A 107,393-nucleotide genomic window follows, 5' to 3' on the forward strand; every position below is an offset into this window, starting at 1 on the left:
GCGCTGTAACCACTATGTTACCGAGGCCTCAGTCACACAAAATGTCGTTCCCAGTCAGAATTACACAAGAAAAAAAGAAAGAGAGAGAAACACAGTGGATGATTTATCAAACTTCATGAATAAACAAACTTCAGGAGCTTAAATATGGTTTCATACAAGGAAAAAACTTCATCTAAGGAGTTTACAAAATTAACATTCAGCAGAAACGCTGCAGAAATGAAAGGCTTATCTTTGTTGTGGTGTTTGTAAATGCAATGAATATGTTAAAGTGTTTGGTGTTAAGCTCTGCACCTCTGAGTTAAGAGGATTCAGGCTTTCATAACTAGCTATGCCATATATCAAACACTCTCTCTACAAACATAATGGGGAAAAAACAACATCTTAAGCATTTCAAGCATTTGCAGAAGTATTAACAGAAAATAAAAAAGAGAAATGCCGCTAAAAAGGTCATAAAATAATTATATAGCATATATCAATGGCTCCATGTTCAGTATGTATTCTTTTTCTTAATAAGTTTGCAACCCAGAAAATGACTGATACCATTTATCTCATTTTCATCCAGTTACTAATCAATAATGTATTTCAAAATGACCAGTTCATATTTCAAAAGTAATGCACACTTACACTGTAAATTCCATGTTTTATAAAGCTTTTTAATTAATTTAATCCCCAATTACCAGCATTCCTTAGCCGTTTGTAGCGTTTTACATTCTACTACATTATTGGAACAGTACAGTGCATCGTGTAGCTATTTTCCCGATAGCAAACAATGTAAATAAATTAATTTTCACAGGGCTTAGCTTTTATAATTATGAATCCAAGCACCAAGGTCACTACTCTCCCCGATGGTTTAAAGGCTATTATGAGACAACCCCAGTGTCCCACGAGCATGGGATGGATGTACTGTGACCACAAAGAAAGATGAATTCAGCAAATAGCTTCTGTAAACCTGGAGCAGGTTCTAGTTTGATGAATTCTGGGGTTTCCTCTTCTCCAGTTTGATGAGGATACCCTTCTCTGGTCGCAGGATGAGTTCTCCTACTGGCCGCAGATCTTCCCGCTTCTGACAAGATTCAATGCTAAATTTACGCAGAATGGACGCCAAGATCACCTTTTCTTCCATAAGAGCAAAACGCTGACCTGAGGATGATTACAGCAGTGGAACACACACACACACACACACACACACACACACACACACACACACACAACGGTTATGCTGGAGAGAGTCTCTGAGGAAACTCTGGCAACTATGTTTGACAGATTCGGTAAACTACAAATGAAACCTGTCCTGTTCTTACCGATACAGTTGCGGAGGCCAGCGGAGAAGGGGATGTATGCATATGGAGGCCTTCCCACTGAATTCTCAGGCAGGAAGCGCTCAGGCCTGAACTCTTCGGGCTCAGGGAAGTATCGCGGGTCACGGTGGAGAGCGTAGGTAATGATGACGGCATTGGCACCTTTGGGCACCTTGAAACCATCTACAGGTACAAAAGAAATGGTCTTTAATAATCACTAAACGTGTTTCACATAAGATTATTATGAAGTTCACTGCCCCAGCTCAAGCCATAGAGAATCATGGCAGACAGATGAGAGATGTTCAAGTACAAAAAAAAACTGTGTATTTTTGTAATTTGGCCATCATTTCTAAGAATTCAGAAAACTTTGTAACCATCAAATTATTTTTTGACTTCTGGGTAAAAGGTGAAATCACTAACAAAGTTCAGGACAAACAAGTTTTTAACAACAAATAAAAAAATAAATAATTAATTGTACACTTTTATTATTACTAATTGTTTTATTACGGTTTTGTGTCGGCCGCATGGAAATGTCATCAACATGCCCACTGTGAAATCTCAGGACCAAGAGCGGCTCGATACACACACAGGCTCACTGGGACAGACTTTGTACTGGCAGGGTAACGGCTGTTTGACGTCCGGTCTGAATGATTGGAATAATTGAGTTCTCACATACAGCTCCTCCGGGTAAAGTCTAGATCATTTCAGGGTTGCAGTGCATGTGTGAAAATGGGCTCAGGAAACACACTCACACTCATTTGAGCAAAGTTGCTAAGCAGCTATGATTTGACTGGAGTCATGCCATATCTCAGGTGTCTTTGCTTTACTATTTATTTCCAGAATGCTAATTCCTATACTCTTATAGTAACTGGCTTTCCATTACCAGACTTCACATAATGATCTAATGTAAAGTGCAATTCACTCTTTTGCCACACAAACTGACAATTTACCATACGTTATAATCCATAGTGGCCTTGTTTTATACCTTTGAAGAAACTCTGTGAACACTGGGGGAGGGACTGCTGCAACAACATCATACAATAAATGTTATGTGACACAGAAACCTATTTCTCAAATGAGAAGAACAGAGGGAGCCTGGCCTCCCCTGGCTTCTTATTAAAATAAACAATACCAATGGCTTGAGGGATTTGTACTGGAATTGCAAATGGATGTTTCATTAAATGTCATCACTCGTCTTTAACTCACTGATATGGCAGTCTTCACCAATGCTGCGGGCAAAGAAAGGCACAGAGGGAAACAGTCGCAGTGCCTCCTTGATCACACACTCCAGGTATTTGAGCTTCTTCAGGTCCTCTATGCTAACGGGCCGGTCAGATGTACCTTTGCACATGAAACAGGAAACATTGTTAAACTCTTCATCAGTGTGAAGGACAGTGTTGTATCTTGTACAGTCTGTAAAGCCCACAGAGACAAAAGTGGAATTTGTGATATTGGGCTGTATAAATACGTTTGAATTTGAATTTAGCTTACGTCATGGAAAAAAATGCTCGGAGGCCATGGTGAATCGACACAGCAGTGAAAACAATTCAATTATTCTCTATGTATTTTGCCGAAGATTTCCACAGCTAGTATCCCTGTATAAGCAGCCTACGACTTGTAACAGATGAATCTGAGCAAAGGTGAGTGAACAGGCCTTTGGGCAGGAAAACAAATTATGTCATGAAAGTGAGAAGGTGTGGTTTTAGGGGAGAGTGCATGTTACTGTTACCGAACACCTCCTCAATCTCTTGTTGAACTTTGCTGTGCGGCTCAGGGTGGGCGCCCAGCAGATGTATGGCCCAGTTCATGGAGGCTGCTGTAGTATCATGTCCCTGCATAACGAAGGGAGTTACATAAAAACATTATGTACGACAGTAAAGCTTCAAATGAGACATAAAGTTATTAAGTTATTATGGTGACGTCCAGCAGACACAGAGCAGCATTAGCAGTGATTTTAACTAACAGGTGACAAATAGGTGTAGCAAACATTAACACAAGACATGAAAAAGACAGTCAGTTAGTGTTTTTGTTTGGGGGAGTATTGTATTGACAGTGTGTTGTGTAAGTATGTCATGTATTCATATATGCCTGACTGTAGATACTGTATGTGCGAGGAGGAGGATGTTAGTTGTATTTCTAACCACCAACCCGAAACATAAAGGTGTCCACTTCTTCCTGAATTTCCCGATAGCTCATTCTGTTGCCATCCTCATCTGTGCTCATCAAGAGCATGTCCAGAAATGCTCGTCGTCTCTTTGTGCCTTGGCCAGAGTCGCTGTCTGACTCAGTAGAGGACATTTTCTCCGCTCTTTCCTGTATCACCTGAGACGAAAGTAAGGTCAAAGTGTCGGATGAATGTGGGTTTTGCTTTATTTTAATGCAATAAATGCTGAAAACATCCACTGATTTTCAAACCCCTGGCTCACATCACTCACTTTGTGTGTGAAGGAGTGCAGGATCTTGAGTGTCTTGTCATGCTCCCGGCCGTCACCAAAGAAGTTGTACACTAAGTCAGGCCAAAACCAAGGAGTCCTCTGTCTGCGGCTGATAATGTCACTCATTCTAAGTACAAAACGTTAGGAAGAAGACACAAACATGAAATAATTGACCATATATATATATATATATATATATATATATATATATATATATATATAAGTATTTGTGTGATGGAAAAGAAAATAACTCACTTGTACACGCTCTTAACATACTCTGAGTCAGAATTGCTCTGGGCGTAAATTTTCTTTCCCATTGCAGTTTCTGAAAAAAACCACATTGTTTGTTTGTTGGAGATCTTTCTTATTGTCTTATTCACATTCAATGCACATTTACTCACCACAGATGATGTCCAGGGCACACAGGGTTATGTGATTGAAGCAGTCAAATGTACCCTTCCCCGCCTGCTTCTCCAGCTTCTCCACCAGGATCTCTGACTGCTCGTTCATCACTTCCAAAAACTCCATCAGGATAGAGAAGTGGAAGGTGGGGGTCAACATTTTCCGCCGCTGACGCCACTTAGGGCCAGTGCTGACCAAAAGAAGAAGATATCAGAGAGAGTTCAAGGTAGAGAAAGAAGACAAGACCCATGTACATGTTCTTATTTAAACCGTGAGGAACAGGATGAAAACAAATGACAGATGATTCAGGACTCAGGAAACACTGTTGTTTAACGTAGGTTCCCATTAGTTACACATATGCTTTCACTCACCCATACATTTATACCACCACATCTCGACACCCCATCTTATTTGTCCTACTAATTAAATAAAGTAATTTGGCTTGTAACTGTATCATGAAAATACATGAACATAAATTGGTAGATATCACAGTTCACTTTTTACACGTGTATATGCTTCTCTAGCACCACCTTCTGGCTGCTAGTGTATACACAATGTAGTAGTTTTCTCAACACACCACAAACTAAGAAACTTCTTAGACTCCACATTGTGCATCTGGGACATAGCTATGGTCTTATTAATTTAATTCATTAATTGTATTATGATGTTGTGTTCAAACCCACAGTTGACTGAGTTTGCCAGGACTATATTCTTCTTTTTATTTATTAATGCAATATTGTTCTGATCGCCACCGACTGACTTGTATTATGAGTCAGATGAGAGCAACCGGTTAATACCTGGTAAGAAGACCAGTTCCAAGCCAAGGGTGGAGGAAGTTGTATAGACAGGCTTTCTCCATATGAACAGCGTTGCTTAGAATGGTCTAGAAACGACAATTAATAGCAAAGAAATAAATGAATACAACGAGTAAGCAATAAACAGCAATGGTGTTATTGAAAAAGATAGCTGCAGACGTGAGCAGTAGCAGGTGTGTAGCAGTAACAGTGTGTAAAAGTGCAATGACTTCCTAAATAGTTGTCACAGGCTTAAAGTCAACTCGGGTTGTTTTGTTGAATTGATCTGTACAAACACTTTTAATTTTTTACTGAGTGTAATTGCTTTACATATCACTGAATACGAACGATCCTATTCAGACAGATACTGAGATTACATATTAACATGTGGACATTTACCAGTTGCACCTTCTGCATGCACACTTGGTGTTGTAATCGTGGAGTTGTCAGTCACTGTACCTCAACAGTTTCAGCATGAAACAGAATCACAAATGGAACTGGTCCAATCCAGAGTGTAAATAGCGGTGCATCACTGAACTCACGGGTAAAATCCTCAATTTGAGCAAAGAAATCTGAAACATAGAAAAGAAAATACACAGTAATTATACAGCATTGGTACTTATTCACTTCTTTATCACGTGCGGTCTCCTGTAGCAGCATGGTGATTGTTTTCTTACCTCCTGGATTGGTTTTGAATATTAGTGCATTTCCAATGAAGGGATACGTTCCTTCCAGCTGCGGGATAGGCCTCATCGCAAACCATTTGTGCAGGTAACCGTTGAGCAGCCGGTACGTGATGTAGGTCAGACCAGCAATGAAGATGCTGATTCCAACTAAATGTATCGAGTAACTACCGAGTAACACTGCCATCTTTTCTGCTGTGTGTAATCAAACTGTGTGTGTGTCAGTGTATGTTGAGATACCAGACTATCCACCTGTGCCTTTGCTGCAAACGCGTGACGTGTCTTTGCCCCTCCTTCTGTCTGAGGTCAGCCCAGTGACAGCTCACTGGGTTAAGGTGAGCACAATGCTTCTATTGTCATGTATTGCTGCTGTTACAAGGCCTTGAAAGGATATAGGAGACACATACCATGGGAGATAGGAGGTACATATATACGTGTAGAAGATGTAGAAGAAGAAAAAGTATTTTATTCTACAAATGTTATAATAAAGATGTTAATTATTTACCTTGTGGTATCTGACTGGCCGTGTCAAGGCCTTCGTGGTTTTTATTTTCTCCTTGCAATTGTCAATATCTTTAATGTAAAGTCCAACCTGAGTCGTTAATGAATGACTGCCTTATCTTTGGGTCAGTCCCCTTTTATGATTAAAACGATTAAGCGTTGTTATTTCGATTTTTTTATTTTATATGTTCATAAATATTGTATTTGCTGTTTATAAATTAAATATGCTGGTGTTTATCATTTAATACTTAAAATAAAAATAAAATTAAGTCTATATTTAAAAAGTTTGTCGTTCCTGTTGAATCAATATGTCTGTGACACAGTCTCAACAAAGACTTAACTGCAGGCCTGTAGCACGAGGATACTGAGCTCATGTACTATTTATTTATTATGAATTTGGATGTTTTAGCAACCTGCCGAAAGTTCACATTCTGGAATGAAAACCGTACACATAGTAAATATTGTATAAGCTGATTCCAGCATTTTTGCAGACAATAGGCTACATTTGAATTTGACTACTGTTAGAAGTATAACAATAATAATAAATAAACACTTCAGCATTCCTCCCCCATAACTCTAGTACTTGTATTGTGGAGAAGATTTAAAAAAAAGCTTTTAGACCTTCCTGTTAGGACATTGCTCAAAGTATAATTGAACAGTTAACTGAATGAATAAAATACAGAACTTGGCGGGAATCATGACCTCAGTATTTCTAAAATCTTGCCAAAGATACTTTCCAGGAGGTTTGGCTCTGTATCTTGCAGAATGAGCTCAAGGGAGGGAAGACATTTGTATTGTAGATTTGAGGAATATAATATTTTGTCCAGACAGGCTTAATTTGTTTCAATTACGTCAGGCATTTATACTGTGACTTTATTTTTTATTTTACATCTTCTTTCTTATATATGTAGCCTAACTTTGGGGGTATCATTTATTTTTGAGCACTTAAGAAGAAACTGTAAAATTACTGTAATGTTAGTTATCAAAGTAGGTATGAGTCGTGGAGGCAGAAATTAATTAATTAATTAATTGATCCTATTCTGATGTGTGTGCACATACTTAATGCCACGCCTACTGCCGCCTACTATAGATTAAATAGTGAAGATATTCTACTTTATAATGTGTACATGGTCAGATCAGTAATTGAATATTTGTTTAGTATTTGAAGTATAGAACAGTGTAGTTTGTTACTATAACCACTAGGTGGCGAAATGACATATTACTGCAAAGACGAAATGTATTCTCTGCTCTTACAGAAAAACGAAGCGTCTTTTTCAACATAGATCAATGCAATTATACCTTTGCTATATAAATATAATTATAGATAGACAGTAAAAAAAAAAAGCATTTCTTTCCGCTGAATTTTTCAATGAAAGGGCCAACCTTTTAGCAAACACTTATTAAAGATAAAATCATTAAAGCACTTGGAAAACTATTTTAATTCTGGATATCTTATACTGTACATTATGTATAGAGTAAATGACTAAATAAGGATGGTCAAAATGTAATTTTTCAGCTGGAGTACATGAAGATTTTTCTACCTTACAGTACTGGAAGAGGAAAATGCACAATCCATAGTTACCTGTGTGAGTAAATGTGCTGTTTGTGTGTGGGCATAAACACACTGTCACAACCTGACAAGGAGGGAGACCACACAATCAAATAACTTTTCTATATGGTTTAATTTAAGTAAATGAGCCACAAAACACAAGCACACTATAAATAGCAGGCAGCAGGCCAGAGGGAAGAGACAGAGAAGATCTTGCAGGTCTCTTTATAGCCTGATCCAGTCTGCTCAGGTGTGCTGAATCAGTGATGAGGAGATGACGAGGTCTCAGCTCCATCAATCAACCTCCTGAAACACAGGTTAAGCACACAACATGGGAAGGACAGGGCCACCTCTGAGGCCGTCACAACACACACACACACACACACACACACACCACTTTTCACTCCTCATTAATATTTGACTGAATTGTTGTTGATGTAAAGCTATACTACAATATGACAGTTAAGTCCACAAAAGTTCAAATCCACAATTGGTTGCAATTAGTAATAATTGAACATGCAATTATTATTAAAGAGAGAATTTCCCATTACTGCCATTGAAATACATTCACTCCTGCAATCGATTAGTCATGCCAAGTGCCATGAGGAGCTTCTGGTGAAAGGCTGGCACCCTGTCTTTATGGACAGGCCAGTCCAGGATGCAGCTTGGACGCAACATGCCCCTGCGGAGGTAGAGGGAGCGAGATAACTTGTAGTCGTGAACGTCCTGCAGCAAGACCAGAACCACAGAGTCCCTGCTGGCTTCAATGACCTGGTGAAGTGCATGATGGGCTTTAAATCTGGATATGGAAAGAGATAAGGGTAGGAGGGATATAGACACAACTGTGAGAACTCACTTTATTTATTACTTAAATATCTACAGCATGCAACCCAGACAAAATATACTAAACATCAGAAAATTCAAAATGACATATTTAGAATTTAATTTTGACCTCATGTAGAATCTATAATTGTGTATAAATCAAGCAGATTTACCGTGTACACCAGGGATCTCTGAGAAGACTTTCAGTGACGACAAACAAGATCTTTCTGGAGTTCCTCATATTCCTCACAATGGATTCAAGCAGTGGCATACCGGGGACTAGATCTCGATCCTCCAAACAAAACCTGCACTTGTCATTCTCTAAGGGTACCATCCTCCTCTCCACCCAGCTGCTGTCTGACTCTGAATGTATGACGTAAGCATCATACTCAAACTCCCTGCCCTCTTCAACGCTGGCATCGCTAAATCCTAATGTGCGATTGATCAATATGTTCCAATAAAACTGGATCCTCCAGCCTTGGTACTGCAGCAGAAATGCAGTTACAATCAGCATGATGACAGCAGTGCTGCTCAGTATGTAAAGAGTCTGAAATGGGGTCATATCTTTGCAAGAGAGAGGGTCAAAATGCATGATGGAGTGGTTAAAGTAAGCTAGTGGAGTGTTGCACAAGTACTGGTCCCTAAGACCCGGCACATCGGTCATGTTTGTGTTATTCAGCCATGTCACGAACCACAGAATGGACTCACATGTGCAGTCAAACGGGTTTTTGTCCATGACGAGCAGGCTGAGGTTGCTCATAGGCGTTTTGAACACTTGGGGCCTCACGGCTGTGATCAGATTCTTCTGTACATTTAAAACCCGCAGTGAGTGCAGATCATCAAAAATGGAGTCTTTAAGACTATTAAGGAGGTTGGAGGACAGGCTGAGTTCACGGAGGTCGCTCAACCCTCTCAGAGCCTCCGCAGGGATCTCATCCAGCCCGTTACTATCCAGCTGTAAGGATATCAACCTCTGTGTGTTTTTGAGGAACAACACTGGCCCACCTAGGTTGGCACTCTTCCACAAACGGGCTAAGTTATTGTGTTGGAACATCAGCACTTTCAGGTCCACAAGCCCCTCCAACATATTCTCTTTGATGTTAGCAATGTTGTTGTTGCTGAGATCCAGGACGGTGAGGTTGGGCAGAAGGATGAATGGAGAGGGATCCAGGTTCATAGCTTTAAGACTTTTCCCCAGAGTCAGGACCTTAAGATTGGGCACATTCACAAACGACGTGGAGATTAGCTCGACTGTCTGGTGGTTATTGGACATGTGAATCTCTTCAACTTGGCCCAAGCCTTCAAATACTTCGCCAGTGAGAATTTGCTCGATGAAGTTGTAATCTAAAAGAAGAGTGGTGAGGTTTCTCAAAACGGAGAAGCTTTGAGGATTGATCAGTTTTATAGCTGTTCCGGTTAGATTGAGCTTTCTGAGAGGCGATCCCGCAAGTGAGACGAAGGTCTGGTTGTTGATGTGTCTGAGGGAGGTATAAATACCCCAGCTCATATCGAGTTCTTTAAGACTTGTCAAGCCAGTAAACGTGTGCTCTGTGATTTCATGAACTGCAGTTTTCTGTAATATCAAACTCTCCAGAGCACTTAATGGTTGGAAGGAGAAATCATCGAGGTTAGCACTTTTCACAAGCGCTTTTGTCAATTGGAGTTTTTTCAAACTTTTGAGCCCCTGAAATGTGTCTTTGGTCAGGCGCCTGATGTTGTTGTCTGTTAAAACTAGAGTCTGAAGTCTGGACAGCCACCGAAATGAGCCATCTTGAATTCTAACCATGCCATTATAGGATAAATCCAGAAAGGTTAGATTCGTTGTCTGCAGCGCTTTAAAGGTTGTGTTTGTTAGTGTGACCAGCTTCATCTTCCGAAGAAACAGGGCATCAATGTCTGTCGCTGACAGCTCTGAGCAGAGTTTAGAAATAACCTGCGTGGCCATATTGCTTTCATCCATGATTAAAGTACGTAGGCCTGAAATGGGCGTAAAGCAACCAGGCTCCAACTGCAAAGAAAACAAAACAAAGAGATCTTGCAGTGAGACAAAAAAGGGAAGCAAAACAAACAACTGAAAGTAATGGGCACTAATACTCGTTCCAGTTTCAACAACATTCATTTCCCATTTCTAGGTCAGTTTCTCACCGTTTTTAGAGACACAGACGACATGTTGAGGACTTGTAAAAAGGATGAATGGTTAAGAAATGAAAAGTCGTCTTTCATCAGAGTGGTGAAGTAATTGCCTGCCAGATTGAGGCTCACGAGGTTGGGCAGCTGGAACTGAGAGCCGAGCTTGGCTGATTGAAGTTTGTTAGTGGACACATCAAGAACTTTCAGGCTCTGAAAATGATGAAAGGAGAATAAAAAGCTAAATCAAGTGTTATTTAACGCAATGCAATGAGAGGCGTATCAAACAACTGAGGGGGAAATGATGGGGTAAAAGCAATCTAAAAATGACTCTTCACTTCACTCTCTCATTTCTGTCACCAACACCATTATTACACCGATAGCTAAGGAGATTTCCTCTCCAGCTATTACTGATCCAATTTATCAGTGTGACTGTAGTACCTGTAGTGCAGAGAAGGGCTCTCCATGTAGCTGTAGCTTATTACTAGCCATAATCAACCATGTTAGATTAGTGCAATGGCTCACGTCCTCTTTCTTCAGCACATACACTTGATTGTGTTCCATGTTCAGTGTCTGCAGCAGAGGAAGAGTCTGGCACAAACCCTGGTCCAGCTTGGTGATACTGTTGTGACTGACATCGAGGTGACGGAGGCCTGGGTACGGGGTTAATGATACAGGGGGAATCCCATTCAATCTGTTGTGAGATATATCCAGACTGGTAATGTCCCTGGGAAGGTTTGGAGGGACTGCACTGAGGCTGAGGTGGCTGCAGTCAGCTCTGCCATCTAGCACCTTGCAGGAAGTTTTCTTGTCGGAGGCCACGCAATTGTGCAGTCCCAATAAATAACATATGACGATCACCGACGGAAGGTGAAGGGAACGTGGGGCATGCATCGTTTCAAAAACCTTTAAAGAAAAAGAGGGCTAGATTAAAATCTGCATAAACCTTAAACCTACATTAATTGTTTTGGATTCTTTTGGCAACTTGGGGGCAGCACATCAAGAATAACACTGATATATTATCATCTTATAAAGCTTAAATTACAAATGTGTTAGCAAACAGTTACATGTTCACACATCCGTCAGACACAGAGCAACATTAAGAAATATTTGGAGTTGTGTTTCTATAACAATATTCTCTCCTCCTTTAGTTCTGTTTTGGTCTCGACCAACTCCTTAGTAAAACATCTGCCTCTTAAGCTGCTTAATGCTCCACCATGTGCATCAGCTAGTCACTAGCTTTGTCTGTCTGCGTTTTGGTGCTGAGATATTAGCGTGCAATGAAATATTAAAGAGCTTCTTTGCTACAAACATCTGGCTGCCTACTGAGAAAGAATCCAAACAGGAAAGTTGCGGTGGCCGTAAAACCAAAGCCATAAACTTTGGAGGAGTGAGGGGATCTGAGTTGGGTCAGGCTGGATCAGTTTCTGTTCATCACTAAGATGAGCAACATCTGTCCCATCATTCAGTCATTTGATTTATTATCAATATATAAAGATTGATTAGTGTCACAGCTTTGTCACATCAAGTGTTACTCAATAGTGAGGAAATTCTTCTATTTCGTATATAGCCTACATGCCTGATATGAATTTAAAAAGCTGTCTACAGAACTCTCTCTTCCAAATGCATATATTATCACTAACACAGTAGCCTAAATGAGTATTACTAGATTTCCAAGCAGCATAGTGACGCTAATAATTTAGATATAAAACCTGCAGAGTTCTTACCAGATGTTGTCTTGGCATGTTAACTTTTGCGTCTAGACTTCATAGATTTGAAACCGAAGGCATTCACTTCCAGCCCCACAGTGTCTTTTTTCTCTCCGCACAGATTTGAGTCAGTGGCTGCAGAGCAAGAATATACGGAAATGAGACATTTGAAACTCCTGTTTCACTTCCACACCCCTGTCTAAATCCACTGGTACATTTAACTGTTTCATGCACTAACACATCAAATTATTGGGAACTTTGAACGAAATTGATGCTGACTTCTTAAAAACCAGACAGAATATCATGTCTGAGGAAATGTAAATATTGCTGCACACATCGGTAATGTTTTGAAAATGCGAAGTCGTGTTAGTCATGTACAGTCAGAGAATGACGGACACGTGTCTGCAAATCGCCAATAAAAATGCTAATTTTCGTAAATATGTAAGAATAAGACGTGAATAATCGTGTAAATACCCGCCAAACTATGAGGTCACGTTTGTGTTGACTTCTGTCGATCAAACAGTTCGTGTTGACGCTCACCGGAAATACATAGATACCGTTAACTTGGGAGTAGACGTGCAAGACATTTAATGTGAAGGAGCAAAGCCGGCAGCAATTTTACTGTAAATAAAGTTTGAAATAACACGAGTGTACCTACCTGACTCATCAATGTTAAGACTGTGCTGTTGTATAATATATGTAGGCTATAGTTGTGTATGCATTGTTCGGGAGATGTATCTTCTGGAAACAGATCATGACTGAACTCTGCACGTGCATTTACAGAGGGTGTCTGACTTCTGGCTGATCTTCTGTTTTTGACAGGAACGTACTTGTCTGCAATTCATGATGTATCAGCCTTCCAGAAAGACAAGTTGGTGCAGTCTTGCTCTGCAATGCAAGGTAGGCTACTCCCATTCAGTTAATTTCAGTTGATTCACAAAACAGTAACGTACAATACAAAACAATCATAAGACATACCAGAGATGTGTGAAATGTAACACCCTGAAAAGCTATCTGAAGCTTGATAATAAGGGCTGCCCAGACACACTCCAATCCACTCAACATAATATTATTGGACTAAATGTTAATAGCATGAATGAGTCTGCCTGTAAATTGTACAATAAATATTTAGCTCTGTATATGCAATGACACATATTATTTGTATAAGTTTGTTAGAATTGAACGCTCAACAGAAGGCAGCTGTTCGGGCAGGTGTGATTATGGTATCACTTTATTTGTTTTGTCCAAAGTTCAACTATGATGCGATCACGTAGGACGCTTTGAATGAGACAAATAAAGTGTGACCAATAAATCCAAAAACCTACAATGCAGCTAAGGAAAAAAATCCTAGCAGATGGCAGTGAGTGATTCTCTGTGGCATGTTTCTCTGCAACAGACACTATGCAGAAGTAAAACAATACCAGAGAATGTGCCCAGGTTGGTACAATCCACGTAGGGCGTAGTGAGAGTAAGCAACTGCACTTATTGAAAACCGGTTTGCTTACTTGGTTACTGCATGTATTCATTTTACAATCACAGATCGATTATAGTTCACCAATTGCCCTGGTTCCTGCAGAAACACTGCATTGAATCCATTACATGTTTTTAGGCCTACAAAAACATTTCTACAGCAAGAGTAGATTTGCTGAGCGTGAATATTCTTTTATATTTACATAGAAACAACCACACCCTCAAACACGAACATGGGAGTTGTCAAGTACCAACACAGTCTTTTATTAACCTTATGTGCCTTTGCTAAGGACACTTTAAAAGTTATGAGGCAGGAGTCGGGTGTTATAAAATCACTCACTCTCTGTTGGGAAGAAATCTAAGTCGAGAAAACAGAAATATTTCTTGTCATGTGATAATATTTAATTCTTCACAGTTTTATTACGTTACATAACTTTGAATGCCCTCATTCAGAACAGCAGAGAAGTGAAACTTAAGAGAGGACAAAAATACAACTGGGTTAGTTTGAAAAAACCACTAGGTGGCAGTAAAATACTGTTATTGAGCCGCTACAGTCACAGTGTAATTCCTGTCGTCCTTGTAGGTACAGCATACTTTAGTAGGAATTGCACAACAGAAGCTTCACCCGAGTCTGAGCACTAAAGAACACAATAGATGAGTCCACTGTGAGAGGCAAAATAAATATTCATTGGTTTGAGGTTCTAATAAGACAAGAAAATATGCCTTTATAGGATGGCAGATGGTAGAGACGTGACTGCAAAACTATTTAAAAAAAACATCACTCAGGGTCAATAATTGTACATTTTGTAAATCAGTCTGTTGCCGATTATTTTTTAGCTTATACTTAATTAATCTGAGTCATCTAGGACTTCTAATCTTTTAAGTAAAACACATTATTATTATTATTAGTAGTAGTAGTAGTAGTAGTAGTAGTAGTAGTAGTAGTAGTAGTAGTAGTAGTAGTAGTAGCAGCAGTAATAGCAGTAGCAGTAGTAGTAGTAGTAGTAGTAGTAGTAGTAGTAGTAGTAGTAGTAGTAGTAGTAGTAGCAGCAGCAGCAGTAGTGTTAGTAGTAGTAGTAGTAGTGTTAGTAGTAGTAGTAGTAGTAGTAGTAGTAGTAGTAGTAGTAGTAGTAGTAGTAGTAGTAGTAGTAGTAGTGTTAGTAGTAGTAGTAGTAGTAGTAGTAGTAGTAGTAGTAGTAGTAGTAGTAGTAGCAGCAGCAGCAGCAACAGTAGTAGTAGTAGTAGTAGTGTTAGTAGTAGTAGTAGTAGTAGTAGTAGTAGTAGTAGTAGTAGTAGTAGTAGTGTTAGTAGCAGCAGTAGTAGTAGCAGTAGTAGCAGCAGCAGTAGTAGTAGTAGTAGTAGTAGTAGTAGCAGCAGCAGCAGCAGCAGTAGTAGTAGTAGTAGTAGTAGCAGCAGCAGTAGTAGTAGTAGTAGTAGTAATAGCAGTAGCAGTAGTAGCAGTAGTAGTAGTAGTATTTGTTTGAAATTATGAGTTAGTTACTCAAGATAATGCATTTTAAATTAAATGCATTTACCCATACATATACAGTACAGTGCAAGTAAATGGAGTCAAAATAATGTATTAAACAGTATATATATCACAACTGTTCTAGGCTGCAAGTCAGTTAATTGCACAGAGAGTCCCAACACCAATAAATCTGAAGCACATGGCCAAACCCGTTTTCAAAGGTCAGCAGTAATGTAAAAGCATAAATGACCCTTGCTTGTTAAATGAGTCATACATTTGAACCACAGTGGATCAACTAACAAACTCTCCACTATTGAATGCAAAAGCAATTAGCGTCTTGTAATTGATGGGTGAGTGATGTGTCATTTCATCCTTTAAAGTCAGTTTCTTCAGAAATACCAATATATATTTTTAGATATATCCTGTTGACAGGCATATTTTCACTGGAATATCTTCCTTAAATCTTTAATCATATCATACCAACAGCCACTTTGAGCCACAGTGCGTCAATTAGTTTGACATCAGCTGTCACACAACAGAGCAGTTGTCCCATCCATCCCAAGTATGCCATTAATCCAAACCAACACTGACACGGTTCAAAGTGTCAAAGTGCTGCTGAAATTAATGGTTTATTTCACTGAAATCAACAATGAAGTTTGATTAGAAGTTTGTCTGTCTCTCGAGCCTTTTTTTAATTTCTTTGCTCAGGTTGTATCAGATTTTTAATTGTTTTCTGGATTGCACTTTCTTGTTACAGAATTCCCTGAACCAACAATATTGCTAACGTGCACTATTTACTATTTATATCTTAACTCCCCTTTTGATGTAGCACGTAAGGCTATTTCCCTGTTTTACGGCTCCCCTGCGCACTTTCTTTGCTAATAGATTATTGATTATGTGAAGATTTAAGGAGGGAGGACACTGACCTTGTGACCTTTCATTCCCCCTCAGGTAATATAATTGTAGATGAGAACAATTGTGTTGCATATCTTTGTAAGTGTTACCACAATTTGCAAATCAGGAAACCCATCATCCTCCATAGTCCTACAGACGGACACAGATACAACTTTCTATCCCGTCTCTTTTCCTCTTTATCCTTTCCTCAGATTAAAAGAGCAGGTCCTTCCTGGGATAGACCTCAAGCCACCTGATTGGTTTAGCCTGGAGCTAAACCGAGGCAGTTTACAGGGCTTTGTGCCAATAGCTGGATTTTTGAAGACCTGTAAACAGTGGAGAGAGCTACCATGGTCAGCACGGTGGTGGTGGTCAAGTTAGTAATGTGATAAGAGAGGTAAGATTGAGGGGTTTTCTGTAGCTATAAAATAAACAGAGAACACAAGGCGCATGGAGATAGAAAGGGAATTGTTTCATCTCCGTTTTGCTTCAATACTGGCTAAATCATAAAGTGCCTTGTAAACAGCTCAGGAGGGGAAGGAGGCAAACACAGGCATGAAAGCTGACAGGAATTAGATGCACATTAGATTCTCTCAGGAGAAACAACTTGCCACTGGAATGAGGGATTAAAAGCAAAGAGAAACCCCCCTACTGTACTGTGGACTGAGTGACAGACGTTGCTCTACATGTTTCACTTAGCCCGAGAGTGGCTAGTGCGTCTCATGCGTACGTGTGATTGAATCCACTCACGCAAGAGGGATAACTGGAGGGGGGCAACAGCTCCATCAATGGGAGCGTGTGTGCCACATTCTTCATCTCACCGGCTCGGGTAAATCTCCTCTCCCTCGTTTGCAGACTGAATCTTTGGAGTGTTGGAATGCCTCAAAACCAAAGGTGAGTTTGCCCTCTTGGTTCTTCACTGCTTTACATGGCGGATGTTAACCTATGTTATGTAATCCTGTACATTTCCTCACACAGTAACGTCATTGTCAACACATTGAAATCCTCATTGCACACTAATATACAAAGATTGTACACTGTGCGCTCTCACATTGTGTGCCTGTGAGTTATTCGGTGTATTTACCCCGTAAACCTTGTGAAGTGGCAAATGGAGTTAATTGCGGTCAGTACACTGTAATTGTCTGACGTAATGGGCATCTACTGTAGGCTATTTGTGCAGTTTAAGTGAGAGAAACCAAAACTAGAGCAAGGATTCCTTAAAAAAGCAAGGGAGCAGTGGTCTTAGCTTGACTTAGTTTGCACGGATATTTTAAGAAAACATGTGGCTGGTGAAGACGAGAAAGGGGAAATAGGGAGATGAAGAGATTTCAGATGTGGAAGAGGGAAAGGGTAATGTACGTACAAGGAGCGGCGCACGCAGTAGCAGTAATGTTATAGCATGTTCTCCCTGCCCTCTGCAGAAAAAAAAAAGACACTGCAGTATATCTCCCCCTCCCCAGTTTGCTGACCAATGATGTTTGGAGGTCAGACACTCAGCTCTGCTACTGGTGTCAGCCACTGACACACAGCCTGTTCAGGAACGCAGGGGTTATTACACTTCAGAGGAAGGGAGGGGCAAATATTTAAAAAGCAATATATGTGCATTTTAATTTCAATTACATATACCGGACAGAATACAGAACAGAACATGGATGATGGATTTATAAACTCTTAGTGTTCCTCATTAGATTGTGTTCTTTATTAAGCACTTGAACGTTACATAAATGACTCCACTATGTGTCACACTGCACATAAGAGGACAGTTTTGTGAGACTGAGGACAATGAGCATTTAATGTCATTTACTGTGAACAGATGTAACATCTTAAGTGATTTATGGGAGCTTCTATCGCTGATTGGGAACAATGAAACCCACATGACAGAAAATGATTTCTTCACTTCAGTGAAAACATGCACTGTCAGCTGCAACTCTTTTTCGACTTATTCACTGTATTTTCTTTTTTTATTTGAGCATTAGCTGATGGTATGTGCTTCTCATCACTGGCTAGTGCTCACTAAGTGCTGACTCAGGTCTCTTCTCACTATAAGTGGTCCCCAGGGGTGACAGGATATCAATACTGAACTGGAATCAGCAGCATGGATCTACTACTGTGCTGTTAACTCTCTGCAGTGCAGCTCAGTAAAATGTAAGGAGACAATTCAATATGTGGGGAGCACGGCTGGAAATATGGCAGATACAATAAAAACCTTATTAGAGCTATAACTTCTTGCAACTGTTCAATTAAACACACCAGTGTAGCCCAAAGACAGGCTTTAAAATAAATCCCCTTTTTCTGTTTCAGCCATAGTTAAAAAGACATTTTTACAATTGTATAAAACAGAGAGGCATTCACTATGACCACCAAATTAGGCACATCAGCTGTTTAAGCTCTAAACCTTTCCATTATGATGTACTGCCTACTATATAATGTGTATACACACATACAATAAATAGACCAGAGATTTAAAACTGCATTAAGTGATTTTCCAGCCACTTGGGGGCAGCAGAAACAAGCTGTAAACACAACATTAACATTGTATCATCTTGTAAAGTTAATATGGCTGATATGTTTGCATATTTACACATCCAGAAGACACAGAGAAACATTTCTCAGCAAATGTAAGTCCAATATTCACTCTCTTTTCATTTTTTATTTTCTTTTTTTAGCTCTGTTTAAAATCTTCACCAACTCCTGAGGGAAATATCTGATTATTTAGCTGCTAAATGCTTCTCTATGTGCATCGCCTAGCCGCTGGTTTTGTCTGTCTGCTGTTTGGTACTGAGCAGTTAGCATAGAGCGGGTTCATCAGAGATTTTTTGGTCAAAAAAACAAATGCATGTCGCTGCTGAGGGTGAATCCAAACAGGAAAGTTGCAAGATGTAACACCAAAACAATGAGCCGGTATTTAAGTGTGGGTTTATCAGAGCTATATCATTGTGAAAGGCTAATGATAGCAGTGAGCATGAAGCAAAACAATGAAGCTGAAACAGGCTAAAATGCTCCCTAGAGATCAGGTGACACATTGCTTATACAAAAGCATTGATTAGAGCTGCTTTAAGGAATTGTTCAAGCATCATTATGTGCTTACATCATGCTAATAAATATTAAAGGAACAATATAAACGTTGCTTTGGTCCTTATGTGTGCATGTTGGTTGGTTTCCATCTGAATCAAACAGGCTGCACATTTTTACGATTGTGTTTATTCGATTTTAGTTTCTCACAACCTTTTTAAAGGGCTTTGTGACGAGATCTATCATATTGGTTCCTGCAGTTTACGGACATTACCTGGTACCTTGTGTGAGGAATTGACACTGCGAGGCTTTGACCATGTGCTAAAAGCTGTGAGACAAGTGGTCCATTCAGAGGGAGATTACACTTTTCTAACACCAAACTGAAGGCAGGCGGAGCTTTGTGCCAGCACCTTAAGCTTTAGCTACAACAATCTGGCAGTACCAACAACCCAGCATGTGAGTGATAGTTAGCAGATGGGACGTAATGCCCTCTTGATTTAAAAAGCCATGTGGTTTGAGGTGTAATGGTTTGTTTGAATATACACAGAGGATATCATAATTAGAAGAAGTATAGTACAGAAACTGTCTTTCTTCATCCTCACTCAGGAGTGTCATTATGTTGCAGAAAACTCAGACATATTATTTATATTATAAACTATTTTCTCACATGATTTGTATGTGCTGGTTGAATATCGACGATGTCCAACAGAGCACAGTGTCTTCATTCAAACAAACAAACAATAAAAGTAGGTAAGCTATAAAGATATAAGATCTAGTGTTTTGATAGGATTTTGTAGATTTTATGAATAAATAAATAAGCACTCATGACATTTTTCTTCCGTTCACTAATAAGTTCATCCCCCTCTGACTAAATACACAAATATTTCTCTGGGTCATGTGGTCAAAACTGATTTAGCGATGTAGGTCTCTTTTGATGTAGCGGAGCAGCGCTGTTACCAAAGAAGGAAAAGGGAGATTCGTGGGTCACATTCCTCGTCCTAAAAAAATCTCAGCCTTTAACAGATTGCTTTGCCCAAAAAACAGCAGGACAATTTGTTACTTGTACATTAGCATTATTCCCATTTCCTGTTTGTGCTAAAGCTGTGACACAACTTACTGGAACTTAGAAGTGAAAGGCCTGTGATAACAGTCATTTATTTATTTACAGTGTTATTTATTTAACTTAAGCCCATCCCCTTACAGAGACTCAGAGGGTTGAGACAGGTTGTTAATTAATTAATTAATTAACATTTATAAACTGATTTCCATTGTGCACCATCATGTGCACATTTGTGTACCACTACTATAGTATGTTTAGTCTGGGTTAATCTCCTCCTGTTGTCCCTACTCTGTCAATGCAGGTCTGATAGGATTAATTGAACCATTACTTAATTAAGACAGAGCTATGAAGAGGATTTACAGCTTTAACAATAAATCAAGGACATAATTCTGAAGCAGATTTTTTCCCTTTTTCTTTAATAAATAATAGCCTAACAGGCTCATTAGCAAGTAGAGGGTGGAAAGAGCTGGTAATGCGTTTGATTCTGCCAACTCTGTATAAGCAACCCCAGCTGGACTCTCTACTGCTGATAGGGACCATCACAATAATTACTCAGTTTGTGAACAGTTTGCAGAGATGGGCAAAATACATCAATATATATGCAGTTGTTAATTAAGATAATATAAATGTCAAATGATTGGTCTTTTTGGCTTTTACTGTAACTGTATTCAACTTTGGAAGTCCTGCTGTAAATGAATAGCAAAGCAATATGTCCAGAGTTTCTCTCAAACATCTTTCTCAATGCATTTTAGCGGTAGGCTAAAATAGGAGTGTTTTAAAATACCACATAAACCACATATTATATAGAATATGAAAATTGTAAGAAATGGATGGATAGATCAATTGAGATGGCATCTATGATGCTCTCTAACGGCTGGATTCAGAACAACTTGAAACTCCAATAGCGAATGGTTATAAATCCCAGAATTTGACTTAACAGTACACATTTGGCTAATATAGCCGCGAGTGCTAACACCTGATCATCTCAAGTGAGACGTCGCGCACACAGGCCGTTCAAAACTGTTAGGACTTTCTGTACTGTTTGTGTTCGCTCCAAGATAAACAAGCACGCTATCCACTAGAATACAACGATCACAATGTCATTCTTGCATGTTTGCTTAGTGGTGTAAGCTAGACGTGTGGAAGCTACCAACAGAAAACCACTGCTTTTAGGTGAATCAGCTTTTTATCAGGGTATCTTGGATTGCATAATGTTCATGTAGAATTTATATATTGTAGACTGTTGTAACCTTTTATAGGCTGAATTACATTTTATTCACAGCTCCTGCTTATTAATGCCTTTAAACATTGTCTTTGGCTATGGATCATACATTCAGGTGAATGTAGTGGGACAGTTGATACTGGACTGAATTGTTATTGTGAATCATTTGGGACTGACAACACTTGGACCATGTATTGCAAACCATCACAAAATGTCTGTAACAGATGATAAGGTTATTCAAATCTATGGTCATTTTTGAGGATATAGTTTGTGGTATTGTTGCACAGTAATTGGTTTGGCTTAGTGTTGCTCTACATATATCCACACTGTCTACTTTTTTCTGAGCTGAACATGCAGTTTGCTTTTTGGTTTAAATCAAGAGGATGTTTTTATTTATTTATTTAAAGTAAGATATATGCCAAGTGTAGTTAAAAAGACAAACAATAAAATAAATACATGACAAAGACACAAAGAATTATACTTATTATTATAGTAAGATTCTGCTATGTGATAGCATCCCAATGCTCTGAATACACTATAAAGACTCTACATTAACAAAACCAATAAGGGCGGCAAACACTCTCCCAAGCTCAGAATGTGTGTATTTTCTCACAAAACACCTGATAGTGTGAACCTGAAAGTTTCGCAGACAGGTTCATGTGGCACAGTCTGAGCCAGCTGGCATATCTACTAGTTGACGGGTTCTTTTGAAGATGCGCTTGCTCTATCATGTCACTTTTCATTGTTCCCTGCTGTTGGCCTCTGTACACAATCTAATTTCACTACGTCCTAGTCCATTGTGTTCTTTTTCAATGTTCTTCTTTCACCAGCTCTTACTCCTCGTCTTTTATGTGTATGTATATATATATATATATATATATATATATATATATATATATATATATATATATATATATATACATATATTTCTATGTTGGTTGAGTCTCATCCTCAATCCCGCTCTTCCAGTGAGCATTCTTGCAGACATCGCATCAGCATCCAGATATGCAACATTTCATCGGCCACAACACCACTTATCAATCCACTCAGAAGTCAGGAGAGGCCTGGTTTACCAACATCAGTAAAGGGTATTGAGGTGGATGAAGTGCCAGAGTAATATTAGAAATGTGTTCCAAAGAGAGTGTCTATCAGTAATTGTGTTTGGAAGACACGTGGGAAATATGAAGAGGTATGTTGCATAACGTGCGTAAGCCGCTCTGCCTTCGCTCCATGCCCCGATAAGGAAAAGTAAAGAGGTGTATGAGGTTATGAGCTCCAAGAGTCAGATTAGATGTTTCAATATCAGGGTCAGTAACGGACCATATTGTATATAGTGGTTTCACAATGATCCTAGTAAGGAAATGATTAGCATTTTTAGATATGCACATGGATACTCAATCATAAAGCATAGCGGAAACAAGACTACGAGTCTACAGCCATGCTAGCAGCTCTGTGTGGCTCACTCAGTCACAGAGGTATGATGTTAACCCTGGTCACCATCTTAGTTTAGTGTGTTAGCAAGCTAACATTCACTAATTAGCACTGAACACAAAGTAGCCTAGAGCTAAGGATGATGGGAATTACGGTTTGCAAGTCTTTGGTCATAAACTAAAGTATTGGACATATAGCGGTAGAGCGGGTTGTCCTTTAATCACAAGGTTGCCAGTAAAAGCACATAAAACCTAATGGTGGCACTTTGAAGAAAAGTCTTGGATTACCAAAATCATTAAGACTTCATCTTCTGGGACCCATGAATGTCTCTGCCAAATGTACTGGTAATCTATCCAATATTTGTGCGCAACTATAATATCTTGTGGATGTTTAAAAGCATGTGCAGAATGTCGTTAAGATTACATCTGGCAGACAGTAAAATGTTTGGTTATAATTATCTTATCAAACAAACAATTTGAACTTATAAAACAGATTACGTTTTAATTGCAATTGGCACGTAAGAGTCCTCGGGTCTAAACACATTTGCTGTTTGTGATTTAGAAATTAAGTTTTATCACCCTGTGTAGCTTCGCACTTTTGTACGGGTGAGAGATATGCAGATAAATGAGCTCTCTGGTTGCCTAAAAGCAACCTGCCCTAATGTTGTAATTATAGCGTTAGACTCATTATACAACTAGAGCCTCTGTTGGTGTGAGCTGCCTCTGAATGTTCGATAGCTGCTGACTCCTCATCTGAAGGTAGAAAGAGAGCAAGGCATGCCATTTACGGTGCCATGCAGATGTGCTGAACGTTAAATATTGTCAATAATTTAGAAGCAACTTACATTGTCAGCTTCACACATTGAAAAGGAGTCTTCTCAAGGTGAGGACAATTAAAACCTGTGTCAGGTTACAGTAGTGTAATGTTAGTTTTACATTCGGGTGGTATTAACTATGGTGGGGACGGTTTTGACACATTACCCCTGGAGACCATGTTGTTTGCAGTTATTGTAGCTTAGGTAGACAAATGATGATGTCAACTTGTACGAGAGCATTTTGCCTGTGACTCTTATCTTGCATCTCTGCTTCTCTATGTCCTTCACTGTGTCATTTGCTATTCTCTCATCCTTCATCTAGTCTCTTCCACCATTTGTCTTTTCTCTATTATGTCAGCTTCTCCACAACATCTGTCATAACAATGCCGCGCCAGCTTTTATGTACAAAATGAAGAGCCAATGAGTGACACTGGCATTTTTTACTGGGCAATGTTGTCTCTTTTTGACGGATAGAGCACAGTGGGAAGGCAGAGGTCAGGGTGAGTGTTAGGTTCTCTTCACTCCATCACTGTGAGGTGGGGATAAACCATTGCAGCAGCCAATGATGCCTAATTATGATACACGTCTGACTAACAGCAATTAATGCAGTGAAAAGGAATCTAATAAGAAAATGCATGAAACTACAAGCCAACAACCATAAACAGAAGGCTGAAGGGTCGACTTGCACTTCAGTGACACTGCTGAACAGAGAGATGATGCAGGGCCCTACATCAGCAGCCTTGTTCTGTCACAGATTTGATTAGGCATTTCACCTGGTCAGCTCTTAGACATCAAAGCAAGTCTAGAATATAAGTGAAAGTGGCATGATGTCATTGCCAGACAATGTCCTCATGCACTCATATGCCATCCACTCATTCATCACCACTGTGCCAATTTAACATTGGCCAGACGAGTGAACCTCGGTATCAGCTGTTCCAAATGTGGATCTCTTTGGAACGCATCAGTGGAAAGATGTGAGCGAGTGCCACTGCTCCGATAAAAGAGTTATTTTCTCACAAGATCCATGTGCCAGTCTGCTCTCCTTTATTGTGGGCTATTTTAAGAGAGGCCATGAGGGCTGTGATGTATATGTTAGGACTTGAATATTAGATAAATGGATAATTGCAGACATGATGTGGATGGGGAAAGGTAGCTGCGGCCATAAAAGCATGACAAATGCTGATGTCACGCCTGCTAAGCTAAGGTTCATATTGCCATCCTAAAAGAGAAATACTATTATGGGAAGCACTATTAAATATTTGCATTTGGATGAAGGTCTGGCACAGATCCAGATACTTTGTGTGAATTGTAATGCAGTGGTTTCGTGACCGTGGTCAGCTTCAGTATATCTTGTATCCAAGGCCAGCTTTCGGATCGCACTCACGTCAACACTTAACTCCACTAGATGAATGTTGCCACCACCTCTACTACCTACTGTATGCTTAAAGCCCATTCTTGGCTCTCAGAGGGGGGTTGATAAAGATTCCTGTGACTATATGTAGTGACACAGTCCAGGAGGCCTAGTCATGGCAGTGTAGGTCTGTCAGTTGGTTGATTACTTTGGTCCAGACTGAAATATCTGACTATTGGATGGTGACTATTACTTTTGTAAAGACATACATGTACATGACCTTCGAGAGGATGAAGCCTTTTAACTTTGGTGATCCCCCAACTTTTACTCTAGCTCCACCATAAGATTAACAATTAGTTTTTGTGTGAAATGTCTTGGATTGCCATTGCAAATGCCATTTGGTACAGCATTGGTGTCCATATTAAGGATGAATTCAAAAACATCTTTTGGATCCTTTAGAAATAGTTTGAGTTTTTGAAGTGGACTTGCATGAAGTACCTCTGACCTTGTCGTCATATCCATCAATGTTCTCTTCAAAGCCACCGGACTCCATAGACAAAACAGTCATTTTACCTTGCAGAACACAGAAGTCGCTGGACTACCATTGCCTTAATCGGGTAGTTAGTTTGTGTTTGTTTGTGTTTGACGTCAAGGTAAATATTCTACATTCATATCTAATTTATATAAATATATATACAGTATATGGACGTATTGACCGCAATCTACTGTAGGTCATAAACTGACTATAGATAAGTACCTCATATAATTACACTTCAAAAAATCTGAACTATCCCTTAAACTTTTCATTTAGAATAATCATCAGGTCAAAATTTAGATTATTCAATACTTCGTGACTGACTACCTGCAAGTTGCTACTAAGTGAAAGTTAGTTAGCTTAGCATGATTACACGTGAACATACAGAAGTAAACATTATACCTGCTAACCATCAGCATGTTAGCATTGTAATTGTGAGCATGTTAGCATGCTGCTGTTAGCATTTAGCTGAAAGCACCACTGTGCTCAAGTGCAACCTCACAGAAACACTAGTATGGCTGTAGACTCTTCCACACAGCCTAATACACAATCACTGTAGAAAATAGATTTGAAGTGTAAAAATTACACTTCGGGTCAGGGTTACGAGCGTATGTAACATTAGCAGCAGTGAAAAATAAGCTGTTAAGCATCCAACGTAGGCAGCTGCATTGATTAAAATAGAAGTTGATTTTTTTGTTTGCGACAGATATCTAGGCTGAAACACCTCCTGTGTGGACATGCCATTAGCGTGTTCTGTAATGTGTTTTAACGTCCTAAGCTCCACCCTTAGTATGTCTGCACCTGTAACACCAATGGACTACTGCATACCAGACATAATGTATCGTCATCATCCTCCGTGAACCCCGCCAGAACGGATCGCTAAGAGTACGTCTGCCGATAACATACCATCTATTAAAAGGCATCTACTTGGCAACAGTAAGATTCAGTAAGGGCTGTCTATAGCCTACTGCACATAAGAGCTGGTGATAAAAGACCAAACACATGCATGTCTGCATCCACACACACACACACACACACACACACACACACACACACACACACACACACACACACAGATGTGGTTAAGTTGACACTTCAGAAAGGTCAGCTATCAATAACGGTCTAAATTTGTAAACCTTTAATGATGACAGAAGAAAGGGCTGCATGTGTGAACAACAAAATAACACTGCAGCTTCAAAACGGTTGATTAGTTATTAGTTATTTTATAGTATTATTTATAGCTAAATTGACATGTTAATTAGCCACAGTAAGAAGTTCCCTCATCCCTCATCTTGCAGCTTTAAACAGTAAAACATGCTTGGTAATATTCACTATGCTAAATCACTGACAGGAAATCAATTAGAAACATAATTAGAGTGAAGACTTACATTTCTATATAAACATAAAACCAGGTAATCTACGGATTAAAATCACTGCGTTATTTTGTTCAAGCAAACAAGGTCATTTTTCAATTTAACTACCCTCAAGTGGTTTCATTATTAGGATTTACAAAAAGCAGCGCAAATGATGCTTCTGTTAGGTCGATGATATGAGCTAGCTTTGCATAATCGCAAATCTATTAACAACACCATGAAGCTGAATAGGTGAACAATATAGAGTTTACACTATTGCAGAAGCTCAAAGACGGTTTGTATTTGTCATATATTTACGTAAAGAACGATGCATTCCTAAAGTTACATTTTCATACGGTGAAAGGCGGGTCGTATTTTTGCTTTGTGTCTGATTCCATATCAACGCATGACTAGAACGTCTCTCACAGCCTTCTAAACGTTTTAAGAATTTATGAGCAACAGGGCTTTTGCTTTCGATGTTTGGCTGAGACTTCACATTTGTGATTAATACAAAATAAATGGATAGATAGATTTTGTCCTCAACCTGTTTGTTTATCTGCTACTTAATAGACACATAGGACTCGTGCTATTTCATTCTAAACAAGCAAAACAATGTGCTCAATGTGTAAAGGCCACGTTTTCTGCCATGGTCACAGGATACCCAGCATCGACTTATAAAGGGCTTCCATCCAGTCTGTAAATAATTTAACAGCTTGGTGTGTGTGTATGTGTGTGAGAGAGATAGACATACACAGAAAGGGAGAATTCCCCAGTTAAGCCATCAAAAATCAAGACACGGTCCAGTTGCTTTGCTTAATGAAGACAGAGAAAAAATACCGTTTGGTTACAAGGCAACACTTAAAGAGATGAATTCAACTTCCTCCGTTTAAGACTTCACAGCGAAAATGTCAGTTTTAATTTAAAATGTTGTGTGCCATGCCAGTGCTGATATAAATCCACACGTTCATATCATTACAGGATTTCACTGCCACAAAATGATGCCGTCTCCCTGTCAACAACTGAAAAATCAACATTTGCAGTGTTAACACGGAAGCATTTGCTGTGTAGATGCATCATAATGATTGGTAGAAGCTAACTACAGACTACATTAATCAAACACTCCTCATATAACACAGCTGTAGGCTACTGACATTTGTAATCATATCCAATTATCAAATAACAAAATAATTAAAAAATGTCTCTCCAAACATCTACAAGAAAGTCAAGCATTAACTTAGCCTTCTATCTACAAACAACATGTCTACAAAAGCCTACTGTACCATACAATTACACTTAAGTATTATAAATAGCATTGTTTAACCTACATATGCTCCAGATAATCTCCAGGCCGACTCAGTGGCAGCTTGCACTTCCATAGTATACCATGAAGATAGTGAACATGTATGTGTATGCTTGTTTGGCCCATAAGGTTGATCGTTTTCCAATTATTTGCAAGAATATGTAACGCTATCTCAAAACACAAGTGAGGCCTATCTCAAACGGTCCAGTACTTGTCATTTATTAATAGCTCAACATTTGCCTTCAAACTGTTTGATGACAACATGGTATGCTGCCAGCTTTATTCCCAGCATGGCTCTGTGGATCACTCACTAATCCTGACTGTATTATTATCATGTTCTAGCCATTAACACACAGCAGGTAGCCTCTATAAACTTTCTACTGCAGATAGAGGGTAAAGTGGCACTTTTCTGTTAGCAGTGAGCTGCACACACAGGCCTACTGTGTGTCCTCCGCGAGCACTGATTGAACTGCGGGCGTTGTCATGGCTACATGAAGACCCAATGAGAAGCTCGCTGTAGACGGTTGCTGAATGAAAATAACAGAGGCCATTTTGCGCACGAAGCTACGGCATCATTTAATAATAATAAAAGCGGAAACTGGAGGCAGGTTCAGTCCATTTCTGGAGAGACGCAAGAGTTGAAGAGCGTTGCTGGACAGGCGGTGCGACTGGCGCTTGTAGTAAAAAAAAAAGACAAAAAACAAAACAAGACATGCGGTAACTTGTGTCGTTAAGTAAGGCGACAGGGCAGCCTCTTCAGCGCATTGATATCCGAGCTCCAGTGACCCCTGAGAGAAGAGGGAGTTACCTTTGCTTAACGTTAGCTGACCAACACCGGCAACATCCATGCGCGTCGAAAAACAGGTGTACGGTTTCATCACACGGACACCGCACTAGCTTCCGAGCCGCTGAAGCTCGCTGTGTTTGAGTGTGTGTCTATTTCAAAGAAGGACTTCAGTCATTACACATGGAAGAGGCTGATAACCTGACGATATGTTGCGGAATTAGTCGAGTGAGGCGGCAGCCGTTTTAAGGTAGGTCCACACCGTATCAGCAGTGTTATTAAGGGGTAACGTCTTTCCCTCCGCGCCGCTTTTAGCAGCTGCGGCAGCGAATCCAACACTTAACTGATTTTGTTTGTACAGTTTATAGAGGTAAACAGGATTTTTAAAGTGTTTTTAATGCGCTACAAGCAACCATGAACATAGATGTAAACTCGACGAGACCCAGGGCAAATGAATCCGCTCATCCGGGATGCGGTAAGGTCGCCTGTGTTTCCAGTAACGTGCATAGCCTACCAGTGGGTTGCTGTTTCCAGTGCATTAAAGGGAGATGCAGTCAAGCCTGGGAGGATGTTTAATACTCGGACCACAAGCCTTTAAGCTGTAGAAATATTGCTTAACATTAGCAGTAACAGTCAGCACGAGAGACGTGCATGCTTACTTGGTTACAATAAGGATGAAGTGAGATATCCATGTTTAACCTACATCCCAAATGCTTAGGATAATCTCTATTGTTTGCTTGCACTTCTACAATACAGTACAGAATGGTATGTGTAATGAAAACAATAATTATTCAGTAATCTTAGTTTGGTCTATTATGCTGGTTTATCTAAGGCAATTTTTTTTTTACCTATTAGAGAAAATATGTTTTGTATTGTGCCCCATTTATTTGATCATACCAACACTAACCCACTTCTATATTTGCTTGTTGCATTCATTCATATTGAGAGGACTTTGAATTTTAACCAGTAGGCCCCTGACTCCTCAATGGTGCTACAGTAGTGCATTTATATGTCATATTTAAAGTCAAATGTGTTGCTGCGTTGCCCATGTCATATCTTAGTTCTGACAGAAAGCAGTAAGGAATAGTCAGCCCCTGTGTTTCTTTGGTGCTGCCTGCTTACTGGTATAAAGGGATGATGTAATGAGGAAAGAAGGGGGGGGGGGGGAGAAGACCAGCACCGATGGATGGTATCTGTGAGTCCCATTTAAATGCTGGGTGAACAGGGAGAGAGTGGGGAGGTGTCCAGGATGCACAACGTGTAACACTATCACTCCGGGAACCTCATACCACTCTCAGTGTGGCCTACCTGGCCTGTGTGTGTGTGTGTGTGTGTGTGTGTGTGTGTGTGTGTGTGTGTGTGTGTGTTGGTGTGTGTGTAGGCTTTACTGGATGGTATCTTTGATGTAGTATTCTATGTATTTCTATGACTGCATACTCATGTCTGGGGAAGAGGAAGCAACACAGCAAGGTGCAATATGACAAGCAACAGTTGACTGTTATCAGTCTCATTAGGGGCTGCTGAACCAATAAACAGCCTCTCATAGAGGCTTAAATATACACACTTAAGGGGCGATCATAGTGTTTTGACTTGATTGATTGCCAATGAGCCAGAAAGTATGTCTCTGTTAGCATTAACTCAGTTGCACCTGCCAGTTTAGAGTTACTGACTCTGTGTGTGTGTGTGTGGGTGGGTGGGTATGTGTGTGTGTGCGTGTGCGTGTGTGTGTGTGTGTGTGTGTGTGCACATGCATGTTTAAGTGAGCGGTATAGGGAGAGAGGGTGAGAGGAGGAAAGAGGATCAAGGCAGTCCATCAGGGAATAGAAGACTCTGATACATTTTCTTCTGAAAGTACAGAATGTAACAGGGGGGGTAACACTATTTCTCTCTTAATCTGTCTATCACACACACACACACACACACACACACACACACACACACACACACACACACACACACACAATCTTATTACATTTTACTTTCCCTGTTTATTTCCTTGTTTTGCTGCGCTCTATTTTTGTGTCTTCCCCTCCGTCTTCCCCTCTCTCTGCCCTTCTTCAGAGGCTGATGTCATGGCTCAAGTGGTGTGTGAAAAGCTTTCCTAATTCTTAGTCTCACTGATAATCGGGCCCGCCTGCAGGACATGCTTGTTCCCTGAACTCTCTCAATGACTAAAGCTTACCGAGCTGTTTGATGATTGTGATGACTTTTTGCCTAAGCTGCTCGGCCAGTAAAATAAATAAATTATTTATATATATATATATATATATATATATATATAAATATAAATATATATAAATTTGTTGTCGACAGTGGAGGTTGATGGGGATTGTCAGTGATTCTGGGTTAGTTTGAGCCGCCAATGTCACAATAATGTTGAATGTATCTACTAAGTTATAAAGTAATTATGAAGAATTCACATTGGCTGTATGCGCTTTCATTTAAAATGTGTTAACAAAATAAATACTTTTAGACAACCAAGATCTCCCGAGGGGGGGTTAGTTTTTACAGAAATATGCAGCGACAAACAACTTATTTCTACATGTCCATGCATGTGCACTGCTGGAGCATTTTATACTAGTTCAATATCTTAAAGCACAAATGTATAATTAGTCAAATATGTTAATGTGAAAAAATCATAAATTAATTTACTGTAAATACTATTTCGGTCCAGTGAATTTGAATTTATCCATTTCAGTGGACGTAAGAACAAACACAAGTTAGAAAGGCAGAATTAAAAAGGCTCTAAGGAGGCTTAAAACTAATTAGTGACTCAACACAGAGGTATTAGGAAGTCTATCCTGTTGAGCTATGAGGAGCTGAACACAGGTTGGTCAACATTCACAAATGCACTCTGCTGAGCTTTAGATGACGTTTGCTGCTTGCAGATCAGGATTAATCAACCAAAACAAGTATCGTTTTAACAACATGGTTTTTATCACTTATGTTTTATGAACAAAAACGCAGGCAGCACCATCATTTCTTCACTACTGTGGTATCCAGTCCATCATAGATCAAACTAGGCAATGGTGAAGGGTCTTTAGTTAAGCTATATGCTTTGTTACATCCTTCACCAGTTGACTACAACAATCAAACATGTAAAACTATTTATAATTCAGTATATAATGAAGTAAGATGTGTCCATCTGTGTTGTGCTGCAAGATAGAGTTTCTGTGAGAGCTTTCTTAATCAAGGACTGTATGAAGGTTTGACATCAGAACCCTAAAACCTTTTGAGATTATAGTTGGCTGCTTTGAAATGTATTCTAAAGGACTTCCGTATTCTTAATTCACATCACAAAGTTGTATTAGTATGTAGCTCATGCTCCTCAGTCTGTCTCAGTTGAACAACATATTTGTGGACATATTTTTCCTTTTTTGATCTGCTCCCAGGTTTGAGTGTTTTCCAGTAAGTGACACTTACTAATGTGTATATGAACAGCTCTCTTGCTTTTTATAACCTGCCACTTACTTAACTGGGAATGGCAGGGCCTTGCAGAAGCTGATAATGAATTAGGTGTTGAAACTGTACGGGCGAAACCATGTCGACGCGGCCACTGTAGTCCGGAGTGGCTCATAGGTCAAAGTGTCAGTCAGTGTATTTGAGTGCGTGTCAGTCGCTATAAAAATAGTTTGCTCTGGTACTTTAATGAGATCATTCCTAAGCTGCTGCTCTGTCATGTTGTTTTTAATTGATTTTATAAGCCTAGATCATTCCCCCACATGCAAACCTTGATGGGAGACGCTTATCAAAGTCACATTCAGTTTTAATGTGTGAGGGATGTGATTCAGAGCTGTACAATCACATCCATCAGACGTCAGAAACCTTTGTTCAGATGTCGATGGAGATCTTGTCTGTCATCTTAGAGGATAATGTCTGAAGTAAATAGATAATAACTATGATAACAAACTAAACTCGGTTGCTTCGGCCCGCCAAGTCTTTATTGGTCTCCTGATACTTCCCTGATTCTGGTTACGTCATTATCACCTGTCAGTTGTCAGCTTTTCACCATACCTCCGTGATCCTTGGCACGTGATCAGAAATTTCTGGGGGCCAGCTTCTTTTTTTTGATCATGTCTGCTGACAAACCAATCACTGTAGTGGGCTGCAGAAACCCCAAGGTCTGAAGCCAGGGTGATTGGTGGACATACTGCTACTTATCATTGGAGCCATCTGTGCCCATGTAGCTTGGATTTTTGCATTACCACTTCATCATTGGCACGAAGACAGCAAATACAGATAGTGTTGATCCACATCTCAACTAAGGCCCTCCATGTTTGAGTTAAAGGTTGGCAGCATGTTGACTGTTGCAATATTAGGTCCATTTAACATGTTGACTGACACAAGTGATGGTTTTTATGCCATTTCAACATAGGCTGTGGACTAAAGAAGGTGATGTCACTTTACTGCTTCATAAGTAAATTGAAATGAGGAAGATGGATCTCCACAAGGGGCAACATCAGTAACTAATAGCCATAGTTAGAATCCCTGTTGTTTTGGCTGTTTTTGTTTTTGTAGAAAAAAAGTCACCACTCATATCTTATCAGCATAATTGCTACTAATGGAGCCACATTACCATATGTTAATTGTTTATTTTGCAGAGACTGCTAAACTCCTCTTGAACCCTGCTGCACAGTCATTTGTTAGTTGCTGATTTCTGTGCGCGTTTTGTTGATTGTCGAGTCTAGGTGTGAAGGGAGGAGGTGGAAGTGATCCAAATAGCATATTGCACAGTAGCTGCCTGGTTGGTTTTAGGTATCGAGGCTCTAAATGTGAGATGCTAATAGCAGTAGTTACATCATCATTCTGGGAATAGCAGGGAGTCTGGGGTCTAGAGGTGCCTCTGACTGACCTCTCTGCTGTGTATATTCAGCCTGTGTGTGCGTGTGTGCGTGTGTGTGTGTGTGTGTGTGTGTGTGTGTGTGTGTGTGTGTGTGTGTGTGTGTGTGTGGTCATTTCCAAATATACAGTCCCATATGGATTACACAGCAGTAAGATTATTAATGACACAGGTGAGTGGACACATAATAAGTCTGTACATATTTACAGCCTGATATGACACCGCTGCACATGGTTAATTAGTGATAAAAAGAGAGAGAGAGTCGCTGTGTCTGCTTCTCCATGTGTGTGCATGTTCATCTGCACATCTCTGAGTGACAGTGAAAGTAAATCTCATGTGAAAACTATTTGACATTCCTGTCAGTTTCCGTGTGGAGGAGTACACTTGACACAGCATCGCACTGACGACGTTGGCTGCTGTGTGACATTAAAGCCCTGGAGGAGAGATGGGCCAGTGGAGGCTCTCTTACACCCCACTGCTCACTCTCACTGCCATTCTAACCCTAATTCATTTTTACCACGTATAACTTGACAGAGGTGTACCTACCTGATGCATTTTGAACCATAGAAGTACAATGTGCGTCCGGTTATGTTGGCGTTTGTACAGTATGTGAATGTGTGTGTGTGTGTGTGTGTTTATAGGCATAGTCTGCATTCATGTGTGTGTGCATACTGTGTGGTATGCACGCAAACACGTGTGCGTGTGGTAAAATAGAGATAGTCAACCCTGTCACTTAGCCCCCACCCATCTACACTGGGGGGTAACTTTCCAGTCTCATAGACTAGCATGCCTGAGTCTGAAAATAGCCGTATCTGATCACTGCTTCACCCAAACAGGGAACTCTCTTTCCCCGTCACTCCCACTCTTTGGCTCTCTAACTTTCTCCTCGATCTGTTGTCTCTGTGCTTCCCGGACATTAAACGGGGTAAGATCTGGGAATAAAGCTTGACCGGCAGGAGAGACTTATCCTGAGTGGAGGATAGAAGACGAATAAACAAATCAGAGTATAAGAAGAGAAAGAGGGAGGAAGATACCTGCTCACCTATACCTGACTCTTCTTAGCAAGTCTCCAGCCTTTTGGTTTTATGACGGTAAGAGTTACATTTCCTCTACTTGATGGATTGTTGCACCTGCACTCTGCTGGTTGAGAGGTCAGGGTTTTAGGGTTAATTGTCACGAAAGACCGCAGGGTTGCATTTCATTGGTTTTTAATGTGCTCATGTACATCTTCATGCACCACACACACCATTTATTAAATTCCTGTTTAAAAAAAAGTAATAGATTGAAGATTTAAATTATGGATGAACAAATACAGATTTAATTTATCTTCCTAACTCATTTCATATTTTAGTATGTTTTACTTACATTTGTGCTTCGAAAATTCTTTAATGTCACATTTCAATACACACACACACACACTCACACACGGATCATATAGTGCTGTCTACTCCCTTGTGTCTACATTAATGTTGTGAACACATCGATGCTTAGAGGGAATGTAAATTATAGAGATCTGAATAGATTTTACAACCCAAACACCAAAAGGGAATTGTATATCTGTTCTGCCAAAACCCACAATTATAGACCGAGAGTACAACTTTTGTCTTTTGTGACAGTGGACAGAGGAAATGGTGTCAAATAAAACCATGGCTGCTACCGCGGTTACCTCAGAAATAGCATCAGCAAATAACTTGGATTACAGGGTTTGTGGATTGAAACGTTTTATAGTCGACATCAATCCTAAAAGATTAATTTAGGGTTCAGGAAAAAAAAAAAAAAAAAAGGTTTGTGACTTTTAAACTGAAAAGGGAAAGTTAAAATGAAATTCACCTGTTGAACTTAATCTTACATTTTGGTATTTGATAGACTAAACAAAAGTTTTAAATTCAATCACCAAAAACTTCCTCTCATCTTTCCCTTTTCACCTTCCCATAATTTGGAACCGGAATCTTATTTTCTTCCCTCTGTCCTTTTTACATACTTCCATCTCTTGTTACACCCTTTTTCACGGTCTCTTCTTTCCCACTCAACAAAAGCCATGCTCCAATCCCTCCATTAGGCCAGTCTCAGAGGTGTTGTGGAATGTCACCTTGACCCCTTGGGTACACAGCAAGGGGTGGTTCCCAGCCTCGGTTTGTAGCACGGGTTCGCTCGGTTCCCTTTCTGCCCGACCTGACATACAGTGAAGCACTTTATATACAGTATGTTCCCTGTAAACGTCACAGGGCACCGAATGTTTCCATGATAAAAGTGACATTATTAACATGATGCTTGCAAGTCCTGCTAAACTTTATTTGCAGAACTCTTCAGTGCTTCTTATTCTTGCTTCTTCTTCAGTGATTATTATAGACAGAGATGACTTGATTGCTGGGCTGGATCTGTATGATCTGTGATGTGGGTGTAGGACGTAGTTACTCTGTTGGAAAGAGACCAAATTAAGTTAGGTTTGAACTTGATCTCTCGATTTGTATTATGTGGTCTACAATTCAGGAGCTTAAATGAAATACTATCGTTTCATTTTCAGCGGCTTAAAAACTTCAATTCCCTTGTTACTGTTACCTCTGTCCCTCCGTATCCTCATTCCTTCCTGATACTGGGTATTTGTTTAAAACCTGATGTATAAAATAACTCTAAACACAAGGCTCTTGAATTACAGCCTCATCTGAATGTGTGACTCTGGGTAAAAGGGAATCTTTCTTTCCCTGTCTGCACATTTTGAGATTATGTTGACTCGTACTTACTGACATTAGTTGTCATTAACATTAAAGCTGTCAGGGGAAGCAGTTTTGTTTTCTCCTTATTGCAATGTTGTTCAATGATCATCTTGGAAACAGAAGCGTTACAGAAGCCAAATCAATCGAATCAAACATATTGAGACTTAATTTAAACTTCTAAAGTGTCCTCTCTCTGAGATACTTCCTGTTGTGTATCCAGTCGTGACGGCAAAGTTTACCATTTCTCTTCAACCACCTGGTGAATTGTTTCCTGATTCCTTACACTCAGAGTACGTACAGATTCCTCAGATGGATTTTCATGGTGACCACCTTAGAGGGTAAAGGGTCCTGCCTAATGGCAGTAAATATAGCAGCTAATCAAGTTCCTCTTATCTTCCTGCTCAACACTTCACACTGGTACCTGGGGATTCCACACTATGTATGGGGAATATAATCTTAGCCACAGCTGATAGCCATTCTGCTTTAGTACACCACTTGGGTCAAATGGCCCGACTATTCTCAAAATAATTAGTTTTTTTTCTTCTTCGTCTTTTAGATTTAGAAAATGTTATAAAAGAATGACAAAGTCTTTACTTAACAAACTGCAAATTGGGACGTTATTTGCAGCTAATTTTGTCTCAAATCTTTCTACATGATGGTTATATTGTTCAGCCTCTATTTCCTTCCCGTAGAGGTGCAATCATCCACAACGCTTCTTTGCTGTCATGCTGTAGAGTGATCTAATTATGAGCAGAGTTTATCTCCCTCATTCTCTAGATAGCAGTGTTTACTATCTCAGTGTTTGAAGAAGCACATTTCTGAATTCCCCTGAATGTCTCTTGTCCATTAGGTAACACCACATATTAAGCAGGCCTCTTGATTACCAGATAGTGCCACATTCAACATCTTAGGCCGTATGCATTGGTACCAGATTGGATTCCAATTGGAGTGAAAGATTGTATATAAAAACATATTCTGATTGGTTTAATTTCACACATGCTGGAATGGCTTTTACTGTCGGACAGTTACATCAGCATTTGTCATTAAAACTCTTTCTCTGAAGCAACCTGATTTGGAAAACTAATTTTTAACAGCAGACATATTCAGATTCATCTTCAACCTTTTTGCTGTATTTTATGACCTGTCAATGCTATGGTACTCCTTTTTTACTGTAGATCCTCTACTCACTTGCATATGGTGGTAGTTGTGGCAATTACCTACCAGGAGTCCTGCTCTCAAGATAGGAACGTGCTCATAAAGATCATCATCCTCATTTTAAGAAGTAATGTCTATTACAGTGTTTTCTTTTATAGAGCCTGCACTTACTATCTCGTGAGCATAAGAACGTGTCGAACGCAAGGGTTTAGTTTGTCTTCAGCTGAGAGCATCACAGTTTTAAATATCACATCTTAAACTGAAAGTGTCTGAGATTCTGAGCTGACCAACAGTCGTTCTCCCTTCACTCAACCATTTGAAAAAGCTGAAGCCGTAACCGGGGCCCAGCTATAACACTAAGTCAAAATGTCCAGTCAGGAAAAGCTCAAGCTTCATCTGGGAAATTGCTTTGCCGTTCAGCCCCGTGTCCCTCCATTTGCTGATCCTATCATTTCATTGTAACTCTGCTTATATTAGCTTGTTGTGATCGTCTCAGTTTGTAGCCTGGGGTTCTAGAATGTTGTAATTGCTATGCTCTATTATAGAGCTCTACATGTAGCGTACATATCTTGCAGAGGAGGAGATGAAACATTGGCAGCTCTAGAGGTGTTGTTTACTGCCGATGCTGTGTCCCCAGACGGCTTTAGCCAGACAGCTTACATAATACACATGCTAATATTGGCTTTTGCTTCTTCAAACCTTTTTTATTTTGGTAATCTCTCATCCTCTCTGCGATCGATATCTTTTTCTGTGTTTGTCTTTTGTTTTTAATTTGCCGTGTTCTTCTACGCTTGTCCATCGTATCTTTTTGTTTTTTTTATCGTTCTCTTCCTCTCTGTGAACATCGGAGCAGTATAAAGCGAATGCATCTTTGGTTTTGTATAGATATGGTAAGATAAGAAACCCACGAATTGTCACATCCAATTCATTCTTCCTCCACAGCCCCGACTCACAGTACCCGGTGCTTGTGTTGCATAATTGCATTAGTGCTCTCAGGCCCATGGCTTTGCTCGTTAGTGGGGTTGTGATGCAATCTGCAGAACACACGGGCCTCTGTTGTTAGCAGTATGGGCAGTGAGTGGGCACGCAGGGTCAGTGTATTGACCTCCCCTATCCATTCATACAGCCAGAGGGAGGGGGGGGGGGGACGGGGGACGGAGGGAGGTGGGCTGCTAATGAGTGGCAAGGTTGAACAAACAAAGCTGATAACAGAGACTTTGTTGGACGTGGTTGTTTTTCAACTAGTAGAAAAGGTACATGGAGTAATCTCGAAGTAGATGTGTATTTGTGTGAAAGAGAGGTTTATGAAGAATCATTTGATATGAACTATTACTTCTGAATTTTGCTCTCATAGAAGACATGTTTCTCTTTTTCTGTAATGCATTAACGGCCCCTTTTATGTATAGTTTTGATTCAAACCATGATTTTGGCTGTATTTCTGACCTAAACCGTTGAGCGCTCAGGGTTATTGGCTATTCTAAATTCAAATGCTGGCCACAAAGTTCCTAAAATAAACTATGAAACCATGGCAGTTTGCTGAAACCATACAAACTCGAGCATAATAAAGCTCACTTTTACTTTTCAAAATATGTCCAAAACATGTTTTGTCACATGAATGTGACCAGGGTATAAGCAGGATAATCATTCTGATGAGTGCATTACAGGATTTTAACCCTCGGCAAGGATTTGGGAACAAGCCTCTGTGTTGTGCTTCGAGTCTTTCAACACACCTTGATGTGGATACGAACTTAATGTCACATTCTCAAATTTTGATTTAACATTTTTTACTGAATGATGAGACTTGTGGAAACATTTTGTCTTGCTTGACCTCTCCAGGGTAGGATTCGGTGTGACTGTATCCGACCTTTTAAGATGAATTTTATACAAAGCTTAAACAATAACTTGCTTTAATTCATGGTCCTACTGGGCTTAGCTTAAAGTTACCATAGCCTTGAAAGAGAAATCTGAATATCCTCATTATATATTAGCCTAATGTATCATGGAGATGAATAGGTCCACTGTACCATACAGCTACGCTCCAGTAGTTTGACTGGCTGTCGAGACAATATATTATTAACTTGTCCAAAAGGGTGGTTTGGGAATGGGACACAAGTGACAAGTTGATGTATAGTTATCCTGCTCCTGTACTGTCGTATTATAGCATTGAATTGCATACTGTTGAAATGTTTACTTGTTTGGCGTATGTCTAACATGGATACTTGAGCACAATAAACACTTGAAACTGTAAAGTACAGCGCACACTTTCAACTTTTATTTTGATTCCCAAGCCTTTCTTTTTCGTTTCTTTCCACAACCCTGCACTTCCAACATTTCTACCACAAAAATGCACCACTAAAACAACCTGGATCTAATTCAGTGATTAAGGAATGAAGCTATTCTAAATTCTGCCTCTTTTGGAGGGGGTCACTGTCCCTGTCAGTTGGGTTTCAGGCTAGCCATGTCTCAACTGAGATTTATGTCGCGTCCCCAGGGACATTCTGTTGCCTTGTCTGTAGGGGATTTGTTCTCTCTGATCTCCCCTACTCACACACTTTCTTGTTAAGTTACACATTAAGTAGAGTGTTGCACAAAGTATCCGTTACTATTTCTGCCATAATGTACATTTTTCTTATTAAACTTTCAACAGCTGATAATCTTTGGTGTGTGTATAGAACAGCTGAACATAAAATGGTTATCTGATGACTTTTTGGTTCGGACTTTAAATAGATTTGCTAAGGAGCTTAATCTGCTGACATCCTTTGAGTATGTCTCAGTCTGAGTGACCACTTCAGGGTCAGGACCCCTGAAGCCATAGTCGGCTTATCTCCAGTGATTGTTCACTCTCTCCTACTGTCCACACACACACACACACACACACACACACACACACACACACGCACGCTCAGTTAAAATGTCATTCTGGAATTAATTAAATAAATGGAAATATGGTTATTTGAAATATACAATTGAATTAATATGACTAATGAATTCCAGTAACATTTTTATACTGAGAGTTATAGTTCATCCCAATAAGTTGAGTTTTGTATATTTTAATGAGTTCAACCATTTTACAATTTATTTAAATATTAATATAATCATTGATATTTTATTTTATTTTATTCATTCATAACTAAATATATGTATTTAGTGTTTGGAGTCCAATTGCTGAAGAGGTGCACCCTGACATAAGTAACTGAAATAGTAAATCTTTGGATCTCTCCCTTATCTTTTAGATATGTTAGCTAGTTAGTGAAGAAGGGATTAATTCATGAAGGACGATTGGAAGATCTTGTTGACATCTACAGAAAGCACACGACTGAAAACAAGTTGTATACAATTCTTAAATATTGCTTTCGATTTCATCATCGTTGTTTGTTTTATGTTTTCATTTTTAGAAATGTTCTCATGGAAGAACGGTGGCACGTTTGTTTTTACACACTTGTTTTGTCTATGCCAAGGCAAACTGCCAGTGACTAATGGAATCCCGGCCAGTTCTCTTTGAGGACATCGTTTGTATTTTTCTTTCCTTCCTTTTGTGTTTCCATTACACTGTCTGGGTCACATTTTTCTTCATGTTGTTGTTTTTTCAGGACATATCCCTTAGTATAACGACCTAGCCAAATAACCTTTTTCTTTTGACAACGTTGTCAAAGAGGAGGATGCCTTTTTATAGAAACCGTTTCTGCTGATGAGCTCAAACCAATGGTATTGTTCTTCTAATAAAGAAACAATGAAGAATGAGTTTCCTACCTACCGTAGTTTCCCCAGTGTCTTGTGTTTCAAAAGGATTCAAAGCTCAAACCCTATTAGTTCACTGATAAGAACCGAATGGGTCCCAGTGGGTCACTCAAAAGACTAATGAGACTTGATGGGCTTGTGGTGTTGGACATCACTGCTTTCTGCGGCTTATAGCTCTGACTTGGGTATATGCAGTCCCACAGCTATTACACTCAGTAATCATCTACACACCAGTCTCCAGAGTGGCCTACCAATGCCTAAATTACAGTCGATGGATAAACCACGGCGAAGTAAGAAAAGAAAAATGACTCGGAAGAAACCTCGCATACCAAATGCCTTGGCCAGCAAAACTAGGACAAGATTTGAAAACAACTCTTAGGAAATGAAGGTTTCATGTTTGTCATCCATTCAGTAAAGATATAGTGTAACGTAATGTAGAGAACATATCAACACAATTTACTGTAATCAGAATTATTCAAGTAGGTTTTCATAACACAAGGAATGTTCTAATGGTTTCTAATGGTGCATCCATAAACACAGTAATGCAAAATAAGAGAAAATATAGAAATATTTTAAAAATTTAAAAAGAATGTGTACAAGAATATACAAAAAAAGGAAAATACAATAAGAATATGACAAAATTACTGTGAGAAAATATATACAGTATATCTGTAATTCTCCAACAGCTTGTAAGTATTACGTTCGGCATTACGTCTTAGAGAAGCATTCCCTGAATATTTCTGGGAACATTTGGTGTGTAAACTGTATACTGTGATGTTCATACGCATAAGCTGCTCATGATGTTTCACTGGCTCTAGAAAGTGCTGCACATTTTGTGATTTTGTAAAGCTTTAAAAAGGTCTGAACAGTCAGTGAGAGTTGTTTGGAGGTGTAGAGCCTGGCGGGTTTTCTTCAAGTGTCCAGCCATAACATTACACCACAGCCACAGCTGCTGTGTCGCCGCTGATCTGTCCCCAAGAAACATGATCCTGTTTATAATCTGACCATCATTTGGACAGCGACTGCCTCCGACGCCAGACCCATGATTTACCCCAGTGCATCTGTGTGTATGTGTGCTTTTCAGAGATAGATTTACGAGGGCGCACTGTATGAGCGTGAGGGTTAGGTCTTCAGGGGGCTGAAAGTATCCCACGGTGCATGGCTTGTACCACAAGTAATAACATTTCCTCCTCAGTCACCAGCGTTAACTGTGTAGTGGTAGTAAACAAAGTAGTTGGGTGTGTTAGTAAATTAGGGTTTATTAGTGATTTTGATTATTCTTAATTACTTGTTCATATATAAGAGGGTGATGTACAGTATTTACAAGTTACACCTGTTGCTGAAGAGCGCTTGTAAAGATTCAGTATTATGTGTTTTGACTTCCTAGAAATGTTCCCGAAGGCCTCTTTACGAGTGTCTACGAAACACTGTCCGTAACAAACTACTGTTACTGTAAGTAATACTGTCGCATTGCTTCTGACACTGCTTTGGCAAAACGTAAGCCTACAACATAATTGATGACCAATAAAATTCCAAGTACAATTCACACGACCTCTTTATGAAATAAGAACTTATTTACTTTTATTGACTGCCTACCTCGGCACAGCTTTTATCATCTGCTCATATTTGTTTTTGATTGGACAGACGTAGATAAAACATACATTTGGATTTTGTTATTAAATAAAGTGTAAAATAAATTAACTCTATATTTTTCTTCTTCTCCATATAGCAAGTTTTACAAGTACAGGACATTTTACAGTTTAAAAATGTACTTCTCTATGTCTTTAAATTTCCTCTAACATAGTTTGGCATTGTGGTACTGCAATTATTTTGTTACTTATTAGCTGACATAAACACTTGCTCTTATATATCTGCATTACGGTAATACAACATATGTGTTCTAATGAGAAACCTTGTGCTGCCTCAGTGAGAATAATAATTAATATTGTACGTTATGTCATAATAATGAAAAGTTTTATTAGCATCACAACGTCATCATGATGAGAATAATTTGATATAATGACAATATGTATTATGAGTCAAAATCAGGTGTTATAATGAGAAAGGGATCTCAGAAATGTTCTTATATCTGGATGCCTGTGAAGTTTTCAGCGTGGTCAAATACATGGTATGCCATCCATCCAGTGCCACTCACCACCAGAGCCAACTGCTAAGGCAGTGTATACATTCATGGCAGAATATGGCCGCATAACCTTTCCAAAATAAGCCCCAGTCAAAGATCCTCACAATTATCAGGACTTTACTTGTCACTGTACAATGAGGTCCAGAGTTGCGAGTGTTGAAGCAAATGTATACGAGTAATACATTATCAGGTCCTGTCATACCCAGAGCTGTAACAGGATTCAGCACGAGTCCAAGCACAGACTGTAACCTGGGTATGTGCTTTCATTATTACACTGCCTTTATGTCTTAGGGGAGATCCCTATTCACTGACTTGCAAACACAATTTGTGTTAACATAGACCTTTTTATGTACTATAGGGACATAATCATAAGTACTCACTCGGCTCACTGAAGAGGGCACAGCTGACACATCTGTACATTGTACTCTCCTGTGTTGAACATAGAGACTGAAATAATGTCATTAAAAAGAGCATATCGATTAATTTGGGTGTGCTTACTCTGCTTGTACTCAATAGATGAACTTACAACAGAGGCACACTAGGTATTTGCTCTGCTCTATGGTAACTGAACACATTGTTACACAGTATTAGCAGCTGTAAGATTAACAGGTGTTTTGTAATGGACAAGAATATTCCACAGAAAACTGTGACCCTTTTATACAGTTCACCCAATGTAACACAAACACTCTCTTTCCAGGATTAAAAGCACTTGAAATCAGTGATAAGCACATTTATTATTACACTTACCGACCCTCAATTAGAGAAATAAATCTTGGCCAAATGAAGTTGTAATTTCACTGCTTGTGAGTATTTAAAGAGTTCTGGAGACATCTACTCTAACACTACTGCACATCACTTTCCCAAAACTTCACAACAATATCTACGTGTGTGTGTGTGTGTGGTGTGTGTGTGTGTGTGTGTGTGTGTCATAGTTATTTATATAGCAGACACGCATGATCCCTACTGCAGCCACTGTAGGCTGTCACTTGTAGTATCTGTCATACTTTTTAAGTCCTGTGATGACACACATGTGGATACATTTACGCAGCGACGCAATAGTCTGCGTTGCGCCTTTTGCCGTTTGATGTGTACCCTATTCATATCAATCATGCGCCATACTGCAACAGTTCCAAGAAAGGTTCTTATATAGCAAGAGGCAGGCATCACATATGGGTACAGTTAAGTAAACATGGCATTCTGTATCATTTATCATTTATGTTATTTATGTTTCATCTGTGTGCTGTCAAGCATTTGCAAAGGTCATTAAGTCACTCAGCTGGAAGAAGTTATGTTTCCACATTTGGATTCCATGGGTTTAGGCTTTGGCTTAAGAATCTTTTTGATCATGACAGGCAGTATGTGTTGATTTAATTTAAACGTACACGTTTCTTTGCACAGTGCTGCATCATAACTCAAAGTCAGAAGGAGTTAAAAGAGTATAAGTGACGGATCCCTTTTAGCTGCACCAAATCACAGACTGTTGAAATACATTTCTGTTCACCTTGAAAACATTTATGTTTGAAACAAAACATACATTTTACTGTCAGATGTCTATCGAATATCATTTGTCTTGTTGTTAAAGCAGTTTAATAAAGAACCGGATCAAAACAGATAAAGGTTCTTATTTATTGTATTAATGCGTTTCAGCAAGAAGCGATCATCAGCGTCTTTATTTAGTGGAAATTGACTTGCAGGTATACAGCATTCCTACTTCTAAACATCATTAATCTCTCCAGAATTTCCCTGCACAGAGATTTTGGCTCTTTTAAGTTGTGCGATTTTGAAATCAAAGTAAAACTGATGACCTAGTGGGCAGGAGGAAGCTGGCGGATTTCCAAAATAAATGCTTACATTTGAGATTTGACACAAAAGAGGTTAATGCAGAAAAATGAGATTGGTTCTTTATAATTACAACAACTCAATTGTTTATTGTAGCAGTCTCAGGAAGGTCATTTTTTAAATACAAGTCACTGGAAAGGACTACAAGCGTTGCTCTCTGGCAGTTCTCCAAGACATTCAGTGCTTTTCTGAAATACTTTGTTTTTGTTTTGCAGGAAAGTGTGTCCCCCTGCAGTAGACCCGTAAGAAGTGCTCTTCAATATGAATACAGGTATTCAAGTACACACACACACACACACACACACACACTCACTGTATGAGATTATGAGGGAATCATCCGTCCATTATGTTTGCTTGGCAAAACTGAATAATTCTGTTTTAATGTTTGCAATATATCTTGTATGACAAATGAAGTGAACATAAAACTACTGTTTACATGTGATACTTTACAATAGACAGTTCTACTCTACAACAGGCATGAGGCTATAATTCTATTCCTGACCCCTTTTCACCACTTTGGTGATTGATTATTTATTTGGTCTGGTTTATTGTGACTGAATGCATCAATAAGAAAAGTAACCCAGTCTCTTTTAACCACAGTGACGTAACCCTCCCTCAATGCATTCCATAAGCTTTGTCCTAAACTCGGCAGCCATCCCGAGCTAAAGTGCGTATTACAGCAGAAGAATCGATGAAGAGTAATCCGTCTTTGAGTCTTATCCACACACCACTGCGTGTGTGGCTGCCAGTGGTAGCTTGACTCATCTTGGTTGTTTGCCTGTATTTATAATATAGAAGCGGACACATGCATAGCTTTGGTCTTTGTTGGTTGTCACAGATTTTAAACCACCTGTATTGTCCAATAGTTTAAATTGTAAAGAACTGATCTCAGACCTCAACATTTTCTGTGGAAGAGCCCTAACCCTAACCCGCATAATGTACCAGAAATAGTTAGGCTTGTGTAAACTAGCACAATACAACAACTTCAAACTTCAACCTTTTACATTTTACAATCACATTTTACAATTGTGCTGTACACCAGCTTCATCACATACGCTGAGCTCATGCAGTAATAAACCAGGCTCTTTTAAAATGCATGTGCTTTGCCTCTGTTTGATTGTTTCTGCCTTGACACATTTGTGTGTGTGTGTTTTTTGTATATGCATGTGCATGTGTGCTGCTGCTTCACCTGCCTGGCTGTGATTTCTCAGATAGCGGAGGATGCTCTCGCAAAAGCGTGGCCTTGTCACTCATGCTCTCTCCCATGAAGAGGGTCCAGAGCTCACCAAATCTAGGCTCAGGTACTAACACTCACAAACACTCTACAGAGTAACACATGTGTGAAAAAGAACTTGTATAAGTAGTTTAAATACTGGCCTAAACTCTCTCTAAAGCATGAGGTAAGTCTTTTAAAAAGTGGCTTGTTTTTCAAAATCATGTTTGAGCTTTATCAACCTGATATGGCTTGAGCATATTTGAAATGTTTTCATGCTGCCTCAGTATGCTTCAGCAATGTTTGGACTGTGGGATGCCTTTTTGTCTGTTTACTGTGTATTCCTTTTATTTCCTTTTGTTTAGTCCCTCCAGTCTTGAGCCTGTGTTTGCTTCCTAATTTGGTCATAAATGAAACTGTAAATCTTCCTTTTTTGACAGCTCTCATTTGTCATGCTCTCACACTGCTCCATGTCCTCTCCCCACCCTTTTGTGTAGTTTACTCTTCCTGTTGTTTAAATAATAAACGTTCTCCTCTGTCAGCATTGGTTAGACATGGCACAGCTCCCTAGACCTTTAAGCTCTTGGAGGATGATATGTTCTTGGATGGGATTGTGTGTTGACTAAATTGGCAGCATTCTGCTTTATCCTTCCTGGCCAGTGTAGATCTACTGAATGTATAAGCTCCTTCATCCTAAAATTGTTGCCTTTTTTCTTTTCACACATCATTTGAAACTATATTAAGGATGACTTGGGGGGGGAGGAGGGGGGGGAAAGGATCCTAAAATATATTCTCAGATTCCAGAGGCTGTAGCTGGCCGTCCCCAGCTGCCTTTTCCTTTACTCTGCTGAAAGAGCAGTGTTTGTGCCTGGACCATGTCAGCATCCAGGTTAATTGCTGCACCCATGTCAGAATATCTGCACATTCAGCTTCCCTTCAACAATAACAGGGCACTGTCTAAAAACTGATGAGCTGTTGTCAGATATAGAAGGTTCAGGAGCATGGTAGGACTGACCAAACCACCACTCGCAGGGCGATGGCATCCTGTGTGTAGCCACTAGAGCATTATTTTGCAGGAAACATGCAGGTGTCAGCTTCTGAGGGACCAGTACTCTCACCGTTGCTGTTTAGCATACTGTTATACTTGGAGTCTACACTCCAAAATATGCAATTATAGGCTCAAGAAAAACAGAAAGTACCCTCTGGAGTGGTTCCAGCTGGAGACTAGAGAGTAGACGTTGAGGAGTGTGACGTGGAGTTCTGGCTTGAGCCACGTCCACTTGTAAAACTAGATGTCTATATTGCTGTGAGCTAGCTATCAATATCAAGAGTAGCGAGTGCAAAGATAGCACGATCCATAGAGCATTTATTGGAAATGTGCCAGGTAAAAGAAATGAACCTGAATTATCCATTCAAGACTACTGGCTCTTTGCATAGTTTTCTTTTTTGTATCTTTATGTTCAATAATGGGGCTCACTTTAGTGTGCTCTGGAGGACTTTTTCCTTTATTAGTTCAATTAAGTTTGGATGCGCATGAAATGCCTTAAGCACTCTTCTCCTCTTTTTAATGTACACAGTTTGCAGTCATTTCTAAAACAGAGCCAGAAACTGTTAGCACATTTGTACCCACTGCACATAAAGACCTTAAGAAAGCCAACTCTCAAACAAAGAATCTATTGATGCATCTTCAACTGATGCTGGTGATGCTGTACGAGTTCGGATTTTTAGAAATCTGTAATGTCTGGTGCCTGTGAATTTGTGTAGTTTTCACTTTCCGTCTTCAGAAGATATCGGGATAACAGCAGGTGATATGGTGTTTGTTTTCAGAGCTTTGTCTTCTCTCGTCTAGTTTCTCTTTCTCACACTAAACATTCTCAAGCATTTGTGAGATGACGACTACTTTAGACGTAACCCTGTGCGGTAGTGTTGACGTTTGTTGTCGGGATAAATGTGACCACGCATGTCACTTATTGTTGCCATGTCTTCTCTGTTCCCTCAGAGAGTGATTCTCACTCATCAGACTTGGGTAAGTCTCTGTTCCTTGTATGAATTTGAGTTAAGACTCTTTGGAGAGAGAAAAAACTACGAAACACACCATAGTGTGTGAGGATAAAATGATTAACTTTATCTCCAGATTCTTGGCGGTCACGCAGCGTAACCGATGGCTTTAAGAATGGAGACGCCAGCAGCTCATCTCTTGCTGCCAAAGGCTTCCGCAGTGTCAGACCCAACCTGCAGGACAAAAAGTCACCAACACAGGTAAAGTGTCTCACACGTCACACTGACAGATGTTGGCATTTGTGTGTTTTTCCTTTTCAAAATAAATGCTATTTAGAGTGTAATTAAAAACATTGGTCTGTGTGAAAAGTGTTTTCTAAATCATACCACACACTATCATCATAATTATGGATAATGTACACAGAGAACCATGTGGTATTTCTAAGTATGCATTTGGAACAACTGTATGACTTGTATCAAGCTTTGCACTGATGATTTTTCTTTGTTGTTGTTGCTTGAACTTACGTTGGCTGTTGCTTTCTAATTGGCCAATAAGGATATCGATCACGTTCCATTGCCACCCCCAAGGAAAGAGAGTTTCCACTTCTCACACACGGGCACTAATCCGCCAGACTACAGCTCCCTTGTTGCCCTGGCTGATGATTTCAACCCTGGAACTGCTAACATTCACGCAGAAGGAGAAATCAGTTTTAAACGAGTCCGTCACTATTAATAGCACATCTTCTTACTCTTACTCAGAGATCAATGCAAACGCAGTCCAACAGGCACACCAGTTCACTGTCCCAAATGACATCATCAACTGTAGTGCATCTGCCACCACTAATACACAGACCCAGGAGCGTAAGGTTTCCTCCCTCAAGCTAACCCCTGTCACCATCCCTGACCCCCCAGCTCGTTGCAACTCGTACCTTGACCCCCAACCTAAGACCCAGACCACAGGTTCTCCTCCACCTCCTCCCCCACCTCCACAAAGGGGTTCCACCCTTACACAGGCAGCATCGCTCTCTGTCCACTTGGGCCCCGAGAATATGAAACAACCAGAGTGTCAGCCTTCAATCAACACAGCGGAGATCAAGGTCCAAGATCTCGCCCCAAATCATACCCCACGTCCATCTCCATCCAAAGTGGAGATAACGAAGGCTCCCCCTGCAGTTCCACCAAGACCTTCTCCTGCTGAACTGTTGGTACATAAGTGACTATATACTGTAACAACAGAACAGAAGAGAGCAACTGTTGTGTCCATTTTAAGGTCACTATAATACAACGTCGCTGGGTTTTTGTCTTTGGTGACATCAAGAGTGATAAAAGGGTAACACACTGGCTGCATCACATCATTTGATACCCACACTAAACATGTCAAAGTAGACATACCGTAGCCGGGATGTGTCAAATTCAGACGCCAAAAGTAAAAACATTTCTGTTTTTCTGGTGGCATACGAACACTGGGAAGTCTGACAATGGTGTTCCTCAAAGCCACTATTGTTTGGCCTCACATAGAAAACAAGAAACGCGGGTGTTTTTATGTACGTCATATGATGCTTATGTGTGATGCCCTTTAGTTTGTTAGTATTGGTGCTGCCATCCATCCAACCAAACTAATTGTGGTTCTACATGTGTGAACTCATACTGTATGTGTGATAACCAACTGTTTATTTATTTTATACCCTGTTGCTGTCTGTATACTGTATTTAATGCCTTCCACAGAGTTTGAACTAACAGCCTATCGCAGCATTAGCCATGTTTCAGATGATGATGCTGCAGCCTCATGACACTTTCACCTTCTCTTAGGCTCACGTGTTTTTTCCACAATGTGGCTAATGAGTGATCTCACTAAGCCCTCTCCTCCTTTCCTCTTTTTCCAATCAACTCCCTCTCCCTCCAACACCAGGGGCCTCCCTCCCCTGACCCCACAGCCCAGCACTCCCCCTATCGCTGCCACAGCTCAGAATCACTCGACTGCCTGTCAGGCCTAATGCCCAAGGCTCTGTCACCCACCCCGTATGTTCCTAGTGGAGCTGGTGCAGCCAGCAGGCCGAGCCTTCCCACAGTCAGCGGTGTGATCACCGGAGGCTGCGTGTCACCCTCGGCCTCTCCCGTGACTGTGTCAGCTCTCAGCCACTACTCGTCATCCACGGTGGGTCTGCTGGACGAGCTGCAGATCTGTAGCCTGGACTCACCTGGTGCATCGCCCACGCCATCGCCCACCCTCAGCCTTGTCTCTTCCTACACACCCACTGCTGGCCCTGATGATGTGCTAACAACCTTTGTGGCCTCCACTGCTGCAGCAGCTACTGTCACTAACGTAATTATTCCAACAAGTCACTGCTGTAACACACATTAGCAAACACCAATGGTTTCCTCCCTCTCCCCACTCATTCGGATGGCTGAACCAAACTTTTACAAAATGTGCTACTACTACCGGTTTTTACCCTTTCACTAACCATCATCTACAACCTAATGTTCCCTTATTATAATAATGTGTCTGTACTCAGGAGGACTCTGTCTATGTGCTTGTCTATGTTTCTCTTTGTTGTGCCTTTTTTTGCAATCCAATTCAATTCTACTGTCTCTTAAGGCCAGTTCGGATCAAAAATTCATGACGAGACAAAACCATTGTAGCAGGGTGAAGTTGAAAGCTGGCTTTATAATGTAAGAGGACTGTAGTTGAGTTTCCTGTCTGCTCATTATATTTCCCATTCGAATAGATGTTAGGGACCCTGCGACAGAATCGTATCTCTTTTAATAAGACTGAATTGACATTTTGACATACTGACATTGGCTTTTTGTTTGCTAAGCAATGAGCTGGGTGTCTATCATGTCAATCAAAGTCGCATTTCATTGTCACTGTTTACTGTTTACATTTGTACACAAGATGACCGGTACGTGGTGATGGCCTGGTGGTCTAGTGGTACGCCTTCCAAACAAAACACCAGAAGGTTGCGAGTTCAATACCAGAGCTGCCACCATTGTACCCTTGAGCAAGTTACTTAACCCCAAGTTGCTCCAGGGAGATGTCCCTGTAGTTAGTTCACTGTAAGTCGCTCTGGATCAGTCGGTGTATTGGCAGTTCTCAAAGTAATGTTAGTTACTCAAGGATGAAATGATCAGAGTTTGGATGACTAAGGTCACAAAACACATTTTTTGGCATATCTAAAGAATTCAATGTTATGACAATTTTACACAAATGTCTAATAGGATAAAATGATGAAGTGAGGACATTTTGGACAGCCATGGAAGACAATAGACGCGTGTCAGATGCGTACGAGACAGAAGACTGAAAAACCTCAATAGGTTTTGTGTGTTGCTTTAATGTGAGTTGATCACTTTGTTTTTTGTTGCACTTGGTATTTTTCGCTAGATAGTCATTGGTTTTTAGAGCGATCATGAATCTTTGATCCAAACTCACTGGCCTTAAAATGAAAATGCTTTTTGTTTTTATCGTTTTGTCACATGAAATCATAAGTTCCTGTGTTGAATGGGAGAGCAGTTCTTCGGAAGAGCCTCCCATTGTGTCCGTTGTCTTGTTTGTCACAACTAATTTTAAAATGAAATGTATGTGAATCTCAAAGACTTGTTTGCTCTTCTGTCTGTTTCTGAAGTGAAGTGATTCAATAAGTGCCCCTTCCCCTCACTACCACTCACTAACTGTTCTTACATTGTACAGTCACTTCAGTTTCAGCAACTCCTCAGCCACATCAGCCCTAATGTCTGTCTACATCTCCTTTGATAAGCTCCTCTAAAGTTTCATAGCAATATGATGACTAATAATGGATTCATAAAACTACTCATTCTCTTGTTTCGCTACTTATCTTAACTTGGACGGCAACTTTCCTCACTGTTAATGGAAATGTGTACATTTTTGCTGCCATCTGTGATGTATGGTGACTGATTATCTCTGTTTCTGGCTTATGGCTCACTCCTAGGGCCAGGTCCTCTCTTACGCTATGAATGGAAGTGCTCCACAGAGGCCCCTCTCTCCTCCTTCCTATCCTCCTCCCCCCACCTCCTTCCACACTGGGCTCCAGAGACAAAGCAGGAGTTCAGGTGAGTCACTGATCTATTGTCTCTTTATTTGAGCCTGGGGACACGACATGTCTCCGCCCAATGCTTGCACCGGGTGTACCCCAGTGCTCTGAGGTGTGTCGCAGTGCTTCAAAGCGCTCACCCACCATTGCTAGAGTTCAATGGCCTTCATTGGCCGTGCGCAGACTCACCCACTGGCACATATTTATTTATAAATTTATCCATGGTCTGCTGCCAACTTATCTTTTGTGGGTATATCTCCCCTAGAACCAGTAATTATTATTCGCGCTCAAATGATGACTCCCTCCTGCCGTCTGTTCCGAAGGTTAGCGCTGAAATGGGCAAACAGGCGTTGATGTTCTCTGCCCCGGCAGCCTGGGACCGCTTGCAGACAGATTTGTGGCTGATCCCAATTAGAGCTTTTAAAAATGTCGTGAGGGGTTTGGAGGCTAATTCAATTAGAGATTGTACTTGTTTCCCAATCTAGATCTGTTTCCTCCTGCTGCGTGTATGTAGTTTGACATATTGTACTGTGCGTTGATATTGCATGTGTGTCGTATGTGTTTGGAAATGTTTTTTAATGTTTGCGTGTATCTTGTTATGAAACACTGCTGCTGTCTTGGCCAGGGCTAGGGAAGTCATTATGCTCTTCATCTAAGTTCCTGCTCTCCTTAAGAACAATTAGATACACAAACACACAAATGCAGAACATGACTAAACCTTCTGGTTGTATATTATATTAATATAGCCTGCTCTGAAATAGTTCAAATGCTTAGAATTTCACGAATGTAAATCTTTTAAGGACCTTATAATTAACCTCCTTATTATTGCCCATATCAATCGATGGTTAACGGCTCTTTTAGGTAAATATATTTGTTACAAGCCCAGCATATTACGTGTATATATGTGTATATACATTCAGTTGGATTTTAAATGGAGATTAAAAGCAGTGCTTGTTTTTGTACTGCTCGATCTTGAGGCATGCAAAAGCGGCAGTCAATTTAAGGATGATTCATCGTCCGCTTGTTCAGCTGGTGTCGATGCCCAAACTTGAATCTCTGTTTTGATTATTAGTAGGAAGAACTGACTGAGAGCGTCTTCTCTTTTCTCTCCACATATCCAGAGGGCAGCGAGTCGTACACCAGAGAGTCTGTGGTGCTGGGCCACACCAGCGTCAGCAGCACGGTGCCCATCGCCCGCTTCTCAGAAGAAGAGAAAAGAGTGTCCGTTATTAAAGCCCCTCATTACGAAGGCATCGGCCCCGTGGACGACTCTGGCATCCCTATCGCCATCCGCACGGTGAGGTCAAACATACACGGAGCTGAACACACTGGTGTGCAGCAGATTTACTCCGTTGGGTCCTGTAGTGATGCACAGGAGTGTCTTTTGACCTATTTCTGTTGTCTTGGTATGATGTGATCAGGGGATTACGTTCAGCTGTCAGCAGCTTTGACCCGATGTTAAAAGCCTTTTCTCTCTGCTTCGCCGTCTCTCTTTCACCCTCCCTCTGTGCGCTAGTTATAAAGAGGAGCTCGGACCGGGTCTTTTGCTAAAGCGCTTCAAGGTCCTCGCCGCTTCCTTGTACAAAGTGTGTGTCTGTGCGTTATCTCTGTTCAGACTCTTCGTGTATTAACACTTCACTCAGTTATACATTTCCCAAGGAGCAGCATTTAGAGGCGGACATGTTCAACAACAGAACGAGTGAGCCAGAGAAAGGTACAGGAGGAATGAGAGACGGGCAATAAAAGCAAAGAAGAAGAAGAAGAAAGAAAAATCTAATAAAAAGCTGGAAAGAAGGAACACAGATGCTTCTTGTTGTGAGAAGACAAACATTTTTGTGGGCACTTTATTTGGTAACCATGGAGAGTGAAGTGGTAATTGGCCCGTCTCCTGGCCGCGCCGATGCTACATGCTCAGTCACACACACTCCTTCACTGTGGAGCCAAACTGCCTTTTCTCTGACCAGAGTCCAGACAGCGTGTTTAGTGCTGCGGAATAAAGGGAGGATTAAGTCTCTCTGCCATTTGATAGCTCTTTTTTGAAGTGGCTGCTAGATCTATACTGTAAACACAAAGACACGCATACCAGGGTTTCTCCTCAACCTCCGAGGCAGAGCACCAGGAGCTCAACATGGCCTCTGTATCCTCCATGCTGTGAAACCGAACCTGCTGACATTGATTTCTGAAAGTACACACCATCACCTTAACACACACACACACACACACACACACACACACACACACACACACACACGCAGTCATACCAAAACAAACTGCAATGTGGCAATTTCATTTAGTGAGTATGCTTTAAAAGCTGAAATATTCACTGTACACACATTCAGATTTCTGTTTAATGGTGATGAAGAATCTTGTGTTTAATAAAAAAAACAATAAGATAAAATAACAAAGAATGTAATTGTTTGAATGCAACATCTATTCCTCTCTTTAAGTCGCAGCGAAACGGGAATTAGAGAACTCTTTTATAATCTGTAATGTGACCTATTTCCAAGCAAACTGGATTTGTAGATGAGGTAATAACTGCAAGAGAGATTGAAATCCAATCCTCAAGGCAAACACAGAATTGGAACTTGGAAAAGGACTTTTTCATTTCACTGTAATGTGTCTTTAATGAAATTCACTTTTCAGACTCTTTTGTCACCGGCTATAGTGGTTAAATAAATACATGAAATACCTTTCAGATGCCTTGAAATGAGTGAAATAGTCTGCTGCAAATAATTCTTGTCAAGATTTTTTATCGATAATAGGTAAAAAGAAGATTTAATCATCCTCAAGCCGTATGGAGAGTGTCTCATGCGATGAATCTTAACTAATTTATTCATGTCTCAGCACAAGTTAAATTCTCTGAGTGAAATTTGTATCTCTAGAAAGGCTGAGAGCGTGTTTTTCTCTTACTCTATAAGTACTCGGTCCCATAAAACGGTGGCAATCTTCTATCTTCAGCTATCCAGTTTATGTTGCATTTCGCGGCACATAAATCTTTATGATTATTTCTCTCTCCACAGACGGTGGATAGGCCTAAAGATTGGTACAAAACGATGTTCAAACAGATCCACAAGGTTCACAAAGCAGGTACGTCTTTAATGAATAACACTAAAATGCAGAAATGTCCCATTATTTGATGTGATTTGAGAAATTGGCCATGCTGTGTGTGTGTGTGTGTGTGTGTGTGTGTGTGTATCTCTGTGTGTCTGTGAATGTTGATTCTTGTTAAACCAAAAGACCCAGAGAACCTCAGAGCCACAACTCATTAGATGAGAGCAAGAAAGTCTGCAGAGGAGGAGGAGCTGAGAGAAACCTCTAATAGACACAGAGCCGTCCTGGGAAATCTGTTCTAATTTTATAGGCTCGACAGTATCACTGTTGGTTCAAAGCCCGTTTGTTCAAAACTGCTCAGCCTTCTTCTACTGCAGCGCACACACACAACCACACACACACACACACACACACACTGTTTCATGATTCTGTGCCTAAAAACATCCACAGGCCTGTGATCATCTTTGTGATGTATCTTAGAGAGTTCCCACGACTCTGAATATTCACATATTCTCAGTGCATTTATAAAGCTATATTCCAAAGTCAATCTTTTGAGTAACCCCCCGTAGACTTAAAGAGTCTAAAACATTTGCAGTTTCCCTAATTTGCATGAAAAACAGCAGCTTTGAATTCAGCCAGAATTAAATACTCGTAGTTATGTCAAAATATGGATAATACGCTGCTTATGTGGGACATGTATATCGTGCTGAGCTTGTGGATGAGCAGAGGAGCTGTGGTTTATGCTGCTTGGGTGGTTTTGATACTTCTCTCCGCTGTGAAAAATGGTCACTATTGTAAATTACTTTGTAACTGACCGTGTTCGAGCTGACTAAAGGTGCTGTTCTCCCAGGAGAGGTACCATCTGTACCGTAAAGTATGTGTGTGGTCCCAATGAGTTTGTGTTCCTTTCTTCTACAGATGATGACTATTCTGACACATACAATGCAACATATGCCGTCATAAACAATGGTGAGAAATGCTTAACTTCTCATACAATAAGTCATTTCGTCCCGACCCATTTGTCTCCTCCCGTCTGTCTGGCTCTGCCTCATCACATTTGTCTCCTCCCGTCTGTCTGGCTCTGCCTCATCACATTTGTCTCCTCCCGTCTGTCTGACTCTGCTTCATCACATTTGTCTCCTCCCGTCTGTCTGGCTCTGCCTCATCACATTTGTCTCCTCCCGTCTATCTGGCTCTGCCTCATCACATTTGTCTCCTCCCGTCTATCTGGCTCATCACATTTGTCTCCTCCCGTCTGTCTGGCTCTGCCTCATCACATTTGTCTCCTCCCGTCTGTCTGGCTCTGCCTCATCACATTTGTCTCCTCCCGTCTATCTGGCTCATCACATTTGTCTCCTCCCGTCTGTCTGGCTCTGCCTCATCACATTTGTCTCCTCCCGTCTGTCTGACTCTGCCTCATCACATTTGTCTCCTCCCGTCTGTCTGGCTCTGCCTCATCACATTTGTCTCCTCCCGTCTGTCTGGCTCTGCCTCATCACATTTGTCTCCTCCCGTCTGTCTGACTCTGCCTCATCACATTTGTCTCCTCCCGTCTGTCTGGCTCTGCCTCATCACATTTGTCTCCTCCCGTCTGTCTGGCTCTGCCTCATCACATTTGTCTCCTCTGTCCTTAACAGACGACTACAGCCTGTCAGCCAACACCACCATGTCCCACCCTGCTCCCCGTACACATACGTACAGGCCACTCGCCAAAAGCCCCTCCGACAATGGAGGGCATCTGGGCCCTCGGGAGCCTTCGCCATCCCCTGTGCCCCCACCACCTCCACCCATGCCATCTCTCCTTCAACTGAGGGCACGAGACAGTGACCGTGAGAAAGACTCGCCCGACGCGTAAGAGGACCTTTTTGTCTTTTGTCTTTCATTTATTCCACCTTATGCCACCCCTTTTTATAATTATTATATGTGGATAATGTATAACGAGCATTTTGTGAATTCTTATTTTCATTTTTTTGCCACCGTAAATTCTATTAATTTAATATGTGCTGAAGTATATCGTTGAGCGATTGAACTAACTCAGTGTCGAGCTGTTCTCTAAGAAGCTTGTTTTTCTTGCACCAGGAATGAATGGGGTCCGCCCAACAGGAAAGTGGACACGCGAAAGTACCGCGCAGAGCCGAAGAGTATTTTTGAGTACGAGCCTGGGAAGTCCTCCATTTTGGAGCACGAAAGACCAGTGAGTATATTTTTAAAAAATATATTCTTTCATCTGATTTCATAATGAATTCTGACATTTTCCTGTTAAAATCCACTTAGAAGTCGATAGCCACCGTCACATTACTGCCTTCCTTCACGTTCGAGTAACCTGCGAGGCTTTTAGGAGCCGATCAGGAATCAGCTCGGGCTGTGAAGTGTATTCTTTATCATTCAGAAGATGCACGCTTACCTATTTCTATAACTGTGACAGTGAAGTGATTTCTGTTGCTGCTCTGCTTCACTTTGAAACTAAATAGAAGATCAATTTATGAAGTGGTAAACATCTAAACATTAAGCAGCCTGAAGTGCAATAACACTGCAGCGGTGGTACAAACAATTGAGAAAAGAGTCAAAACCACATTTACTTTCCTTACGAATAATAAATGGCGTATTCTGGACGTCTTTCAGTCAGACACGGTGTGGGCGTTAAAAGGAAAAGGTTTCCAGCGCTGCATCCTCTAATGACTGTACTGGCTGTTCCTTCTTTGTGTGTGTGTGTGTGTGTATAATTACTGTGTAGAGGAAGGGCAAAAATAATAGACAGCAGGTATCTGAGATAAAGAAGAGGAGAATGTATTTTATAGATGTGGAGTCTGTTATGCGGGAAAGGATTGAAGGAAAAAGGTATTTGTGACGGTTCTGCAGATGTTTGATGTGATGACTGCAGAGAGCTCTCTCGGGGCAATAATGCATGAGTCAGTTCCTGATAAGGCAATAAAATTAGAAAGCTGTCGAGAGTAGAAATGAGCCCACGCTGAGACTCCTTATATACGTATGTTGTCCGTTGAGAAGCTTTCTGCTCAACTCTCCAAGGTAAGAAATTGCTTCAAAAACATCCTGTTCGATGGGGAAGAGTCTATCTGGTGTCCAATTATGTTTTTCAGACTGTCTGTTTGTTTGGTTAATTGTTTCTCCGTGCGTCTACAGTAATTGTGCGTTTGACAGTTTACGCTCTCGGCTCTCACTTTTTTTTTTTTTTTTTTTTTTTACAGCGTGACTCATTTGTCTCGAAGCTGAAGTCTTTTTTTTAGCAAAAGAGATGTAACACTACAACACCTACAAAACATCTCCTGGCAAAGTTTCAGGTGGTGTGAAAACTCCACTCTCATGTGGGAATAGGGTTAGAAAGAGCAGACGGTAGTAAACCAATGCTTCATATCAACTGGTAAAATAACAGTAAAATACAGCAACAGGAAAGAGTCAATTATTGAATTGCTACACAGCAGTTACATCGTTTCCATCTACCTGTCTAATTTATTGCAGGTTGATTTGGTATGGAAATGTTTCTCTGTGATACAAAGGAAGTGTTTGACCTTATAATCCATCATGTCACATTAGCAGAGATAAACTTCTGCTTCCTGAACGCTATTTGTCCATCATTTGCACGCATGCAAAACAGTGGAGGATATATGGTATTTCTTCAGCCGATAACATTTAGCAAAAATATTAAGGCAGCATTGGACGGCAGCTGTTGAGCATCAAAATTGAAAGATGCATCTCAGTCGTCAACTCTAAATGAAATATGTGTAAATCCGCCGTTAAAAGCATCATCAAGTGTGATGATGAGGACAGAGTGTGGCAGTTTACACCTTTCAACAGCGAGCATTAAGACAGGATATAAAAAGAAACACAAGGTAATATAAAAAAAAGATGTACAAATAGGATTTATTTTAAATATGGTAATTTTCCTATTTAGAAATATGAACTGCTACTTATAGCACTGTCCTCCCTCGATGTGTCACCTGTTCATCAATAAAACAACACAAAAAGCTAAAAGAAACATAGTCGGCATGTTAAATTGGATCAGGTGTTTCGGGTATAGACTGTGATACGATACTGTAGAAGGGAAAGTTACTGTACACCCATGTGAATAACCCCTCATGTCTTCTCCAAACAGTTCTTCAATATGTGCCTCTTCCTCTTCTTGTTGAATATAATGAGCACCTCTGGTGAGGACTTGGCCTTTCCCTGCCACTCTGACACACTGCATTTAGTATTCCATCCACTGAGCCTGCACACAGGTGTGGATAATGAGGTGTTAAATATGTAATGCTCAAAGTGACATGCTGGTTTTCATTATCTCTCACCTGTGCCATGGCTCAGAATAAAGCAGTGGTAATGTGATTTACATCCTGGCATTCACGGCCCCGTTAATTTGTATGCATATGAAATTAATGTCTGATAATATGGCGCTATCGCACACGGCCTACCAAATAGTTTGGATTCCCTAATGTTTTAGAATTGCTGTCAAACAACGTAGTGAAGCAAAACATACTCTCTTTAGGATTTGTCAGGAGTAAATTGTTCTTTATGCATCACTGCTTTCTTCCCCCATGAGCCAGTCTACATCTTCATTCTGTGCTCATCTCCCTGTGCCACCTTTGTTTATTCCTAACCATGACGTCCATGTCTCTCTTTGTGTGTGTGACTTCTTTCCACACTGTCTTTCTTCTACCTCCTCTCTCTGTCACTGTCATGCTCTCCCAGACCTATGATGACATAGATTTAGAGAACGAGCCTTGGTATAAGTTCTTTTCCGAGCTGGAGTTTGGGCGGCCGGTAAGTCGGGGCCATAGCTACTCCCTCAACCACAACCCTGCCATAGGCATACACCCACTTTCTCCACTCCACCCATGATTGTTTTTGTTTACCAATAGAATGGGTGGGGCTAGTTGTTTGGGCATGTGGTACTTGTTGGGTGCTGTGACCCCCCCCCCCTCCCCCCCACCCTTGTGACAGGCTGTGTTATGTCTCTGCGCTGCTGGGTTTTTTGGTCTGGTGGCTAGCAGGCACTGAAATGTTCACACACAAACTTGGATAAATTAATTTAAGTTGTGTGTTGCATCTTGCCATTAATAGATCAGCCTTTTAGTTAGCCCGCTTGATCATTTATTAATTTCTGCTTGTAGTTTTGTTCATCTTCAATTTTAGTGGAGCAACGCTCTGCAGATGTGCTAAATGCTGTAGTGCCCTCTGCTGGATGTAGGTGGTAATAACGTCTTTGTGGCTCAGGGCAGGGATTGCCTCTAGCCACAGATCTAGGATCAAATTACCCCAGCCTGACCTGAATTACAAAGTCTCATACCTCTGTCCATGCCAGAGCATGACATCAGGTGATGATTAGTTGGGCTTATTCGAAATGTTCAGGTGAAAATGTCCCATCTGGAGCTGGCACGACTTCCCAAAGTCATGTTGGACTGTGTGTTGACATTTCTACCTGCAATATTTTTGAATGTTTGACACCACTGAATAAGCCCTTAGAGTGTAGATGGTTTCCCTACATGCACTGACTGGTCCAGTTGGGACAGAATCTCACAGTATGTTGCGTGTTTGAGTGTTTATTGAGGTGACGAGTCACAAGAAGTTTTGCCCGACTGAGTGATCAATAGTTTATTTGCACTAGTAAACCAGCACTAAATCACAGCATTGCACTCGCAAATGCTGTGATTAAGACACAACACTGCAGCTTTTGCTTCACTCGGCTTCCTGCTTTACAGCTTGCTTTCACACTCTGCATGTGTGTGTGGTACATGGGCACATTTGTGTGTGTGTGTGTGTGTGTGTGTGTGTGTGTGTGTGTGTGGTATAAAGGTTGATGTAGTAGGCTTAATATATTGACATACTGTAGTTTTAATGTTGCTATTTTTAGCATATGAATAAAGCATTAATTGATGATATTAGTTGCATATTAATTAATGTGTAGGTGTGTGTTTGTCAGTGGAAGTGTTAGTGTGTATTGAGTGTGTGCACATGTGTGGATTATACATGCAAAGCACATGTGAAACGTTTGTGATCTAGTCCATATCTGGTTACTCAGATTCTCTAACAGGTGTCACTCTCTCCACATGTTTTTTGGTTTCTCCCCATGATGTCACCACTGCCTCTCCTCCTTCACCTCATTCTCACCTTCTTCCTATTCATCATCCTCCGTCCTCCTCCTCCTCCTCCTCCTCCTCCTCCTCCTCCTCCTCCTCCTCCTCCTCCTGCTCACTGCTGCTGCTTGGGGCTCAAGCCTCCTAAAAAACGGCTGGATTATAATCCAGACATCTCCGCTCGCCAACGCATTGAGGTAATCTCGCATTCATGAGTGTCCCAGTAGTGTTGTAAATCTCACAATTTCTAACCCACGGTTGAAATCGAAATCTAAAGTACATATATATATATATATATATATATATATATATATATATATATATACATATATATATGTATATGTATATGTATATGTATATATATATATATATATATATATATATATATACATATACATATATATATATATACATATATATATATATATATGTATATGTATATATATGTATATGTATATATATATATGTGTGTATATATATATATATATATATATATATATATATATATATATATATACATATATGTATATGTATATATATGTATATGTGTATGTGTATATTGCTTTGTGAAGAATGCTGAACATATAGCTTTTAACATGCTATTAATTGATTTGCTTGGGATTGTATGGACCTCTATCTGCTAACATCTCTCTCCTTGCACATTCTTTATGAAGATGTAGATTTCTTTCTTTCTTTTTGAGCTCAAAATATAATTCACTGGAAATCTTTTTGTTATGTTTCCAACATAATTGTGTGATGGCATTTGATGGTTAGCATTTCTTCAGAGAGACCTGTGTATCCACCATTCTTTACCAGTCAGTTCCATTCCACATGATCCATGCCAGATTTTGCAGGGCAGAATTTGCCCCCAGAGCTCAGCTCATAACATCCTTTTTGCCATATCACCTTTGCCATCCTCCTCCAGAGAAGCTCAGGAGAGAGCAGTAATGTATCTTCACCGCTTACACTGGTAGGCCTCTTTTTTGCTCAGGTGTGCTATGTGGAACCAGCATCCATCGCACCTTACGCTGGGGGAGAGTTTTGAGTGTTGCACAGCAACAACCGCATGCAGGCTGTGCATTGTGAGCTGATCTGCCTCAAGTCTTTGTTCTTGCGGACCTCACTTTTCTCTTTTGTTGTCTGCCCTATTTCAGACATCCCTGCATATCGCTCCTGCTGACAAGGCTCCGGAGAGACCTGCGAGGTAACCTCTGTTTCTTTTATTTTCCTCTGCACCACCCCCTCCCCCATCCTCTCAACAGCACTGGTCCTTGTTGTGAATCAGCAAGGAATCAAAACTGCTCTTTCTTGCCTTGACTCTGGTGCAAATAGCCATTAATGATGATTTTTGCATTAGTGTTGGTCTTTATTTGCTTTTGCCACTGAAGCAGGGAACTTTGCATATCCCTTTCACTAACTGAGCCAGAATAAATTAACCCAGCAAACCTATTGATTCTGCCCTTCACCTCTTATCCTTCCCTCAACCCCCCCTCTTCCTCCTACTCTCTTTCACCAGTGGCCTGCTTATTCAGTCGCATTTTCCTCGGTGAATAGAAGGAGCATAAATGGGATGAGATGAATAGGCCATGTAATTCATGTCAGTGGCATTGAGAGTGTTTGTCCTGAACAGAGAGCCCTTTGGGTTTTTACACATTTTGAAGTTTTTACTTTTTCTTAAAATTATATTTTTACATTTTATGTTTTTTGTGTGGCATTTATGCCTTTTTATTTGACAGAGGAAAGCATACACACTGAAGGAGAGGTAGAGAGGAGTATGACATGCAACAAAGGTTCAAAGGCATGAATCGTTCCGGGACGTTGCAGTTATATGGCCTGCTCTGTAACCAAGGCGCTCTATTATAGCCAAATCTTTAGTGGGATGTACTATTCTTTACCCAAAAAAATATTTTTGCCCAACAGTACCAATATACTGTATGTATATAGTCTCATATTGGTTTACAAGCTTTTGCTTGCTCATTATTTATTATATGTTGGTCTATGCATGGTTTGTATATATGATGATACAGGAAATATAGTAAATAGAATGCACTCACAATTCAAACTGCATACACAACTGTATAGTGGTCTGAAAGCAGTTGTCATTGATGTCTGACTGTGTTGCAGTGCTGCCAGCGACTATAGGAAGAGAAGGAAGTCTGAGCCGTCAAGTTCCCAAGCGAATGCCCAGTCTCAGAGCAGAGCTGCAACTTCCCCTAAACCAGTGGATGCCTACAGACCCAGCAGCAGCCTAAAGAAGCCTGTGGTTCGTTCCTCACCATCCTCACCCGCCAGAGCCAAAGGTACAGACACATAAACTCAAACTCCTTTTCACTTGATATTTTCTCTCTTTGTGTTTGTCTTCTCCCTGCTCTCCCCCCGGACTCTCATATGTATACTTACCACGTTGCAAGAACATTTGTTGGCACTTGTTGTGTTTTTCACAATATAATGTCTGTCTGATGTGGTCTTAAGTTTCCTTGATTCGCATTGGTGGAAGTCTGAAGAAAAAGCATCAAATCATCTTTTTTCCTACCTTTTCCTCTTTTCTTTCTTAGTTCTTCTCCCTCTCCCCATCTCTTCCACCCTTATGCTGGGTATTATTGCTTAACTTGCTTTCCTCCTTCTTCTCTTTCACCACGCTGCTCTCTATTGGACATCTGAAAGGTGGGGACGCATGCAACATGTATCCAAACAGTTTGACCTCCCCAGGTCCTTATCAACGCCCTTATCCGCCCCCTATCCCCTCTGACCCTGACCCTGAGGACGGCAGCCAGGAAGGCAGCTCCTCCTCCAAGCAGTCTGTCTTTTGTAAGAACAGTTGGGAGACAAAATGCCAGGATGCTGAGACATGGAGCAGTGCTGAGGCGGTACCCCCCCATCCCTGGCAAGCTTAAGTCACGCAGCTGTGATGACTTACTTAATGATGGGCATTCTGGCTCAGGCGGGTGCAAAGCCACCCGTTCAGAAAGTGCTGGGTCACTGGTTTGTGATGGGAATCCCTCAGGTTCCACTGGATCCATCTCCACTCGCTCATTGCCTCGCCTCCACCGGCGCCGGGCACACGATTCACCGGGCTTTCTCAAGCTCTATCGTAAGATGCACCAGATCGACCGAGCTCAGCTCATCCCATCGGAAGTCATCCGCTCGGTCCGCGCTCGCATCCTGGAACTAGAGGGCCAACCTCACCTGCATCGGCATCGCCTCTCTCCTTGGACACCCTCTTGGGGCATTGATGTGCCACACGATATGGTGCCAAACCGCATTTCAACATACGAGACCCTTATTCAGAAGTCTAAATCCATGCCCAACTTGGGTGACGGGGAGATGCCTTCTGGCACTACCACGCCAGGTGGTTCGTCATCTCGAGGCAGTGGTGGTGGTGGTGGTGGCACACCCATATTTCCAAAACGGCGTTTTTCCATAGAATCTTTACTAGAGGAAGACAACAACGGCAACAGTGGAACAGTACCTCAGAGCACGGATCACTTGCATCGAACACGTAGCCCACCTGAGGGCCAGCCTCGTGTCGAGCCGGTGCCCGGCCGTGGGCGGTCCTTTCCTGCTCCTCCTATTCCCAAAGGCCCGCAAGCCAACCCAGACTACTCTGACAGTGAGCAAGACGCTGTTGCTTCAGACCTCAGTGACTTCATACAGGTGGAGGGCTCCTCATTTTGCAGTGAGAGTGACTTTGACCATTGCTCACTAACCTCTTCTGAGAGCTTGTACGGCTCTTCCACCCTTCACCACCACCTCCGTCATCACCACCACCATCACCACCCTGGTCACCACCCTGGTCATCAAAGTCTAGGCCAGAGCCAGGGCTACCAACACCGCCACCTCATCAGCTCCTGCAAAGGCCGCTGCCCAGCCTCTTATACCCGTTTCACAACCATGCTTCGCCATGAGAGAGAACGAGCACGCCAGGAGCACCAGATACCTTCACAGCCGAGCCGCAGCAGCAATTCCCAGATCCAGAGCTCACCGTCCCAACAAGCGATGTCCAAGCTGGCCTTCCTGGTCAGCCCAGTGCCTTTCCGCAGGAAAAATGGCTCACCACCTACCTCTAGAAGAAGCAGTGGTGGCGGAGATCAAGGAAGCAGACCCAAGTCCAAACAGGCCATTTATGAAGCACTAGATGCAGCCTTGAGAGACATATATGAGCACATTCAAGCAGAGAGAGGCCACAGAGGAACTAGAGCACCTGACGATAGCATCCTGAGGAGAATACTGTCCGAACTGCTGCCAAATGTGCCTGAACGAAGCTCCTCATTGCGAGGGAGGAGGGGTTGTTGGCACGGGGGTCAGTCCTCTGCATCGTTGTACCCAGATGGGAGTCCCACTGAGTATTCCTCACATAGAGAGGATCCCTCCACACCACGGCTACAGTCACCAATCAATGCCTGTTACGGACGCCACTCAGACACCTCAAACAATAATGAATATGGAGAGGAGCAGGGCAATGGAAATGGTCTCTGTTATTCAGGTGGAGATAATACACATATCACACCTCACATATGCACGTGTACACTTTAGTTTAGTTCTAGTTTTTTTTCTGCATAAACATACACACATATGTATGCATACAGACCCCAAATATGCATCCATTTGCATCCATATGCAAACATTTACCTCAATGTCTCTTTCAGTATTGCATGGGCTCGTTGCCCTATTCCCTCATTGGTCAGTCGATGCATCCATCACTGTGCTTTTCTTTATATTTATATGGCATTCAGTAAGACCTGAATACTGTAAATTCTCAAGTTAATGGCCATTCTTTCCTTCTGTGTTAAGATAATGTCAGTGAAATGAAACACTTCCTGCTGATGTTTCACATTAAAGGTCTGCTTCTATAATAGGAGGATTTTGCCCTTTGATCTACTGAAAACCTCATTTGAAACATTGCAAACAAATGCTGGATTTGATTGACAGTAGCTTAATGCTGAACAAAACAATGGCGAAGTAGGACCACTTGGAATTAATTAGTGAGGGGGAATAATATGTCTGTTAGAAAGACAAAGTCGGAGCAACAGAATGGTAAGTAAGAACAATTCAGAAAACAGCAAGCTTCTAAAATGAGATGAAATATACTTGATTTCAAATGAAGGCCTTGATTCCTCTCTAATGGTCATTAATTATTTGAGAATTTACAGTATATTACTCTGTTTGGAGTAAATACATTTGAATATTCCTCTGTTTATAATTTGATTATTGTTTTGGTTGTGTCATTTGTCTGTTTTGCAGATTTATCTATGGAGTCGTCTTATTATCCCACAATCATTCTTTCCTTTTAAGCCATTTGCTTGTATGTTCATGTTTGTAAATGGGTTTTTATCATATTTAGTCATTTCTGGCCTGTATTCCCCTTGTTTCATTTTGTTCTTCAACTATTTCTGATTGCATGTGTCATATTTTGGAGTTGTTTTTCCAATGAAATGGAAATAAAACACACTTTTTGACCCTGAGCTTTCATTCCCTCATTTACCTGTTGGAATGACGTCATCAACGTACCATGCACTTTGCCAAGGCACATGTTTGTATTGTGAGCATACATGTGACATAATTGTGGTTACTATGGTAACTCCCATGACCTTTCTCACATGTTTTTTGCTAATCACAGACCAGGATGTCTCCAGGTGTTATTCCACCATGGATGGACGCCACACAGCCCAGAGTAGAAGACCTACTCCTGACAGAGAGGTACAACATTGAAACTGATGCTAGTATTCTCAGCACCAACATGCACTTCATTAGGACTTCAAAAATACTTCAGCTTGAACCTCAATAAACTTAATTTTGTTTTGTCTTTAGCATCACAATACCACAGCACAGTTACACTTTTTCACAAAAATGAAAAAGCTGTATTTTATGTTTTGCCTGGTAATGTTTGCCGGCTTTCTTTCTCTCACTCTCATCTCCTAGGTCTCCCATAAACAGATGACACAACTTATTCTGTTCTCTCTCCTCCATCAGAAACAGCCTGCGAGAGCCATTTATGATTTTAAGGCACAAACAGCTAAGTGAGTACAGTAAATGCACAGCGCACGCATGAGGAAGCCAAGCTTTGACGCATGAATGCCTAACTGCATATCAACACATCTCGACTCATTGCATTCAACGTTATGATTTCAGATTCTTATGCATTTCTTGTTGCTTTCTAAGATAACGTCATTGTCACATTTTAACACCACACCTGGATGGCTTTAACTGATTGATTGTTTGCAGTCTTAAAAGTATATGCATGAATTAGGCTGATTTGGGCTGTACTTTGGTCTTCAGTGGCTGATGTTCTGTAGCTGTTTACATGAATAGAGCTGTGCTGATTGAAGTGGTCAGTTCATGTCTTCTTTACACATGTGTGCTGGCACTTTGATGACATGACTGTGTTGCAGGGAGCTGACATTTAAGAAGGGTGATGCAGTGAACATCATCCGGCAGATAGACAACAACTGGTACGAGGGGGAGCACCGCGGACGGGTCGGAATATTACCCATATCATATGTAGAAGTAAGTGTGCAACTGAACGAGAGTAACACATGTGCATCGTTTTGTGTCTTACATGTAATTTGTCTCCCTCTTAACACACACATTTACACCAATACACACGCATGAACAGAAGATGCCATCCTCAGAGAAGCAGCAGCAGCCGATTCGTCCTCCTCCGCCAGCACACGTCAGAGAGATCGGAGAGGCGATAGCTCGCTACAACTTTAACGCCGATACTAATGTGGAGATGTCTCTCAGAAAGGTAGCCTGTTTATTGCTTGTGTGTTAAGGAAAAGCTGCAACAATGTAATGTTCTGTGATGGTTTATTATTATTATTATGAGGGGACTTTGAAGTGATCGTATAAACTCAAAAGATGCTAAACCTTCTCACGTTCTACAGAAACAAGTCAATAATCCAGATGTAGTTACAAGGTCCCCACCAGGCACTGATATGTTTGGTGTGTGTGTGTGTGTGTGTGTGTGTGTGTGTGTGTGTGTGTGTGTGTGTGTGTGTGTGTGTGTGTGTGTGTGTGTGTGTGTGTGTGTGTGTGTGTGTGTGTAGGGTGAGAGAGTTATTGTGATAAGGCAGGTGGACCAGAACTGGTACGAGGGGAGGATCCCAGACACAACCAAACAGGGCATCTTTCCTGTGTCATACGTTAACATCGTCAAGCGCTCCCCGTCCAAGAGCTCCGCCCACCACACAGACCCACATGGTTACCCTGGCAACAGGACGCCAAGCTCTACACCCATCAAGGTAGGGGAATCACTCCAACATTGTGACAATATAATACGATAAACCAATAGAGTTACCAGCAATTAACCCTCAAATAGACACCACACACACACACACACACACACACACACACACACACACACACACACACACACACACTGTACTCTCTGTTCCAGTTGTATAAATTACACTGTTCCTTCTTTTTCACGTCACCTTCATGGAGAATTTCTACCATCTACCTCCACCCTCCCCTACTCGTGACCTCCCCTCCCCTCAGCCCCCGTTGAGGAGGCTTGACCTGCAAACTATCACCTCCGAGTGGCTGTCCCTCACATTGGACCCATCTGCATCCACTCCACCATGCTCCCTCACGACCACCCCTGTACCGCCCACACCACCCCCTCTCCCCACTGACTTTACACCTTCCCATAAGGCTCAGGAATTTAAGGCCCCCTCGCCTGCGCCGCCACAAAGAGGCTTCGCTCTGCCGCCCCAGAGGTCTTCCCTAACTCCTCCTTTGAAAGACAGGAGACTCGGTTTAGGATACACCTCATCTGCCCTGCCTTTCTCCCCACCACCTCCTCTTCTTCCTCCTCCTCCTCCACCTCCCCTTCCTCATTCCTCCTTTACATCTCCACTGCCTGACTCTTCAGTGCGATACAACCGTGGCAAAGGAATAGCTCAACCATTACATATTTCCAAACCACAGATTTTTACCTGCACAGTTCCAGAGCCTATAAAGTCGCCCACACAGGTTCCTCCGCGCCACAAGTCAAATGTGGAAGTAAGCAAAAGCGGCACAATCGCTGACGTGAAGCTGCAAGTAAAAGACCCTTATGACGAGCTGTTGTCCATGATTCTGGATGGTTCTACCAGTAGAGACGACGCTGACTTTTCAAGATTGTCTCCGGTAGATTTCCCACCAGCTTCGCTCACCAATGAATCCCAGAGCAGGTTTAAGCTAAAAGCAGAAGAACCCCAGTCGGCCCGCAGTGAAACCCCCAGCACTCCCTCCAGCACTCCCTCCAGCTCTCCCTCCAGCCAGCGACTCGGCTGGCAGCGTTCGGTTAGAGGTGCAGTTTCACAAGCCTGTGACAATGGAGCCACTTTCCATGGCCTGGGGAGGGCAGACAGAATCTCTGAATGAACCAGTCGAGCCTGAAGGACCACCATCGGTGAGAGGAAGGGGATACACTGAGTTGTTCATTGAGGAAGAGGATGAAGCTAGAGAGGACAAAGAGGACATTAAAGGTTTTAACGAGAGACTCGGTCCACAGGTGTGAGCAGCATCTGTTGAGTTTGGAAACACTACAGGGCCCTGGAAGGGACACGGAGGGAAATGTTTTTTAAATCTTAGGAAAGAAAACGACTTTTGCGATCTCATATAAAAGTGTCACAGAAAGGTCGCCGTGTCACATAGCCGCTTGGGAAGCCCGAATGCATTTACAGAGAAGCAATATGTTCTATAACAAAACGGCTAGATCAAGTTACAGCTGGAAATATCCACGTGACGAATGTTTCCTGATTTATAAAGGAGACTGCAGTTTACCTGTTCTTTTATACGCTCGTACACAGCAGTGAATGTGACTGCTGAGCTGACACAGTAAATAAACTAGTAAGAAGGGATTGTATTTGTAAAAGACAGTAGTGTACATGCCATGAACGTTACTCTTTATGTTCCATAGAGTCAGAAAGTATAAATAATCCTTTAATTGGTCATTCATTAATAATTTGCTGAATGCTTCAGTTTCAGGGTCCTGGCTCAGTGGACTAGTGTTTCACATTTTATTTAAGCATTAACAATCAAAGATGAATTAGGCGTGGACGCTCAAGTCTTAAAATATCACTTCTGTAAAGGAGTCTGTTTTTAAATCATGCATTTAAAAAAAATACTTTCCTCCATGTCCCTTACGGGGCGCTGTAGAAATCCTCAGGATTTAGCTTCTGGGATTCAGCTTCAGAATTGATGTGTGTGTCATTACCTCCATAGGCTGATGTCTCTCCTTCCACTCTGACACGGCTTCCTCACCCCAGCCTCCCCTCACCCCCCACACCACCACCTCTGACCTTACCTCCACCTTTTCCTTCTTCTCCTTCCTTTACTCCTTCTTCTACTTCTTCTTCTTCTTTTACTCCTTCATCTTCTACTTCTTCTTTTACTCCTGCGTCGTCTACTTCTTGTATTACTTATTCTACTTCTTCTTCTTTTACTCCTTCATCTTCTACTTCTTCTTCTTTTACTCCTTCATCTTCTTCTTCTTCTTTTACTCCTTCATCTTCTACTTCTTCTTCTTTTACTCCTTCATCTTCTACTTCTTCTTCTTTTACTCCTTCATCTTCTACTTCTTCTTCTTTTACTCCTTCATCTTCTACTTCTTCTTTTACTCCTGCGTCGTCTACTTCTTGTATTACTTCTTCTACTTCTTCTTTTACTCCTTCTTCTTCTTCTTTTACTCCTTCTGCGTCGTCTACTTCTTCTTGTATTACTTCTTCTTCTTTTACTCCTTCTTCTTCTTCTTCTTCTTCTTCTTCATCTTCTTCTGCTTGTCCTCCTTCTTTCTCCCGGCAGCAGGATCGTGTGACCATCCCTCCCTCTCCCCCTGTCTCCCCTCGGCCCCCATCCCTTCCTCGCCTCATGACATCGCCGCTTCCTTCAGTGTCTCCCTCTCTGCCTGTCTCACCCCCTCCCTTCCACTCCTCTCCCCCCTCTCCAAGCGTTCCCTCACAGCGCTCTGTCTCTCAACCCTCAAGCTCTCCCTGTCCATCTCAGTTGATCACATCCTGTCCCGGGTCACCTATTCCCCTTCCCGCCTTCACTCCCCATAAACCAGCCTCTCCTCCCCTCGCCAGTCCGCGCTCTCCCCCCACTGTCCCCCATCCAGGACGTAGGTCTCCCAAGGTGAAGGTAACACTGGAACGTGAAGATGATGGCGTTGATTTAGAGCGTGTTTGTGGTGCCAAGGATTATGAGAAGGACTCATCTGATGATAGCTTTCTCTAACGTGTGTGTCGTTGACATTAACGAAGCTGAGGCTACGGTTGAAGTGATTAGTCGACTAACTATTGGACAGAAAATTAATGGACATGTTTTCAATCCGATTAATCGTTTATGTTATTTATGCGGGAAAAATGCTCCGACAATTAGTTTTATAGCTTTGTAAATTGACTATCTTCAGGTTTTGAGCATTTTCCACTGTTTTTGGACTTTTTGCTGACTAAACGATTAATCAAAATGTGTCCGCAGAATAACAGATATGGAAAATAATCGTTCGTCGCGGCCGTAGTTCAGACTGCTATGTTGTTTTTTGACACTAACATGAATTGCACGCTGTCGTGTAAGTGCCTATGGTGGTGATCTATGGACATGCTTGCTCGTGTTGGTTGTCCTGTGTGTTTAGGAGGATCATCATTGGCATCGGCATGTCGATGGAGGATGTTTTCCAGCATGTCGTGAGCCTTTTGTGGATGTGTGTTCAGCTCTTGGTGAAGGCTGCTGACTCATTTACTGTTGAAGATCATCGGTGTGTTGCTTCTGGTCTTTCTGCCTGTTAAGCAGGATGCAGTTGTTGGTGGTAAACCTCCCCGTAGTCCCATCTTGTTCCGGAGGTCCTATCTGTCCGCCATTAGAGGTCGAAGGGTAGGGGGGCATGTCTTCATTCAACCAAGCTCTTACTCTACTCTTGTCTGTGTACAGGAAGGACATCTTTCATTCATGACTGATCCCCACATATTACACATATGTTTTATTTTAAATGGGAGACATTATTAGTGTTTCTGCTGTGTCTGTTGGTTGGTTTGTCTGTTCATGTTTGCTTTCAAAGGATTTGGTCACACAGGTATGACATACTGCATTCATCATAAGCGAAAACATTAGACAAACGAATGCCTCACACATGCTAGACTTTGACTTTGTGTCTGTTTCTGTCTCCCTCACAGCGATTAGTACAGGATGCACTCCATGGTGGAGGAGAGCCGTAAGTTATTGTTCTTATTATACCACTGACTTGCTGTTATCCAACGATGAACCATATCCCCAAGTCAAGTTTAGCTTATTTATTGATATAACATTTAAACACATAGAGAAAGTTTTGGACAAAGAAGAAAAATCTGACAATATTTAACATAACAGGAAAAGAAAAACACGACTGTTTTTGTAACAGGTACCAGGCCGTGTACAACTACCTGCCTCGCAACGAGGACGAGCTGGAGCTGAAGGAGGCCGACGTTGTAGATGTGATGGAGAAGTGTGACGATGGCTGGTTTGTTGGTAAGAGGAAGGAATGCAGGGTTGCTCTTGACTAATAAGGAAGAAACATTATAAATTATAATTATTTGTATTTATGATGAAGTTTTTTATCGGTGTTTCTTGATGCCTTTAGGATTTCTTGTTGATGTTGTCTTTTATTCAGCTAAATTGTAAATGAGCTCGCTTCCTAAAAGTATTTCAAAGTCAAGATAAATGTTTGACATTTGATGCATATATCTTATAGAATAACTGGGCAACAAACGTACAGCATGAACAGATACTGGAGGTCAAATAGATGCTGCAGGGTTACTTTGGTGACAAACGGAGACCACCAGGTGGCACTATGATCCCACCACATGTTTATCACATGACTGTGTTGAGCAAGTTATCCTGCACAGCTGAGCAGCTCTGATTCCCCTGAGAATCTGTTTTGCTGCGTTAATCTTTGCATTCTTTTAGGAAATCTTGGCCCTCTAAAGATGTGTTCATGTGACTCAGTTTGATCTCCAGGCTGCAGTGAGCTCATCTACTATGAGTGACAGCTCCAGCAGAGCTCCAGCCAGAGATCTCATTTCATTACTCTTTGTTTTTGAAGGGACCTCTCGAAGGAGCAAGTTGTTTGGAACCTTCCCAGGAAACTACGTGAAGCAGCTATAATGATGATTCCAGACTCCACCCCTGGCCCCGCCCCCCTTCTGTGACACGAACAACGCCCTCAGCACAGCACCCGCAGGACACCACCTCCCAACACTGGTCGCCCCCCCCCCCCCCCCCCCCCCCCCAAGACCTGTCGCACAGTTATGTGTTTGCGTGCATGTGTGGCTCGTCAGCTTCACACAGACAGAACATTTAGCTCTAACTAGCCATCTTTAATGGAAGACTTCTACAAAATAATGTTGTTGTTTTTTTTTTTTATCTTATCTTTTTATCCTTATTTTTCTATCATGGAGAACCCAAACTTTGTGCTCCAGTCAGTGACCTTTAACTTTTTTGATGGAAGGATATCGAAGGAACTTTGCAAACAGTCAATAATAGCAAACGGGGCACCGCAGTGATGCTTTTCTTTCTGTTAAAGTAAGATCACCACGACGTCACCTTTTTTTCTTTTTCAGTATGTCAAAGTTAAAAACACTTGGTACATTTCATTTCAGTGTTCACTTACAAATATCCCCAAAGATATTCAGTGCAGAGAGTGTTGTAAAAACAGTATTCTGTTGTATACAAACTGTGTTGAAGGGATTGCAGCCATGCAGCCGATATTTCAGGTAAAAGTGTGGAGAAGTGTGCATGTGTCTATGTTATGCGTCGTCCAAGGTATTGATTGGTTGATAAGAATTTGGGGATATGTAAGACCATCATTCATCATCGTTTAAGCAATCATTTCAAATATCGCAAATGAGGAAGTGTGAAAAATATCATCGACACTCTTGCACTCGCTGTCGAAACCTAATGCGTTACATTTAAAGTATAAGATTAGGAAACGCAAAACAATGTTTTCGACATCTTCACACTACGATTGATGCACTTTAACAAAATTTTAAACACAAATCCGTGTTTGTTTTATTTGAAATATCCCTTCAGATTGTACACACTAGACGTTAATATGTGTGTGTGTGTGGTCTCGGGCTGTATTGCTCACGTTTGAAAAGTGTATGCAACAAGGTTACCAACCTTTTTTTAGGTATTATATTTATTAGAGGACGAGTGCTGGTCGAACGGTGTTATAAGACGATCTTAGAGAAGTTTCTAACATCTGTCAACCGCAGCAAACCCACATTTGAAGGCTTGTTATTTTCTTTATCAAGCATCTGTCCAGATAAGTGCTGCGCGACAAATAACACGATAGTTCATGGGCTATAATTGTGCCAGGTGTAATGATGTTTTATGTTGAATTATTTAAGTCAGATGAAGGATGAGATAGCATTTTATGGAAAACTTCAGTCGTGTAACTGCAGTGTTTTAACCCTGTTGGCAGAGTGAGTGGCTCACGGTTTCATATATATATATATATATATATATATATATATATATGGAATTATCGGCAGTTTCCATCTTAGCTTGTCATGCTCAGTAAATATGATTTTATGTTTTTATTTTCTCATTTTACGTGTTTCACATAGGATGGACACTGACAACAAAACAATTGTTAAAGCACCTTAAGATATATTTTTATTTTATCATACATTGTTCTTCACCTCACCTTCTTGTCATCCACTATTTCAGCTGGTGTGTGCGTGTGTCTGTGTGTGTGTGTGTGTGTGTCTGTGTGTGTGTGTGTGTGTGTGTGTGTGTGTGTGTGTGTGTGTGTGCGCGTGGTATTTTTGTAAGCCTTTTGTATGAGAGCTGTAAAATGGCCAACATCCACTTGCTTTATAAAGTCAGCTTTTTCTCACCCACCATCATATTTGGTTTCCTCTCTTTCTTTCTTCACATTCTTCATCAGTGGTGCTAATTTCCACTTTTACAAAGTTATTATTGTAGCCGGGCATGTAGGCCTTTTTCTCCAGTTGTTTGTTGTTTGAAGAGCCGGTGACGTATTTAAACTGAAGTTGCTGTAGTTAGAATGAGTAGAGTTGGTGATTGCTGCCTTACATCCAACTCACTAATTTAATAGCCATGTATATGTAAACCTCTTCTGTGATGCAAAAAATTCATTTATGCATATATATAGTCTAGAAAACATCAGGAACGTGTGCACAGAATGATCACAAACTAAGAACGTACAGTAAACCTGTAGTCTGCTTTTGATACAGATTTGGATTGAAGACATGAATTTGACTCCTGGTATGTTTATACATGTAATGAAAATGTTAATCTTATGTGTTATTCATGTTATTATCAACTTCAATGCACACTCTTGGACCTAAGTATTTCTACAATATCTTAGCATTTGTTGGATGATTTTATAGGGCTGTATTGCTAATAAAATCCAGCTAGTAGATGAAATATTTTCAATTATGTTTTCCTTTCAGCTTAACAAAAAGTAAAGACAACTTTGTTTGTTGGTGCCTGAAAAAGGAAATCTGGTTCATGATGTTTTAAAGGTACGTTGCAGAATGTTTTGACCACTTTCATTTCAGCCCAAGCACAATTCCTCATGTGGCCAGTTGGTGGCGGTAATGATCAGTAGAAGGCCGCAATGTGCCGATTAATTGTATTTCTTATTGTCCACAAAGACTGAAAGCAATAATAATTAGTATTAATCTCGGAGTACTTTTGTTTTGTAATTTTCTTAACTGCTTGGCACTAGTTGAGAAATGTTTCTTAAACAACTTTAAATATAGTATTTGTAGTTTTTTTTCAGCTGTGGATTAATACAATGTTCTGTGAGTATTTATGGCAACAGGAAGGTGAATGTGCGAGAAAATAAACTACAGTGCACGTCCAGTGACACGGTGGCTTTGACAAACGATACCTGTTAATGGCATCAATTAATTATTAGTTTTAGTTGGTTTTTTTTGATAACAAAAATATAAAACATCACCAGACTTGTCCTTTAACCTTTCCGCTCGCTGCAGTGAGGTACGTGTACTCCAGGTTGGGTCAGTACTGCCGTGACATCATTGTCTGGTGTGGTTACAGGTGCAACACACGTTCAACCACAGTGCAAAGAAACACTGCTTTAAAAGTCTTTAATGTTTTAGTGATATGCTTTTTATGCAATATAATGAATGAATAAAAAAGTTAACGTTACACATTGTTGTACATGTAAATGTTAATCTTGATTCAACCTTTGCAGCCTAAAATTAGAAAATCATTTAAAAAAAAATAGCATGCATAGGTACATTTTAATGTCTCTTTTATTGGTTTAGTAAGTAAAGCATACACACAGGGACAGCACATATTACTGTGGCAGTGTTTACAGCATGTATGCTATAAATGCGTGCATGTTTTTGTTGCAGGGTGGTAGTTGGTGGCAGAGAGAGTGAAAGGAAACGTAATGCAGACAGACTCTTACATGTCTGCAAAGAGAGAGAGACATGTAGAGTATAAACGCTCCATCGTGAACTTCAGGGAGTTACATCGTCATGGTAACTGCAGAAACAAACCATGAAACTGGTTCACTTTAAAATAATTGCATTTCAACGCTCTTCTACGCAGTTGATGGACTTTGTGGTGTGATTCTTAAATTGCCCAAGTGTTTGAACTGGCACTTTGATTCATTTACATGATGGAAAACTTAATCTGTGTCAGTGCTGACACAGATTAACAAGCTCCACTCACAGTTTGTTCGCTCTTTGTTATTGTAATTTTGGATGTAATGCAGATATGACAGGTATGTGGCGACTAGAGAAACATATCCTCAGCTGGCTGGAATAAAACACTGAGCATAAACCAAAGAGCACAGCGAATAAGAGGAAATCTTTTTGAGAGATTTAGAAATAACTTATTTTAACAGACAAGAAAGACTCAGTTCCTGCTATAAACACAGAGAAGGAGAGAGGATGTGTCAAGAACTTTGTTGAAAGTGGATTGTTGAGAAGCTCAGAGGTGAGAGTCCTGGGTCCCGTCCAGATCAATAGCGGATGGAATGTGCCTGTGGGACGTCCAGGGCCTCGGAGTGGAGCAGCGCCTCCTGACCAAATAAGGACAGGAGCAGCAAGACCTGTCAACCAGAGCGAGAGGAGGCCAGCCGGGCTGCTCGCTGCCCAGGGATGAGAAGCGGTGAAAGGGAGGGGGGGGGGGGGGGCTACAAGTGTCCATGTAGGTACTTGAACACCATGAGCCAAAACTGGGTTTATTCAGGACGACTGAAGCTTTGGTTGCATCTGATTTAAGCGGCAAAAACTTCACTTTCTATTTGGAGATAGAATGAGAAAGAAAGAAAAATAAGTAACAAGTTGCTCAACAGAAAATAGGAAAACTGGCGAGCAAGAGCTGGTAGAACAGTCTGGGAGCCAGTTCCCAAAATCTGACCAATTACTTCACTCCTGGGGTGGGGTCTGTCCATTCTCCGCCCCCTTGCACCCACCCACACGGGTCCAAATCTCCATCACTTTGATATTCCTTTGCTCTTAAACTTTGGTCCCCGCAGCGAGCAGTTTACTGTCTGTGCTGTTGTTATCGAACAGCGGGGAGACATTAAAGGGTCATGCCACTCAGTGTCGTGCTGGACGGTCCAGCCCCCTGGGGGTTTCGCCTGACGGGAGGAAAGGACTTCAACCAACCCCTGACCATCTCCAGGGTGAGTGAGTGATAGTGTCTCTATTATAACAACAGAAGAAAAGAAGTAAAGGATTCAACAATGTTGTTTCTCTCAATAACTTCAAAACAAACCCCGTCAGCAGCTTTTACTGTCTTTACTGTTTGGGTTTGACATCAGTCAAATGTGTAAAATGTGAATGTGCTTAAATCCTTCGGTGGTCCCGTCCAGAGGAGTCAGTGTTTGCATTTGCGTCAACATTGTGTTTCCATGAGGGTTTGTTCTAGAAACAGTCCGTCTGCACTGGTATGAGGCTTGCACCTGTGCCACAGTAAATGCAAGAGGCTTAGATACAAATAGCAGCTTACATTGTACTCTGACACACACACACACACACACACACACACAGAAATGTCTCATTGAGTGGATTTGAGACTGGAGGATTTGAGAGCACAGTTTGTTCATTAAACCTGATGAGAAATATGGAAGAAAAAGAAAAAGTAGAATCCTCCAAGTGTAAAATCCACTTTATGAGTTTGGACAAACTTGTTTAAATCCTTCACACAATCTTGCTGACAGCCGAATCAACACCTAGTATCATTAATTTGTCAGCGGTTGGATATGATGAGTGTCACTGTGTGTATATATGTGATATGTCTAATGTAACGGTGCAGCTGTTCAGAAGCTAGTAAACTTCAGCTTGAGGTCAACACGCAGCATCACTCAGCTTGTCATTATTGCAGACTGACGGCACAGGCCGAGCTCGGAGATGACGTGTTGAACTAAACATAAGTGTTATTCATCCAAAGAGAACTCGCAGTGCCCAAAATCCCAGATAATTGAGACAAACAAATTACTTTTAGACAGAGACTAAAGAAACTGTTTAGACAGTCGCGACTGCTGATTGAGATCGGTGAGTTAGAATTTATCTTCATCTGTTGAGGAAGATTTCCTAAAACTAATATGGTATTTCCTGTTGTTACAAAGTGCCACTAAACAACTGAATCATAGGGAGAGAAAAAAACAGACTGTTACTGCCAAGAACTTATTCCATTTAGAGGAGTTCAACACATTTATTCATCTTTTCCTATGAGAAGATTAAAACCACTCGGATGTCTGTATATACTGTACAGCTGGGGCTAGCAGAGGGTTAGCCTAGCTTAGCTAATGTAACAAAATCCCCCAACCGGCACATCTAAAGCTCACTAACTCACACTAATTAATTACCAGAAAGACAGAAGACCTGCTGTGCCCCTGATGTCACACAGGATCAGACGTGAGGAGACCCAGTAATCCTGCTCTGTTGGGGTTATCTATATTTAGGGGGACACCTCAGGAACTAGTGGCTAGATCTCCAAACCTCTGGCTCCGTCCAAAAACCCCACACCTGTTGTGTTAGCGGACACTGTGATGAGAGAAGACCGGGATGGACGAGGAGGGGGAGGAATCTGGGAGGGGTAGCGATATGTGAGCAGCAATACAAGAATCAATGTGTTAAAATGTGAGTGCATTTTAACGCACGAGTGTAAGAGAGAAGTTCATCGAAGAAAAGAAAGTGAGAAGCTCCAAAACATCTGACCAACACTTTACGTTCACCATCTATGAAGACGCATTAAAAGGAGTTGTTGCTGCAGTGAAGCCTCGGCCTTCAAGTGTCTCTCTTCACTGCCATTTTTGGTCCGGAACATCCTCCTCTTTATGACCCGCTGATGTTCCCAGTTGGTCGAGGAAAGTAAACACGAGTGATGATAATCAACTTCAGCAGACACCAGCCTTTAAGATCAGTTTACTTGATCTTCATGTCATGGGAAGCACTACTGAGCCTGTGGAACAGTTAGTCTCCCGTGGCTCCGGAGAAGCTTCTGTTAAGTCTGAGAAAATAACCCTGGTGATGTCATCAGGGGTTGCCACTTGGTAGCAGAGCAACAGGCTGCATTTGACATCCAGCAAATACAGAGTAATGTCAGCGTTCATTGGGAGTGTTTCCTTTTTAGCTGTGTTTGTTTTAGTCTCCAGTAACTCCTCGGGGAAATATCTGACTCTTTAGCAGCTACATGCTCCTCGACGTTCACCAGTTAGATTCTAAAACTGTCTGGCTGCAGAGTCGGATGATCATTCTCTGTGGGTTTATCACTAAGGGCGACCCCCTTTTATTAATTTACACATAGTCATTTGATCCAGCTTTGATGAGTGTAGATCTAAGTACAACAGATTGCTGGAATACACCTTTTATTTCAAGTCACATCAGAAAACATTGTGAGCTGCGAGATTGGTTTCCCCAGTGCTGTACTTCTAGGAAAGCTTATTACTGTAACTGGATTCTCTCTTTTCATGTTTGATTCCTAACCTCAATCATTTTTGCGTGGCGATAATTGTACTCAAGTATCCAAAGTAACTACTCGAAGGGAAGAACAGAAGAGTTAAGTTTTATCTTTTTCCCTTTTTATTAAGTTTTTACATGAATGAAAAAGGATAACAAGCGAAATAATAAAGAAAAGAAAGTAGAGAGAAGGCAGCAAAGACAAAAAGGAAGAGAAGAGTAAAGTTGGAAAGAAGCAAGAAAGAAAAGAGACGGATGGAAAAAGGAAAAGATGGCTGTAACTTAAACAAAGACAAATGTTTGACATGACAACTGAGCTGCATGGACGCGAAGGAATCCAATAAAAAGCAAAGTGGTGCACAGGTTCAGGTGACAGACATCCCAGCAGTAAAACATACAGTCAGACGGCAGCACACTTTAAATGACTTCTCCCTCTTTGGCTGCATGAGACATCCCCTCAGCGCTTTCATCCACAGTTATTTATAGGCAGATGACCTAATTCAAGTTTCAATATAACATCCCAGTGTAGCTAAGTTTCCAATGCCCCGTAATGCAATATGGCTGAGCATAGGTCATGGCCTGTGTAGGGTAAAAGTGGGAATGTTCGGCTGGGTTTGAAGCTGCCTCCTTAGGTATTTTCTGTGACCCTGGTGGCTCTCTGGGCGTTCTTAATCATCTTGATCACTTCCTGGCCAGCAGAATACATATTCCATCTGGATGCTGTCACTTAGTGGGAAGCAGCGCATGCTTACTTTATCTCCTTGACAAGAGGCGGGCAGTTTACACGCATGCATACCAACCAGGGCAATCTGAATCTCAGAGTGCAGTTAGTGTTTTGCAGCGTGCATGTGGTGAAGAATTTGTAGATTTAGGTCACGAATGTGCCTGAATGTTATGAGTTTGACTGAATAGTTGGGCTTCTTAGTGGAGTTGTGATCCCAGCAGGGGAACATGAAGAAGGGGCCTTGCAGTTGAGTATTAAGAGATGAAGTGCGAGTGATAGAGAACAGACCTGAACTGTTCGTAGGGCTGCCCCACCTGGACTGCTGGAATAGAATTTGAGGGACGGAAAACATTTATTTTTCGTTTTCTGGCTGACTAAAAATCGAAGACATTGCTCTGGGATTTATTCTAATGTCATAACTAATTATTAGAAGAGTATATTTCATTAATTCGTACACTTGTAGTATGGAAACCTTTTAATAAATTGAAAATAAATAGCCTGGAAGAAGAAAACCACATGCAGTCAAGCGTTTAAGTGCAAAGACTACATTGGTCTCATCCTTATTCTACATGTTATTGGTTACTAAACGACAGCTGCACATGTGTTCTGGTCTTTCTCTGGCAGCTAGTATGTAATATTTTACTGAGGTTTTTTGAAACACAGATTAAACGCTGCACAGTTACAGCAGTGTTTGTGTTTGGAGTAACCCAGCAACATCTCTGCCTTAATCGGAATACCAGAAACGCTTATTGCTAGAAGATTTCTACGACTGACGAGGGAAGATATACATCTCCAGAATTTGGTGTGTGGATGAAAATATTTATTAATTGCTTGAAACTTTAGGAAATCATATACTGTGTGCCACAAGGGGAAATGTATCCCTGTTCCACACAACATGGCAACGTATTACATGAGATAACATAGAGGCATGGAAGCTGAAACATACAATACAAGACTGACTAAAAGGGCAAAAATACATTTTATATGAAACGCTAAACAGATATAAGCTTCAGACTATGTTCTCGCCGCCTGTACTAATCTACTAAATCAGTGTTTTTAACATGTTCTGCCCCACTACCCTGTTTTCTTCTCACGACCCCCATCAAGAGGTGTCAGTTGAATTTGGGCAAAGCTTTTATGTTTGTGGTTGGAACTCAAAATGTATTATATAGAAAATCGTTTTCAAGGGATTAACCTCGTCTTTGTTCTCTTCCTTCTTTTTCTTTGTTGAAATCATCACTTCCTCTGCTTTCTCAACGTACCACTGGGTGATTATTAGCAAAGGAAGCAACATAAAGTATCTTTATTCCATCTTCTGCTCACTTCCAGATCACACCCGGCAGTAAGGCGGCCATAGCCAATTTATGTGCCGGTGATGTCATCATGGCCATCGAGGGAGCCCCGGCCTCAGACATGCTGCACTGTGACGCCCAGAACAAGATAAAAGAGTCGACCAATCAGCTCAGTCTCACCGTTGAAAGGTTATATGTGCAGAAACAAAAAGCATGCTCACAAACAGATGGCGGACACATTAGAGGCAACACCTGCCCGTAGGCCGTAATGAAATGCAATACATTAGCCGTGCAATAATTTCTGAGTTTGTGAAGCTTATATTGTTCCACTTTTGTAACAGACAGCTGTTGATTCGATTCTAAATAGAGTTTGATGCCTGCTGTTAGTAGTGTTGTATTGGATTACATATTGTGCACGTGTTGCTTTTACTGTGTCCAGTAGTTTCCAAGTGTCGATAAATGTGTCTCAATTCCATAACGCATTAGTATCCGACTGTACAGCAGTGGTTCCCAAACCTTTCGCCTTGTAATCCTGTAAGACAAAGTATTGTTTACTTTCAATAGTCAGCGGTTGATTGTCAGTCGTCAACAAAGAGTGTTTTATACGTGTATACTTTTGGAACATGTTCCAGTAATTCAGAAGAAATAAGAGTAAAGGAAAGTCAGAAGAGAGAGTCATTCAACAGTCCGTTTATCGGTCGTGTGGTGGTGACCTTCTGACCACGATCTATTTTATATTTCCAGGAATGAATCAAGACTGTGGTCACCACGTGTTGTGGAGGACGGTAAAACTCATCAATATAAAATTAACCTGGAAGCAGAGCGGCAGGTTTGAAAAATGACTCTTATTAAAGATTATTGAAGCCATTGTGCTTCACGTCATTGTCTCAATAATCACGTAGATCCCTTCTTCTCCCTACAGGAATTTAAACCTATCGGCACTGCTCACAACCGGAAAGCTCAGCCTTTTGTTGCGGCGGCGAACCTCGATGACACGCATCAGGTGGTCAGTTCAGCCTACAACACCCCCATCGGCCTCTACTCCTCAGGCAACATCCAGGACGCCATGGAGGGCCAGATCCGAGGCCTGGTTCTTCCCAAACCAACGAGGTGATGCTTCTCACTCTCTCTTCAGCTTCAACATGGCAGTCAAGTTCTTTCAAAGCCTTGCACCATACAGCAACTAACCGCATGTGAGTCGTATGTTAAATATGCTAATAGTCATGCTGGCAAAAGAAACTGATGGTAATGTCAGTTTGACATTCAACCTGTTGGTCTGAGATATCTTCAAAATGAAATGAAATTTGATATCTATTGAACCAAATCTTCAAATCCTCAGGAGCAGCGCTAGACTTGAAATGTTGCCCTAGTGGCCACAATTGGAATTGCAAGTCATGCGACTCACTTGGGCACAAAGTTACTTTTTGCCACACACAATCATTAAAAAACACATGGCTGATGAATACATACTTCGAGTGTCACAAAACACCGTAAAATGACTCCTTTTAATATCTGAATTTGAGCCAGTAGTCCAATAAAATAATATAAATAAACATTTCCCCCCAAGGTAAGAATCTAAGAATAGCAAAGGGTCCATTTCCATCCATCAATGTTGTTTTCTGGTATACACAGCAATACATTTAGTTCTCACCATTCTTCTTTCTGCTTCGTTGTTGTTACATTAATGTAAGTCCACCTGCTCTTTACAAGACTCGCCTCCTGAATCAGCCGGTAACTCAATTTGTTTGAAGGCATCAGCTGAGTTGCTTAATATGGCCGCCGATGCGCTTACAGTACGTTAGTCTTCATCCCTTCCCTCATGTGGATTTCATTAGGCTTCCTGATGTATGGTGTGTCACACTGAGAATATATTACCACAGGCTACAGGAATGACTCTGACCATGACTCTACCACAAACTCTGAATAAGACATAAATCATATCAAACCTAAGTCATGTCAGTCGATAGAACACGGCTACTTTACTTTTCCATGTAGTGTATTCATAAACAACCGGCCGACTAGAGGGAATTGTAAGAATAGGACGATTATGGAAAGAAACTCTTACAGTATGAAAACGAGCTCGTTCAATCAGCATGCTGTAAGACGCAGATAAAGTCTTTCATTAATCAACTTCCTCTTTCTCCTTTTCCTCTATGTGCTCCAGCTCATGAATGTTCTTACTCCCACATTTAGCACCTTAACCCCTTTTTCTCCTTTTAAGGTTGAGTCGCCATGTTGCAGCTCTGTAATCTCCAGCTGGTTGTTCTCACCTGCTCTGCTACACCGCGAGGTTATATAAACATCAGGCCAATGCAGTTAGGATTGCAATGCAGCATTTCTGCCATGAATGAATCAAATTGATTTAGGGTTTTTTTTTTGTCACAGTCATATGTCAATTTATAGACAAAAGCAGTGCGGTGTCATAGATAATGACGGTGGTAGAATAGAAATACATTTACTCAAGTCTTTCCAATGTATGCAACTTTATACTAGCTACTTGTCCTGTCCAGTGCAAACCATGTATCTCCCGATTGTGTTTGTTTTTTATGTCAATTTACCATGCATGTTCCTTAATGGGTGGAGATGATTCTACCACCTCATAAACTATAATTAAATAAAAACTTGGATCAGCTGGAAAATGCATGGTCACAAAGCTAAAAGCAGCGCTGTTCTCAGGAAAAGTTTACTTTTTCAATACATGACGATCTTATAGCATTTGATGCAATGCTGTAGATTAAACTACCCAACAGTATGTAAAGAGTAGGCGTTAAAGCACAACCTTAAACATCTACGGTATTAAAATGCACATTAATGCAGCAGTTATATTTACATACGACAGAGAATACTTGCATACTTTTACTTAAATAAGGTTTTGAATGCAGGGCTTTGACGTGCAGTGGAGCATTTTCACAGAGTGGTATTACTTTTACTTAAGTTAAGGATCTGAATACTTCTTCCATCACTGGATCGAGTGTGCATCTGTGTTTGTATCCTGACCAGGTGTGTGTGTGTGTGTGTGTGTGTGTGCGTGTGTGTGTGTGTGTGTGTGTCAGCCCCAGGACTTTGACCAGTATCGAGGATTCTGACGTGTACCAGATGTTGCAGAAAGACCAGGAGGAGCCCCAGGAGCCTCGGCAGTCTGGCTCGTTCAAAGCCCTGCAGGACTTTATTGACAGCGATGGTGAGCTCTTCATCTTAAGCAGACGATTTCCTCCACTACACAAAAAAAAGTTTTAAAAGGTTGAAATGATTACCGGTACAGAGAAATATTTGTACTTTTAATGACCGCCAAGAAGATGCCATGCCTAACTATAGAAACACATACAGATGTTTTAAAGGCCCTGAAAACTTTCTAAATCAGCGTTTTGACTATGATTTATGAGGTTCTGCATGAATTCACTAATGTATGTCAAAGTTAGTTTTGTTTTTTTCAAATCAGAGATTTGGTTTGAATTAGACGGGACTCAATATACTCTTAATAAACAACTTTGTTTCTTATTTACTAATGAGTATTTAATGTTATAGTCAAAATACTTCAGATTTGAAGAAAGGTTTTCAGGGTGTTAAACTATTGTACGGAAGCCCTGAGAGGTAAGTGAGGAGTTCTGGTGATCTATTTTCCAAGTCCAATCCAAATAGTTTTCTGTCCTGTGTTTATGACTTTTTTTATTTATTATTGCCATCATAACTTTTCTCAGTTACCTTTTTTTGATCTGTGATAACAGATCACGTGTATGTTGTTGTAATACTCGGTTCGGCCACAAGAGGCTGAAGTCGGACAGTCATAGGCCAGTCATAGGACAGTCATAGGCCAGTCATAGGCCAGTCATAGGACAATCATAGGACAATCATAGGACAGTCATAGGAAAGTCATAGGCCAGTCATAGGACAGTCATAGGACAGTCATAGGCAGTCATAGGACAGTCATAGGCAGTCATAGGCAGTCATAGGACAGTCATAGAACAGTCATAGAACAGTCCTATGACCTATGACAGTCATAGGACAGTCATAGGACAGTCATAGGACTGTCATAGGACTGTCATAGGACTGTCATAGGACTGTCATAGGACTGTCATAGGACTGTCATAGGAATGTCATAGGAATGTCATAGGACAGTCATATGAATGTCATAGAACAGTCATAGGACTGTCATAGGACAGCCATAGTTCAGTCATAGGACAGTCATAGGCCAGTCATAGGACAGTCATAGGACAGTCATAGGCAGTCATAGGACAGTCATAGGCAGTCATAGGCAGTCATAGGACAGTCATAGAACAGTCATAGAACAGTCCTATGACCTATGACAGTCATAGGACAGTCATAGGACAGTCATAGGACAGTCATAGGACTGTCATAGGACTGTCATAGGACTGTCATAGGACTGTCATAGGAATGTCATAGGACAGTCATATGAATGTCATAGGAATGTCATAGGACAGTCATATGAATGTCATAGAACAGTCATAGGACTGTCATAGGACAGCCATAGTTCAGTCATAGGACAGTCATAGGACAGTCATAGGCAGTCATAGAACAGTCATAGGCCAGTCATATTTTCAAGTTATGTAACATTACTGTCATTTAACATGACCGTTATGCTACAGACCTTTCCAACATATAATAAATGCACTTTGTGTACTTTTTTATTTCTCCTGTTTATATAGATGAAGATTATGTTTAGAAGATGGAGTTATGAAGATTATTCTGGAAATGTTCTTTTTGATTTTTCACCTGTTCTGAAGTCATAAACACAGAAGATAAAACTATTTATATCAGACTTAGAAAATGGATCAGCAGTTATTGATTGAATCAACAACCTTACGATCAACTCCTACGCTACAGCTGAATTTACTGAACCACATTGTTCATTTGATGACCTGCTAACTGTAGCATAAACAACTACTCCAGTAAAGTATGTTAAGCTACAGGCAACATAGATGAAGATAACATAGTTATGTAAATGATTTATGCAATATTTTGACCCTGTGTGACTCACCGGTCTCATAACAGACACAATATGTAATTAAGCCAGACCCCAATATGGTCCCTCTTTTTCAAGTAGTGTAGTGTTAAAGCTATACAATACATCATTTGCACTCTCTTGAGTGTTGAGTGTTGCTTTCATTAATGTGCTCCTGTATTATAAGTGCAGGGTTGTTTCTCTCTCCCATGTGGGCAGGCACTCGTCCCATTGTGACCAGGACAGTGAAAGCCCCCACAATCAATCCAACTCCGCCCACAGGAAACCTACAGAAGCTGCCCGTCTGCGACAAGTGTGGGAATGGGATCGTGTGAGTAAAAATAGAAACGATCATCTGTGATTCACATTCAGAAGCTCCATACAGGGCGGAGACAAGTACAGAAACAATGCAGTCAACAGCAACACCAAACACAAACTACAGCTTGTATAGTAATGAGCACTATTATATCTATACGTTATTATAATCGGTATATTAGACGCCTTATACAAATACATTGTGAAACAAATATAGGAATCCTTTTGTTCGTTGACCACATTAACATAAACCAAACTTTTCCTTTAGCGTGAAATGATCCAAAGCATTGTAATATAGTTTTAATCATAAATATATATTATGTGTTATCAGCCTGTGAATTATTTGTAATTGCTTTTTAATAGGTAATAAATAGTTTTTAACACACAGCAATTATATATCATATGTTATTATTCAGGATGTATTTATGTTTTACTGTGTATCAAGTAATCATTAAAGTAACTGTTACAGATGCTGTAATCTTTTATGGTTCATTAATGAACACTTTAAAAGTTTCCTTCCATATATATTTGCTTGAGACTACATTATGGTGTATGGTATGGCCATGTATTTGGTTATAAAGAGTTACCGCGATGCTTTTGTATGTACACAGTTAAGAAACAAATCTGATTCTTCTTTACCTCATTAACGCCACTATGTGTTGAATTTTTATAATTGTTTTGTTATGGCATCTTTAAAATGATTGTGATAGGTGGTTTTTGTCTGTTGAATAACTAGACAATCCCATTTAAAATTGGTGTAGTCTGTGTTGTGTTCTCATGTCAGTGACCCCCCTCTCTGTCTTTTATCCTACAGCGGGACAGTGGTGAAGGCACGGGACAAATATCGTCACCCTGGTTGCTTTGTGTGCTCCGACTGTGACGTCAACCTCAAACAGAAGGGCTATTTCTTTGTGGAGGGGCAGCTGTACTGTGAGACTCACGCTCGCGCTAGAATGAGACCACCGGAGGGACACGACCTCATCACCACGTTCCCCTCTGCATAGATTCACGACAAACACTCAGACACACACGTACACACATCTAGATCTACATCTGTTCTATGTGTTTATCTGATGTTGTCTGTTTGCAATAATATTTCGATAAGAATACACTTTACTTTCTGAACGTGACAGTATGATGTTTTCTCTGTGTAGGAACATTTTACAGGTGATATTTGAACAGCCTGCATGTTTAAAGTGACGACACTCACACAATAAAGACCTCTGCTCATTCTGACTCATACATTGTGTCTGTATGTGAAGTCTTGAGAGGAAAAGCACCACCTGTGGGTATTAACCAAGGGAAAACCTCCGGTTATATTTCTTTTGGCCAGCAGGGGGCGACTCCACTGGAAGCCAGAGAGAAGTCAGATTGTATAGAAGTCTATGAGAAACCTTCTCACTTGATTTATTACCTCAGTAAACATTTTCCTAATGAGTTTATGGTCTTAATCGCTAGTTTCAAGTATTCTTTAATACAGCATGTTTATTTTGTAAATGATGGTCCAATTTAGAGTAAAATAGACCTTATGATTGACAGGTCTGGTTTGGGTGAACTTTAACCCTTTCACAGTGTGTTTTCAGTTCATGAATGTAAATTCTAACATTATGGTTTCCTAAAATTTGCTCAGTGTTTGGTTGTACTTAGCTCCACCCCCTCGGGTCACTTCTGGTTCCAAAAAACTTGAGGTATCAGAACTCACAGACATTGAACTCAATTTAAAAAGATGTGTTTGGATATACCTCAGTGATGGCTACATGTGCACTGGTGGTTTGTGGCGAGCCTTTAACCACGGTCATTTTAAAATGTCATTTTATACCCCCACACAGGTCACGTCCATAATAAAAATAAATAAAAGCCAATACAAGATTAATTTTCACATAAAGATCTGAGCCACCGGAGTGATGTAGGATTCATCGTGGATTTGATGAGGTTGCGTAACCTTGTCCGCTCTGGTCAAGTGTGACAGGACAGGGGACATTCTCCCTCCAGTGGCAGAAACTATTGGCAGGTATATTTATTGCACATCTGCTGTATGTAGAGTTTCTAAAACACAAGAGATTAAGTTCTGCTGTGCAGTGATGGAAGAATAAAGCAGAAAGTAGGTGGAGAAGCTTTTTGTACATCAGTGAACATGTTCCAACTACTACCATCAACGCAGCACGAGAGAGGAAGCTGCGTCTGGTGTCAGATGCTGCTACAGATGCGGCATGTTAAAAAACACAGACTATTAACACATGTAGTATGAATAAGTAGCACAGAAACCACAGAGGCTCTTTAGGGGTATCTGCACCAATTTTGGGCAAATATTTGATGTTTGTTGTAACATTCAGGAAATAAAAAAGGACAAACCATACTGCCAATGATTTTCAGGGATGCTTGGATGATTCCAGCGCACCTGCTAAAACATGTGATTAATCTGGATGCTTACATTCGATCCACCTGAAGAGGGTTCGTTATCTCGATTCTGCCTGCATTGTGATCAGATGTCAATATGCAAATGTGTCAACAAACATGTAGCAATTCATTCATTCATTTTCAAATCACATTCTGCATTGAAGACTTTTACTGGCTTTTACTTCTCCTGACACATCAAAACATTTTCCAGGCTGAGCAGTAAAGATGAGTTAACCACCCACCAAAGCCCAAGCAGCATGCGCTATATCTTTTTTATCTTTTCTCCAAAGCAGCAGGCAGAGAAAGGTTTACTTTGAAGGAAATACCAGCTATTTCCTTGACATCTTATACAACTGTTGCTTATTTATATTGAGATTATATAGTTATCGTGAATTCTTTTTGCCACCCTAATTATGTAATGAAAATCTGATATATTGACAGCCCCGATATAAATAAATATGTTATTTTATATATATATTATATATATATATCTATATATATATATAATATATATAATATATATATATAATATATATATGTAATATATATATGTAATATATATATATATATATATATAATATATATATATATATATATATAATATATATATATATATATATATATATATATATATATATATATATATATATATATATATATATATATATATATATATAATAACATATTCATAGGCACCCGCTGCTCGTTGAGGACAGTAAGTGCAGAACGATAAGTCAAAGTCTCCAAAACACCAGGAAAAGATTTGTCACTTGTAGCTTTTGACAAAAAAAAGTTGTCAAGAGGGTTTGGAAAGCTGCTAGATTTAGCGAGAAACACTGAATGCGTGTGATGCGCGGCACGGATTCTACTTAGTTCCCTCCTCTCCTTTCCTCCACTTTGTGTGTGTGTGTGTGTGTGTGTGTGTGTGTGTGTGTGTGTGTGTGTGTGTGTGTGTGTGTGTGTGTGTGTGTGTGTGTGTGTGTCGGGAGTGAATAAAGGAAGTAAATACTGAAACGTGCACATAAATTAGATAAACATAATTTAGTTTATTTAATAAAAGAGCACCTGTAAATCAGGATCATAACAGCATAAAAATAACTTCCGCTAACAACAATCGATCGCTGCGTCAAGAGCATCCACTTCGGCAATGTTCGGGCAATGACGTCACAAGTATAATACAGCCGCCGCAAGTGTTCGTCTGCGTTACAGCCGCCCCCAGTGTTCATCTGCGTTACAGCCGCCCCCAGTGTTCATCTGCGTTACAGCCGCCCCCAGTGTTCGTCTGCGTTACAGCCGCCCCCAGTGTTCGTCTGCGTTGAAGCGTCCAGCAAAGACTGCTGTCAATTATTACGAGAAAGAACGGACAACAATCAATCGTCAAGGATAATTGTGAAGCGATGTGTTGTATGGGGATGTGAAACCGACGATTTGTGGGCAGCACTTTGAGAGATCGTGTTTCGAACAAACTATGCTCGCCAAGGAAATGAGATTCAAAAAGAATTTGAAACTGAACGCAGATGTTGTGCCTACAATACTGCCGAGACCCCAGCCAGCACAAGCCAGCACGCCGACTCAAACACGTCCGCCAGTGCGGAGTCCTCCACCAGAGAGACGACGAAATGCATTCGCCAAAAGGGAGAGCGAAGGTAAGCCGTGCTACTTGTTTACTGTATTTATTGTTTCAAGCATAAAGCCATAATTGGTCTAGGCCTACTGTATGTAACGAGTTTACACCAGGCCCTAGCCAATAACTGTGTGTTATTGTTTGTAGTATTAATAACTTTAGCTAATTACACTTCATTAGCTTCATTAAGTATAGATTCAATGTTTATAACAGGCTTCCCCATTTTATTCTGTAGTTTGAGTAAAAGCTTGAGTCTATTTAACTTTTAACTATCACCCTATTATTACAGAGGTGTTGAAACATTGGTGAATGAAGCCACTGACAGAACTGAGGATACCTGTATGATCAGCGACCATCTATTGGACATCCACACTGGGGAGGAAGCTGTGTGTACACCAGTAAGTATACAGACTGTACGTCATCTGTACATTACAGTTGTAGTACCAGAAGACCTGCACATGACGTGTTAAACATACAATCACCACATGCATGTACATAATTCATATATTTGTTTAATTTGATATCATTGCTCTCTCAACCACATTTTTTATTATGAATGTTATTAGATATTTTCTTTACGCAGACATGTATAAACATGCAATACAATTTCAAGCTGGTTTGAAAGATTTATTAGTAAAGCTGTGTGTTGTACATTTCAGACATGTCAGAAAGAAATTTCTGTGCAGACGGATCCCCCTCCACGGACACACCACAAGTCCATGCAGGCTGCGTGTTAGGTCAGCTGGACTGCAAGTTCCAATCCAGGTTGGTTGTTCCAAAGGTCAGCATCATAATATATATATATATACACACACATACACACATACATACATACATACATACATACATACATACATATTATAGACTCTACGCTTTGTGCCAAGACAATGTTGATGAGGAACCTTTGGAAGTCCCAGCTCCACTCAGCAGTCGGTGGAAGAACCAAACAAGAGGGATGCTGTTGTGCTGTATAGAAGCAGATTTGATCACCGAACTGACATTGTGTTTTGTTATTGACTCTAATAAAGTGCTGGATACTTGAACGACGTGTAGTTGTCAGATGGAAACGTAGTACAGATCTTTTGAATGGCACATGATGGCATTCTGTGGTTCTTACCAAGTATTCCCCAACAAAATCTCACCGGCGGTATGCCACATAGTGATACATTCTGTAACATACAAGATAATACATGTCAATGGTAATCACTTCAACCTTATTTGCTTATTTATCTATTTATTCTGTGACTGTGCCAGAGTGACCATTCGACTTCCAAAAAATACATCAAAGTTTCTGAGCTCTACACATTTGTGAACACAAGTAACTTCTTCATTACGTGGCTGATCACCTGCTTGTTGTCCGTCCCTCTTCGAATACCTGTGGTAGGCTGTCTGCAACACACAAACATCCAGACACTTGACACCAGACACCAGATTTGAATCCTGGGTGATCTGTTATGCAGGTTATGTTTGCACCATGTCCCTCACATTCATTGAATTCCTCCATGACATCCTTTTCTTGGCAGCAGCTCTTCAATTGCTTCCATAATTGTTCAGTTTTCACATGTACACCTAAATGTACAAAAGAAGAGTGGTAAGGACATGTACACAATATGCAATATCCAGAAAAAAGGCCATTATTAACGTCATCTTAATGTCATACTATTTATATGCCTGTGTTCGACAACAGGCTCGTAAGCACTATAGGTGAGACGGTCAGTATACAGACTATACTTTATAAACCAGCGCTGTCCTCCGGTCTGTTTGTTAGCTTATAGCTAATGCTTTATATACAGCTCGTAATATATGACGTTTGACATCAGACACAGCAATAGAACCTCAACCACAGAAACTTCGAGAAAGAATCAAGTTATCAAGCTTTACAGACGTCGATGTGTCCAAGTAGAGAAATAATTGAATATTTAGGGATCGAGCAATTTGCGGGTTCATAACAATTCAAGGAAAGGAAAGAATAAATTATAGGATAGCTTGCGATCTATTTACGATCGAGGATAATGTTACGTTTTATTATGATGTATTTACTATATATTGAGAAGTTCTATGAACTATAGTCAAATGCAGTGGCGGGCCGTGCATTTCCCACCTAGGCCTTCAGTGATGTCCTCCTTCAGCCATTGTGGGTTGAAAAAAACCAGCTTGTAGAAATCTACACAAATTAGCTCGTTCAAAGGTTGCTAGCTCTGCATAGCTCTGCCTCTCAATAGTGCGTATCCAATCAAAAGACGTGCACGTGCTGACGTTATCGTACGCCTGCTAGCTGGCCCCGGTGTCCCCAACTCGACATCTGATTGGTTAACGCCACAGTTTTGTCTCCGTTGACTTTAAGCGACAGGCGCCCGCACTGTTGATTCTGAAGGCCTCAGGGCAGATCTCTTGGACCCTGGCAACACATGATGGCTGAAATATGATTGGATAAAAGCTCTAACATAAAGGCCAGCCCTCCAAATCTCGATCTGAGGCTGGAAGCAGCGCAACCAAGAGGAAAGCTATGACATGAAGAGAATAGACTATGGGGAATCATTTAATACATATTTGTGGAAAGAATATATAAAAATTAAATTTATATTCTGATGATGATGTTTAGGCCAGCAGAGAAGGCCTTGCTGGCCCTGACGGCCCACCACTGGTCAAATGTATATACCTGTCTGTCTTCTGTTGCCACACAGGATCTCCGCCAAATCCAGGATCACCGTCACCATCATCCGCATGTTCGCTCCCGTCTGTGTCTCCATCTTGAATACTGTGTCTCGAGCTGCTCTGTTTCCACCACGTTAAACTCTGGGATCAGTCCGACAGAAAATCTATTAACAACACATTTCACTTCTGCTTTTAACACAATCTAGTCCCACGTTACTTTCACGTTACGGCCAGTGCTGGTTGACCCAAGTGTCTGAAAATGGGAAACCCTGATAAAGTGATGTAATGTCAAGCAACAAGAAGAAGACAGAAAGGGAATACAAGGTAATACACCTCCACTATTATTGATCCCGTAGCTATCGTCGAAAGGCTGCTTCTTTGCTACAGTCCATTTAGTATCGACGGGGGGTTCTGTAGGTGAAGATATGATTTTATTCCCCCTGTTCTTCTTTTGTTTGAGTTGCATCAGCATCCATTAACTCGAACAAGAAATTATATTGCAATGGTGTAACAAACTGTACCGTTCCCTTTTTAATGAGTTGTTGGCTTGATCGTTCACCATTAGAGAATATGTTTCAATTAACAAGTGTAGAAGGAGAGCACAGTGCGGATATAAATGTGAGAATATTTGTACTCCTGCCTCTGCTACAGACAGTTACACACCAAACTAATGAGTCCATCATCACTCACTCATGTTATGTTATTGAAAACTACAGAACTTTATTTCAAACTCCAATTTCCAGCATGTTCAGGTAAATGATCCCAAAATAAAAAGAAACAATATTTCCATTTAATGCTATGGTGTAAGCACACAAGCATCTGCAAACAAGTACTGAAACAGTCAGAAACTGAATATACATGAAGTGATTATTGTGTTACTGTACTGTAGGATACAGACACATAAAGGTACATTATTTAAGATTAAGATTAAGGCTCAACAGTAGCATCAATAGGCTTACATTGATAATTCGGTCTGCTGCACACACTGTATATTGAGAGTCCTTCAGTTGTGGCAAGACCCTGTTGAGACAGCGGGGGGAGCTAAAGTATCATTCTTTTCTAGCTCTTAACACAGTCAACAAACTTTACCAGAAATACATTGTATTTAACTGTGCTGAGTTCACTGTAGTGCTGCAATAATGGAAATAATGGACTTTTTATCACGTGTGCAAAGCACGCACAGTGAAATAAGCATATAACTCAACCTCGTTTTAGTATTTGGTTTGGGGACTTGAACCGGCAACCCTCCGGTCACTACCGACTGAGCTAGTTTTGATCATTGAATGAGTATTTAAGTTCAGTTACATTTATGAAATATTTCACAAGTTACCGGAGCCCAAAGGGATGTTTTAAAGCTGAAAGAAGTTAGCGTTAGGAGTTAAAGCTAAAGACGTAGATATTTGGTTTAGAGCTGGACCCAAACCACAGATACAACACCAATGAATATTTGCCATAAAGTTATTCAGGTTCCAAAATATTACTTAAAATTCATGCTCATGCTCCATGTCGGCTGGGACCTGTTGCCACACGTTAGCTTTTATTATTGCTACTTCCAAAAATGCAGCTTTAGTGTGACCTATTTTAAAATCAGATCTCAATAATATGACAAACACACACATTGGAAAAGTTTAAATGTTGTTACTTCACACACGGTGAAGACATGCCTACCCAAATAATTAATTAATACGAGTAATCTTTTCAGAATTAGTGTACCATTATAGATATTATGTAATACCAGTATCCCCTTAAAATGCTCTAAGCCACCAATAACTAAAGCACTTTTCTTTAAGTGAGCCTCCTCTGATGAATATGCTGTCACACTGTGTTTCACTACTTGCTCCACTTAATTAAGTCACGATAGAAATGCTATTCACTGACAAAATCGATACTCTGGCCACTAACACGATGTCTTCAATCAAATATTAATACATATGGATTGAAAGCGAGATATTGAGAGTCGTGTAAGTGCTCTCTCTTATGAATCGGCCAGAGAGGATACATTTGATTAGTTTGAAAGCTATTGTTCATTTTAATTGATTATCCTCGATGTCCTTCTGAGTGCACATGTTGTGCTCTCAGCAGCTGCTCAATAACATCAGACAGCTAAAGAAACAAGTATTGATTTACTGCTGAATACACCATAAATAGCTTACTAAAAATGGACATGTACAGCTAATGCATCGGTCCCTCGGCTCCTCACGTACGCACAAAGTAAATCAGTGAGGACCTGGTCAACAGGAAGGTCTCTTCTAAACCTGAGCACCGGTGTAATCACTACATAAGCAAATGATGGTAATTAGGATGCTTGCTGCAAACAAAGACAAGTTGGGGAAGGGGGAGGAACTCCTTTCATACGCGTAATAAGAAAAGCTTTCCTGCTGAACCCATAATGTAAACATCTACGTCCCTCTGCGGCAGTACCTCAGACCCCGTAACAAACAATAAACGTCAAGGCTGAAACAAAGTCAAATGTAGATAAATATATGATCTAGTACACTTTCTCCATTTCACGTGTGCCACGACTTCACATTTGTTATGTATTTGTTCATTCATTTAGCATGCAGAATACAGCAGTTTACCAACAATCATCTCTTAACTTCGCTTGACTGCTGACAGTTGTCAAGATATTGTTATGTCAAACCAGACTGAGGAAATGGGACATTAGGACACGTCCATTAAATGTCCATTTAGACATTTAGATTTAAATGACTGTCTCCGGTTATTACTTTGTTTTCTAGTTATGAGTTTTTCTAAAAAAGCAGCAACAATATGAGAATGAAAAACATGAATGCCGCCTTCTTATTGTTACGTACACATATTACACCACAGATATATCTCTCAGGGAAGCTAAACTACTTATAAATAGCATAGAACAACAACTTGTGTACAGATGTACACTGATGTCCAACATGCAAAGGACATATACGGAGGTCTGACAGACATCAATAAACTTGATATTGCATGTTGCAGGTGATACGCTCTTGTTCAAGCTTCTAAAGGGCTCAACATTTAAATGGAGCCTCTTTTTCATTTCACAAAATCAAAGTAATTTGCAGGCTGTTTCCCAGCATTCAATCAAATCAATCTGGAAAACCTTTTACTAAAATGAGGGTTAGAGGAATGTCTAAAGTTTAGACACTCCTCTAACCCTCATTTTAGTTTAGTTTAGACTCTAAACACTTATAGTTAGTATTGTCAGAAATGGGGCTGTACAAGGTATATTATTTCTGGTATTTAACTCAAGTGGAGATTGAGAAAGGTATATATATATATATATAAAACAGTATATATATTGTATATATATATATATATATATTATATATATAATATATATATATATACTGTATGTATATATATATATATATATATATATATATATATATATATACAGTATATATATATATATATATACTGTTTATATATATATATCATACTGTATATATATAATATATATATATATATATATATACTGTATACATATAATATATATATATATATCTCATCTGGACTATGGTGACTCGACAGTATGAGAACAATTAATTAAAACACTTAAGTTAAAAAATCAGCCTGAGACAATAAACGTGAGGACATGTGAGCTCCAAAGGTTGAATCATCTTTACCCAAATTTAAGATTCAAGTCATTTAATGCATCAGAAGGAACAGTCTGAAAAAACAGAAACAAGTCAAACAAACAAACTGCATCAACAAAGTGGAATATCCATCATAGTTTGACTCACAAACATTAATGAGTTGATAAGTGTTTATTGGAACGAGGTTGACCCTCTTTGTCGTAGTGTCAATAATGTTAATTTAGTCACTTTAACTTAAAGCCGTTTTTTAAATGATTAAGTAATTTCTTCCAACCCATATATTATCATTTCATCAAAATGCCCACACAACCCAAAACACAGACTTCCCATTTCCACAAGTGATTATGAATGAATCGTCTTTGACGGTTTTGACTGTGCAACTTAGACATTTGTTGATTTGCAATCTGTACAAACCCTGTCTTTATTTTTGTGTGTCTCTCTGCCTTTGGAGCGTCTTGACCTCGAACTGAAGGGCCGGTAACACTTACACACAGAGAAAAAGGCCTCCCTGTAGTTGTTGTTCATCCAACCATATAGGATGGGATTGACAAACGTCGAGCACATTGCTACAATATGGAACACAGTGAAAAGCAGCTTAAAGTCCTTCATATACAACACAGAGCTGCCCATGTCAACCGCCAACTGGAACGCATGGAAGGGCAACCAGCTGACGGCGAACACCACCACCATGGTCAGCAGCATCTTCGTGGTCTTCCTCCTGCGCTGATGACGGTCATTCCGACCAACGTAAGTCATGTGATTCTTCAGCGTGTTCCAGATGCGGATGTAGGCAAAGCAGTTGATGGCCAAAGGTAAACCGTATTGAATCAGAAGTGCCGATATGCTGTAGAGGCTTCCGTTCATGCTGCTTCCCGGCCACTTCTCCGTACAAACCTGAATAGACTCGTCCGGTGAAAGGTCGAACGTCCCGTACTCCCTGAAGATGGCGAGCGGGCTGGCCAACAGGCCGCTGACGACCCACGTGATGACAATGACCACAGCGCACATGTCTCTGGACATCTTGGTCTCCATGTGGTAGACGATGCTTCTGTGGCGGTCCAGGGCGATGACGTTCAAAGTGATGGTGGACACGTGCACCGCCAAGCCTTGAGCGCAGGGCAGCATGAAGCACAACACCTGACCAAACTTCCACTCGCCATACAGCGTGTAGACAAGGGTGAAGGGCAAACACAGCGTGTTCACCAGCAAGTCTGCCACAGCTAAGTTCACAATAAAGAAGTTGGTGACGGTCTGAAGATTTTTAAACATGTACACAACATATATCACTAAGGAGTTTCCAATGACTCCAAACAATATAATCACGCTGTAAGCCAGGATGAGAATTACTTGAACTCCGACCAGCTGTGTGCTGTCGTCCAGCTCCAAAATGTTCTCATCATTTATCGTGCCGGTAGTCGAGCAGCAGTTGAAGGATTTAAGATCAAATTGTGATTCTTCCACTTGAGTTGTGTTGAACTGATCTGCTGTATCCATGGCTACCAGTCCGCGGAAGTCGGTCTGTAAAAATGTGGAGATGACTTTCAGCAGCGGACATGCATGTTGTGACCAGGACAAATTCAAATATGCTTTTATAAGTTTATAGGCAACAATCTGGCAATATAATTCCAGTAAGAATGCACTGACAGCTGTTTAATATCTGACCTGCAATACAGAGGAGCATCAACTATGATTCATGATATGCACGTTAAAAACACAAACCTTGTCAAATGAATAAAATCCAATAGAAAGCCTTATTGCTACTTTCGATCAGTGCAATTAAAAGACACAGGAAGAACACCTCAAATCTAAGTAAGTCTTGGTGACTATAGACATAATTAGTTTGACAAAACTTTACGAACAAAAACAAACACAAAAGGCACCAAATCCGTGCATTCTACCATCTTATCATAGATGAGATTGCTGTATTGAAAATAGTATTTATTTATTTTAGCACTGAGAGGTGCAACATAAGCTAGATTTAACACATTGCACATATCTAATGTTGGACAGCACATTTTAGATTTGTACATTTTTCAAGTCTTATTGAATGGAGACTGATCCTGGAGCAGTTTCACAGATAAAGCAAGATACAACAAAAGCTATGTACACACATGACTTGTTGTAATACAGGCACATTGATCCATAGCTATCTACAAATAAAACTGACTTCATATGTGTGTGTGTGTGTGTGTGTGTGTGTGTGTGTGTGTGTGTGTGTGTGTGTGCGTGCGTGCGTGCGTGCGTGTGTGTGTGTGTGTGTGTGTGTGTGTGTGTGCAGGTAGTGATTTCTACGAACAGGAAGCACAATACACATTATTTTGGGGTGGATTTCCCATTAAAAGATATTGTACAATCTCACTGAACGTAAGAACCACGTACAGTGCAGTATTCTTTATGAATGATAAATGCTGCTATTAATATTTAAACAATAACGCCACATCTTGCCGAATTTACCTTTTGCGAGCTACGGACTGCAGCCTTGTTATGCTTCTGGCATTTCAAATGACTTCAAAACTCAAAATGCAGTTGTCACTGAGTCCCGTGGCACTTTGTGATCATTTATAAACACATTATGTGAGAAACGTGACATGTGTCAGCGGCTGTAATGTGCAAGCATACAGTGTAACGTCAGACTACAGACTACTAAACATTGTCCGGATCAAAAGATCAAATGCAGGAGCATCAAGCTTTTTACTCACCTCCGTCTCTCTGAGGGAGATCTTCAGATTCCTCTCATTGTTTCTGCCTGCAGAAAAGTTTAGTGAAAGCTTTTGACATACTTCTTCTCGTTCCTGTGCTATCAAGGAAAACAACAATAATATGAATCACTCAAACACCGACGGATTAATCTTCTTCAAGGACGAACAACGTGCGCTTAAGAACAAAGCGCACACCATTTGCCAGTGCGCACTGCAGCCCGTTTGGCATTGAGTGCGCATTACCTGCGCTGCGCTGCTGGGAGAGACCGACAGATGAGGCGGGTTGAGTAACAGAGAGGAAACGTGTCCTTTCCCCACCAACATCCTTAACCCGAGAGACGATGTCTCTTTGCCTCACAATGGGTCGTTTTGATGCACTTAATTCTGAGAATTCTGCTCGTGTTTGAATGGCAAATGTCATGTTCCCGCCTGCACATGAGTACAGTAATGAGTACAGTAATGCACAGTTTAAATGGAGCATTTGTGATCAACTCCCACTCCTAATTCAATCAAATCAAATTCGAAAATGTTTCAAATATAACCTAGAATCAAATGACCTATTTAATATTATCTGTACATGGATGTGAGCTGCGTGTGCCTCTGCAGAGCAGTCCGTCAGTGAAGAGTAACACGAATTTAATCATAGTTTCCTTATTAGATTAGAATAAAGAAGCATCACAACTAATAAAACTGATATTAACAACATTTGAACATTTATTTTGAAGAAATGGCTAAAGATAATTCAAACATAATGTCACCTAATGACTGCAGGTGAGGGCTTACATATTGAGCCCTTTATTGAGAGGCACAAGTAATACGAGGCAATTATAAACATGCTTGTTTAAGTCTGACAACATCAACAACTATAGTAGGCCTATTGGCAATTGTGAGTAAATCTCACTTCTGAGCCTGAAAATATAAATGCTTCAGTGATGCCACTTCTCAGAGATGTTCCTTCACAACCCACACACTGCATCATCATCAGCGCTTCACTTGTAGTAGAGTAGACCTAATCCTAACATTTTATATGAGCCTGGTCAGTGCTACTCACTGTTTGCTGCGCACCAACACTTCTCACAAGCTGCCAGTACTCTTTGGTCCTTTCATAACGGCCCTAAGTAAACTGCATTACCCAGGGGCCACTACATGACATTCACCTGTTCCCGTCCTCGCCTGCCTGCGGTTATAATGCTGTATATTTGCTCTTAAAACAACTGGACTTAGGCCGATACACATGCCAACATATTGATATGGGCAGTACTGGCACTTATTACAGGTAATATATCAGACACTCTTATCCAGAGTGACTTACAGTGAACTAACTACAGGGACAGTCTCCCTGGAGCAACTCAGGGTTAAGTGCCTTGCTCAGGGGCTCAGGGTGGCAGCCTTGATATTGAACTCTCAACCATCTGGTGTTATATTTGGAAGCAGTACCACTAGGACGTCACCACCCCCCTTTTTCAACTTCAAGCACTGATTATGGTCAATGACAGTACGCGTTTAACGTTTTAAGATCAATGGAGCTGGCTCAATTCAAACTGTGAAGGCTCTGGCTGTTGATTGGGCTCATAATTTGATTAGCACTGTTAACAACCAAGACTCCATGTGGCCATTGGAGAATGAGTTACTGTCCAATACCCTCCTCGGTGAAGTAATGAAGGGCGTTTTAAGAGTTTCCCTATCATTTAGGAGGTGTGACCATGTTTTAACTTGAATGTCGCCACAAGAAAAGATTCTTCTGTTGTCCTTAAAGAATCATCACAGTGTGTTGCTATCGCTAAGATGTTAGCATATATTTGCTTATACTCACATCCAGCCAGTGGTGGGCGTCAGCACGTCCACGTCTTTTGATTGGATACACACTATTGAGAGGCAGAGCTATGCAGAGCTAGCAAACTTTGAACAAGCTAATTTGTGTAGATTTCTACAAGCTGGTTTTTTTCAACCCACAATGGCTGAAGGAGGAGAAGAGATCGATTTGGTCGCAGATATAATTACAACGGCATTTTCAAGACGACTCTTTCAAGAAAAGATAGACATCGTGAGAAGAGAACAGCTAACCCCGATGCTAGCGAGCCTATCACAGCCGGGAAAAGGGTTTGTCCGCCACTTTCAAATCACTAACTACGAGCGGTACCCCCGGCTCGCAGCCTCCGAGAGGCACTGCACATTGTACTGCTGGGAATGCCTGCTATTTACAACTAAATGTTTCGTAAATATTAATATAACTCTGTTGTTAGGGTGATGCAACGCCCGGTTATACTGCGTTTCTGTCTAAATGTATAGTTTCTAGAGCCATGGCGTCATAATGATGGTATTAAGAGGTGGAATAATTCAGGTAGGACTGTGTAGGACATCACTGAAGGCTTAGGTGTGACATGCACGGCCCGCCACTGCATCCAGCAGACATGATGCAACACTAGCATGCATTTGGAGTCATGTTTCTGGCCATCTGATGAATGTAACTCCAATATTCACTCACCTTTTAGCTCAAAATATCTTACTATTAAGCTGCTAAATGCTCCACTAGTGGAGCGTAGGGTGAGGCTTTGGAGATCTTTCGCCATGAGCAGCTGCCTGCTGTTGTCATTTTGTAGCCACTGATGATGATGATGATGATGATGATGATGATGATGATGATGATGATGATGATGATGATGATGATGATGATGGTGGTGGTGGTGATGATTCTGTTTTGATTAATGCAGGCCTTATTGCTTGCCCTTTGAACCCTATTGAAGGCCATTTTCTTTTCAGTTGCACTCCTGGGTTGAAAAGCACATTGTGGAACTGTGTCGTCAAATCATTTATATGCATCTTCTTTTGTATTCATGTATGGCAGCCTTGTCTGTAAGTGGAGTTATTATAAGATGCCTATATTTGTATTGATGTTTATATTTTTGTATTTATGGCTTGGTAAGGCCATGTTTTACGCTAGCTGTACTGTAGAAACATGTTTAATAAGTTACTCCGTCGTCAGGCATCATCTTAACATAGGGTATGAATAGGTTATCCACTCGTTATCAATACATTGGCTGTAGGGTTCACCGTCAGCCGACGTAGCCTATATCTAACGTACCTCTAACGTATTCACGTAGGTATTTACATAGGTAAGTATTCAACTACGTATTCCGTATTCACGTATGTCTAACGTCACGTAACGTCTGCATATCTTATGAAGTACACGTCGCGTACGTCCGGTAATTTTGAACATGCTCAAAACATCAGCGTTCAACAACGCACCCCAGCGTAACACCGCCTGCTCTTAACGAATACTACTTATACCTTACCTTATATCAACGTACACCAGCGTGTTTCTGATATTTTGTATACGCCATATTTTTGTATACGTTATGCATTCGTTGGGCATTCGTTTGATACATTTTGTATTAGTAAGTGATACTCTATCAATAGGTTAGACATGCGTATCTGTATACGTTCACTTTTCTGATCCGATGAAAAGTTGGACGTATTTGGACTCTGTAAAATTTTTCGTATGCGCCGGCGTACGTTTCGGTCATACGGAGATGTGTGGCAGGGCCTTCAGAAAGATGCAAAAGAAAAAAGGTAATAATTCTCCGTTGGTTCATCACTACAAGCAAGCTTTTTCATATAACACAGTCATTTGATCCATTGTTGATATGAAAGTATTGATTAGAGCAGCTTGTATGTTTGTTCCTTGCTGTGAAGGGATCAGTGCTACAAATTAAAGTATTGGAGCTTTCAAAATAAGACAATTTCAATTTTATCAAAAAGTGTTTAACTTATATCTCTCTCCTATCTCTTTCTGCCTTTTAATTTCTAATAATTGACATTTTATAATCTATAATTTTATAATGATGCTTTAATGATCGAATTTAGAGTAGAGTTATATTATCAGGAATACTCATCCACTGCAGTAAACAACAACAATTCACTGAAAATGACAGCATAGAGTAGCGACTGATTGATTTCATCAGATAAACAGTCACACTTCTGAAGATATCTGAAGTCACTGAAGTATTCCCAAACCTGCAGGAGTTTGACTGGGTTTGGCTGGGGATTGAACCGCTTACCCTCTGACCATTGGACGACCACTCTTTCTGTCCTGAGCTACAGCCGCCCAATCTAAACCACTACTTAGAGCCCTTATGTGAGAGGGCAGCCTATTAAATACAATTATGAACCACATGTCACCTGCTCTTAACTGCCCACCTGCATGATGTCACTATCCAAAGACCAGATGTCAGTTTGAAGGTGAAGTGGTTAAATAAGGAAACTACAAACTATATTTGCTTTCATTTTAGCTATACTATATAGCTTTAGCTGTTATACTTTTTGTCCTAATTTCTTTTTAACGTAGTCACATTTTCAATGAAAAATAAGCATCCACACCATTTATTCAGATAATGTTGAGGCTGAGTAGTTTATTTTTGCAAAACGTTTTGTCTGCTTGCAACTTGTTGCTTGTGTTGTTGCCTTGTGCGACACGTGTCCAAATTCAAACCCTACTGTATGCTACAGGTGATGTCAGTTTTTTTCTATCCACAAACTGTCTTTATACAAATATAAGGCCTTTATATTTTCCTTTTTGAGATGACAGGGTGATGGCAGGGATGGCATGCTACAAAATGACATGCACACTCTTTTTAAGGACACATATGCAGATATGAAGGATAATGAAATGCTTTGTGTGGTCACAGTTGTAATATTTTAACAACTGCATTATTGAGAGCTTATTTGGTTTCAGATGCAATGAAAATAGTATTTTCTATTTATACGGCTGTGCAGGTTTCACCTAAAGATTGTCTCTTTAGGTGTTTTTACATCAATCTCTATGTGTTTATCTCCAGACACACAAGAGTCTTTTATGAATCTAAATGAGATGATCATGATACAACCTCAACAATAAAGCGGTGTCCTTCCTGTTTACACATGCAGCTCATCCAGTGTCTGTCTATATCAGGGGTCACCAACCTTTTTGATACTGAGACCTACTTCAAGGGTGCTGAATAATATGAAGGGCTACTTGTTTTTGATACAAATTTCCTGAATAACATAGTTGCACGGTTCACCTTTAACGATAATATTATCATTAATAATAATAAATATTCATATGTGAAGAGATTGTCTGATCACATATTCATTTAATTACACCAGTTATATTTTAGTACAAAGTATGACTTCTGTAACAATTTATAGGAAATCATTAACTGTCACATCTTCAGATCATATCGTGTTTGTACAAACACTAACTTTGTAACATCAGAGAGTGGAGATCACATCAGAACCTTTCCTCTCGTCTCTGAACAGTGTTTTTAATAACATCATTGCACCTTTCAAGACCTCTCCGTCCGAAAAGGCTTTCTTTTTCTTTATTAAAAATGAAATCTGCAGCTCTAAATGAAGCTTCTGTTGCTTTGTGTGACTTGTTCACCAGCCTCGTGAAAAGAGATGCTGCTGCTCAAAGCTGCCTTTAACTCTCGGCTTGTTCTGCCCGCAGTGCTGCAGGTAGTTAGTTAGTTAGTTAGTTATTTAGTTATTTAGTTAGTTAGTTAGTTAGTTAGTTAGTTAGTTAGTTAGTTAGTTAGTTAGTTAGTAGTTAGCATGGTAGTTAGCATGGTAGTTAGCATGGTAGTTAGCATGGTAGTTAGCATGGTAATGAGACATACACACTTTACTTTCACTGTTGTAAAAAATAATTCTTCCTCCAAATCATTGTGAAAATAGTTCGTTTTCTTTCGCTTTTCTGCCACGTTTAGCATAAAAAACGCACCTCGCGCCCCACCGTAGCTTCTCCCGCTAGCTTGTCTCAGCGAAACGGGAAATGGAGATTTAGTTTACAGGGTCAGAGTTCATATATACATAAAACATTTGTTTTTTAAATTCTATATTCAATACTGTCATTTTAAAAGAAAGAGTAATCCAAGTGTTATTGATTTTTTTTAAAACAGCAAAACAATGAAATACAAATGTTAGACGGATCTCCATGGTGACTAGAGCTATTTTTAGAACATGCCCTGCGGGCGACCAAGTGTCCGCGGGCACTGTGTTGGCTACCCCTGGTCTATATGGTACATTTAGACGAGTATTACCACACTTCTTTCTCTCAGCCAATGTCAGTAGTCTTTCTGTGTGCTGGCTGACCACTTCTTTGCTTCAGTACTCGTCATAATTACTACATTTCCCGTTGTGCCATTTTTACACTTAGTGTTTAATACAGCTGTGGAAAACAACAACTTCACCGTCTTTGTTTTAGATTTCTCAGTTAGGCATCAGACCAGTTCAACTAACTAATTGATTGATTTTCCATTTTTTTCTCTGGTGCAAGGAGACAATGTGAGCAATCATGATAAACTAGGCATGTATTTGGACCAGCTTTACATTTTA

General features: G+C 40.6%; 5 protein-coding genes across 7 annotated transcripts; 2 read left to right on the forward strand and 3 right to left on the reverse strand.

Annotated features, from left to right (window-relative positions):
* Positions 1-90: 90 nt before the first annotated feature.
* Positions 91-5,941, reverse strand: cyp4v2a (cytochrome P450, family 4, subfamily V, member 2a). Its single transcript, XM_029437028.1, has 11 exons — positions 5,607-5,941; positions 5,389-5,501; positions 4,933-5,018; positions 4,135-4,325; positions 3,989-4,058; positions 3,734-3,860; positions 3,447-3,620; positions 3,028-3,130; positions 2,505-2,639; positions 1,302-1,481; positions 91-1,140 (listed from the first exon to the last, which is right to left on the reverse strand). The coding sequence occupies exons 1-11, from the start codon at positions 5,797-5,799 to the stop codon at positions 962-964; spliced, it is 1,551 nt and encodes a 516-aa protein (XP_029292888.1). The 5' UTR covers positions 5,800-5,941; the 3' UTR covers positions 91-961.
* Positions 5,942-7,936: 1,995 nt separating this feature from the next.
* On the reverse strand, positions 7,937-12,857 carry tlr3 (toll-like receptor 3). 3 transcript variants are annotated; one of them, XM_029441982.1, is made up of 6 exons: positions 12,795-12,857; positions 12,339-12,455; positions 11,053-11,517; positions 10,630-10,824; positions 8,658-10,492; positions 7,937-8,461 (listed from the first exon to the last, which is right to left on the reverse strand). In XM_029441982.1, the coding sequence occupies exons 2-6, from the start codon at positions 12,354-12,356 to the stop codon at positions 8,230-8,232; spliced, it is 2,745 nt and encodes a 914-aa protein (XP_029297842.1). In that variant the 5' UTR covers positions 12,357-12,455; positions 12,795-12,857; the 3' UTR covers positions 7,937-8,229. The 3 variants fall into 3 exon arrangements, with proteins under 3 accessions (XP_029297842.1, XP_029297859.1, XP_029297850.1); XM_029441999.1 differs by lacking the exon at positions 10,630-10,824; XM_029441990.1 differs by lacking the exon at positions 12,339-12,455 and having other exon boundaries at positions 12,795-12,843.
* Positions 12,858-28,828: 15,971 nt separating this feature from the next.
* Positions 28,829-76,248, forward strand: sorbs2a (sorbin and SH3 domain containing 2a). Its single transcript, XM_029441969.1, is given in 26 exon segments — positions 28,829-29,263; positions 45,658-45,713; positions 46,654-46,743; positions 48,655-48,681; positions 48,790-48,914; positions 50,563-50,976; positions 52,598-52,718; positions 53,821-53,996; positions 55,720-55,786; positions 56,669-56,719; positions 57,388-57,601; positions 57,830-57,944; positions 60,452-60,523; positions 61,977-62,033; positions 62,991-63,040; positions 63,961-64,136; positions 64,501-64,699; positions 64,701-66,319; positions 67,454-67,533; positions 67,756-67,853; positions 68,226-68,340; positions 68,450-68,581; positions 68,883-69,077; positions 72,993-73,030; positions 73,217-73,323; positions 73,898-76,248. Coding segments are annotated over 25 exon segments (4,410 nt in total). The 5' UTR covers positions 28,829-29,263; positions 45,658-45,703; the 3' UTR covers positions 73,960-76,248.
* Positions 76,249-78,314: 2,066 nt separating this feature from the next.
* On the forward strand, positions 78,315-89,298 carry LOC115014503 (PDZ and LIM domain protein 3-like). Its single transcript, XM_029441413.1, has 7 exons — positions 78,315-78,487; positions 82,819-82,970; positions 83,526-83,610; positions 83,704-83,891; positions 85,835-85,962; positions 87,961-88,072; positions 88,871-89,298. Exons 1-7 carry the CDS (start codon positions 78,395-78,397, stop codon positions 89,058-89,060), a joined length of 948 nt encoding a protein of 315 aa, XP_029297273.1. The 5' UTR covers positions 78,315-78,394; the 3' UTR covers positions 89,061-89,298.
* A 9,227-nt stretch (positions 89,299-98,525) lies between these two features.
* npy2r (neuropeptide Y receptor Y2) lies at positions 98,526-101,108 on the reverse strand. Its single transcript, XM_029438392.1, has 2 exons — positions 101,022-101,108; positions 98,526-99,840 (listed from the first exon to the last, which is right to left on the reverse strand). The coding sequence occupies exon 2, from the start codon at positions 99,814-99,816 to the stop codon at positions 98,704-98,706; it is 1,113 nt and encodes a 370-aa protein (XP_029294252.1). The 5' UTR covers positions 99,817-99,840; positions 101,022-101,108; the 3' UTR covers positions 98,526-98,703.
* Between the last annotated feature and the right edge of the window lie 6,285 nt (positions 101,109-107,393).

This window comes from Cottoperca gobio, chromosome 1 (assembly GCF_900634415.1).
Source record: "Cottoperca gobio chromosome 1, fCotGob3.1, whole genome shotgun sequence".
Classification (NCBI taxonomy): Eukaryota; Metazoa; Chordata; class Actinopteri; order Perciformes; family Bovichtidae; genus Cottoperca; species Cottoperca gobio.

Bases quoted from the DNA above. Each gene is read 5' to 3' on its own strand.
- cyp4v2a (XM_029437028.1), bottom strand. From the start codon at position 5,799: ATGGCAGTGTTACTCGGTAGTTACTCGATACATTTAGTTGGAATCAGC. The intron at 3,861-3,988 runs GTGAGTTATTTT...TTTTGTACTTAG, and splicing joins TATGTTAAGAGCGTGTACAA to AATGAGTGACATTATCAGCC. The intron at 1,482-2,504 runs GTGAGTTAAAGA...TTGTACCTGTAG, and splicing joins TGGTGAAGACTGCCATATCA to ATGGTTTCAAGGTGCCCAAA.
- tlr3 (XM_029441982.1), bottom strand. The intron at 10,825-11,052 runs GTACTACAGTCA...CATCATTTTCAG, and splicing joins AGCCCTTCTCTGCACTACAG to AGCCTGAAAGTTCTTGATGT. The intron at 8,462-8,657 runs GTAAATCTGCTT...TTCCATATCCAG, and splicing joins AGAGATCCCTGGTGTACACG to ATTTAAAGCCCATCATGCAC.
- LOC115014503 (XM_029441413.1), top strand. From the start codon at position 78,395: ATGCCACTCAGTGTCGTGCTGGACGGTCCAGCCCCCTGGGGGTTTCGC. The intron at 78,488-82,818 runs GTGAGTGAGTGA...GCTCACTTCCAG, and splicing joins AACCCCTGACCATCTCCAGG to ATCACACCCGGCAGTAAGGC. The intron at 88,073-88,870 runs GTGAGTAAAAAT...TTTATCCTACAG, and splicing joins AAGTGTGGGAATGGGATCGT to CGGGACAGTGGTGAAGGCAC.
- npy2r (XM_029438392.1), bottom strand. From the start codon at position 99,816: ATGGATACAGCAGATCAGTTCAACACAACTCAAGTGGAAGAATCACAA.